Source organism: Panthera uncia, chromosome D1 (assembly GCF_023721935.1).
Source record: "Panthera uncia isolate 11264 chromosome D1, Puncia_PCG_1.0, whole genome shotgun sequence".
Lineage (NCBI taxonomy): Eukaryota > Metazoa > Chordata > Mammalia > Carnivora > Felidae > Panthera > Panthera uncia.
The window spans coordinates 89,795,911-89,940,089 of record NC_064808.1 but is presented as its reverse complement, the minus strand read 5'-3'; the positions used below and the strand labels follow the sequence as shown (position 1 = coordinate 89,940,089).

At 41.3% G+C, this 144,179-nt stretch overlaps 3 protein-coding genes across 10 annotated transcripts in view; 1 reads left to right on the top strand and 2 right to left on the bottom strand.

Annotated features, from left to right (window-relative positions):
• The window catches only part of ROBO4 (roundabout guidance receptor 4), a 13,539-nt gene extending 7,146 nt beyond the window's left edge, over window positions 1-6,393 (bottom strand). Inside the window, 12 exon segments of the mRNA XM_049655042.1 lie at window positions 1-48; window positions 166-302; window positions 2,204-2,246; window positions 2,357-2,539; window positions 2,684-2,852; window positions 3,578-3,690; window positions 3,949-4,177; window positions 4,277-4,404; window positions 4,661-4,781; window positions 4,977-5,134; window positions 5,394-5,723; window positions 6,059-6,393. The exon segment at window positions 1-48 is cut by the window's left edge and continues 216 nt beyond it. Coding sequence (XP_049510999.1) covers window positions 1-48; window positions 166-302; window positions 2,204-2,246; window positions 2,357-2,539; window positions 2,684-2,852; window positions 3,578-3,690; window positions 3,949-4,177; window positions 4,277-4,404; window positions 4,661-4,781; window positions 4,977-5,134; window positions 5,394-5,723; window positions 6,059-6,278 — 1,879 coding nt within the window. The 5' untranslated portion in view covers window positions 6,279-6,393.
• Window positions 6,394-18,438: 12,045 nt separating this feature from the next.
• HEPACAM (hepatic and glial cell adhesion molecule) lies at window positions 18,439-32,424 on the bottom strand. The gene is made up of 7 exons (XM_049655033.1): window positions 31,869-32,424; window positions 21,644-21,985; window positions 20,644-20,925; window positions 20,260-20,359; window positions 19,642-19,715; window positions 19,271-19,341; window positions 18,439-18,741 (listed from the first exon to the last, which is right to left on the bottom strand). Exons 1-7 carry the CDS (start codon window positions 31,951-31,953, stop codon window positions 18,439-18,441), a joined length of 1,257 nt encoding a protein of 418 aa, XP_049510990.1. The 5' UTR covers window positions 31,954-32,424.
• A 3,242-nt stretch (window positions 32,425-35,666) lies between these two features.
• CCDC15 (coiled-coil domain containing 15) lies at window positions 35,667-130,407 on the top strand. Of its 8 annotated transcripts, none has more exons than XM_049654977.1 (17): window positions 35,667-35,863; window positions 46,208-46,394; window positions 51,487-51,636; window positions 52,051-52,242; window positions 59,123-59,236; window positions 63,873-63,995; window positions 64,254-64,970; window positions 65,552-65,674; window positions 65,919-66,041; window positions 67,620-67,694; window positions 68,013-68,135; window positions 68,622-68,744; window positions 74,807-74,902; window positions 76,321-76,424; window positions 127,610-127,786; window positions 127,991-128,139; window positions 129,638-130,407. In XM_049654977.1, the coding sequence occupies exons 2-17, from the start codon at window positions 46,215-46,217 to the stop codon at window positions 129,757-129,759; spliced, it is 2,691 nt and encodes an 896-aa protein (XP_049510934.1). In that variant the 5' UTR covers window positions 35,667-35,863; window positions 46,208-46,214; the 3' UTR covers window positions 129,760-130,407. The 8 variants fall into 8 exon arrangements, with proteins under 8 accessions (XP_049510934.1, XP_049510973.1, XP_049510979.1 ...); XM_049654983.1 differs by lacking the exon at window positions 35,667-35,863 and adding an exon at window positions 45,579-45,864 and having other exon boundaries at window positions 74,810-74,902; XM_049654970.1 differs by lacking the exon at window positions 35,667-35,863 and adding an exon at window positions 45,580-45,864.
• Window positions 130,408-144,179: the final 13,772 nt, after the last annotated feature.

Here is a 144,179-nt window from a genome sequence, read left to right as displayed (position 1 = left end):
TGTCGGGAAGCAGGGGCACACCAGGGCTTCGGGGATCCCAGGAGATCACTGTGGTAAAAATGACAGGAAGAATTACGGTGAGTGCCTCCCACCCCCACAACGCCCATCTCCAGCCCTGGGATCCCTGCTCCACTGCAGAGCCCTGGCCCCGCTGGGCATGCTCACAGGAGCGACGACAGTCTAGTGGGTCCCGGGGGTCCACTCCCAGCCTGCTGCTGAGGCTGCTGCTGCTGCTCAGGTCCCGAGAGCCAGAGGTAGAACGCCAAGTGTCTGCCAGCCAAGGGGAGTCACTGTGATCCATCCTGGGACAATGGGGGGGGGGGGCAGAAGAAATGGGGTGAAGCGAGAACATCATTGGACAAGACCTCCGGTTCAGAGGGTAGCAGAAGGGGTTGAGTAGAGGGTGGCAGCAGCTTTATTCTTGCTGCTTTCCAGGCCTTTACAGATTCCTTAGGATCTCTGACCTGGCATCCCAAAACTCAGTGGTCCTTTCTTATTCTGGGACCGGGGAAGTCCAAGTGGCCCAGAATGAGGAGGCATTAAAGAGAGACAGCTATGTGTTGAAACAAAGGGAACACAGATCCGGGGACAGACAAACCCAGTGTGAAAATCCCCATCTGCTACAGCCTATGTGTGCGACTCTGGGCAAAGAAGTCTATTAGCCTCTCTAAGCCCTGGTTCTTTATCTGTAAAAGGGCTGCCATATAAGGCTGATGTTTTGAGTTGAAATGAGGAAATGTGAGATCACTCAGCTGGCAGAGCGAGAGTTTGCTACGTGGAATTTGCCTTCTCTACCTCTAGTCTGGTTCCCTTTGAACCGGGCGTCCTGCTGGCTGCCTGAGCAATCTTTCAAGAACAGAGATCATACCAAAGCACTTCTCTGCCTAGAACCGTCAGTGGCTCCCCATTTACCAGCTGCCTAGCAGGGCGAGCAGCACCCTTGTTGGTCTGGCCTTCAGCTCCCTGACCTTATCCTTTACTCCGATACATCTTGCAACCTACATCCTAGCCAGACCAAACAGCTTATCTTTCCCTATGAACGTAGCAGGCTAGTTCTTGCCGCTGCTCTTCTGCCTTTCCCCTTCGTACCATCAGGGTAAACGTGGAATTTTCCCCCACCCCACCTCTTCCACGTGTCTTCTACGTGTTTCCGCACATCTAGCTCTCGATTGCATACGTATGCTGGCATGGCTGTCCGGTGGACGGAGCCTGTGCTAAAGAGATGGATGAACAAGAGAATCAGAGTGGAATCCCCTTCAGAGACAAGGGATAAAGTTCCGGGGGAGCCAGAGAAGGTTCGGGGACAGAACAAAGGCCAGGAGGTAGCTGGAAGAGAAAGGCCAGTGAGCGCAGACTAACGCAGGAATATATGGCCCCAGCCCGCTCGGAACCTTGCAAAATGGTAACCCAAGGGCTGGACGTGTCTGGCACATTGTAGGTACTTGATAAACTTCTGTTGAAAGATGCAGACTTGGAACGTGAAGCCCTTCAGAGGAAATCCAACGAGATAAAAGAGCAGAGAGATGAAATGGTTATTTAGTGTGAAACTCAGCCAATAGGACAAAAAAGTATCTTTTCTCTCTTGGCACCCTGTCTCATAACCACAGACTTGCTTTGGCAGCCAAAGACACTTGGAGCAGGTGTACCCGCAAGCTGACCCTGCTACTGAGAACGAGGCGTGAGAATTGAGAACATAGGGGCAGAGCGCCCTCTGCTGGAACTGTGGGTGATTATTGTGAAGATCACTCCCTGTTTGGGTGATTTCCTGAATGCGAAGGCGCTGCTAGGCAGACCCGGGGTCTACAGAGAAAATGAGAAAGTAGGCTGGTCGTCCCGTGCTAGTTACTCCCCACCTAGCAGAATGGGTCAGCAGGAGAGTGTAGTGAGGATTAGTGAGAGGTGGGTGACAAGAGTCCTAGATTGGGAATTCAGAAGGCCAGCTACTAGCAGTGTAGCCTCGGGCAAAGTCACTTAAGTCTCGTGTCTCCGTTTACTCAACTGTCAAGCGGTGTGGTAGGAACACTAATGAAAGAGAAATTAATTCTCACTTGGAGTTCAGGAGAGATTTGGGTAGTAGGGTCCCGAACTGGCTGGCAGTAGAGGCGACAGCATTCCATCCAACTCTCTGTCCCAGCTCCACGGCCCCTTGGCCCCTCTACCTGCCCCCTCACCTCAAGCCCCCCCCCCCCCTTTCATCTCTCACCTGTGTTTTAGGATGGCGTCCTCACTGGTGTATCTGTACAGACCTGGCAGAGAGCAAAAGGAAGAGAGCTAAATCCAGAGGGCCTGACATCTGGCCAGAGATCTAAGCCCCTGCGTTGTGCGGCCTGGGCCACCCGGGGGTCCATCCTCTTACCCGGGCCCAGGTGCACCCCAGCTCTGCGCCGGCGGTGGACACACACGGCAGTGCCCAGCAGCAGCAGCCAGAGCACGACACCCCCGCTAGCAATCACTTCTGGCCGCCTTAGGGCGGCCCTCAGCTGCTCCAAGGTCCAGGGACCATCGCTGAGTTCTTGAGTGGCTCGCTCCATGGTCCGCTCTATGTGGGAATTTGAGCTCAGTGGGAGGGGCGGGTGGCGCTATGAGGGTCACGCGGACAATGAGCTGGACGTGTGAGGCGGGAACAGGGCGAGAGGAAGGTGGGGATGGGGGCTCGCGGAGTACGGGTGGGCACCGCCCTCACCTAAGAGGAGGCAGACAGGGCTACTGGGGGGCCCAGCCCCAGCGCCCGTGACCGCAGCCACTTGTACGCAGTAGGAACCTGGCATCTGGGTGGCCATCTCCAGCTGGGTCTGCTCGCCCGCCACAGTCCAGTTGGCTGGGGGCAACGAAGTGTTGCCCAGGCTCCAGACCTGAGGCACAAGGGGAAATGGGCACTCACCACCCCCCACACCAACCCCCGCGCCATCCCAGCGGCCGAGTCCTCCACCACTGGCCATGTGGTCATCCTGCCCCGCTGTTCCCCTGGGAGCACTCCCCCACCCGATGTAGCCACACTTCCTATTCCCTTCTCCCTACAGACTGAGAGAGCCTTCTCTCTAGGCTGACAGCAGGGGGGACAAAAAACAGTCTGCTAAAATAGGTGTTAGACCGTGGTTCTCCAATTTCACTGTGCTTTCGAGTCACTGGGAGGATTTGTTACCAATCCAGGTTGCTAGGTCCGTCCCTGAGTTTCTGATTCATCAGACTGGGAAGGACCCAAGGATTTGCATTTCTAACAAGTTGTCAGGCGATGCTGGTGTTGCTGGCCCAAGAGCCACATTCTGATCCCACTGGCTTAGAAGTTGACAGTCAGACACAGCCTGGTTTGATTCCTGCTCTGTTTCCTGCACCTGTGGCCTTGGCCTCACTCTCCATGTCCATAAATTAGGGATAATAACCCAGGACGGACTCTGAGATGAAATGAGATCACGTAGGAAAGTGCCTGGCAGTGTCGGGCAGACCCTTGCTCAGCGACAGCAAGTTTTCCTTGCTTCTCTGCACAGGTGCTGCTTCCTAGTGCCCAGAGCAAGGGTATGCAGGATGCCAGGCAAGAGGATGTCCTGGCACCACTAGGCAGGTGGTGTGGGGGGGGTACCTGGTAGCCACGGATGATGCCATTGTGGTTTTCAGCAGGTGGTGGGACCCAGCTTACAAGGACACTGCCGTTGCCAGGTTTTAAGGTCACCTCTCCGGGAGGGGCACTGGGCACTGGAGGGGAGGAAGACAGGCTGTAAAGGATGCTGAAGGAGGGGACTCTAGGAAAAAGACCTGGGATGGGGACACGGTCAGAGACCACACTGGTAAGAATAAGAGATTCCTGCAGCTCTGCTTGCCTGGCCATGGCAGAAGGGAGTCCAGGAGTAAGGCCCACCGTCCCTCCAAACTGGAGTGGGACAGTCCAGGGGCCCGCAGACAAGAAGGTGTCAGAGAGTATACTGTTGGGTCCTTTAGACACCTGTCTCTGACCTTGTTCAGGCAGCCTCAGGAGCAGCACGTTGCTGTCAGGGCCTTGAGCCCGGCCGGAGAACGGTCTCACTTTGAACTCGTAGTCTTTGCCCCAGAGGAGGCCCCCAAGCTCTGCGCTCTGCCAGCCGGCCAGCAGGGCCTCTGCCCAGGGAGCTCCCGGGCCTCCTGGGGCCGTCTGGACCCTGAACAGGGCTGTGTACGACTGAGCAGGTGCAGCAGGGCCGCTCACCTGGGAAAGAGTCCAGAGGAAGGATAGGCGGTCAAGGAGTTCACGGCCGGCTCTTTCTTGAGCTCGGACTGGCACCCACCCCTAGGGCCTGGGCCTCACCTTCCAGCTGAGCCACACAGCAGGCCCGGGCTTGGGGCTCTTTTCGGGGTCTGGGTTCAGCAGGGTCACATTTTCCAGCTGAATATGCACAGCCAGCAACTCCAGAGGTTCCTTGTAGTTCTGGGGCTCTGTGGAGAGCATAGGGCTGGGCTGGGGGCCGTAGGCCAGAGTGATGGGACTGAGGGGTGAAACATCCCCCAGACTTGGAGAAACCACAACTCCTAGATTTCCCAGTCTAGAGCACTCCTATTTCTACTCCAGGATTGGGGAACATCCCTCTCGATGGGGCCCGTGTCACTCTGATCCTGATCCCAGGTTGACCCCCACGTACACTGACTCCAGCCAGAACCAGGCCCTAACTTTAGCTTACCACCCTCGACTTACCCTGGACAGACACCCTGGCTGCCCGGCTCTCCCGTCGTCCTGCGCTGTTGGTGGCCACACACATATAGGTGCCTGTGTCGCTCTTCTCTGCTCTTGCCATCTGCAGCGACCCCCTGGAGACCTGTCAGGGCCAGGCGCTTTGTGAAGTGTCTCATGTGGGAGGGGCTCAGACTGGGGAGGGAAGCTTCAGGCCTCATTGCCTTCCCTTCCTCAAATTCTGCAGGGGACACGGCGGCTGGAGGGCAGGTGACTCCCTCAGGGTGTGCCCAGTTATGCTCAGGACCAGAGAAAGTATGGGGAAGGGGGGCTCACTCACCACGTGCCGCCCTGGCTGTAGGGCCAGTGGTTTTCCATCCTTCCACCACGAGACGGTGGGCTCTGGGTGGCCCCAGGGCGGCCCGCACTCCAGAACCACCTGCTTGCCCACAGTGGCCACTGTATCCTGAGGCTGGGTCTGGAAAGCCTCCCGAAGGACTGCAGGGATGATGGAGGGTCAGCAGGGAGGAACGTCCAGTGCTCCCCTCCGCAGAGGTCCTGCCTTGGTGTCTCCTACCACACTGGCCCCATTCTGGACTATCCACCATTTCGCCGCCTTGTGCTTACTCTTCAGAGCCCCACCCTCCTCAGTTCACCCAGCCCAGGCCTTCCCTCGTAGATATCCCCCTATATGTCTTCACCTCAGGCATCTGGCCTCAGGTGCACCCCGCCCCGGGCCTCCCCTCCCAGGCCTTACCCGCCACAGACAGCCGAGCGCCTCGGCTGACCGCTGTGCCCAGCCGGTTGCTGGCCTCGCATGCATAGACACCCAGGTCTGTTGATAGGGCCTGGTCGTCGTGGGCACGTCCCCGGGCAGGGGGCCGCAGCAGTAGGAGCGTTCCGTCTGGTAGGAGGTGGTGTATGTCTGGGGGCACCATGCTCAGGGGCTGCCCGTTCAGCAGCCAGCGGATGGTGGGAGGCGGCTGGCCCGAGGCTCGGCAGCTCATCTTGGCGGGGCCGGGGCCCTGGAGCAGCTGGTCCTGGGGATGGACTAGGATCTGGGGTGGGGAGTCCTGAGCCATACCTCCTGGAAGGGAAAGGGGGGCGGAGCCCAGTCCGACTACCAACAGGGCCCCCAAATCCCTGAACATCTCTTCTGCCCTCTCTTGCCTGAAGATAACTTCCATTAACAATCTGGGAGGGGAGAGAGCTGGTATGCAGGGCATTCAGGCAAGGATCTGCAGAGTTCTCAATCTGTCTGTCTGTCTCTGTCTCACATATACACCATCATCATCATCATCATCATCATCTCTGGTACCCCATGAAAAAAGGGAAGCAAGGGAGCAAGGGGGACCTCTTCTCCCCTTGTCCAGGCCTTGGATCAAGGGAACAGGGGCTAGGAGAGGGGAGGGCCACACTCACCGGTGACAAGCAGAAGCAGGAGAGGCAGGGGCCCCGGGGCCCCGAGGAGGCCTGATCCTCCAGAGCCCATGGCTGCTCTCAGGCCTCTCTCCTGGTCCCAGGCACTTTGTCCTGCAGCTCTGAGCTCACAGCGGAGGGAAGGAGGGGCGGGGTGGGGTGGTGGTGGTTGTTTGTGACCGAGACTCTGCCCCAGGAGGGAAGCAGCTTTGAGGAAACCCATGCTTCCTGCCTGGCCCTCGGTGCCTTGGAGAACTGGGAGGAGACCAGCAGAGAGAAACTCTCTGCCCTTGACCCTTTAGCCATCACCCCTGACTCCAGCCCCGGCCCTAAAGTTTACCTTGTGATCTAGTCTGGGATTTCCTAAAGGCCATCCTCACACTGACGTAGTTCCAAAGCACAGCCTTCGTCCTTTAACTTTCAGCCTCCATCTAAACCTTGATGGCCATTCTTACCCCTCTGCTCCGAATGGCTCCCTGCTAGAGTGGAATGGGGGCCCAGAGGTAGAGGCTCAGGGCACGGCACTAAGAAGCTGAAGGGAGAGAGAAGTGGGCTGAGGCAGCCAAGGGGAGGGAAGCAGGAGCATATTGTCATCCCACAGCCCGGTTGCCCGAGGATAGGCAGTGGGTAGGGCAGAAGATGGGAAGCCTTTAGAGGCTCTGGGACAATCCGGGAGAAGCTCACAGTGTGTTCCTGTTCAGCTCACAGACAAATCAAATAAGCTCTCTGAGACCTTGAGAGAGTCCCTTCATCCTTGCAAGCTCGTTTCCTTACCTGTAAATTAGGAGTAATAACGTGGCACCTGGGTGGCTCAGTGGGTTAAGTGTCTGACTCTTGGTTTCAGCTCAGGTCACGATCTTGCGGTTTCCTGAGTTCAAGCCCCGCATCAGGCTCTGCGCTGGCAGAGCAGAGCCTGCTTGGGATTCTCTGTCTCCCTCTCTCTCAGCCCATCCCCGACTCACGCTGTCTCTGTCTCTCTCAAAATAAATAAACTTAAAAACATTTTAAAAGTAAGTAGGAGTAATAATAATAGTTCCCACCTCGAGGGCTGGAGCAAGGATGGGATGAGATATTGCATGAAATCCTTAGTACAGTGCCTGATGCGTTCTAAGTGATCAGTAAAGGTTAGCCAATATTGCTATTTATTTATTTTTATGCACATCCCATCACCGAAACTATTCGAGCATCTTTGGCAGGGATACTTTTCAGGCCCTGGAAGCATGGTTGGAGTAAATGAACTTTACTGAGTCTTTCCATCCCTGAAACCTTGTGGCTATAGCAGGCAAGCCTCATAGCTTCTGAACCTGAAAAGTCTGTGCTCACCCTGCCACTCCCCCCCCCCCCCGCCCGGCCCCCCCCCAAGACAGAGGCTGCTCTCCCCTCTCAGAGCCCAGCTCCTGTTTACACGTCTCTTCCTCCCAAATCTGGAATCTCAGCCATTTCCTGGAGCTGTTCCCGGAAGGCCAAGGCCAGGAGCTGAGGCTCAGCGGAAGAGTGTCCAGCCTTTGTTCCCTATTGTTCCCGGCCAGCTCCTCTGTGGGGCCCCTAATGCAGCTGACTCCCTCCCTTCCTCCCCCTTCCCAGCCCGACCTCCGTGCCAGCCGCAGCCACAGCCCTAGGCCTCCTTCACTCCACCTTCTCTTTCCCCTCAAATGCAGACCAAGACTGATAAAGACAATCAGAACAAGAGAACACCATGGTCTCTACAAACTGGGCATTTCCAGCTGGTGAAGAATAGACAGAGTGAAAGCAACGTAGTGACAGGGCTGGAAGAATAGGAATTGGGGTTAGAGAACAGAGTCTGGTATTTCAGAAATGGAGGAGCTAAGGGCAATGACAATGTCCTTGGAACGAGCATGGGCACACGTGTGTCGGGCAGAGTGGAGCAGAGGTTATGACGTCAAGGGTCTGGGAGGCTGGAGTGATGAAGGGGGTATTCATGTGGACACTGAAGTCATCCAAGGACCAGACAAGGAAGGATGTGGCGGGACAGGTGGATTTCCTGCATGTACCACAATTTAGGATTTTCCCAAGTACGGAGCCCCCAGGCCCGTCTGCCCCCCCCCCCCCGCCACTGCCTGCTCCCAAGAGCGTTGCTATCAGTAGTCTTTCTTTAGTCTCTTCTGCTTATACATTGGACTTAGGGAGCCAAACCAAGTTCTCCACTAATGATTTGATGCCAACTTGATTTTCCTCAAATTTCTACAATCCATAAAGATGGTACAGATTCGTGACCAGCCCCATCCTCAGTTGAGTGAGAACAGGCAGGTTCACAGTGAGGACAAGTTCCAGGGCCGTGCCCCAAGAATGGAGCCCCTGAGGCTACAGCAGCCTGAGCAACAACCCCTACCCCTCAGTCACGTACCTCATCCCCGAAGATGGCCTTCAGCTCAGCCTGTCTCCATTCCCAGACTCTGGAGAGCCAAGGGCTGGGAACTGAGCTGTTCCTGGGGGCCATTAAGACTCTCCTCACTCAGTCCAAGCATCCAGGGCGCTCAGAGATCCATGGCGTGATGGCCAAGGGGAATTCCCAACAGTAGGGTATGTCTGGATGGCTCCCAGAGATCACAGTGCTCATTTCCAGCAACCTGGCCTAGCAGCATCCCTATTGTCTCATTTCCACCCACTAAGGAAGAGCCGACCGGATGAGTCATGAGGATGAGATTAGTCAGTGGGAGCTGCCCCCAGTTATTTCAAGGAAGTTCTGCTCTGGGGCCAGTGACCAGTTATATAGTATCTTCCTTCACCTCTTGGTTTTAGAGTTTTGTGTTTTTGTGAGTAATTCTTTAGTTGCGTATAAGAGGGAAGAGAGGGGCGCCTGGGTGGCTCAGTCGGTTAAGCGTCCGACTTCAGCTCAGGTCACGATCTCGCGGTCCATGAGTTCGAGCCCCGCGTCGGGCTCTGGGTTGATGGCTCGGAGCCTGGAGCCTGCTTCTGATTCTGTGTCTCCCTCTCTCTCTGGCCCTCCCCCGTTCATGTTCTGTCTCTCTGTTTCAAAAATAAATAAACATTAAAAAAAAAATTAAAAAAAAAAAAAAAAGAGGGAAGAGAGAAGAGAGGAGTTAAGTGTCCTTCTGAAGGACCCTCCAGAGGAAATTTTTTTCTGCTTCTGGCTCCTGGCTTCTCTGGCTTCTTATTCTGTGTTCTCTGAATATGCAGCCAGGACTCCTGCTGGGCAAGCTGGTAGGGTGCAAGTATGAATTCAGGTAGGATTTGAAGTCAGTCACACTTAAGCATAGATCCTGGTTTCACCTCTTACTGGCAGAGAGACCTTGAATAAGTCACATGACCTCTCTGAGCCCCACGTTCCTTATCTGTAAAATGTTTGTGTGAGGTTTATGGATAGTAGATATGGAGATGTTAATACTAAATATATGTTAATTATCCGTTGAGTGTTCTGGGAATGCCATACCCCGTCCCTGACCGACACAGCCACAGCCAGCCCCAACTACTCATATTCTCATCTTTGTTGCAAGATGCCAATGGCTGGAGGGAAATGGAGGTGAATGGGAAAGTTGCCCTGATACCATCTCACTGGCATAGCATCTAGTCCTTAGTTCCTGGTCCCATCAACATCATGGGCAATAACAAGGTTCATGGGGATATTACATCTAACACTTTCAACCACACAGTTTCTTGAGGTTTTCAACACCAATGACCATGGATCACACCTAGACCAAACATTGGAGATTGGGCCAAATGGAGATTTCAAAGGCTGTTAGCATCAACATTTAACCATCTGCTCACATGTCCAAGAAGAAAAAGGCATCAGTTACTGTACTTTGTGTTCAACTTGTCAATGCCTTCCAGACAAAGACCACTACAAGCACACTTGTTATTGAACATGTTGGATTTATTATTCCTTGCAACTAAGGAGTGTGCACATACCATGGGGAACTGTGTAGTGTCTCAGTAGGAGACACTTACTTAGTGTTATTTAGTAACACTAAGGTGCTAGAAAGAACCTGGTTTAGGATTTGGGCTTTGACTGGGTGATATTGGGGAAGGTCTTAGGAAGTGAAGCTTTGCTTTAAATTGGGTGCTATCAAGAATCAGGAACAATTCTATGATTCTTTGCAGAAGAGTGTCTTTGATAATTTCCTTGCCATGTAGTATATCAAGTGGTTTTTTCTTCTTCTATTATGAACAGTGCTGCCCCTAATCTTTATTTTAGATGTCTTTTGATATGACTATAAGTGTTCAAGAGTTTCTCTAGGGAATAAATAAACCTAGTAGTAAAATTTCCGGGTCTTGGGGCATACAAATATTCAAGTTTAGATGGTAACAATAGTTTTCCCAAACAGTTGGTTGTACCAATGTCCTTGAGCTACATTCTCAGAACCGTTGGTAGACTTCTTAATTTTTGACCATCTAACGTGTAAAATAATATTTTATTATTGCCTTAATTTGCATTTGCCTGATTAAATAATAAAGCTGAACATCTTTTCAAGTGTTTACTCACTCTTTGCATTTTTTCTTCTGGGAAGTATTTATTTCCATCTTTTGCTCATTTTTTAATTTCTTATCTGTCTTTTTCTCAGTAACCTTCAGTTTTATATATTCTGGATAATAATTCTCTGTGGATTAGAGATGCTGCAAAAACAAATTTGGCCTTATATTTCCTCTTTCTTTATGGTGTAACAGATGTTCTTAATTTTACTGTAGATATGTTTATTTTTATGTTTAGTACATTCTTTCTGTTTTTGAAGAAAATCTCTTCTGCACAAAATGGCATTCTCCCATATTTTCTTTTGAGACTATAAAAATCTCACATGTAAGTCTTTGATCTATCACTAATTGATTATTTTATATGCCTTATGTGTATATATATATATATATGTATATATATTTCAGATAGTAAACAATAATCCCAGCGTTACTTATTTAATGACCTACAATGATTCCTTGTCACACATCAAATGTCCATATACGTATAGCTTGTTTCATTGGCCTATTTGTCTATTCCTGCATGAACATCAGAGCGTCTCAATTATTAGAGCTGTCTAATCAATTTTGATATCTGGTAGGGTGAGTCCTTTCCTCTTTTTCAGAAGTATCTTGGCTCTACTTGGGGTTTCAGCTTATCAGGTTCCTTGAAAGCCTTGTGAACTGATTGAACATATAGAAAGAACTGACTTGTTATAACCTTAAGCCTTCCCGATCATGAACGTGTATACCTCTCCTTTTATTTAGCCCTTCTTTGATGCCTTTCAATGAAGTTTTAGATTTTGCTCTGTATAAATATTACACATATTTTTGTTAAATGTGTTTTTAGCTGACTTGTAAGCCTCCTGTTGAGACTATTAACAAAGATATTTGCAATAATCCCTACCATCTTGTATACTTGTCCCTGTGCAATGTTGTCACCCTTCCTCCCACAAAGAACTGGAATCTTTTCCCCAACACCTTGAAGCTAGGCTGGCCTTGTGAATTGCTTTGACTAATGGAATACAGAAGTGATGTGTGGAAACTTCTGGTCTAAGCCTCTAGGGGGCTTGCAGCTTCTGCTCTTGACTTTTTGAAACACCGCTCTGAGACCGACATGTGAAGAGGCTTGGTTTAGCTACATGGAGTAGAGGTGAGCTATTCTAGCTGAAGATTCCTAAACCTCCCGGCCAACAGCCAGTATCCGTCAGCAGACATGTGCGTGAGGCCATCCTAGGCATCCAGATCGAGTTCAGGATACCAGATGATGTGGTCACACAGGCGACCTCATGCAGCACCAGCAAATGAATCACCTAGCCAGTCCAACACAAACTGCTGACACAGAGAATTGTAACAATATTCTTTTAAGTCACTCAATTTTGGGGTGGTTCATTACAAAGCAAAGAAGAACTGAGATGCCTTGATATATAGTTTGTAGTTTCTTCTGAGTTGCCTGTGTAGGAAATTATGCAATCCAAATATGCTGTTTTTGTTTTTCGTTTCCCATCTTTATACCGTTCTGTTCTTTCTTGCTTTGCAGTACAATGCTGAGTACAAGGAGTGATTGTGGGTATCTCTGTTTACTTTTTCATTTTAAAAAGAATTCTTCTAAAGTTCTACCATTAAGAGTGAGGTCTGCAGGGCACCTGGGTGGCTCAGTTGGTGGAGCGTCCGGCTTCGGCTCAGGTCATGATCTCACGGTTTTTAAGTTCGAGCCCTACATCGGGCTCTCTGCTGTCAGCACAGAGCCTGCTTCAGATCCTCTGTCTCCCTCTCTCTCTGCCCCCTCCCCTGCTCTCTCTCTCTCTCTCTCTCTCAAAAATGAACATTTTTTAAAAAATGAGGTTTGCAGATGGTTTTTGTAGATGCTATTTATCAGGTTTCAAAAGTGCAAAGGGCACTTGTTTCTAGCTTGTTAAGAGCTTTTGATGATGATTAAGTTTTAAATTCTACAAATCTTTTTTGGTATCTATTGAGATAGTTTGTCTCCTTTAATCTGTAAACGTGGTGTATAACATTTATGAATTTTGTATGTTTAAATTATTCTTGAATTCTGGCCATTGCACTCTTTGGTACTTACCCAAAGGAGTTGAAAACTTATGTCCGTGCAAAAATCTGCACACAGATGTTTCCAGCAGCTTTATTCGTAATTGTCAAAACTTGGAAGCAATCAAGATGTCCTGTAGCAGGTGAATGCGTAGCTGTGGTTTATCAGGGAAATGCAAATGAAAACCACAATAATATAACGCCTCACATCAGTTAGAATGGCCATCATCAAAAAGACAAGGGACAATGAAGGTATGGAGAAAGGGTAACCCCAGTACACTGCTGGTGGGAATGCAAACTGGTGCAGCCACCGTGGAAAACAGCGAGGCTCTTTAAAAAATTAAAACTAGAGCTACCCTATGATCCAGCAATCCCACTTCTGGGTATATATCCAAAGGTGTTGAAATCAAGATCTCATAAAGATATCTGCAGCCCCATGTTCTTTGCAGTATTACTCACAATAGCCAAGATACAGAAACAACCTGTTGCCATATTCACTCATCAATGGATGAGTGGATAAAGAAAATGTGGTGTATATGTATATATTTCATATATTTTGAGGTTAATTAATTAGATATACATGATTCAATTAAAAAAATTTTTTGGTGAAGTAAATCATTTAATATTATATAGTTACCCTCTGTAGCAAACACTATTGAGGCTCCATTTATAATTCCTCAGCATTTACCTCTACACTGAAGGCTGCTTTCTGTGAATACATGGAGCTCTATTTGGGGACCATATTTGGACACATGCAGGGCAAGTTGGAAGCACTAAGAGGTAAGGCCCGAAAAGAGGGCCTTCTATCCTAAGTGAATGATGGATGAGGATTTGGGGGATCAATACCCCCATTACCTTGCCTCTCAGTTGGGATTATCCTAAAGTTTGTTTATCTAAAATCTGATTTCAAACTATTCGTTCAGGATTCCCCATAGTATTGAGCTCTAGTTTCCCACAGTATTAACTGGTTTGATAACATGTCCTTTACTGACTTTGATGTCTTTCCTGATCTACTTCCTTACTACTCTACTGGTATTTCCTGAAATAAATGATTTGCATTCAAATTCAAGGCACCTTATTAAGGACTAATACTAAAGGAGTCCATCTATTTAATTGGGATACTTTTGGGAGTCAAAGAGCATACTAGTTGTTGCTAGGATAATGGGAGTAAGCCAGGACTGTCACAGGCAAATAGGATGTAAGGTCAACCTACTAATTAGGCTTTTTGTTCCAAAGTCCATTTGTCTTATGTTAATAGCTACCCCAGCTTCCTTTCACTTGCTATATGCCTGGTATATCTTTTTCCATTACTTGATTTTCAACTTTTCCAAATCTTTGTTTTGGGTATATTTCATTTAAATGGCAGATAGCTGAATTATTAAAAATATAATCCAACAGATTGTATTTTAACTGATGAATTTGGGCCATTTACAATTTATTTATAATTTAGCCTTGTTTCTACCACCTTATTTTTGGCTTTCTATTGTCTCACTTTTTCTGTGTCAATTTTTTTTTCTTTTTTCTTGGCTTAAAAAATTGATTGTGTTTGTGATTGTTTCTTTATTCTATTTTCCCTTTACTGGTTTGGAAATTATACCAATTCTCTCATTTTATTCTTTCGGTGGTTACTCTGATAAGATTCCCCTGAATATTTAATCAAGTCTGAAGTTTAATATCTTAACCATCTTCCCTTCCCCAAAGAATTCCAGGACCTTGCAATAGTTTCATGCTGATAACCCCCTCCCAATTTGCATGCTATTATTTCCCTGTGTTTTATTTGTTAGGTTTTGGAAAGTACAAGTTAGATACTATTACTATCATTTTATAAGGCACTGTTTAGATTTGCCTACCTTTCTACTCATGATCATTTCTTGTCTCTCAAACCTTGCCTTTCCCTCTTCCCAAAAGATGTCCTTGAGGAGTTGTTATAGTGTTGATGGTAAACTGTAGTTTTTGTTCATCTGGTAATATCTTTATTTTACCCTCATATTTGGAAGATTGCTTGGCAAGGTACGATCTTCTGGGTTGGTACTCGTGTCCATGATTTTGAAGGTCCTACTCCACTTTCCAAGGCTTTCTATTATGGTTGTTGTCTAAACATACAAGATCCGTCTTTCCCTCTCTGGATGCTTTTAATATCTTCTCTTTGTCTTTGGTGTGCTCTGGTTTTACTACATTTTATGGAGGTGTGGAAACCTTTTTACATATGCTCTGTGTTAACCTTCCTATATATTTCCACTTACCATGAGTTCTACAAAAACTTCAGTCATTACTCTTAAAATAGTTTCTCCTCCATCTCTCTATTCTCCACCTTGAGCTCTTGATGAAATAGATGTTCGATCTTTTCATTCTGTGTGTCACATCCCTTATTCTCTTTTTCATATTTTTCATCCCCTTGTTGGTCTGTGCCTTACTCTTACATTTCTTCAGAAACATCTTCCAATCGAACTCTCTTCAGCTGTATGTAATGTGCTGTTTAATTTCCTCATTTACATTTTTATTTCAATACATTTTATTTTTATTTATAAAAGTTCCATTTTGTTCCTGTTCAACTTTGGTTGCTTTTGACAGTCTCTTATTGATCGTTCATTTCTGTAATTTTGTCTTTCATTTCTTCTGGCATTTCATAATTATTTAAATTCGAATATTTTTTTTAGTGTTTATTTATTTTTGAGACAGACAGAGAGACAGGGTCCAAGCTGGGGAGGGGCAGAGAGAGAGGGAGACACAGAAAGTGAAGCAGGTTCCAGGCTCTGAGCTGTCAGCACAGAGCCCAATGAGGGGCTTGAACCCACAAACCGCGAGATCATGACCTGAGCTGAAGTAGGACGCCTAACTGACTGAGCCACCCAGGCGCCCCTTTAATTATTTAAATTCTATACCTGATAATTTCAATATCTGAAGGTCTTAGGGTTCTAAATCTACTGCTTCTTATAACTGCTGACTCCCACTCATGGTGATTCGTTTCCTTCTAATGGACTTTCATGATCAACTCATCTTTGACTGGTCTTAAACTCTGAAAATTTTAGGAGATGCTTTTCTCCAAAAAGGATTTGCATTTTTATTTTAGAAGCTTGTGGGGGCATCTGGGTGGTTCAGTTGGTGAAGCATCTGGCTTTGGCCCAGGTCATGATCTCATGGCTTGTGAGTCCGAGGCCTGCATCAGGCTCTGTGCTGACACCTCAGAGTCTGGAGCCGTTTCAGATTCTGTGTCTGTCTCCCTCTGCCCCTCCCCTACTCACACACACACACACACACACACACACACACTGCTCTCTCAAAAATAAATAAACATGTAAAAAAATTAAAAAATAAAAAGAAGTTTAGGACTCCCTTCTATGATACCAACTTAATCCAGGAGTCTCAGACTCAGCCCTCTCACCCGGCCACTGGCCCAAGTCTAGTCTTCCATTATAGTGCTAAAATAAACCTTTTCCCCTAGGTAATCCACACTTAATAAGTGCTAAGTAGTCTGGACTTACCTTCTACTTCCAAATTTTTATACATGTTGCCCCTTCTCCCTGGAATGTGTCCTTTCATCCTGTTTTTCACCTGATCAACTAATCTAAGACTAAGTTCAGACCTTCTCTTCTAAGATACCTTTGCTGATACCTCTAATCTAAGTTGGATGATGCTTTTACATGGTGTCAGATGACACTGTGTCTATCTCTGGCATGCATTTTTTACACTGTATTGTGCTGATCTGCTTACTCCATGGGACTATCTTCTGGGTAGGGGTCATGGCATAGTTACACTGTTTCCCCAACGTCTAGCACAGGGCCTAGTGCATGGTAGGTTAACAAATATTTGTTGAATAAATGAAAGAGCACTGGAATGAATGAGTGAATGAATGAGTGAATGAATGAATGAATACATGGTGAGTGAGTGATGGCTGTGAAGCGGACAATTTGGGATTTGCAAAGAGGCTAAAGAATGACGATGGAAAACGAGAAGAAAAGGGAAAAGGGAAAGGACTGGTATTTTTAAGCTGTCTGCTTTGTTCTCCTCACTCAAGAGCAATAAAGTTGCCATTCCATTTCATTAAAAGTTTATTGAGCATCCAGGATGTGCCAGGCACTCTGCTAGATGCTGGTAATACAAAGATGAAGATCAAAACCAAAGCAAACCAAACCAAAACCACTTCCTTACTTACCCCTCCCCCCCCGGATTTAAGGCAGATTTGGCTTGAGCCTGGGAAGCCAGCCCGTCAGGGGTTCAGCACCAGGGCAGGGGGTGCAGCATGCTCTCATCTCCCTCACTCCAACCCCGCCTCGCAAGGCTGAGCAGCCTGCACCCCTTCTCCAAGCCCTCCGTCTTCCACCTGCCTGAGTAACTCTCCCCTCCAGGCATGACCTCATTCTGGATGAGGCACCTGGGAGAGTGAGGGGAGCAGTCCTGGCTATGGGGACAGGGAGGGAGCTGGGAGGGGCATGCTGTGGAGGTCAAGGTGAAGGGGGCGGATTAGAAATGTTGTTGCCCTTGGGGTTGGCACAAAACCTGCCCCAGTGTGGAGGGGCGGGGCAGGGAACAGGGGGGTCTCTGTGAGATAGCGGAGAGTCAGGGCTGGAGCTCAGGAGGTTGGAGAGGGGCCGGGGATGCAAGGGCCCCAAAGGCATCACGGAAGAGAGGTTAGAACACAGAGGCCCTCCTTCTCTTTCAGTGTTTTAATTGCCCTCACTCCTTGCACAGTAGATTACTGTCTGTCTTGCAAACTGTTCAAGAGTTCAGTAACATGGGCATGGCCCGGTGACACAGCGGCCCAGCCTCTCTGTATTCTATGTTTGTGTGCTTAGGGAGTCTGCCCTTGTTCTGTCTCCTGGGATCTGAGCATCTGGGAGCAGGGCAGGTGGGAGGCTGGAGGCCAAGGGTTGGATCCTGTCTCCCTGCCATCCTGGGGAGCAGTAAACCTCCTCCTCCTCCCCTCCCCCACCATTACTCTGCAGACTGGAACCTTATTCTCTTACAGCTGAAGGAAGACCAGGGACCTTCCCCAGGGACAATGATTGTTTGAAAGGCTTGTTTTGTAAGGAAGCCAGGGAGAAGGCATAGGTGTGAGGGTTTTTAAAAAGTTCTTCACTTGATGTAGCTTTGTGGGCCAGGGGAGGGAGAACCCCTTTCTCTATAGGAATAGAGGCTAAAGGAGGAAAGAATTCTTGGTATACCCAGAGGGAGGCTTTGGGAGGAGGCCAAGCACAAGCACGGGGCAGGGGCTTGAATCCTTTGCCCTTGCTAGGGTTCAGGTCAGGGGCCAAAGCAATGTACTTGACTCCTGCCTCACCAAACTGGTAGGTCCCCAGGTACCAGGTGTCCAGAGAAGGGTGCTCCGAGGCACTGCCTTCACAGTGATTCCCCGGATGCTCAGAACAGTCCTCTCTGTACACCCAGTAACCGGCATCTGATTTCCCCTTAGTTTAGGACAGTTGTTCCTCTTGGGCAAGTGGCCTCACTAATCTGAGCTTGTCAAAAAAGTGTCCTAGGGAACCAGGCGTTCATTCAGAGGGAAGGAAGGTTGGGTGGAAGCTTAGAGCTCCCTAGGAAGGGCACTGGATAGTCACGGGAGTTAGGTTACTGATGTTAGTTTTCATAAGACCCTTGGGGGATTGGGCCAGAAATTTAATAATCTATATGGTCCTAAGAGGGCACAACCCATACCCACTAAGAACACAGCTGGTGAAACAGGAGCAGACGCGACCCAGTTTCACCACTAGAGCCACTCCTCCCTGCCCCACCGCGTCCCCCACCCGCGCATGCTCACACTAGCCCACACGCGAGACTCGTCCCCGCGGGGACCTCCCCTGGCCCCTCGCGGCAGCGGCGGCGGCCGCCTTCCCCCGCCTTCCCCCGGGCCCCGGCCGCTTTGCCGGGCTCCCCCACCCCACCCCACCCCCCCCCCCCCGGGGGGCCGAGGCGGCTCAGGCGCTGATCTCCACCGGGCTGGCCTCGTCTTGCTCGCGGATCAGGTGCACGCCCGCAGTCCGCAGTGTGCGCGAGGCGCTGCGCGAGCGGCCGGGCGAGCCCGGGGCCCGGGGCGGCGACGTGTGCGTCCGGCCCGTGGCGGGGGAGCGCGCCGGAGAGCGCGGGTAGCGGCGGGCCGAGCGGATGGGCAGCCCTGGCGAGCGGCCGGGTACCGCCGGCGACACGGAATAGCCTGGCGGGCCGGGCTCGGTGGCGCTCCGAGGCTCCGGGGCAGGGTTCTCCTCGGGCTCCGGGGAGTCCTGCAAGGACACGCGCCGCGGGGTGAGCGTCCCCTCGAGGGCGCTGGGAATACCGAGGCGGGCACGGCTCCCTCCACACTCCCACCTCGTGGAAGGCGGCAGACATACGTTCTGGTTTTTCTTGCAATACAGACCCCTTAGCATAGTGCCTGGTAAGTAAGTGCTCAGGAAATGTTCAAATGCACTAACTTGACTGCTTTGTCCCCTTATTGTCTTCTTCCGCTTGGCTTGGACAGCCTGGGACAGACTTAGTTGTAGTATAGTGGGGGAAATCACCAGAGTTGGTGTCCAGAGACCTAGGTTTGAAGCCTAGATCTGCCACTTATGTGTATTTACTTGTTCGATCCTGGGCAAGTCATTTCACCTCTGTAGGCCTTAGTTTTCTAATCCCTAAAGTGCGGGTGAGGCAAATATTTCTCAGGGTTAGTCTGAGCGCTGGAAAGAGACACGAGCATGGTATGGCTACCCAGCAGCAGAACGTGGCAGGGCTCACTGTGTGTTTGTGGGGCACCAGCAGGAAGCCGCTCACCTTGTCCTTCAGGATATACAGTGCCATGGGGTTCTTCCGCTCCTGCTCGCCACTTCGTGGGAGGGTATCTGCTGCACAGGGTGAAGAATGGGGGTGGCTGGCCCAGGTACAGAGCCCTTGCCACCAGCCAGCACCTGTACTCTTTGCTCCCCAAGTGGCCAGTCAAGGCCCCAACACAACCTCCACCAAAGGATCCAGAATACCTGGGGTCCTACCTTGGCCGCACCTCTCCCTGCTCTGCAGTCTTCGTGCAGTTGGTGGAGGAAGGGGCCCTGCAGAGCTGGCTTCCTTGTGGCCCAGTTCTGCCTTTTCCCAGCAGCCCACTGATCTGAGTGGCGATGGGATGGGTGAGTGGGTGGCTGGGAGCTCACCTTCTGGTTTCAGACGGTCATCATTCTGATCCATATATTCCAGGGAGTTTTGCTTCTCCAGCTTCCTCTTCTTCCTGCAAATCAACCCACCAGCTTCTGAACAGAGCTGTTGAGCATGAGCAGGAGAGGGCCTGGGGCCAGGCTCCCTAGAGGAATCTGGTGGCAGTAGGAGAGTCCTTGTAACAGGGAGATGGGCTGGGCACAGTGGGCGCAGCAATAGTCCATAGGCTTTGGAATGAGTCACATCTAGGCTTGCATCCTGCGTCTGTGGCTAGCATTGAGGGCAAGTCACTTAACACATCTGAGTCTGGGTGTTATTATCTGTAAACTGCAGATGATCATACTTAAAAGGCAGTTCACTGCCCACAACCTTGGTGCCTGGCCCACAAAAGGTGCCCTGCAAGTGTGACCGTTATTACAGCACCGGGCTGTCGGGGGTGGTGAGCACATGATGTCGTTCGTTCCATACGCAACACATGGAATGGTAAGATGGATCTCCCGGGAAGAGGCGCAGGGTCCTGGGAGGATAAGTATTTACGAGACTAAGAAAAGAACAGAGCTCGGGGTGGGGACAGATTGAAGGATTAGGGTGTCAGGGTGTGGAGCTTGGAGAGTTACCCAGACTTTTTGGAGGGTTTCCAGCAGGCACAGACTGTCACCAAGGTCACAAGGAGGAAGATGCCTCCTGTGGACAAGATGATGTAGAGGGAACTTCTTCCTAGGGAGAGAGAGAGGCAGAGAGGCGAGGGAGACTTCAGAGGGGCCGCAAGTATGGTGAGCAGAGCTCCTGCAGTGGAAGGAAGAGAAAAGGAGCCCCAAGCAGCATGGCTGGCCCATGGCAGAACTCACTGAACCCACTGCCCACTGTTGCTGTCCTCCATGGAAAGTTGGCCCACCTCTGCCTTTCCCCATCCAGGGGCACTCTGTCTGGGATGTCCTCAGTCCCTCATAGCAAAACCTCGGGGTTTTGAGTCCTAGGGGCAGGCGGGCAGGGAGACTCACTGTATACGGTGATCTTGATGGGCAGGCTGCGGCCCTGGCTAATGGGGTTCTCCACCACACAGCTGTACAGGTCGTCGTCCTCCATGAGCACGCGGGTGATGGTGAGCACCTTGTGGTCAGGGGACAGGAGCATTCTCGAGTCATTGAGGAGGGGTTTGCCATCCTTCAGCCAGGTGTAGCTGGGCTTGGTGCCGTTCTCGTGTGAGCAGTTCAGGGTGAAGGCCTCGCTGAGCTCCAGCACAGTGGTCGAAGCCACTAACACCTGTGGCCTGGAAATGGGCACTGAGTCCCAGGGGTGAGAGAGGCTGTGAGCCATGGGCCAGACAGCTTTTCCCTTCCCCTTCTTACCTCCCGCCTTCTAATATATCACAACTCAATTTGTGGTCTCAGAGGCCCTTCAGGGATCTTCGGTCCCATCTTTCCCCATCACCCACCCATCCGTTCGTTCATTCATTCATTTCTTTACCAAGTATTTGCTGAGCACCTACTAAGTGCAGAAGGTACAATGCTGAACAAGATAGCCATGGTCCCCGCCCTCATGGGCCTTCCCTTCCTTCTTCTCAAATGCCCTTTCAAGATGTCGTAAACTGGCCCAGCCTGAAACATATTTCAGTTGAGTGAAACCTAGGTCCAAATGTCTGGGTTCAAATAGTGGTTCTATCATGTGCTAGCTGTGTGACTTTGGGCAAGTTACTCAACCTCTTCGTGCCTCAATTTCCTCATCTACAAAATGGGAATAATGATATTAACTATCCCTACCTTATTATAAGCATTAAATGAGTCAGTATATTTCAAAACACAGAATAGTTTCTGGTACGTAGTAAACACGCTACACACGTTCACTGTGGCCTATCTGCCAACTTCTGGTGTCCAGTGGTCTCTCTCTCAGCTCCCCGGTGGCTTCTGTGTTGTGATTCCCAGGGTCTGGCCAGTGTACAGGGCAGACCCTGCCCCAGTCCCAGGCACCAGCCCCGCCCCCTTCCCTGTCAGAGCACTTTACCATCTACAGTGAGGTTGATCGTCTTCTCCCCGGTGAACGTGTCATCCGTGATGGAGATCTCAACTTCATAGGTGCCCTCATCGGCCAGCTGCAGGTCACTGAGAAGCAGGGAGCCGTTTTCAAAGAGGCGGATGCGGTCTCGGTAGTCAGGCCGTAAGGTGCCAATGACCTCTGTGCCGATGGACTGTACCACAGTCACTGGCTTGTCCCGCTTCAGCTGCCACTTCACGACGGGCTTGTCACTGCTGGTGCTGCTGTACTGCACGGAAAGCAGGGCTGACTTCCCCACCGTGCCATGGATCAGGCGCACCGGGCTGGTGATGTTCACCCCCTCCAGGGGCTCTGTGAACAGACGCCCATGGGGAGATGGCAGTGTCAGGCCCGTGGCTCCCTACTCCTGCTCCCTCCCTTAGGTCCTCTGATGTCTTTGTGCCTCACCCTCTGGGCCCTTCACTCCCTGGCAGTCCTTCCTTCTTACCTTTGGTGCCATGCCTCTCGACTACAGTTCTGGCCCTTCTGATTCTCCATCACCCCTCACACCCAGCCCTTGCCCTAAGTCCTTCTTCTCCCTGGCTCTTTACCTCTGGCAGTTTTCTCCATTGCCTCCTCTCGAGGAGGACCTGTGGCCAACGCACGCGCTATGTGCTCCGTTCACAGAAACGTTTACTGAGTACTATTCCGTGTCCTCGCGATAGATCAGTGAGCAAAACAGACAAACACAGATCTCAGGGTGAATTTGTCAGATTTTCTTCTTGATTGGGGATTGGGAAAGTAGAGAATGGAGAAGCATGGGAATACAGATTCATAAAGAAAGGAGTATGTCACAAGACAGTGCCAATAAAGGGGAAGTTTAGGGGCCAGAAGACAACTAGACCATTCTTCATTCGTACCAAGAGTCTCCCCCTCTCCTTGCCCCTGCTGCATGTAACACTTCACTTGACCTGCCTGGGGGCGAATAGTCCTGCAACTGAGGTTTTGAAATACACCCAGACGCCAGCCCGACTTGCAACCCCTATAGAAGAGGCATTTGGGATGGGTAGAACAAAGAGTTTGGAATCAAAAGGCCTTATGAGATTGGGCTCCGCCACTGACAGGCTGTGTGGACCTGGGCAAGCCATCATTCTAGGCCTCATTCTTCTTGTTTAGAAACTCAGGATGCAAACAAGAACAAGAACGACTGCCTTATCAAGTGCACAACGGAAGAGCACAACACATACATCAGTTATTATTGTGTAGTGGAGAGAACACAAGAGTGAGCATCAGAGACTTGGGCCCTTACTGTTGACTTTGGACCTGGGAAAAGTCACTTACCTGTTCGGGACTCAGAGAGGTGAAATAAGTGGTAATCTTGATGTCTCGTTCATTTGTTCCAGCCCTGAAATTCTGGGATTTTACTATCTTGTCTAATGGTTGCCCCATCTAGAGACATATCTCATATTTCAGAGACCTCTTAGAAGCTTTGGAACCTGAACAGATGCCATTCATTGGTGTTACATGGCCTTGCAGAGCAACACAACCACCCAAAAGAGGGTCTTCTTTTGGGAGGGATGTCAGTTGGGAGCGGGGCTGAGTTTAGCTAAACAGACACATACATGTCAGGTTCTCAGTCTCTCTGCACCCCCAGCTGCTCTCTTTGATGGTAACACACCCCTGAAGTTCCCTCTTTCTTTCTCTCCAGTTTCCCACTCTGCTACTACTGCTGTTTAGATTTGGGGAAGCAAATTGTACCTTTCCTTTCCTTATTCTTCTCCTTGTGCTTAGAGGACCCAGACCGAACCAAAAGGGAATTAAACTAAAAGATGAATTGAGGAGATTGAAGCAAATTTAATAAACGTATTTAGTCAATTTTTGGAACAAATGCTTTGTTAAGTAGCAAGCTCATCATCTTTGGAAGGGGTCAAGGAAAGGCCAATTGTTGTTCTTTCACCTCTCTATGCCTCAGTTTCCTCCTCTGCATAATAAGGTTTTGGGGCCAGATGATCACAAGGGGCCTTCTCATCTCTGACATTCTATGATCCCATACCTGCCAGGTCTGTTAGAATCAGGAAACCTTAAGTATGAAGGTTGAATCATGAAACCTTAAGTCCTAGAATGATTAAAGCTGCCATATGTATGAATATCATATGCTTGTTATTGAGAGGATTTTTGATTTTGGGGAAGTAGAATGGCCAAATCAAATATTGTCAAAATTTTTTTTAAGTAGGCTCCATGTGGCTTGAATAAGCCCCCCTCCAAGGCGGGGCTTGAACTCACAACCCTGAGATCAAGACCTGAGCTGAGATCTAGTGTGATGCTGAACTGGCTAAGCCACCCAGGTGCCCCTCAAATATTTTTTATTAAAGATATTTGGTAGGGCGCCTAGGTGGCTCAGTCAGTTAAGCGTCTGACTCTTGATTTCAGCTCAGGTCATGATCTCATGGGTTGTGGGATCGAGCCCTGCATCAGGCTCTGTCTGTGCTGACAGAATGGCGCCTGCTTGAGATTCTCTCTCTCCCTCTCTCTCTGCCCCTCCCCCACTCACACTCTGTCTCTCTCAAAATAAATAAACATTTAAAAAAAGATATATTTGCTCCCATAGAACCATGTATGAAGATGAAAACAAATGAAATCTAGTTCTGGCTCATCAATTTGGAAGAAGAGGTGGTGGAGACTAGACTCTTGTCCTCCCCAATAACTTGGGGTGCTACTAGGAATCCCTCTGGCTGTCTGTATCAGATTGAAATCCATTTAACCACAGAATCCTTAGGATTTCTTCCAACTGTTAATTTCTTAAGATTTCTTACCTAGCAACTGCTAGGTCCCAGGCTTGGCTTGATTTAGAAAAGCAAGCTTTCGGATTAACCTGAAGAGGCAAATAGACTTTGGTATGTGTGACTTGAGGTGGCCCTGAAAAGAGTCATTGAGTTTCACTAAAGGCCAGGGTGGTGGTGATCAAATAGTTGGGGAACATCTATTCAGGACATAGTCTGCAGCAGTGGGGTTTGCACGTGAGGGTGGTATATGCAGAGGCATCTTGGGGCTTAGCCACCCCAACCACCAAACCTTGAGGGTTCTCATTTCCTCCTTCTAGGAAGCTGAGAAGTGATAGTCCAAGCCCCAAAGAGAAGTGAAAGGGATTCTCTCTTCCTTCGTTCTTCTCTGGCCCTCCCTTGGGCTTCCCTTGTCTTATATCTCTCCTATTCCGTACAAGGTCCTCGTGGTCCTTTTGTAATGTCTTCCCAGCTCAGGTCAGTTCTTTCTGCCAGTTTAAGCTTGATTCTTCTGCATAAAAACATTGGAAAACCTATAACATATGAATTGCCCTAGGCTTCCCCCTCCTGTAGGTGGGCGCCTTCCTCATGTGCAGGAACATGGGTATGCCCACGAATTGCAGGGGTGTTTGTACACATGTTCAGAAGTGAATGGAGCAGTCTTTCTCGGAAGCTGACAAAGAGAGTATTTTGCTGAGCAAACACTGTTTCCCAAAACTCTAGCCAAAATTGGAGTCGGTATTAAGTTCAGGGTTCCACAACTTAACAGGGGACACAGTGAACTGGGATGGGTGCCAAAGCAGGACACAGAAATGAGGAAATGGCTAACAACTAGGATCCACAGTGGAAATAAAAGAGACTAGGGCTATTCAACCTTGAGAAGCGATTAACTTAATCATGGTGCTTGAGTCTCTGAGGCATCATTATGTAGAAAGTCTCTGTTCCCACTGGAGGCTGAACAAAAGGAAATTGACATCACAGCAAGATTTACCTGTCAACTTAAATGATGCCATGCTGGGTCAGATGGGTGGCCCCTCTCAAGTGGGATTTTGACCAGCTGTGACACCAAGGAATGTCAAGCTTTAAAGCATGAGAATGTACCTGCCAGTAGCTTTGGGTTCCCTTCATAGCCTCTCCCTTTAAGGCAACCATCATCTGCTGATCTTTATGTGCTCCTTTATGCTTGCCAAAATTTTTCTCTTGGGGCGCCTGGGTGGCTCAGTCGGTTAAGTGGCCAACTTTGGCTCAGGTCATGATCTCGCGGTCCGTGAGTTCGAGCCCTGCATCGGGCTCTGTGCTGACAGCTCAGAGCCTGGAGCCTGTTTCAGATACTGTGTCTCCCTCTCTCTGACCCTCCCCTGTTCATGCTCTGTCTCTCCCTGTCTCAAAAATAAATAAAACGTTAAAAAAATTTTTTAAAAAAACAACAAAATTTTTCTCTTACCAGTATTTGCCTTGAATTTTCCTTTTAGAAGTGTCGATGAAACAATGCCAAACATGTATTCTAGGATTTGGTCTTTATACACCTAATTCATACTCACTAACACCATTGACTCCAGTTATAGACTTTGTGTGTGTGTGTGTGTGTTTGTTTTTTTGTCTCGTTTGTGTCTGTCACCACAAGGAAGTCCCTTTGACCATCATAGACACACTTCTCTGGGCTTTCTCCAATTCTATTATTTCTTTTTTGAGGTGCAGGGACCAGAACTACAATAATACAATAATCCAAAGACAGCACACAGCATGATTTTCTAAATGGAAAACTTTTTGCTTTCTGCTTTCGGTTTTTCATATTCTTCCTAACGAACGATGCTCTGAAAACAACCCCCTCCTCTGCTCCTTAGAGGTGTACCACTGATTGCATACATGTTGAGGTTCCTGTGTTGTGTTCTTACACTGGTATCTGTTGAGCCCTCCAAGGGCCTACAAGAGTGTGAAATCATTTTAAGTGTCAACCACTCAGGAACGTAGGGGAAAGCCAGGAAACAGAAATTGTGAAGAAGGCCCTTGGGATCCAGGAAGAGAGGGGTCTATATACCTTTTATCTGTGCTCAAAGAGTATAGATGTCCAGTAACGCATACCTAGCTATTAGGTATTAAGATGCCACATGGAGATTTATCCTATTTTAGATCAGAACTAGCACTATTGTTAAGCTGTCAGTTCTCCCAAATCGACTTACAGGTTTACCACAATACCAATAAAAATCGCAGGAGGTTTACTTTGTAATAGTGGCACGAGAATAGACAAATAGATCAATGGAATAGGATAGAGAGGCCCAAAATAAACATATATGATCACTTGGCTAACGACAAAGGTGACATTGCAGTGCACTGGGAAAAGGATTATCTTTTTAATAAGTGGCGCTGGACCATGTAGGAAAGAAATGAATTGTGACCCTTACCTCACACCTTACACAAATATCAATCCTAGATGGATTGCAGATCTAAATGCAAAAGGTAAAACAATGTGTTTTTTTTAAAAGAAAACATAGGAGGGGGTGTCTAGGTGGCTCAGTGGGCTAAGCATCCGACTTCGGCTCAGGTCGTGATCTCACAGTCTGTGAGTTTGAGCCCTGCGTCAGGCTCTGCGCTGACAGCTCAGAGTCTGGAGCCTGCTTCACATTCTGTGTGTGTCTCTCTCACTTGGCCCCTCCCCTGCTCATGTTCTGTCTCCTCCCTCTCTCAAAAATAAATAAACATTAAAAAAAGAAAAGAAAACATAGGAGAATATCTCTGTGACTTGAGGGCAGACACAGATTTCTTAAACAGGACACAAAAGTGGTACCCATAAGAGAAAAAAGATACATTGGACACAGTGAAATCAAGAGCTTCTGTTCATCAAAAGACGCCATTAAGAGAGTGAAGAGGCAAGCTGCAGAGCGAGAGATATTTGCAATGCATATACCCTTTAGGGGACTCATATCCAAAATATATTTCTTAAACTCCTACAAATCGATAATTTTTTAAAAATCCAGAAAACTTAGTAGAAAATGGGCAAAAGACTTAGAAGAGGTACTTCACAAAAAAGGATCTCCAAATGGCAAATAATGGTATGAAAAAGATACAACTTTATTAATAATCATGGGAATGCAATTTGAAACTATAATTTGATACCACCGCCTACTCGTTAGGATGACTAACATGAAAAAGAGAAAACACAGTTGTTGGTGAAGATGTGGGGTATCTGGAGCTCTGTTACACTGCTGGTGGGAATGTAGATGGACATAATCGCTTCTGAAAATTGTTTGACCATATTTACTAAGGCTAACCACATATAACTCAACAATTCAACTCCTTGGTGTATCCCCAAAGAAATGTGTACATCTGTTCACCAAAAGACAGGCACTAGAATATCTTAGCAACTATATTGACAAAGCCCCAAACTAGAAACAACCAAAGTGTCTATAAAAGTTTAATAGATAATTTTTTAATGTTTACTTATTTATTTCGAGAGAGCACGCTCATGCTTGTGTGCAAGCAGGGGAGGGGCAGAGAGAGAGGGAGAGAGAGAATCCCAAGCAGGCTCCTCACTGTCAGCACAGAGGGGCTCCGTCTCATGAACCGTGAGATCATGACCTGAGCTGAAATCAAGAGTTGGATGCTTAACCCACTGAGCTACCCAGGCTCCCCGAATAGATAAATAAATTGTGGTGTATGCATACAATGGAGTACCATACAGCACTGAGACCAAACAAATTACAATTTCAACAACAACATGAATGAATCTTACAAATTGTGGGGTGCCTGGGTGGCTTAGTTGGTTTAGCATCAGTCTTTACCTCAGGTCTTGATGTCACAGTTCATAAGTTCGAGCCCACTTTGGACCCTCTGGTCCCCCCACCCCCCTTCAAAAACAACAACAACAAATTTGGAGTTCAGCCAAAGAAGCCAGATACAAAAGAATGCAGGCATATGATTCAGTTTATATGAAGTTCAAAGACATGAAAAATTAATCAGTATTAGAAGTTAGGATATCACTGTATCCCTGGGGGAGGGCAATAGTAACTGAAGTATTGGGGGAGGTGCTTCTGAGATGCTGAAATATTCTATTTCTTGATCTTGGAGGCTGATTACATGGGTTCATTCACTTTTTAAAGGTTTATCAACATATCCTTACACTCAATGCATTTCTGTGCATATCTCTGTTAGAAGAAAAGGATAGCACCTACAATGTGAAGGTGATCTTAAGGCTAAACGGGTGGAACCCAGGTAGGGGACTTCTTCCCATTGGGTCCCTGGAGGATGGAATAGTTCTAGGATCTGGGAGAGGAAAATTTTGCAAATCAGATTATGTAGATTTATGGCATGCCATGTTTATGTTTATATGTCAGCCTCTAGAAAAACCTTGTTTGAATGTTTCATGACTTGGGCTGTGATCAGTTTAGGAAAGCCTCATTTGTCCCTATTAGGGACAAAGCATTAAAGACTATTACTTGCCCCCTTTAAGCGTCAATCTTAAAAAACTACATTTCCCAGTCTTCTTTGCAGGTAGGTATGGCCATGTGACCAAGTTCCAGCCAGTAGAACCAGTGGAAGTGATAGGTACCAGTTCTAGGCTAGTTTAGAAAAATGTTTTTCCTTTAAAAAAAAAAAAAAATTCTCTGCCTGAAAGAAATGGAGATAAACCTCGGGGTGACTACTGGAAGCTGACAGAGAGCTTTATCAGCTTGGTCCCTGAAAAAGCTTCAGGAATCAGAGCACTTCCTCATCCCAGGCCTAGTCTAGAACCACACTGTACTATTACATGGCTAGTGCCAGGAACGTAAATTTTGGGATTCATTACAGATGCTAGTATCTTCCTAACTAATATAGTGAGGATGGCAGAAATTCCTTATGGAATCCCAGCTCTTTATTGTTCTTGAGTCCACAGCAGTACAGTGGCCTGACCCTGTACTTCTTTACCTCTTTACCCACCATAGGTCATAAATCTCATCCTATTAGCATAATTTATATTTAGAATGTTTTTTGCCGCATATACTGAGTAACATGCTCCCACACAGAAGAGACTTTGTCACTTTTTGTTTTCCCTTGGTCATGCTGACTGACAAGATCTTTCTATAATTTTTTTCCTTACCATTTGATGAATGGTTTCCTTACCATTCCTGAAAGCGTTTAGGGAGAACTCCGATTGGTATATTACATTGAGCACTTCGTGTTCCCAATCCACTGACTGCCTACCTTTGACCTTGTAATTTCCACTAGACCGCTCTCACTAAGGCTAAGAGTTAGCCTCTGAATTTCTGTATCCAACAAACTCTTTGAATTGTAATACAATAATAATAATAATGATAATGATAATAATAGTTGCAGATATAATTGGCCCTTGATATACTGGGCCTCTTTGACACTTTTGATGCTATCAGAAAAACTCCAACTCCCTTTCTGGACACCACAGTCTTTTAGTTTCCCCTTGTCCCTCTTGCGTGTTCCTTCTTGGTCTCCTCAGCCGGCCTTTTCCCCCTCTACCTCCTACAAATCTGGGGTTACTCAGTGCTCCACGTTTAGCCCATTTTCTCCCCCTAGGCGATATTACCCATTCTCACTGTTTTGGATCTCACCTATAGGCTGAGAGCTTCACCTGTCTCTCTTCACCTCTCTCCCCTGTCCCCACCCCTACTTCAGGCTTTTCAACATTTCCCCACAAATGTCTCTTAGGCATTTCAACCTCAACCTGGTCAGGACTCATTATCACACTTCAGACCCCATCCCAGTGATCGGTTCAAGTTTCACACAGAAATCCTACCTCCCTTTCTGGATCCTCCTACTTCCTGTCAATCACTAGGTCCTGACTTTCCCTCCAAAATATTATCTCCATGTGCCTGCTTCTCCCTCTTTTTATTCTAATTCCAGCTCATGTGATTTCTCTCTTGAACTATTGCAATAGCCTTGTCATGGGTTAAATTGTGTCCACTCCTGAATCCATATATTGAAGTCCTAACCTCAGTATATTGAGTGTGACCTTCTTTGGCAATGGGATTATTGCTAAACTGCGGTCATCCTGGGGTAGGCTGGGCCCTTAATCCAACATGACTCATGTCCTGATAAAAAGTGGAAGTTTGGACACAGACACAAGCACAGGGGGAATGTCCTGTGAAAACAGGTTATGTTGGCACCAGCCAAGGAACTACCTGAAGCGAGCAGAGAGGCCTGGAACAGATCCTTCCCTAGAGCCCCGAAGAGCCTGTGACCTTATCTCAGACTTTCAGCCTGCAGAACTGTGATACTATACATTTCTGTTGTTTAAGCTACCCAGTTTGTGATTCTCTATGACAGCGGCCCTAGCAAATGGATACAGGCTTCCTTTCCTCTCATGTTTGCCTCTGGTTTCTTCTCCAATGTCTCCCTGTAGAGTGAGCTATCTGAAATACAAATCTGGTCCTGCCAGTCCTGATTACCAACCGCCTAATACCCCTTCCCCTCCTCCACTGTTTATAGATTATATTCCAGGGACCTTAGTATGGTTTCCAAGGCTCTCGCCTGATTCACATTTTCCTCTTTAGCAGTGGTGAATGGCTGGGCTCCTACTAAACACAGGATGCTATTCTAAAATGTTGACCTTTACCCACTTCTCCAACTATAATGCACACTCTCATACCTACCTCTTTTTCTCATCCTTTAAAATTTAGTCCAGACACTCCCAGGAAACCTCCCCTGATGTTCCCCCACCCCACCCTGCACCTCTAGCACCAGCTTTCTGGATGGAGTAGGTGACCTCTCTCTGATCCTGGACATCCTTTGTGTATCTGACTCATAGTAGTTTCTGCATTTTATTAAAATGATCTCTGCATCTGTTTGCTTCACCAAACTGTGAATTTCTAGGCTCTCTGGAATAGTGCATGTGTGTGTGCATGTGCGCACATGCATGCACACACACACACACACACACACACACACACAGAAACACATCTATTTAAAGTAAGATCAATTCTCTAAGGAGTTGGTAGGGGGCAGTACAGAAGGTAGGTGTCTAGGGCATGGGGTGAGTTATGGATGGATTGGTGCTATTTCCAAAAACCAAAAGGCTCATTATCTCCAAAGCTTATTTCATCTCCCTTGCTGTTTTGTGCTCAGAGAAGCCAGGGTGGGGGTTGGGGAGGCACAAACCCCAGATCTCCCCCACCCCTCCAAGCCCATCATGATCCCTTGGAAAGAATGCCTGACTGGCCCACGCCAACAAGACATCCCATAAGAAATGGCTCACTGCCCTCTATCTAATGTACTGAATGCCGTGGGAGCTCCAAAGTCATGCAGCCTTTTGGGGGAGGGGCACAGGGGCTGGGTGGGAGGCACACAGAATGAAGAAATACATTCAACACTAATGCCTGAATTCACTGAGATGCTTCCCACGGGGCGGCAGCTGAGCTCTCTCCCCTCCTCCCAACCTAAAGTCATTCTGCCCTTTAACTCCCCCTCCCTCTCTTTTGAAAGTACCGGGTCCCCTCTCCAGACCCTTTCTTACCCTTCTGGTCTCCTACCTGTCTGGATCAGAAGAAGGTAGACAAAAGGGGTGAGGCTCAGGGCACTGAAGGCTCTGGACAGGGCTCCCCTTTCTCTCTTCATTTTGGGTGGCGTTCTCCAGCTCTGGTGCAGACAATTAGCATGATTTCTCCACTCTGGGCACGTCCCTTTGTACCACTTGGAGTTTCTCTGCCCGAACACAACCCTGCCAACTTCCCTCTGAATACACAGAGCCCTGTGTATTGCTGGACTTGTTCTTTCCTCTCTTTCAGACCTGGCATTTTCTAGTTTCAAAGCACTACATCCCCAGTTCAGAATGGGGTATCTGCTTAGGATATAATCTCCAATGTGGGTTCTAATCTGATGGGTCCCATCAGTTCTTTGCCTGCTTGCGCTGAGCCCCACTACCAGGGGGAGATGAGGATCTGGGCTCCGTGAGGGGACTGGGCTGGGACACACTCTGAACTGGATCTTGTGTCCCAACCTATCCTGTCTCCACCTCACGCTCCTTGTTCCTGCGAAGGAGGGTGCGTGCCAGGGACAGACCTCCAATAAGCTCTGAAAAGGGAGGGAGAGGAGCTTTTAAAAAGCTGGGAGAAAGAGAGATCCCAGAGAACTGCTGAAGAATGGAAAACCCCTGTTCCACCCCAAAGGAAGAAGATTGGAAAATGGCTTGAATTCTATTATTTTCATACCTGTCCTGGTCCTGCTTGGGATTCTCTCTCCTATCACAGAATCACATAGATGCTGGGGACCTCTTTCCAGAAGCCATTCTGTTCATTCCCCTGCCTCCAGCCACTTTTCTAGAACATGTCAGAGCACAGATGAAGGTAATACTCTAACAGCCAGCATCCTGGGGTTCTGTTACCAGCTTCACAGCCTTGATATCTCCTTTTGTTTCAAGGCTGTGATGAGGAAAAACACCCTTAGCTCCACCTCACCCCTCATGACTGTGTCCACACCTTCTCACGGGCACTGTCACTGGAATGTATGCTTACTAACTGAGATCTTGGGAAGGGCTCACAGTCTGGTTAAGCCTCCAATTTCACATCTAAAAATTGGGGAAACAGTAGCTTCCTTATAGGAATTGTTGGAGGACTGATGACAGTTTAGTACAGTGGGGTACCTTGGAAATTGTTAGAGAGATAACATTTTAAACTTAAAAAGTAAACCTGCCTCTTCTTTTTCATTCCTGTAGTGATCTTTACATTTTGAGGAGACCAAAGTTACAGCTCCCCTCTTGGTTTATAAGCCGGGTCTTAGTTGTGTAAATGTGGTGGCTACCTTTGGAAATATTCTTGTTACATCCTGGAGAAAGCCTGAGTAGGTCAGGTTTCTAGAACTGAAGACTCATTGCATGGCTCAGCTGAGCCTAAGGGTGCAGAGTAGAAGAGGGAAGCATTGATTTTTAACTCTACAGAGGAACTCCAAAAAATATTCTGAAATACGTAAATGAGATTCTTGTTTTCATTTTGCATCTCTGTGCCTATGACTTTCCCCTACACAGCTCAAGGCACCTGTCTGCCTCTGGTAAAGTTAGTTTTGTTTTGGCAGACATACAATGAGAAGGAGAAAGTCAATATCCAGTTTCTGACATCTAAAATAGTGTTTTATTTATTTATTTAAAAATTTTAAAATTTTTTTTTTTTTCAACGTTTTTTATTTTTATTTTTGGGACAGAGAGAGACAGAGCATGAACGGGGGAGGGGCAGAGAGAGAGGGAGACACAGAATCGGAAACAGGCTCCAGGCTCCGAGCCATCAGCCCAGAGCCTGACGCGGGGCTCGAACTCACGGACCGCGAGATCGTGACCTGGCTGAAGTCGGACGCTTAACCGACTGCGCCACCCAGGCGCCCCAGTACTTGTCAGTCTTCATGCCCCACTCTTAGATCAGAAAATGTTACTATGGCCATATCCTCATTAGCCTGGGAGCTTCTCCAGTGCGGGGACTATAACTCTTCATTCTTATGAGTCTCCTTGCAGGGCCCAATTCTGAGCTCTGCTTAATGTGGCTGCTCAAACAAATGATGTTGATGGACCGCTTGACAGTAATGCCCTTGCTTAGCCAAGACCTGTGCTCCTCTCTCCTCTGAGCACTTCCAATAGATGAATTTCCAGAGGCATTGTCCTCTTCCGAGCAGCATGGCCCAGTCCTCTTGGCTCTGCTACACAGACTTGCTTCTGGCCGCTCCTCATCTGGCCCCTTCTCTGGGGGTCTGGGATCCCAACTCCTCATCCCTGCACCCATGACAGCCCTGGCCTGCTGTACTCACACCTCTGTGCTGAGCACCTGGATAGGGCCCCCAAGGCTCAGAATGGAGCCCCCAGCACGCACACACGCACACACGCACACACACGCACACATGCCTACTTAAACTCACAAGTATTCTTTAAATTTTTTTTTTCAACGTTTTTTATTTGTTTTTGGGACAGAGAGAGACAGAGCATGAATGGGGGAGGGGCAGAGAGAGAGGGAGACACAGAATCGGAAACAGGCTCCAGGCTCCGAGCCATCAGCCCAGAGCCCGACGCGGGGCTCGAACTCACAGACCGCGAGATCGTGACCTGGCTGAAGTCGGACGCTTAACCGACTGCGCCACCCAGGCGCCCCACAAGTATTCCATCCCCAGGACAGGAAGCAGTTACTTAGTGATTTTGAATAAGTCAGCACCCTACACAGACCTCTATGGGAAATAGGGGGAGAAGGAAATACAATTCCTGGCTGGGGAATTGGGAAGTGTAAATATGAGCTCCACCTTCAAAGAACTGAAGGTCTAGCAGGAATGGCAGAACAGTAGATTTACTCCACAGCAAGAGACATCTGAGATTTACCTTGTCCCACTTCTTCATTTCTTAGATGAGGGAATTGAGAGACAGAGAAGATAAGTAACTTGCCCTGTTATGTAATGATCAACCCAGGACTCCTAATGTTACTTTATAGTAGAGGCAAGAAGAGGTAAAACACACACACACACACAAATTGGTATATAAGTACCAATTTTAACAATTCGACCATTAGATTTAAAAATGTCTCCACCCATCTGGCCTGTTTCTTTGTCTCCAGAATCCAGGAAGATTGTGCTGGCACTGATGATACTACTGGAGAGGTTCTGGCTTGATTAATACCATAATACCAGTAGTGGTTTTTATATTTAGCCCTCTCCTCTCTTTCTCTCCATTCACTTCCTGGCATTAATTGAGCCATATCTGTTCTTCCACTAGATTGTAAATAATCTTCAGTAGCAGAATGAAAAAGAATCTATCAACAAATAAATGGAACCAAAACCCCTCTTGGAGAGGGAATTTTCTTTAGCAAGGAAAAGATTTAAATACATCACATGGAGTAGAAGGTAAGGTCTTAAGCATAAAAAGTCAAGGAACAAAAAGGTAAACTGCTGTGCTTTAGAAATAAACAGGAATTTGGGGAAGGGACGGGCAGAGAGGAGAGAAGTCAAGGAAAGAAGGGACAGAAGGGACGAGAAAGCCACTTGCTGGGCGGGGGGGTGGGGGGGAGCTGAAGAAAAAAAAAAAACAGCTCGCACAGCTACACTGTGAAACTCTTCTTCCTTTGACTTCTTCGAAACTTCCAGAAAAGTTCACTACACAAATGCAGAACGTGTGTGCTTCTAGCTGATGGAATATGGCAAAAGGCAGTAAAATAGCCACTCCCTTGATTAGGTTATGTTGTTGAAGACTCAGGCTCAGCAGACCAGACAGGGATTGTCCTGCTGGCTTTGAAGTTGTAAACAGTGTGGTGGGCAAAGGCCAGGTGGAAAGGAACTGCCAGTGGCCTCTCAGAGCTGAGGGCGACCCTCTGCCAAAAGGTGGCCAGAAACCTGGGACCTCAGCCCTGCAATCACAAGGAGCTGAATTCTCCCAACAACCACGGAAGCCCAGAAGCGGACCCCAAGCTTCGGAGAGGAATGCTGGCCAGCCAACCCCTAAACTGAAATCTGGTGAGACCTCGAGCAGATGCGCCAGTGAAGCCTGCACTCCTGACCCACAGGAACTGTAAGCTAACAAGTATATATTGTTTTAAGCTGCTAAATTTGTTGCTATTTGTTATGCAGCATGAAAAACTAATATAGGTGTGTTTGTGAGTGTGTGTGTGTGTGTGTGTGTGTGTGTGTGTGTGTGTAAACTACTCCTCATTGTACTCTGTCAGGCATAGTGTATCTATTTGTTCCTTTAATTCTCCTAATATCCCTTTTAGGTAGACATGATAACCCCACTTTGCAAACAAGAAAATCTAAAATTCCAAGAAGTTAGCAACTTGCTGAGGTCCTGTAGCTACTCAGTGGCAGAGCTTGGATTAGAGCTGCAGGCTGGTCACCAATAAAGCTGGGGCTTCTGACCACCTCCCTAACTCAGCAATAGGAATCCACTTCCCCTGTGCTGGAGTCTTCGTCCTGGTCTAATATTTTACCCCCCAGCACCAACTCTCTGGCTAAGCTCCAGAGCATAAGGTGGCCCTCTCTGTCCACCCCCGACACCCTCTATTATTGCTGAAGCTGTTTTTGATTCTTGGTTCCATAAACCTATATGTGAATGGTGCTGGAGTTGTCCCTGACATAAATTCAATTTGCCAGAACAGAGAGAGAGGGAGGAATCAGGATGCCAACATCAGCCAGAGAATTTGTAGAACTGCAGTGCATTGCCTGGGAAACAAGGAATTTGTGTGAGGCTTTGTGTTCAAAGGAGGCAGGGCCTAGCTGCTCTAGCAACCACTGAACAAGAGACAGATTAGCTAGCTCCCTTTGAACAAAACAAGCTTTCTGGGGATCTGGACAGCAAGAAATGTACCACCCCCCCACCCCCCACCGGCAAAGGACATTTTGTCTTTCCTTTTCCTATTTAAAGTTCTCCTAGGTAGCCTTACTCCAGGTTACTTCTGAGAAACATCAAATAGAAAGTGGAGACTGGGTCAAAAGGCTCTTCCTGCCCTTTTCAGGGCCTTCATCCTGAACGGTTCGAATGTGAGGAGTCCCTCAGAGGAAAAGCCCTCTGCAGACATAGGGTATCTCAAAAAAGTGGGGTGTGTGTTGGGAGAAGTATATGATCTTGGGACAGCAAGGGGTCCTGGGTGAATTTCAGTAAGGCAGAGAGGAGATGCGCCTGTTTCCATGCTGGCAAACGGAAAAACATCAATGCCTTTTATGCTGAGAGTAAATATTTGACTTCTGAATAGAATTCCCGCCCCCTCAGAAACTGGGAGGAACTCAGGCTTGTGTCCATGGCTGCTGAACGCGCCCTATTCAGCAACTCTCCAGAGGAACAAAGGAGGGAAATTAATTGGCATTAAAGTGTTGTAAAGATCATGCTTTTGCAGACCTATTTAAGATGTAGTGAGGACATTCTAGAGGACATCTCTGGAGTTCTGTTCTTGTAAAGCTTCAGTACTTAAATAAAAACAGGTTGAAAAATCCTAGGGGAGCCACAATCCCCCCCAACTCATGAAAAGCTTCATTGTTTCCCTTCTAGATCTTCAAATGGTGTCTTCCCAACAACCATTGTCCTGCCCCCAGGGAAGAATTTGCTGTCACACTCCCTCTCTCTCCTTCCCCCACTCTCCCTCCTCCCAGTGGGGGAGGCACAGAAATGCAAATCAGCTAGCCAGCATCTAATAATTCCGTACTGTGTGAAGAGCACTCCATGTTCTAGACGTTAATAGGAGGAGTGGGATGTGGCATAAGAGGAAAGGCGGCGCATTCGAAAGGAAAGGAAGACACAATTTAAGCACAATATAGGTGCTTAAATATAGTTGGGAGAGATACATTTCAATCTGTAAGCAAGTATAATTGCTAATACATTTGCATTGCCTCTTGCAAATTGCCTTTTAAATTATTATTTTATTTAATCTAATATCAACCCTTTGTGGCAGGTATTTTTTTTTCCCTAAAGATCATCATGAAGATCAAGGAGGCTAAGTCGCCTGTTCAAAGTCACATGTTTTGTAAGTTGGCAAGGTCCAGACTCAGCCTGTGCTTCTTGGTCTAGTGTTTATATACACTATACTCCGGGAAGAGGTTGCCTACCGATGTAAAAAGTCAGTAGAATAAAAGAAGGCTCTGACACAAGATGTGAAACAAAGAAGGATAAGGCAGACAACAGGACCTAAAAAAACAAAGCCTAATCAGCAAGAGAATGATTGGGTCCCCAGTAGTGAGTCCAAGGCCACTAAGATGGATTATGTTACACGAAACAGGGGGAGAAACAAATTTTCTTAAAAGAGGACCCCTTATAGGGAAGGTGACCTTGAAGACAGGCCAAAGTTTTCACCCCTTGTTGCGGTACTTGTAGGGTTCAGCTTTGTCTTATTCAGAGTTCTTTGCCCAAGTTAGCCCTCCAGGATTCTGCATCTGGTTTGCTGTCTTGATTTGTCAAGACTTTTTGGCTGTGATAGTTCAATGTGAACTATTTGAGGCAAAAAGGGAAAAATTTCTTGTACTGTGTAACAAAATCTTGAAGGGAGCTGGAATAATTGGAATTAAGATACTTAAAAGCCATTTTGGTTATTACTCATCCCTTGCTTAGCTCTTGGTGTCAGCTTCATTTTCTCAAACCTTCTTATAGTTTTTGATGGTTGCCAGATTCTATAGATTATCAATGCTGTCCAACATAACTTTCTGTGATGATGGAAATGTTCTGTATCTGCATTATGAAGTATAGTAGCTAACAGTCACACATGGCTATTCAGTACTTTACATTGTGGCTAGTGGGACTGAATTATATGAATTATAAATTTTATAATTATATGAATTATACATTTTATCTAATTTTAAATAGTTTAAAATTAAATAGCCACATGTAGCTAGTGGTTAACATATGGGACCGTGCTTCTTGTCATCCAGAGATATTTTAGATGAAGCTAGTTTTAAAAAAATCTTGGTGAAGGACTGTGGTTGGTTTAGCCTGTGTCACATGCACAGCTCTGGATCAATCATTATAACCAGAATAGAATACCACCCCAGCTTGGCCATGTGCCTAACCTCACAGTCAGAGGTGGGGCAGTCTATTACCTACTTCAAAATAGAAGGGAGGCTTGGGCAGACAAATCAAAATCTTCTAAAGGTGGGAGAGATGACTTCTATCTTGATTCCTAAAAAAAAATAATAAAAAAATTAAAAAATAAGCATTTATTGAAAACCTATTATATATCATGTATTTTATATATATTACTGAATTCTCACAGAAAAATCCTGATTGCTCCCATTTTACAAATGAAGAAACAAAGACTCAGATTATGTGATTTGACCACAGACAGTCAATTGCCGAGCTAGAATATAAATCCAAGTTTGTATCCAAAGCTCTGTTCTCTAGACTGCTAATGTGCTGTCCCTAGAAGTTTGGGATGCAGAAAATGTAACTATTAATAGTGAATTATTAACAATCAAAACAGAACACACAAAAATCAATGGCTTGGTTTTTCTCCAAATAGTTACCTTGAGTCCTTTGCTACTTATTCTAGAAAACATATTTAAAATTCTTCTTTTGACATACTTTAAGAACCTGCGACATATTTTTAAAGTATGTTTAATGATTGCAACCTTTATATTTTAGGAGTACATCTTCTAAAACAGTCAAAAGTATGGTGGATAATACAGATAAAAATTTATAGATATATTAAACTCATTTTGGCCAAATCTGCTTTATGTTAAAGCAGTGTCCTTAGTGAAACTTCTCTGGCTTCACAGAACAGATATCCCCGTGAAGTTGCCATCAGAGGAGAGGCATATTGCATGGATCTGGAATAGGAGAGCTCAAACACTGGGGCAGTTTCTGGAATCAATTTTTGTAGGTAACTCTAAATCTTTCTGCTTATCTGCTCTGTTCTCTTCTCTTGACCAACTGACTCCCTCTATTTTGCGTATCTCAGAGCTCTTTATGTTACCAACAGTATAAGACCTAATGCAAATTGGCATTAACAATAAAGAGCTTCATTAGCTCACATATTTACAAAGTCTAGAGGCTATCTAGAGAAAGTCTTGAGAGTTAGCTTAATCCAGAGGCTAGAACGTGTCAACAGGGAATAGGAAGAAGGACTTTAACTGTGGTTAGACCCTATCCTTGAAATATCGCAGGTGTCTTTGATGAAAAAGAAAAGAATAATGATCAGAAGTCTATGGGTTTTAGCACTAGGACTTAGATGGTCTGAGAGCTGCCAGGGCTTCGGTGTCTGAGGCCTAACAACCCTCAGAGGGTGTCAGAGTTGGGTTCTCCAGGAAGTAGACTCTGTGACAGAATTTCCTGTCCAGGATGTTTATCAGGGAGTGTGCTTGAGATGGACACCTGTGGAAAGGAGGATGGACTAGGAGTGGGCAAGGGAGAAGTCAAGCCGTGATGCGGGCCAGGCAGCCTCAGCTGACCCCACAGGGAGCTCTGGAGCTGAAATGATGACCCATCAGAGTTGTTCCAACTTAGGCAGAAACCTCTGGGCCTTTATATCCCCATATCGGTCAGTCATTGGATATGGCTGTTCCTCAACGGGAAGGCAGGGCAACAATCTGGAGCCAAAGCAGTCCCTGAAGGAGCTGACAGCTGGAAAAATGACAACATTCCCCAAAGCTGAGCCAGCAAGTCCTTCCTTGAAGCAGGATCTGGGAAGTGCATCCCTGTGTCCATCCTAGAAGAGTATTTGATACCGTGGAGAGACGCTGAGACTGCTATGTTAATTTTTTTAAATCACTCATCAAGAGAAAGGAGAAAAGACTTCTGTATCCATGATAAAATTAGAGAATCTTTTGCAAAGATCAGTATGGCAGATGCTATTGAGACAACTGAGTGATCTGCTACTGGTGCCATTTACAATGAATTGTTGCTACAAAAACCTGGTCTGTATAGGCAAGCAGAAGGACCCTCACAGATTATATACCAGTTAGGAAGGTTATTTGGAGAGGTGGCTAAGGAGGAGGAAGATCAAAGAAGGACAGTCCTATGGTCTACTTTCAGGAAATAGCCCAGAACATTGGTTAGTTCTGGGGAAATCCAACTCAAGTTTGGGCAAGAGAGTGAAAGTGGGCATGATTCAGCTGCCTGGGGTTGAGTTCCCAACATCTAGATCCCATCCAGATCCCATCCAGACCCCATGAGAGTGGAATAGGCAGGTTTCCCATCTCTTTGAGGTAGGCTCTTTGGACTAACTGGTGATCAAGTTTTCTGATTTGTTACCGGTGTGGGTCAGTCAGGCACAAATAGCACAGTGGCAAACAAACAGCAAATTGCCTCTTACTGCTCATCAAACAATTGGTTCTGTGTGGAGTGGACTGTTGCCAAGGACCCAGTGACTCAGGGTTTTGTGCAGAGATGGCCAGGGATCCCCCAGCCATATACATCAGAGATAATTCAGCTCTGGTGAGTTCTGGGGTATAGGACCTCAAGACTCTGGTGCCAGAAACACTCATTCTTTTAAGTTTCTGAAGAAAACAGATGTTCCCGAGCAAACAGATCCCTTTGCTGAGAAATGAACTCCAGCCATTGAGAAGATAAACCACGTGAAAAGGTCAGAAAATGGGAGCAGAGCTCAAGATGTGAGCTCCGTGGACATCACAAGAGTACAGATTCATATGAAACCACTGGCACAACTGCTGGCGGGATGCATAGACCTTGAGGTAGAGAGAGAGTTAGAGAGAGCAAGGAGCTACCTAATCACACTCTCCCCAGTGTTGAAGGCTGTGTGTGTGTGTGTGTGTGTGTGTGTAGGAATACACATCAATCTCGCTCTGGCCCTCTCAGGGAAATGGCTGTTTTCTTTAAAAAAAAATTTTTTTTAAGTTTATTTATTTATTTTGGGAGAGACAGCACAAGTGTGGGAAGGGCAGAGAGGGAGAGAGAATCCCAAGTATGGCCAAATACATGAAACCGTGAAATCGTGACCTGAGCTGAAACCAAGAGTCAGATGCTTAACTGACAGAGCCACCCAGGTGCCCCTAAGATTTTATTTTTAAGTGATCTCTACACCCAGCGTGAGAATTGAACCTACAACCCCAAGATCAAGAGTTGCATGCCCTATTGACTGAACCACCCAGGTGCCCCAAGGGGTGGCTTTTTTCTGTTCCTTGCCCATCTGGGTGGAGGTGGAACAGGTTACCTTCTTGCTACTTGGTTATTTATAAACCATTCTGCCTCCTTTTCCTTAGCTTCGCCCCTCACTTTGAATCTAATGTTGTTAGGCCATACCACTCACTGCTTTCCAAGTTATTCTTGTCTACTAACCTCCGGGTCTTTTCTCAAAATTCCCTGAAGACTGTTGTTCCTGTTTCTCACCAACACTATCCTTGTCATATATTTTGGTGATTTTGATAACCTTGGGAACATTTCAACCAGTGCTTGACTAGAAGCAACTAGAAGTTCTATGACTTCTTCCCCAGTGATCTTGTTTTTTAATCTTCCTCTTGGTTCCACCATAGACTTTGACAGGACCAATCTGCAGTGTCTCCATACTCTCAGTTTCAAGCATCCCCCCTCTTACCTTTTCGGTGCATTCTTTCCAGTATCCTGCTTTAACAAACCTTAGATCTCCACTGGAGCCTTTAATCTCTTGATCCTACTAACTTTACAGTGCCCCTTACATCCCACTTGTCCTCCTGTTCCACATTACCTATTTTAAGTTCCATGGTCAGTCATTTAATTACTTCCTTGCACTAATCTTCAACTCTCTTCAACTCCCTAATCTTCATTTCTTGCCTGATAGTAATACTTTGGTAAAACCTCAACCCTGGTTAAAATTAATTTTTCTACTACTGTTGCCTGTAACCATTCAATTGAAGAAAAACAATCAACAATGCTGACTGGTCTCACTTTAAATTCATAATCATGAATCTCACATGGGTCCTCACAGCCATCTAGCAATTGTACAGGTCTCTGATTTTACTTTTCTGGACAACTATTTTGTACTTTATTTTCCTTCTTCAGACCTCCAACATTTCTTCCTCTATACTATTAATCGATGAATTTGCTTCCTATCTGTGTTAGTTATCACTTTCTAATCCAAATTTAGCATATTAAAACAACAAACATTATCTCACACAGTTTCTGGGTGCATAGTCTGGCTCGAGGTCTTTTATGAGATTGCTGTCAAGTTGTTGGCCAAGACAATAGTCTCTGAATATTTGATTGGGGCTGAAGGATCCACTTTCACAATCATTCACAGGGCTGCTGGCAGAAGTACTTTGCCATGTGGGCCTTTTTATAGAGCTGCTTGTGACATAAATGGCCTCAGAGCAAGTGATCTGAGAGAGAGTGGGAACAAGTGAGAGAAAGAGAGAGACATAATACAGCATCTTTACATCCTAATCTCTGATGTGATATATCATTACTTCTGCCATATTCCATTGGTCACCAGACCAACCCTGGTACAGTGTAAAAGGGGACTACAGAGGGTGTGAACACCAGGAGGTGGGGAACATCAGAGGCTATCTTGTAGGCTGACTACAATACTATTTTACAGAGAAAATGGAACAGTTAGAAGAGAACTTCCCCAACTCCCGCCACTATCTTACCCAATTACAAGTATATAGTCTGCTTTCCCTGCTATTGTTATAATGAACTTTTCCTCCTGCTATCTAAGGCCATTCCCTCTTGCCCACTTAAGGACTCAGATGCAAACATTTTCCCATCTCTCTCCTGCATTGTCAGCTTTCTCCTATCTACTGGATAATTCCCAACAACAAAAAAATGTGTGCTGTGATTTTAAAGAATCATCTTGTGATTCTATCTTTCCTTTCAGCTACCCATTTCTCTATGTCCCTTTACAACAAAACCCATTGAAAAGGTTGTCTAAAATTGCTGTCTCCAAATCCTCCTTCCCTTCTCTTTTAAGTCTACTCCATCAGGCTTATACTCTCCAACTACTCCAAAAACACTGCTCTTTTAAAAGTCATCAATGACCACATTGTTAAACCCAATAGTCAATTCTTAGTTATCCAATTTGAGCTATCAGCAGGATTTAACATGATGGTCTGTTCTCTTCAATGAAACATTTCCTCCACTTGGATTTCAAGCTATCACACATTCTTGGTTTTCTTCCTTAGCTTACTAGCTGATCCTTCCCTCTTTCTGCATTCCTCTCCCCTTCTTAGCCTCTTTATTGTTAGGATACTCCACGGCTCAGTCCTTAGATCTCTTTTCTTATCTGTCTATAATTCACTCCCTTGATGATTTCATTTCATCTCCTGGCTTTAAATTTATAAGCTAACAACTCCCAAGTTTATATTTCTAGTCCAGAACTCTCCTATGAACTGCAGATAACTTCTATCATACTTCTATCATATCTTAGATGTCAACTAAACACAACTTAAACTGAACTCCTGATCTTTCTCCCAAACCTACTCCTTCCACCATTTTCCCCAGCTGAGTAAAATGGCAACTCCATCCTGTCAATTGCTCAGGATGAAATCACTAGAATTTTTCTTGACTCTTCTCTCTCTCTCACACACACGCTCCATATCCCAACTTTCAACAGGTCCTGAAAGTTCTGCCTCCCAAGTATATTCAGAATCCAACTACTTCTCACCATCTTTACCACTACTTCCCTGATCCAAGACATCATAATCTCCTATTGGGATTACTGGAATAGCCTCTTAATTGGCCTACTGCTTATACTTCTGCCACACTCAGTCTATTCTCAATATGGTATCCACAGTGATTTAAAGAAAAAACAATTGAGTCACATTATGGCATTCCTTTGCTCAAACCCTCCAGTGGTTCCCCATCTCAATGCCTTTCCATGGCTTACAATGCTTTATATAATTGCCCACCCCCTAACTTTTGACTTCCTATATCAACCCTCTCCCCCTCTCACTCTGTACCAGTCACGCTAGCCTCCTTGCTGTTTCACAGCCAGACAGATACCCACTTTGGAGTGATTGTACTTGCTGTTCCCTCTACCTGGAACACTTAACTCTCCTTTGAAGATCACAGTAGCTTGTTCCATTATCTCATGGAGGTTTGCATTGGAGCCTTTGCTCAAAAGTACCTCAGTAAAGGCATACTATCTAAAATTTCACTTCCCCTCCAGTACACTGTTCTTCTTCTTTCTCTGCTCTTCCTCTCCAGTATTCATCAGCCTCAGGCACATTTACTTACTCATGTGTTTATTCGGTTACTTCTCATCATATTACAAATTCCACGAACAAGGGATATTTGTTTTCTTCACTGCTATATATTTCCAGTGCCCAGAACAGTACTGATATACAAAAAGCTTTCAATGATATGTTAAATGAACGAATGAATGAATGGGTACTTCACGTAATGAAGTGCCCCAGAATTATAGTAGAGCTTGGAGCAGAGAGGGTGACGAGGCTGCGCTGTTCAAATATAAGAATATGTATGTATTAAATAGCCTTATAAACGTAATGATGTGTACACAGGATGGGTATGATTTACTGTTAGTTTAGTTTGTTCCTGTTGGAAAGCTCTGTCAGACCCAGTTTTTTCCATTCTTTTCCCCTGCTTCCCTCTATTGGGACCCCTGGCCCTCTGAGTCAGCGCTCTTCAGTTCAACGTAACCTTTTCCCGCAGGTTTTGTGCTGGTCTCCATCTCTGCACCAGGGGCCTTACACACCTTAACTGTCGCATCACTCAGCAGCTCCGCGAAACCACTCGTCCCCGCCCCGCTCCTCGCGCCTTCACAAACCCCGCCCCCTGAATGAGACATGAAGCGGAAGTGACGTTACCGCGGAGCTCGAAGTCCCGCCCCTTACGCTTTCCCATCCCCGGGGAGGGAATGAAAGACCGGAAGGGGCCGATACATGGCCACCGAAGGGCGGGGCCGGACTGGGCGGGGCCCGGCGGCCCTCCCGAAAGTGGCGGTTTGCTGGAGGCGGTTACCTAGGAATCCCGAGTAGTTTGAATGTGTGGCGACCTGTGCACCGGTGCTTGGTCGGTGCTATCTCAGCAGGAGTGGGACCCCCGAGGCCTAAGAAACAGGCTTTTATCTGGCTCGGGACTCCCCGGCATTCATCGCTTCCCTCCATAACCGGATAGCAGTTATTTGGACTCAGCCTCAGACCCAGGTTCCCATCCGACCCTACCAGCCCCCTTCCTCTCTGGCTGCTACGGTCGTTCCTCCCTTTCCTCGCGGTGCCACCAGTGGGCACAGTCTTCGTTCCCTCAGTAGATCCCTTTTCTCTCCCCTCTCATCCCCATTCCTTGCACAAGGCAGTCTTTAAAACTTAACGCTTTTCATTTGTTCCCATTTCCTTCTCCAGAATTCTTGTTCTTCGACTGTCTGTCAGGCTACTTACTGCCTCCTCCCAGGTTTCTCTCCTTTCCAGGAGCCTGTGGCTGATGGATTAGGAGATTGAGCTTTTAACGCAGTCGCTTGAAGATTTTAAGCTTCTCCTTTCTCCTATCCAGGGGTCACATGCCAGGAAGGATGGCCCCCCTCAAGAAGCCTCGAAATGCCGCAAGGTTGCCCCTGGCTTTAAATCCCCTGAAGAGCAAGGACGTGTTGGCAGTGCTGGCCGAAAGGAACCAGGCTATAGTGCCAGTTGGGGCCTGGGTGGAACCTGCCTTGCCAGATAGTTCGGAAGTCCCAGCATATGTGAGTGTCAGTTTGATGCAGATGTGGTGGGGTTCCTCCCCTGTTTTTGTTCGTTGGTTTGTTTCTGTTTTTTTGTTTTTTGTTTTTTCTTCATATTAGCCTCTAATCCCTGGTGCTTAGATAAAGATGAACTGTCTCGGGGATGTCCTTTTATAAATAGTTATGTTCTTGCCTTAGGATTGTAGAACAAACATGTATTTGCCAAAACTGTATTTCACAAACTCTTGATTGCTTGCTGTGCACAAGACATACGCCCTGTCTGTATCTTCTGGACACCCTGCAGCTAGTAGGGATGACAGTTGCCGCACTTAATTTAAAATGAATTGATTGTTTAGAGTTATGGTAAGTGTGTGATAGAGATTCTGTAAGATTCAGATACAGTAAGAGAATAAGGAAAGAAGAGATTAATTCTGACTGAGATCCTGAGGAAGTTTGACCTATAAACTCCAGGAAGACGCAGACCTTTATATTTTGTTCATTCCTGTCCTGTCATGTAGTAAGTCTCAAGGAAATATTTGTGGAATGAATGAGTGTGGAAATATAGCCTATGTTAGTCCTTAAGAAATGAAAATGCTGTAAGTATAGATCGTAGGGAAGCGCATTTCAGGTGAAGGGAAACTTTTGCAAAGTTTACATGTGCGCCTGTTTCCATAATAACTCTCATATGTACTAATTAGCGCAGGAGGACAATTTTGTAAGAAGGTTTTTGATAGTCTTTCACCAAACTGTGCCCCTTAGCTATTTGTTGGAATTTTATTGTGGCACTTACCACATTATATTTATAGTAAGTTGCATGCATGTCTACTTTTCCTGATGGAGTGTGAGCTTCCAGAGCACAAGGGAAAAAAAAAAAATCTCATTTTTTACCATCCCCAACTTTGTCTTAGTGCCTGATAAATATAAGCACTTGGTAAGTATTTATGGAATGCACAAATTGTGTGAGGGTATTCTGCACATATAGACAAAATGCTGAACATGAGACGAAAAATATGAGTGGTCCTTGATCTCAGAGAAGAAATGAGACATGTTTAAAGTAAATCTTAAATTACAAAGCAATTTCATATATTCATTTTATTTTTTTATATGTATGTTCATATATATTCATTTATTCCTCTTCTGCCTATTTCCAGAAAGGATTTGAAGTGTCTAAGTAGTATATGATTAAGTGCTATGATACTTAAGGAAGAAAGGTAGGACTTTGGGTTGATGTGATACAGGCAAGCTTAATGAAGAAATTAGGTAATCAAAGAAGGAGGAAGATTCTCCAATTAAGGAGAATGGGGAGAGTAGGAAGTGAGGGAGGTATATTCAGGATTCTAAGGGTAGATTAGATTGATTGGAGAGGATGTGTAGTGGGATTGTGGAAAATAGGAGCTGTTGGGAACCACAGCTGTAGGGAAATCTTGGATAAGGGATTGACTTCATGCATTGTGTAATATTTACAGACAAATATGGTAAAACAATGTTTTGACTAGGTTAATTGCTTCAAAAATTTTTTGAGGTGAGATATAGATTGGCTTCTGGGGGATGAATTAGGATATAATTGTAACAATTTAGCCATGAAGTATGGCATCAGGACTTGTTTCATGATAAGGAATAGAAAGGGAAAGCTTTAAAAAAGGGTGGTTGAAGTAGGAATGAAAAGGGATAAGTGTAAGAAACACCCCAGAAGAGTTAAGAAGGTTTGGTACAAAGGTATTTTGGTATTTAAGTTATTGACACCTCGTTTTCATTGCTCAAATTATGGCATCTTTGTTTCTTTTTAATCTTTATTTATTTTTAAGAGAGTGAGAGAGACAGAGTGAGAGCAGGGGAGGAACAGAGAGAGAGGGAGACACAGAATCCGAGGCAGGCTCCAGGCTCTGACCTGTCAGCACAGAGCCTGACTCGAGGCTGGAACCCACGAACCGTGAGATCATGACCTGAGCTGAAGTCGGACACTTGACCGCCTGAGCCACCCAGATGCCCCTGGCATCTTTGTAATGTAGCATCAAAATGCCTAAAAACCACCAGAATTTTCTTTTTCTATGTTAAAAAGAATTTAGTCTCATGTTCCCAAACTTTAACTCAAAATATTAGTCTTGGAAAATATATGTCTCCTTTCCCTCACTTACAAAATTTTGATCAGTACCAGTCAACGGCAATTTGATCAAGCATTTCCTAGAACTCTACCAATTTAGTGTGTATAGTCTGGGGAATCCACTCTTATTGACAGATGCAGCTTCTGTCAGCTCAGAATAAATGCTGAATAGTTACTTTTAAAGTGTGGTAGACCTAATACATGCTTATTTTAAAGGGAAACTCTTAATCATTTTTGTTTCAAAGTTTCAAGGAGCCATTGAGATTCCTAAGAATACCATAGCTTCAGACCTCCCCTTCCACTAATTAAATTAGCATCAAAGGACACTGGTATTCTATCAGCATATATGGCTGTCGCATTATTTTATAATTTATCTGATTATCTGTTGTTGTATAGCAAACTGCCCTAGATGTTAGTGGCATAAAGCAAATTATACCGTGTGTCAGGATTTAGAACAGGGCACAGTGAGGATGGCTCGTCTACAACACGATGTCTGAAGCCTCTCGGTTGAGACAGCTGAAATAGCTGGAGATGTCTGGGACAACTCTACTGGATTCTGGCTATTGGTTGGATTTCTTGTTTCCTCTTCATCTGGCCATCTACTGGGCTGTGATGTCCAGGGTGGCTTTCTCACTCACATGTCTGGCACTGGGCTAGGATGACTAGAATGGCTGCGGGCTTGCTTGGTTGCTTTCTCTTTCCGCATGGTTTCTCTATCTGGCTAGTTTGGGCTTCCTTTCAGCATGGTGGTCTCAGGGTAGAACTCTTATATGGTGGCTCGTTTCCCCTAGGGCGAGCACTCCAAGAGCTGTAGGTGGAAGTTGCTTTAAGACCTTGCTTGAGAAGTCATGGAGCCAATGCTTCTGCCTCATTCTGTTGGATATATACAGAGCCAGACTACAATCAGTATGGGAGATTATTACACAAGAGCGTTGATACTGGGAGGCTTGATTCACTGTGGGGAGAAGGGGAGATCATCTTTGGAGACTACTGTGAATACTAAACATAAGTTTCATCATACGTGAATTATCCAAAAATGTTCTTTGTTTGTTGCGAGAAATACTTCTTTCTATATTGTCCCCTTGGATAGTCCTTAGGGTACAAAAAGTCTATGTCTATGAGGAATTAGTTGTACAATTGAAACAATATCTATTTTTGCTTAAGCCAGTATTTCTCAAATTTATTTGACTCTGGGAATCTCTTAATGTCCCAGAATCTGAGACAATGTTCTTGGGTTCTGATTGCCTTATAAAAATGGTGTTTGCTGAGCAAAATATATTTCTAAAATATGGTATACTCTTACCTTTGGTTTACAGTTGAGATTCACAATTTGGAATCAGTCATACACTAATAAGATGTTCAATAATCTCAGCATGGAGGTAAAAGGGGGCAGACAGACAATGGACATAAAAGAGGCAGGATGGCTTTAATTTTCTGGAGCCTGAGTTAATTTTGGTCAGTTGTTCAGTCTTTACTACATATATCTCTCCTTTGGAATTATTTTACCCAATTGTTCTTTGATATTTGTTTTGTACACTCTATTCCTATGGTATATACTTGTGTAGAATATGGGATAGACTTCTTGGAAAATGTAATTTTTATTGGAATTTAAATTCTTTTCATTTTGAGAGTTAATGATTGCCTTATGAAATATTTGAGGCTCTTTTCTGAATTAGAATTTGGAATCACTGTGTTAGAAGAAGGGCTGGATAGGAGTATGATTTTATTTATTTGAAGATCCCTTATGAAAGAGAGACATAGTCAAGAGACAAGCAGTAACAGTATAGGGCATAAGTATTGGAGTCAGAGAGACTTGTAGCTCTGCTGCTTGCCAGCTGTAGGATCTTGGGCTAAAGATGAATCTTTCTGAGCCCCAATTTCCTCATCTTTAATATAAAGAATAAGAATACCTTCTATTGGAGGTAGTTTTAGGGATTTAGTGATATAATGTGGTTAAAGTGCTTGTCTTGTAATAGATCTTTAATAATAATAACTGCTTGGGGCACCTGGGTGGCTCATTGGTTGAGCGTTTGACTCTTGGTTTCAGTTCAAGTCATGATCCCAGGGTTGTGGGTTCAAGCCCCGAGTTGGGTTCTGTGCTGAGCATTGAGCCTGCTTAAGATTCTCTCTCTCCCTCTCCTCCTTTTTCCTGCTTGTGCTCTCTCTCTCTCTCTCTCTCTCTCTAAAAAAAAAGTAACTGCTTTTAATTATGCCTGTGGTTGTTATTCAAAGCATTCAGAGGAAGTGAATACTGATTAGGGACTCAAATGGGATAAAATGTTCTAGATCGTTTAGAATGTGTTTTAGAATTGAGCATTACACAAATATTAAGTGCCTTTATATTCAAGGCTCTGTGTCATATACTGTAGGAGAAACAAAAGAGGATAAATACATTTCCTGCCCTCACAGTGTACCTAATCTAATGGGGGAGTTGAGAAGTATTACACGCAATGTTAATAAGAATGAGAGGTACTATAGCATAGGAAGCTCAGAGCAAGAACCAATTATGGAAGGTGGTTGGTTATTAGATGGTCTTAAAGAATGAGTACCACCTTTACTTTACTAGATGGAGATGACAGGAAGGTTAAAAATGGAGCATAAATCTGAGTGTGAAGGCATTTTATAATAGGACATGTTTGGTGAGCGGTGAGCAATTTGGTGTATCTGGACTGTTTTATTCATTTTAGAAAATGTGTAACAAGATAGGTTTGAATTGGTTCATTAAGAATTAATGAAGGCAACTTTAGTTGTCAATTCAATGAAAAATTAAGATTTGATTTGAGTACAAAAATTCCAATTTTTAGTTTTTGATTTGGTTTGAGTTCTTGGTACTCAGTAGCTATGTCTAGATTATCAGCTTCTGAACTCCTGTGATTTCCTTACTATACTGGGAATTTTGGATTATAGAACTGAATTATTTTGTTGGGATTGTACCTTGACAGCTTTGTGCTTAAAACAGTCCTAACAGGCAAAACTGCTGACATTTAAGTTTATTTTCTTTCATCTTTCAAGACTTCAGCATATATGATTGAAGAAGAACTAAAGGAACAACTAAGAAAAAAACAAGAAGCTCTGAAGCATTTTCAGAGACAAGTCAAACGCCGAGTAAATCAACAAATCAGGTTGCGAAAAAAGCATCAGCTTCAGAGATCTTATGAAGCAGTAAGTTCAAAAGAGAAACCATATTTTATTCTTATGTTGTTCTGACTCATTTTTTTGTTTTCACCAAATAATCAAAAACAATGTCAGAATTTTGGATTTGGGTTTGAATTTTGGCTTTGCTGCTTGCTAGCTATGTCACCTTGGGCCTATTACTTCTCTGGACTGTAGTTTCTTTATCTATAAAATGAGGCTATGATATTTGTCTCACAGTGTTGTTAGGAGAATTTGATAGGTAAATTATTAGCACATTAGGGATGCCTGGTAAATATTAGTTTCATTGCTTGCTAAAGCTTTCCTCTTTCTATCCTTTACCCTGATTTAAAGTCTTTTGGGCCACTTATAGGCATTATTTGATTGTACTGGCCCGGAGTAGAATCTCACTAGAAGAATCTCACTCTTTCTTCCTTTGTGTAGGCAGAAAAAGAAGGCTCTATAGCCATGCAGTCCTCAGATCCAGCACATTTAACTCCTAAAAGAACAAGTGTTTTTCCAAAGAACTTGAATGCTGCAATTGGAAGTGCTAGGTTACCTCCTTCCCAGGTGCTGGGGGATGGACTAGAAGATAGAGAGAATCAGAATGAATTACTCCAACAACAAGCCCAGGCTGTAAGTACATACTCATTTTATGCCTGATTTTCTTTAGATACATGCCATATCTATAATATGAAGTAGAGATTAGGAGGTATCCTACTCAACTTCACTTTTAATTACCTTCTTTTTTTTACTTTTGTAAAGTGGGGAATAGTGGAATGATGTTTATTTTTTATACATATTCTAAATTTATTTATTTTTGGTAAGACAATTTAGAATCATCTAAAGGAAGCTGCCAAACTCTAGAGTTAAAAACTTATGAGAAACAGCTTTAAGTTAAAGAACATAGATTTTTTTCCCAATTGTACTGGAATTGTGTTATGGGTAAGTTATTGTTTATGGTATCTGGACAGAACTGATTCCTAACGTCTATTGCAAAAAGGTACAGTACATATACAGGGCACTTCATTCATTATTTTTGTCTCTTTTTCCTCATTTCTGTCCTTTAGTCTGATAATCACAATAAATAGATCTATAGGTCAAGTAATAACATAGTAAACTCTTGACATAGAATTAAAAAAAAAGTAACATATCCTAAGTAATTGATTATCTGTTATTTAAAAATTAATCACCATGAGTAGGTTCATCCGCTGAAATCACTTGAGACTGTGCACTCAACTCTCCTTAGTGTACCTGAGCCTTTTGTCCACTCGATACCATATTCTTCAACTCTGCTGTAGGAATTATACTTCATCTTATTTAAAATGTATTTCTAGGGATAGTGAGAGGAGAGCAAAAGTGTAGAAAATGATGATTATGCAAAAATAAAAATTTCGTCACTGCTGACGTGCTTGGTCATAAGTATGAAGGGATTGTATAGTTGTTAGTATAATTAGGGAAAGCTTTATAAGCATATATTATATTGAAATACTTAAAAAATTTTTTTTCTTTGCCCAAACTATGACTTTTTCTTGCCATTGCTTGGTTTGTAGTAATCATTTTAAAAATCATTTTTGTTTCCTTTTTTAAGGTTATGAACAATCTGTTGAGCAAATATTTATTCAATCAGGCACTTCATAAAGTATAAGGGATAGAACATTGATGAAAACAGACACGGTTGTTGCCTTCGTGGTGCTTGTGGCTATAATCCCACCGTAGTGAGGATTTTACTTCATCTGTATAGTATATAAGTAGAACACATCAGTTCACAGATATTTGAATATACTGTGTTTCTTAAACATTGAACGAATGAAATGTGAAATGGGACCCTTTATGGGGGTTTACATTTCCAAGTAGAGATGTAAAGCTGGTAGACCCCAATCTATTAGATAATAACATAGAGATATTTGCTATATTTGGTGATAAAGTTGCACTAGGGAATTTCAAAAATTTTTCAATTCCAAGGAAATATTTCCTGGAAGAGGTGGAATTGAGTTGTATATTTTGAATTGGTAAGGTGAATTGAATCGGTGAATTGAAGAGAATTTTGAGATAGGAGGAACAGTTAAGAGTGTAGAATGTATAATGAGCTTGGTATATTTGGGAATAAGTGATGGAACCTTTCTGATTGATAGTTTATAGAGGAGGATGACAGAAAATTGAGGTTACATAGGACGAAATCAGGTTATGAAAAGCCTGAAATGTTACAAAACTAAAAAAAAATTTATACCGTTTTTTTCTTAAAAGATGAACTACTAAAGAATGTTCAGTGACCTAAACTACTTTAAGCCTATAAACTTTTGCCCAAATAGCATCTTGACATTAGATGCTTTTTAATCTTACTGTTTCTGTTGCAGTTTTTTTTTTAATTTTTTTTAAATTTTTTTAACGTTTATTTATTTTTGAGACAGAGAGAGACAGAGCATGAACAGGGGAGGGGCAGAGAGAGAGGGAGACACAGAATCTGAAACAGGCTCCAGGCTCTGAGCTGTCAGCACAGAGCCTGACGCGGGGCTTGAACTCACGGACCGTGAGATCATGACCTGAGCCGAAGTCAAACACTCAACCAACCGAGCCACCCAGGCACCCCTTTTTAAAATTTTTTAAAAGTTATTTTTGAGAGAGTGAGAGAGAGAGAATGAGAATGTGCGAATGCATGGGAGAGGCAGAGAGAAAGAGAGAATTCCAAGCATTCTCAGCAGAGAGCCCAACGCAGAGCTTGAACTCAAGACATGAGATCATGATCTGAAAGGAACCAAGAATTTGACATTGAGCCACCCAGTCACTCCTCTGTTGCAGTTTTTATCCACTAGATGTCACTAAGAACTAGACAGTGAGGCATTGTTCAAGCACTAACTCCCTTGATTTATCTAGAAGTGGTTGAGTAAATGGTGAATATAATTCACTTTCTGAATATTGGTGGACTTTTCAGTTTTCGTGTGCCACGGAGTGATAGAACCATAGAATCCTGGAGCTGGAGGGTTTTAAAAGTTCATCTGACATATTGAAATACTTAAGGATGAAATGATTTGATATCTGGGGTATACTTCAAAGTAATATAAGGGTGAAGTGAAGTAAGGCATTATAGATAAAATAAGATGGGCCAGGAATTGATAATGTTAAAACTGTTTGGGTGTGTATGTGGGATTCATTATAGCTTCTGTCTACTATATGTTTGACATTTCCAATATGTTTGAATTTATTTACATTTTTTAAAATCTTTTTTAAAAAGTTGATCTTTTTTGTTGTTGTTGTTGAGAGAGAGGCAGAGAGAGAAAGAGGGATACAGAGAATACCAAGCAGGCTCTGTGCTATCAGCACAGAGTTTGTGGGGCTCAAACTCATGAACTGTGAGCTCATGACCTGAGCTGAAATCAAGGGTCGGATGCTCAACCAACTGAGCCACCCAAGCGCCCCTGAATTTATTTACATTTTTAATTAAATGTTAGAAAAGAGAAGACATTATCTAGTCTAACCTTTCTTTCTCTAAAGAATTCTTTTTATATTGTCTCTAGTTTCTGCTAGAACACTGCCACTGTTGAGCAACTGACCACTTTTTAGGCTATTCATTTTTAGAAGTCTTGAAATTATTACAAGTATTTTATCAATATACTAAGTCAAAATGTTCCTATAATTTTTACCCATTGGGCCTAGTTTTGCACTCTCAAGTAATAGAAAATAAAATACCATGGTCATCTCTAAGACACTTCAGGTATTTGATTATATTTGATTATAGCTATCATTTCTGTCTCTTTTTTTCTTTTTTGGGGGGAGAGAGAGAGTGCGCGCGCGCACATGTGTGTGCACATGGGGGAAGGGGAGAAGGAGAGGGAGAGAGAGAATCTTAAGCAGGCTCAATGACCAGCGTGGAGCCCAACACAGGGCTTGATCTCATGACTGTGAGATTGTGACCTGAGCCAAAATCAAGAGTCAGATGCTTAACCAACTGAGCCTCCCAGGCGCCCCCCATTTTTCTCTTTTGATTCTTACATTCCTAATGCTTTCAGTCATTATAATCTTGGTTGATTTCTTCTGGATGCTATTTAGTTTTTCAAATATGCTCTTTTCAAATATGGCCTTCAAAACTGGATGTGGCCCTGTACCCCAACATGTGATTTTGCTGGGACCTCTCTTATTCTGTACCCCCACCCCAGCCTTCACTTATAATACTTGGTATTACCTTCTTGTTCTGAAATAGATAAGATTGGGTACCTAAAGTTAGCTACTATAATCATAAAACTGGAAGAAATTTCAAGTGTTCCCATAAAATAGAACTAGCCTAGCCCCCTGCTTTTGTTCAGACTGATATTTATCTCTAGGGATTGAGTTTCTATTGTGTCCCTTGATAACTTCATTTTGGTTGGGAATCAATGAACAGCTGATCATTGTTTCATTCTCACCATGTAATAATTTTTTTTAAATACACTATTAAGTTTACCACTATTTTCTAGCATGGGATATCTCAGCTTTTTATTTCTCACTGAATCTTTTATTATCTTGTTTTTTATTTTTATTCTCTCTTTGTAATGCAGGCTTTCCAGCTTTTTCAACCCTGGAAATACCAATTAATTTTGGTAATTAAGAAAGATTTAAGCAATGTGAAATAACCTGATAAGTTTTCTTAATCTATCATTGGAAAACTATTGTTTGAGTTAGGCTCTTTGGCTGCAAGACTTCATTTATTTCAAGAACATGCATGGGATGATAATGGCAGAATCAGAAACTCCCTTAAGGAGTCAGAGGAGTTTTTCTGGCTCTGAGGTAGCTCCAGTGATCACAACAGCATAGGTTCTTTGATTTTCACAACTAGTATTTAATCAATAACTTGATTGATTCAGTTGTTCTCATAGGGTGACCCACCTTCCTTATTGTCTGAGGACATGAGACCTTCAGTGCTAAACCTGGACAGTTCCAGGCAAAGTGGGAGTGTTCCCTGTCTCTACACATATGCTTCTCTCTTATTTGCTTAATTTTTCTACTACTGGTATTCTCATCATCACAGCTCTGAAACTTAGGCATACTTATGGCTCCTTTAGCCTCTTTTCTCCAGCTTCGGACCTTTTAGGTTCAGTTCCTGTGTCTGATTTCTCATACTTCCTAGTTCATCATGTAAGATAAGGAATCTTCATTATCCCAGCCTGCCTTTTTATGCAAGATCTAGGTTATTGGTGAGCCTATAGCTTGGGAGGCCCATTTAATAATTTGATTTGTAAAATTCCCCTATTTTCTATATTTTTGTTTAATGCTTATGAACATTGACTTTGGTCCTTGTATTCGTTTTTGTCTGCTGTTAACAAATTACCTCAAACTTAGCGACTTGAAATGACAAATTAATTCTCTTGAAGTTCTCGAGGCCAGAAGTCCAAAATCAGTTTCAGTGAGCCAAAATGAAGGTATCAGCAGGGTCTCTTCCACAGATTCTAGGAGAAAATTTGTTCCTCGACTCTTCTAGTTTTTGGTGTCTGCTGGCTTTCCTTTCCTTGTGGTTACATTGTACCAATCACTGCTTCTGTCTTTACATCACCTTCTTCTTTTCTGTATGCCACATCTTCCTCTGCCATCTCTCTCATAAGGACAGTTGGGATGGCATTTAGGGCCCATATGGATAGTCCAGGATTATCTCCTCATCTTAAGATCCTTAATTTAATAATATCTGCAAAGCCCCTTTTTTCTTATAAAGTAACGTTTATAGGTTTCAGGGATCAGGACCTGGTGTCTTTGAGTGTCCATTAGTCAGCCTATTACAGTCCTCATAGCTGGTCCTTGAAAGGGCTTTCGGGTTGAGGTTTGATGAAGGGTTATGGTAATGACAGAGAAATGGAAAGACTATAACGTATATTCCAACTGCTGGACCAGTTGAAATATCCTGCTTAAGGGACTAAAATCAATCTGTGACTCTAATAGAGGTTTGGACTTGTTGGGAGATGTAGATTATGTATCCTTATTTTAAATCTGTTACAACAGCTATTTTGAATCCTTGGTCACATTGTGCAGGGCAATAACATCTACTATACTTGGCAATGAGTAAAAGCAGGCACATTTGTGGCTCTGTATTTTTTATAACTTTAACTGTACATATATCTCTTTTTATAGTATGATTACCTCTATCTTGATCCCTTTAGCCATTCTGCTAACCAAATTTAGAAGTCCTCCTCTTAGGGGTGCCTGGATGGCTCAGTCGGTTAAGCAACCGACTTAGGCTCAGGTCATGATCTCACGGTTCGTGAGTTTGAGCCCCGCATCGGGCTCTGTGCTGACGGCTCAGAGCTTGGAGCCTGCTTCTGATTCTGTGTTTCCCTCTCTCTCTGCCCCTCCCTGGCTTGCTCTCTGTCTCTCTGTCTCTCTCTCTCAAAAATAAACATTAAAAAAATTTTTCTTAAAAAAATAAGTCCCCTCTTAGTAAAATAAAGAGTAATGTTTCAAGCTGATTTCTCTGGTGAGAGGTGTAGACCTTTAGAAGCAAGGACAAAACAGGTGATATGCTGTAGGGAAACTGCACCGGTAGTGAGAGTGTTTTTATCCCTAGCTCACCATTAGTAAAAACCAAAGTGTTTGTTATTTATATCTGTAAATCATAGTCATGATTTACTTTCCAGGGAGAATTGATATCATTAACTTTTACTGGATTGGTTGGAACTGGTCCTGACTTTGCCTTAATTTTACTTTGTAGTATAGGGATATGCTTTTCTTCTACATGATGTAGTGCTTAGCCTAAAACATGGTACTTTGTTCATTTCTGTATTTTCTTTAAGGGAACATTCTGTGCAGATTTGTGAAAAATAAAATAGGCTATGCTCTTCTGAAAAAGAGATCAAAACAGGTGCTTACTGAAATGACCTGGTAGATGTAGGGAATGAACACAAAGTCAATGTATTTAATATTAATACTCATTATCAGCTGTTACTTAGAGTACTTGAAACAAATGGGTTCTGTTGAGATGTTGGAGTTTGTGTTCTGAGTTAACTTAGAAAGACTTCCTGGAAGAAGGGGGGTTTGAGAAAAGACTTTGAATAGCTACAGGTTTCAAATGTTAGGGGTGAAGAAGGGATTCTTGTAAACAGGAAAAGAGGATTTTAGAGGGACTAGGAATGGAGTCCTCTAGCAAGGAGTGATGAAAGTGATTAGGCATGCAAAGACTAGTCGAAGAAATAACTCCTTATTGAGAAGATGGATAGGAGGTAAAGAATGTATTTGCTCATAATTTCTAAAATTATTAATTAAAACTTTTAGGTTCTGATATTTTGTGTACATTCTTAATACAAAGCATATGTTGTTGAAAAATGATTTGAATAACAGCCCTTAAATCAAGTTATGAAATAACAGTATTTTAGAATAATGAAAGTCATGTTGTAAAAGTACTGTCAGCAAACCACAGTCTCCTTTGCAGGTAATCTTCTTGTCTTAGGTCTGGCATTTTTTAATAATAGGGGCCTGTTTTCCTGTTGGAACACTTAGTGAATTTGGTATTAAAACTTTAGCCTGTTTTTGTTTGCTCTTTTTTCCCTTTCCCTGGCAGCTTAGTCAAACCATGAAACAGGCTCGTCACCGACTGGCATCATTTAAGACTGTGAACAAAAAAAATGTGTCAGTGTTTCCAGATGGTAGAAGAAAAACCTTTCCCCACCAAGAGGTAAATTAATTTCTAATAAATTGTTGTAAAAAGTACACATAAATATTTATTTACATCTCAACATTATTTAGAACTGTAAAAATAATTGGAAATAACCTGAAATATCCAATGGTAGGGAATGGTTAAAAAATTATGGTGTATCCATATATAGCTATTGTAAAAAAATATGCTTTCAAAGAATATCTAAAGACAGAAGTGTCTGTGATACAAAATTAAGTGAAAAATGTAGGATACAAAATTATATACAATATATTCTAAATTAAAAAAAAATTATGCAGCCAATGTTTATAGAATGTCTGTCGTTACCAGGCATTGTTCTAGAAGCAGGAAAAAAAAGATAGACAAAGATCCCTCCAGGAGCATCTGTGCTAGCAGGGAAGCAAATAATAAGCAAATAAATGTAGAATATTTTTCAAACAATAAAAAAATAAAGATAAAGCGATGGGAAGAGAATACTATGTGCAGAGACAAAAGCCTGGAAAGAAATGGACCAAGAGGTTAATACTGATTATTTATGGTTAGTGTTAGTACAGGTGATTTTTATTTTCTTCTCTTGGTTTTCCCTATTTAAAAAATTTTCCATAAAGTATATATTTTACTTTCTAGTTAGGAAAAAATCAGTACTGTTATTTCAATTTTTTTTTTTTAATGTTTATTCTTGAGAGAGAGGGAGAGACAGAGCATGAGCAGGGGAGGGGCAGAGCAAGAGAGGGACACAGAATCCAAAGCAGGCTCCAGGCTCTGAGCTGTCGGCACAGAGCCTGATGCGGGGCCTGAACTCATGAACTGTGGGATCATGACCTGAGCTGAAGTCGGACGCTTAACCGACTGAGCCACCCAGGAGCCCCAATACTGTTATTATTTAAAAAGAAATTCTTTTGATTCAAAATACAAGGTTAGAGTGAATAATTGGAACATAGATGCAGAGCTAGACTTAAAAGGATATTTAAGGCTATACTTGTAAAATGATATTGTTCTGTGGCTGTTTATTTCAGTGTTCACAGATTTGGATCCTAAAAATAAACTCATGTATTTTCCTGTGTGTACTTAATTTTGGCATGAATATCAAGTTTTGATAGAAAGCATCTAGTAAAATGGACCATCTCATCTTTTTTCTCTCTCTATTTTTTTTGTGGCCCTCATCACCTCTGTCTCTTAGTTCTTTCTTAGTTTTGCTTCCTAGATTATGTATATACATGTGTGTGTGTGTGTGTGTGTGTGTGTGTGTGTGTGTGTTTGGAAAGAAATGGGTATATATATAAATATATATAAAAATGTTTTTGTATTTTTTCTTAAGTATCTCAACACAACCATCAAAAACATTTGTCTTTTATGTATTTGTAATTTGTAGAATACTAATCTATGTTTCCCTCTTCAGTGATAGTAAGATATTTATAGTTAAATATATAAATATATGGTGTGTATCACAAAAGACATTCCATCCCAGGTACGTTTAGTATGGTTACCCTTTTGTAGTATTGTCTTGTTAAGACTCTCAAGATAGAATTTCTTTTGTACCAAACTTCTCAGTGGCTTGGTTTTTGGACGGTTTTCATACTATGGATTTGGCGACTGTAGTTTGTGCCAGTACTGACTTCAGAGTAGTATTAGAATGAAGTGATTGGACACATTCTAGCAAACCAGAAAAAAAGGGTTATCAGATCCCAGAGACTGATATTTTATGTTGTGTGGAATATGTTCAAACCTTTCAATTGATGCTTTTCCAGAAAAAGTACTGAAATAAATACTTATCCAATAGAGGGAGAAGGATTAAGTCTGAGGTAACATCCTTCTATAAACCAGTTTTATATGTCAAAGATGCCATTTAAATGTAATTCATGATGATGATGATGATGGTGATGATGTATTCAGACTTTCTGCTTATTGCTTCCAAAGAATACATGTGTATTTTTCAGCTAGAACATTGGAAACATATCTCCATAGAAATGAGAATGATCTAAGAAATTAGTGAAAATTTTCACATTTCTTATATCATGTATGTGGTTGTTCCCTCAATTCTGAATAGTTTTCTACCCCCTCAGTTTTGTGAAGTGGAAATCTGCCAGTCAGAAAGGACACAATCTGTAACCTGGTTGAACTCTTGTTTCATTTCCTTGTTAGACTTATTTTTACTGACCTTAGAATCTGTCTGGTTGTTTTTGTTCTTCCAGATTTGGAGGTACAGTTAGAAGATATACTTGCTTGCCCACTGTTGGGTCACTAAGACAAAATCATAAGCCTCCTAAAATTGTTACTGGCTGGTATAGGAACAAGTGGTCATTTATAAAGTTAATATATTCTCCTACCAGCATATTTCCTTCCATATGTTTGATGTGTGAGTGATTTATTTGTAAATCTGAGGTAGAACTAACTACTTGTTTTTCTTTATTCTATGTTAAACCACCCTAATCTGTTAAAATTACTCCAGATCTTTCACGAAAACTCAACCCAGTATCATAAGCATATTACTTTCTCTAGACCATTTATTTCTGTATCATTTTTTCTTTCTTTCTTTCTTTCTTTCTTTCTTTCTTTCTTTCTTTCTTTTTTGTTTTTTTAAGAAAGCATTTTGTAGGGAACCATCATCCTTCAAGATAAATATAGGAACAAAAGAACAGTTGCTCTTTAAGTTCCATCAAGGCCTTTGGACTTTTAACTACTTTGCATTACCAGAAATTTATAGAAAATCAGGGAGGGAAATGTAGAGTAGAGGGGGGAAAAATGGCTTGTTAGAGCCATCCACAGCTAATTAAGGTTGGGTTTAAGGATTAAAATTCTAATGTCCAGTAGTGTTTTTTTTCTAACAGTTTTATTGAGATATAATTTATATACTATACTATTTACCAGTAGTGTTTTTTCCTAACAGTTGTATTGAGATATAATTTATATACTATACTATTTACCCACTTAAAGTATACATTTCAGTTATTTTTAGTGTATTCACAGGTTTGTGCAAATGTCAACATAATCTAATCTTTATAACACTTCCTTAACCCTAAAAGAAACCCTATTCTCATTAGCCATCACTTTCTGTTCCCTCCCTTTCCCTACCCCCAGTCCTAAGCAACTAATCTACTTTCTGTCTCTATAGATTTGCTTATTCTAGACATTTCATATAAGTGGAATCATATATATAATATATGGTCTTTTGTGACCTGGCTTCTTTTGCTTTGCCTAATGTTTTCAAAGTTTATTGTAGAATGTGTCAGTACTTCTTTCCTTTTTTATTGCTGAATAATATTCCTTTTATAGCTATATCAAATTTGGTATATCCATTCATCAGTTGATGGACCTCTTGGCTTTTATGAATAACTGTGCTACAGACACTTGTGTACATGTCTTTGTGTGGGCATTCTTTTTTTTAGTAGTGGAATTTGGAGGTTATAGGGTCACTCTATGTTTAACCTTTTTAGAAACTGCCAAGCTGTTTTTCATTAGCAATATATGTGGGTTCCAATTTCTCCACATCCTCTCCAATACTTACTATTGTCCATCTTTTTGATTATTGCCATCTTAGTGGTATGAAGTGATATCTCACTGTACTTTTGATTTGTGTTTTCCTGATGACTTATGATCTTGAGTATCTTTTCATGTGCTTATTGCCCCATTTATATGTCTTGTGGAGAAAGTGTCTATTCTAATGTGGTGGTGTCCATTTTTTGATTGAGTTATTTGTTTTTTCATTATTGAGTTATAAGAGTTCTTTATATATTCTGGATACATGTCCCTTATGAGATATATGATTTACAAATATTTTCTCCCATTCTATAGATTGTCACATTTCACTTTCTTAATGCTATCATTTGTACAAAATTTTTTCTTTTGGTGTAGTTCAATTTATCTATTTTTTCTTTTGTTGCATGCTTTTGATTTAATACCTAATAAACCATTGCTTAATCTTTTTTTTTTTTAAGTTTGTCTATTTATTTGTTTTGAGACACACACACACACATACACATAGAGTGCATGAGCATGGGAGGGGCAGAGAGAGGGGGAGAGAGAAAATCCCAAGAAGGCTCCCCACTACAGGACTTGAACCCACAAACTGTGAGATCATGACCTGAGCTGAAGTCAAGAGCCAGACACTTAACTGGCTGAGCCACCCAGGCACCCAACCATTGCTTAATTTCAAGTCATCAATATTTTCTACCATGTGTTCTCCTAAGAATTTTATAATTTTAGTTCTTACATGATCTATTTTGAGTGAATTTTTATATGTGGTGTAAGGAAGTGTTTTAAGTTAATTCTTTTTGCATATGAATAACCACTTGTCCCAGTACCATTTGTTGAAAAACTATTCTTTCTCCATTGAATTTTCTTGGCACTCTTGTTCAAAATCAGTTGACTGTAAATGTGAGGGTTTATTGATGTCTTAATATTGTCTTCGGAGATCCATGAACATGGGATGCTTTTCCACTTATTTAGATATTTTTAAATTCTGTTCAACAGTGTTTTATAGTTCTCAGTATATAGTTTATACTTCTTTTGTAATATCTTGTTTTTATAATATTTGATTATATTGACCTACTTCCTAAATTATATTAAAAGTGTGCTGAAGCCTAGGATTTTATTGTAATTACATTGTTTCTACCTGTAATAGATATTTCTTTTTTCATTTTGATTGTGTGTTTTGTAGGAACCTGACTCTGAGGAATCTTCATCTATTTTGATAGATAAAAAAGGGAGAGAAAATTTGTTTTGGGGAGACCAACAGGATCTCCTTTCTGAAGACAGGGACAAACCTTTCAGCAGAGTTCAGGTAAAGCTGAGTAAAAGGAGATAGTATGATAGAAATTAAACTAATTGTGATTTGGACTAGGGATGCCAGTATTGTTGTACTGGTTTGGGATTATAGATTTTGGTTTTGTTAAGTTGAGCAAAGATCCTGATTTCCATTTTATTATAGTAATTTGTTTGACCACTATATCTTTTTGAGATTATTTTAGGAGTCTTATGGAAAACCTAGAGTGTTGCTACTACCTGGCATTCTATATTTGATGTTTATGTTCACTTTTAGAAAGCACAATTCAAAAATCCATTATTTGCTGTGATGAAAGAGGAAGAGCAAAAGCAGTTAGATCTTCAAGGCCTTCAGGATATTCTGCCAGAAGCCCAGGATTATCTTCCAGAAGCCCAAGGTGATCTGCTGAAAATCCAGGGTGATTTGACAGGAGTCCAGAGTGTTGAGCTAGAAGCTAAGAGTATTGAGCCAAAGGTCAACACCCAGGTTGTTGAAGTGGAAGGCCAAGCCACTGAGCCTGAAGCCCAGGCCATTGAGCCTGAAATCCAGACCGTTGAGCCTGAAGCCCAGACCTTTGAGCCTGAACCCCAGGCTGTTGAACCTGAAGCCCAGGCCACTGAACCTGATGCCCAGGCTGTTAAGACAGAAACTCAGGATATTATGCCAGAAGCCCAGAATATTGAACTAGAAGATGGGAGTATTGTATCTGAAGTCCAAGATTTGCTACCCAAAGAACAGTGTGTTCTTCCCACAGACCAGAATGTTCTACTCAGATGTCAGGACCAGGACTTTCTACCTAAAAACCAGGTTTTTCCACCCAAAGACCAGAATATTCTACCCAAATGTCAGGACCAGCATGTTCTCTCCGAAGACCAGAATATTCAGTCCAAATTTCAGGACCAGGATTTTCTACCCAGAGACCAACACCAGCATTTTCTATTCAGAGACCTGTGTGTTCTCCCCAGAGCACAAGATTTTCCACCCAGAGATCAGGTAAAATAGAGTGGAAAGGAGATATAAGAAGAAAAAATAGCCTGTTAAATTTTGGAGTGGGGTTTGGAAGGACTCAATTGCAGCTGATTTGGAGAGTCATAGTTGGAAAAAGTAGTCTTCTCATTAATTTCTCAAAAGTCTAGGGTTCTCATTAAGTGTTAAAGTATTAACAGCATATTACCCCTGTCTGGACAATTTACTTTTTTTTTTTTTTAAATCTTCATATTAGGGAAAATATTCTGGCAGCCATTATCTGCTTTGACACCTGAAAGATGGAAAAAGGCATGGCCCACAAGTGTGCCAACAGTTATCTTTTACTATTTAGGTTCCAGCGCCGGCCCTCTACCAGAGATCAGTTAGACCGAAAATAAGAAGAAAGGGATCAACAGGAAGTAATTATATAGGGTCATAACTGGATGTGTATGGAATAGAGTATATAATGTTTTCTTTTATTCCATACCATGTTAAGTTATATTCTGACCTCAGTTCATTCCAGAATTCTCACCACAGCCTAAAGTATTATTGGTTAACTTGTCTTTCTTAAATGAACAATTGATATTTTGTGTTTGTTCTTTTTTTAGAAGGCAAATTTGAAGCAGCCAGCATCAATTTTGACAGACAGGAGAGGGAGAGAGGCGTTTCCTCTGGATGTCCATCAGGATCTTCTACACAGCAGTCAAGATCAGACCTCCATCAGGGACAAGGTAGAATAGAAAAAGGAGAGAGACCAGCAGGAGCTGAATTGTTCTGGGTTTAGTTTGGAACTTGCAATGGTTGTTTTCAGCTAGACTTCAAAAATGACAAAAATCATGGCTTTCTGTTTTATTCCATATTTCACATTATCTTGAGTTTAAACAATTACTGTAAGGCTTTCAATAAAGTCTGTAGTATTACTAGCATATTACTTCCACTGGGCAATTTATAATTAATGTTTTTGTTTTCTTTTAGAAAGTACGCTTCAAGGAGTCATATTCTGATATGTCAAGTGAGAAAGGGAGAGAAGGCTTTTCCCTGGCAAGTTATCAGTACCTGCCTCCTAAACTCCAGGACTATACCTTCATCAGAGATCAGGTAGAGCAGAATAAAAAGGAAATAAACAGGAGATAAAGTAACTGGGTTTTATACATTCTCAATAATTGGTAATGTGAAGTATAGAATCAGGTGCAAAAGACCCTGGTCTAGTGAATGTATCCAGTCAAATCAGTTCTGTCATTTGGAAGGTTGATAAATCACATTCATATTCTTAGTGTAGAATCAGACCATTTCAGTTTACTAAGATGATGCTACAACTTCTGCTGAAGCCCACAGTATTACCATAAACATACTGTCCCTGCGTGAATAGTGCAGGAAAAAGTGGCAGATCCTAAATTACTAAACATGAGGGGTTTGTCAGACTCTTCTGTTCATGGCTTAGGATTACAAATTCAGGTCTACAGCGTTGAGCTAAACGTGTTACATCCTTATTCAAGTCCAAATGTATCAGAATGTCCTCACCTGGTACCATTTCCCTGGAGTTCTCACCAAAGCCTACAATATTAGATTAGCACATTGCCCTGGTCAGATGATTTGTTTTCTGTTTTTATTCCTTTAGAACATGTTTCTCAAGGAACTGCCATCTTTTATGAGAGCAGAGAGAGTGAGTGATGAATTGCCTCTGGAGTACTATCAGTATGTTAAACCTAAAGCCAGGACTGAGCCTCTCCTAGAGAACATGTAGAGCAAAAACAGTGGGAGGACTATCTCCTTCCTGAAATAGTAACAGAGACAAAATTACTTAAAATTGGGGTTGGAGCTTATCAAGCTAGTTTGCATGTAGGCTACATAGAAATAAAGCTGCTGGAGGGAAGATAAGAGCATAACATCTTCAGTTATTTTGAAATGTGCCAGACCTAAAGTCTGTCCAGGTGAGAAAGCATACCTCTGTCATTGGGGTTAACCAAGAGACAGGGTTTATGTAATATTGATTGGTTAACAGTAAATTGTTCTTTGTAAACTCATATCCTGGAGGCTTATTTGGCTTTCTGCATTTAGTCTCATAAATACTGAAGGGCTTCTACTCTTGACCAACTGAGGCAGTACACCAAAACCAGGCATCCAGTTTGCAAACCAGTTATGATGAAGGGCAAAACAAGCTGTTTGCCACCTCAGAACTTCCTGAACCTCTAGTGTTTGTGCATGCAGTTACTGGGGACATTGAGTAGGAGTACTTGTGGAAATGACACAAGCTTGTGTTCTGGCTGTACCTTGGGAAAATGTTAGCAACATTATAAAAATACTGCTTTGTTGCCTTATCTGCTTCCATTTGTTGAATAAGGGGATACCCCATGCAAAAAAAAAAAAAAAAAAAAAAAGGTACCAGAATAATCTGGGATTTGCTTTCAAATAGTCCAGGAAAAAAAGTGGCAAAAGAGATAGATGGAAAAAAAACGTTACTAATTATTGAAGTTGGGGGATGGGTATCTTGGGATGCATTATACTATTTTCTTTCCTACTTTGATTTATGTTTGGGAATTTTGTACTAACAGAGGGAAGCACACGTACACACCAGTTCTGTTATATTATCCTCTGCTAGTATCATTATTTTGGATTTGTCAGTGATGTCTAAAATCATTTCTGCTTACACAGTTTTATATTTTGTTTTTCCTTTAGAACAAGTGTCTCAAGCAACCTGCCTCTTTTGAGAAATGGGAGATTGAAAGAAGAATTGTTTCTGGAGTGCCATCGGTATGTTTCACCCAGTGTTTAAGACCTAGCCTCTCTCAGGGAATAAGCAGAGCAGAGTATAGTGAGGAATAAGTAGCAGAGAATAAATTGCTTAGGTTTTGGCTCAAATTTAATAAGGCAATATAGTAACTGTTTAGGGATTTAGTGTTAAGGTCAGTATTAACGGGCAAAGCTGTGATGTCCTCTTGTTCTGTGATGTATCACACCATTCTGACCTGTTGAAACTGCTTCAGGCCTCTTTACTGAAGCTTTTACTATTGCCCCGTCATGATGCTCCTGCTTAGGCAATTGATATTCAGTGTTTACGTTGTCTTTTAGCACAGGAGCTATGGGCAGGCCTTACATAATTTGACAGATGAGAGATGGAGAAAGGAGTTATTTCCAGAGTGCTGTGAATATGTTTTACATGATATCCAGGATCCACGTTCTGCCAGAGAACAGGTAGAGGAGAGTATAATAAAAAGTAAACAGCAGAAAGTAAATTAGAGTTTGATCTGGGCTTGCCAGAGCTTTGCTTCTAACAACAGTGCTGCAGCTGCTGCTGGTGGTATTCTCTCTTACTCATACTGTCAATAATATTGCCAATAATATTATGAAAAGCAGCTTACATTCATTAAGCACTTTCCATAATTAAAATAGTTCTAGAACTTTGTGTCCATTGTCTCATTTCTCATTTTGACAATAACCTGGGGAGATAGATACTATTATCCTTGTTTTATGGATGAAGAAGCTTATGGATGATTGCTTCGTGAATACAGTTAAGATCCATAATAGTGGCAGGAAGTGTAATGCATACTCATATGCATAACGTATCAGATTATTCTGACCTGCATGGAGTACGTCAGGGCTATCACTGCAGCCTACAGTACTTTAACTAGCATTATTTAACTGCTCGCATGCTTTGGTGAGTGCTTTTGTATGTTTTAGACCTTATGCTTCAGGCAGCAGCCGTCTGTTGGGACAGCAGAAAGATGGCAAGAGGATTTGTTTCTGGATGGCCATCAGCAACTTCCACCCAAGCACCAGAGAGAGGCTTCCAGCAGAAGACAGGTGGAGTATGAGTAATGGAATTTAGACAGGATTGGGCTGCAAGTGCTCAGGGTGAGCAAAAAGCAGATTCTTGTTTTATTTCATAGTGTGTAGAACGTATCCTGACATAAGATTACTGCTCTCACTGAAACCTTGGGTATTGTCAGGGGCACTTGTTGCCTGTTGGAAAAGCTATATTTTATATATACATTCTTTTAGAAGAGGTGTTGTTTCTGGTGTGAGAGGGGAAGAAATGAGTGGTTTCTGAGGGAGAAGGGGCAGGAGAATCTTCTACCCATTGATCAGGCCTAGATCTCTGTCAGTAAGTTGGGAGAGCATAAGATGGGATCACCAAGAAATAAACTGTTCAGAGTTCAGGCTAGAGCTTGTTAGGGTTTATATATATAAGCTAAGCTTTGATGTACTGAGTTAAGATCTATAGTTTTTCAAGAAAATGTTACAATATTCTGGCCTACTAAGATTTTTCCATGGTTTCGTGAAGTCTAGTTTATTCCCACTAGAATTTACCACTGTCTGGATAATTTCTATCTTGTGGTTGTATGTTATTTTAACAACAGAGCCTTCAGGCACCTGGTGTTGTTAGGATATATAAAACAGATAAAAAGACATTTCCTTTTGGCCTTTTTAAGAGAACAAGAAGAAAAGGAGCAGAAAGGCAGAAAGTAGGATTTGGGCTGAGGTTTTCAGGACTAAACTTTTAGCAGCTCTTTTGTAATTTTTAGTTTGGATCCATGAAGTTGGCCTAGAGGGATGCTGTCATGTTTTATTCTACACTGTCATGTATTCTGAAGTATGCCAGGTTCTTTCCTACCTCAGGTCTGTTGCATATGTTTTTTTCCTTTATCTGGATAGCCATCTCTTTTTTTCTTCACAAAGCTGGTCCCTTCTCTTCCTTGAGGCTTCAGCTTAAAAGTTATCTCCTTAGAGGGGCGCCTGGGTGGCTCAGTCAGTTAAGCGTCCAACTTCGGCTCAGGTCATGATCTCACGGTTTGTGGGTTCGAGCCCCATTTTGGGCTGTGTGCTGACGGCTCAGAGCCTGGAGCCTGCTTTGGATTCTGTGTCTCCCTCTCTCTCTTCCCCTCCCCTGCTCATGCTTTGTCTCCCTCTATCTCTCAAAAGTAAATGAAAATGTTAAAAAAAATAAAAGCTCCTTAAAAAAAACTATCCCGACCACCTTGTCAAAAATAGGTCTCCCTTCTGTTTTTTCTATCCTTGCATTCTCTTTCCTTCTCAGTACACAAAACAATTTGTAATTATTTATTCATTTAACATGTTTTCCACTGGTGTGTAAGCTTTATGAGGAGAGGTACCACACCTGTTTTTTTTACCAATATATGGACAGCCTTTAGAATATGGTGCCTGGTACCTGATGATCTCTTGCTAAATATGTTTTGAATGAATTAGTTAATCAATCAAACATTTATTTATCACTTTGTTAGGTGTTAGCCATTGGTTAAGCACTAAATATCAAAGACACAATTGTGAATCAGAACTCAAATTTCAGACAGTCTAAAGAAGAGAGACTGACACCTAAGCAGATGATTACTAAGTAACATGACTGAAGGTAGAAGGTGCAGAGGGCATTAACTGAACACAAAAGAGGGGTACCTAACCCTGATCATTTGATCGAGGGTGCTGCCAAGTGGTCAGAACCTCTTCTTCATGTCCTTCTGCCATACAAGCCCTGAAAATCCTCACCCCTGGGTCCGTCCTTTACCTTTTTAGGCTCCCAAAATAATCCTGCCTTATTGGAAAAAAACATTTCAATAGTGTAGATTTAGATCACATTCATACTTAGGGCTTAGAGTCACAGCTGGGTCCCTTGTGCCGCTTAGCATTTTGTCAGCTCCCTCTTCCTATGGGCCACACTTACAACTGTAAACCTTAAATACTTCTTAAGTTCTTACTGTGTCCCCATACTCTCAGACTTGTCATGAAGAAAATAGAAGCCATCACGCAATTACTCCCTCAGTCATTTGCTTTCTTGCCATTCTTACCTATTCCTGCTATCTCAGAAGAAGAGTTAACTGTCTTTGGACCATATTCTGGATTCTTCTGCCATCTTTTCTTCTGGATCCAATTTTGAATATTATACTGTGAGACTCTGGCTACTGATGAAATCCTCTGAAGAATGTTATTTGTTTCTTTGTTCTAGTAGGCAATCAACCTGGTTTAAACTTATACTATAAGTTCTTTCTCACTTCCTGTGAATAGGGTCTTTAATGTTTGATTCTCAGAGCCTTCATTATACTCCTTTAGGTCCATCCCATGCATGCCCAGCTTAGGGGTGATTTGGGGGTGTATGCCAATTCATACACAGATTTAAGGAATCCACTTTTCTAGCTCGTTCTTCTTCAGCATAAGAAGAATGAGCCCCCTATACTCTCCCCCGATACCATGGGCCACATTTCCTGGAGTTCTTAATTAGAAACAGAGACAAAATTAGAGAGACAGAGAGACAGGTCCATAGTGAGCTTACTCTTTGCCCAGTGCTGGAAGTCCAGTTTTTCTTACTGTTTTGAAAGCAGAAAATGTTTCCATTTTTATTGTAGCAAAAGTAAACACAAATAAACAAAAAGAAAAAATAACCAAAAATTCCAGAGATGACTACCATCAGCCACTGTTGTGTATAATTTTCAGATTTTATCTATAACAAATAGATAAATAGCTTTAAACATAAGAGCTTGAATGAAATAATATAATCGATTCTTGTTATGATAGTTATATAAAGTTGCCACACACACTGAATTGGTGAATGCTGAGCCAATGTTGCTAGGGAAGATAACAGAGTTAGGTTTTTGTGAGCTTCTGATCATAACATTTTGGTCACTGATCAATACCTAACTTTATTTTATGTGAATTTCTGTTCAGAGATACCTTATTTAATATATGGTGTTGACTCATTAACATTGGACTCAGGGCCAATAACACTATAGCCCATTCCTGAATGACGCTTATCTAATACATGTATTTTCTCCATAAGGCACATCACAGCCTTCTTATGCTCAGGAATACTGGATAGTACTTCAGCATTGTGCTTGGGAACCATTTTAAACAGCAAAATCACCAACAAAATGCACAAAAATGCAAAAACCTGGGCACTAAATAGACCTTGAAAAGAATACTTGTTTACAGTATGAAGGCTGAAACAAAAAGAACAAAAAGCATCACCTTGTTTGACCTTAGCTGGCAACATGCACATCTGGTAACTCAAATTTTTCACAGCTCTGTACATGTCTGCAGATGACCATAAAAGCATTGCAAGTGTTAATTTTGGGATTACAAACAAATTTTAGTGAATAGGCAAATTCACAGATAAGGTGTGTGGGATTTTGAGAAATGAGTGTAATTCACATACCATATAATTAATCTAAAGTATACAATTCAGGGGCGCCTGGGTGGCTCAGTCGGTTAGGCATCTGACTTCGGCTCAGGTCATGATCTCGCGGTTCGTGAGTTCAAGCCCCGCGTCAGGCTCTGTGCTGATGGCTCAGAGCCTGGAGCCTGTTTCAGATCCTGTGTCTCCCTCTCTCTCTGACCCTCCCCCGTTCATGCTCTGTCTCTCTCTGTCTCAAAAATAAATAAATGTTAAAAAAAAATTAAAAAAAAAAAAAGAAAAAAAAATAAAGTATACAATTCAGTGTTTTTAGTATATTCTAAGGGTTGTGCAAACTTTGCCACCATGAATTTTAGAACATTTTCATCATACCCAAAAAGTCCTTATCCATTAGCAGCCAATTCCTTTTTCCTCTCACTCTCACCCCCAGCCCTAGGCAACCAGTAACCCCTTTCTCTGTCTAGAGATTGCCTGTTCTGGACATTTCATATAAGTGGGATCATGGAATCCATGATCACCCATGGTCTTTGGTGACTGGCTTTTTTCACTTAAGTGTAACATTTGCAGAGTTCACTGACTTGTAGCATGTAGTAGTACTGTATTCCTATTCATTGGGTAATATTACATTTTATGCATAGAGCACATTTTATTTATCCACTCATCAGCTGATGAATATTTGAATTGTCTCTACTTCTTAGCTGTTATGAATAATGTTGCTGTGAACATTTGCATACAAGTTTTTTTGTGGATGTGTTTTCATTTCTCTTGAGGGTACCTGTATGTGGAATTGCTGGGACTCTATGCTTAACCTTTTGAAGAACCACCGAACTCTTTTCCAAAGTGGCTGCACTATTTTTCATTCCCTCCAACAGTGCAGGAGGGGTCCAATTGCTTCACATTCTCACTAATACTTATTATCTGTCTTTTTAATTATAGCTCTCTTAATGGGTGTGAAGTGGTATCTCATTGTTGTTTTGATTTACATTTTTCTGATGGTTAATGGTGAGCATCTTTTCACATGTGTATTCGCTATTTGGATATTTTTTTTTACAAAACTCCTTATTAGATTATCTGTCCAATTTGTAATTGAGTTACTTATCTTTTGATCATTGAGTTTTGTGAGTTCCTAATGTATCCTACATATAAGCCCCTTATTATATGATTTACAAATGTTTTCTCCCATTTTGTAGGCTTTTTGTTTTCTTGATGGTTTCCTTTGTAGCACAAAAGTTTTAAGTTTTGAAGAAGTTTAAGTTAGTTGTTTTTTTTTCTTTGTGGCTTGTGCTTTTAATGTCATATCTAAGAAACCATAACCTAATCCAGGATCATGAAGATTTATTCCAATGTGTTCCTCTAAGAATTTTATATCTCTTACATTTAGGTCTGTGATCTGCTCTGAGTTAATTTTCACATGTGGTATAAGGTATTCTTTTGCATGTGGATATCCAGTTCTCCCAACATCATTTGTTGAAATGACTCTTCTTACCCATTGATTTCTCTTTGTACTCTTGATAAAAATCTGTTGTTTGTAAACATAATGGTTTCTTTCTGAACTGTCAGCTCTGTTCCATTCATCTATAAGTCTGTTCTTTTCTTTTTTTTTTTTTTTTCCCATAAATCTGTTCTTATGGCAGTACCACACTATCTTGATTACCGTAGCTTTGTGTTAAGTTTTGAAATTGGGAAGAGTAATTGCTCCAACTTTGTTCTTCTGTTTCAAAGCCATCTTAGCAACTCTGGGTCCCTTGCATTTTCATATGAATTTTAGGATCATCCTGCCAACATCTGCAAAGAAGTCATCTGAAATTTTGATGGAGATTGCGTTAAATCTGTTGATCAATTTGGAGAGTACTGCCATCTTAACAATATTAAGTCTTCCAATCCATGAGCAGGAGATGTCTTTCTATTCATTTAGATCTTTTTAAATTTCTTCCAACAATGTTTTTAGGTTTCAGAGTATAAAACTTACAGTTCCTCTGTTAAATTTATTTTAAGTAAGTTTTTGATGGTATTTTAAGTGGATTTTTCCATTAATTTCATTTTCAGATTGTTCATTGCAAGTAATAGAAATACAATACTGATCTTCTATCCTGAAACTTTGCTAAAAGATAAATAACTTCTAAGCTAAGAAAAAGTAATATTAAAATGACTTTAATTTCTGAAAGTTAGAGATCATAATTTGACTCATACAGTGTCAAAGCAGGTATACCAGGTTATATCATAAGGCTTTTATAGTAATTTGGGGGAACTTTAGCTTCAGTTTCCTCCCTTCCATGTCAATTGATGTTATAACATTTTCAGGCCCTTCTTCTCTGGGCTCACACCCACCAAAGAGTTGTATAAATAGAAATTGATTACAGATTTAAGATAATAAGGGATCTGGCTTTATATCCTGGATTCAATCCCAAGCACATGCATAATAGAGTGATTTCGAGCGATCACGTTAGAAGAACTTTCATTCTGAACATTTTGATTTGTTACTAATTCATCCATGTTTTTGACCTGAATCATTTTCTTTGGTTTATTGTTTTTTGTTTGGTTTATTTCCTTCTGACTCTGCTTCTTTCATTCTTTTTTAATTTATTTTATTTTATTGAGTTTTTGTTTGTTTTTATCCAATAGAGCGCAGGGTTGCAGGAGAAAAGAATCAATAGATGAAAATAGCAAAAGCACGTGCAGGGCTAGCTTTGGGCAGTTTTTTCACTTTGTGTGACTGGACTTCTAGCAGGTGTATGGTGAATATCAGTCAAGATTGAACACCGAATTCCAAATTCCACCAGCACTTCAGTCTGGAGTAGATCAAGAAGAAGACAAGAAAGAGGTATGTAATGATAATTGCTTTTGGACACCAGCTTTTCTACTATAATAGTGTGAAATTGGGAACAATTTATTGTGTACTTACACATTTAGAGCTAATACTACAAGTTCCATGGATAAAGGCAAAGAAGTTACTCGACTCTATAATGTGTTGAACTTTTCTTCTAAGCCCCTAGGATTTAAGATAACCTTGATGTAAAATCAGAGATCTGATCCTAGTGAATTTTTCCCATTAGTCTATATTTGTTACAATGACCTAAAGGAAGAGTTTTAACTTATGACTTCCTTTTTCCCCTTCTCAGTCTAATGTTAGTTTAAACCAGCAGTTTTTAACACTGTCCATGTGCTAGAATCAGATGTGGAGCTTTTTTTAAAATACAAATGTCTTGACCCAAACCAGATATACTGATCAGTATCTGAAAAGGTAGGTTTGGGGCATCTGTGTTTTTAAAGAACACCACTGATAATTGTGACGTATCCTCAATATTAAGAACTGGCTATTAGACTCTCATAATTTTTACCGAAAGGACATCAGCTGCTCAAAGGGCAAAACCACGTCTGTGTGTGCACTAGTGCCCTTTGAGTAGCTTCTGTCCTTAAAAGAGAATGTATAAACCCAGAAGTATGAACAGGTCACACACAGGGCAGTAGCACTGCTTTTATTATACTTGTTCCCTTTAAAAGTATGATGCTCAGATATTCCCAGTCCTTCTTCCCTCTTTCCACTGTATTAGGCTTGGTTTCGAGTATACTTTTGTGATATGGTTTTAATTTTGAAAAGTTAAAGTGACTATTTTTCTTTCATAAAATACCTCTCACATTCTTTCTTTGGCTTTCTATGGTACTTAATAACTTGGGAACACAGAGTAAATATAGTACCAAATCTTATCATGTCCTATACAATCATTTCCTCAAGTGCTGTTGACCAAGGACTATACTAAGGGCAAAAATCAATACTTCTTTCTCTGATTTGTCTGTAATATCTAATAGCCATGTGCTTGAGAATATAAAGCTCTTGCTGTATGTGATATTATCCTAGGTCACCATAAATAGAAATTAAGGACTGGGTGCATGCGTGGCTCAGTCGGTTAAGTGTCTGACTCTTGATATTGGCTCAGGTCATGATCTTGTGGTTGTGGGATCGAGCTCTGTGTCAGGCTCTGTCCTGAGCACAGCCTGCTTGGCATTCTCTCTCTCCCTGTCTCTCCACCCCTCCTTCATGCATGTGCACATGTACATGTGCTCTCCCTCTCTCCTTCTCAAAATAAACAAATAAACTTAAAAAAAAAAAGAAATTAAGGACTTAATTCCATGTAACTTTTGTAATATGTAGTTTTCTTGTCTATGGCACAAGGAAATTTTCCTTCCTTGGGAAGTCCTCTGAGAGCAGAATCTTAAGAAATTTTAACTTCTTTCCTTTAGCGTCAAAAGCAATACCTGCGATACAGACGACTTTTCATGGATATTGAAAGAGAACAAGTAAAAGAACAACAAAGGCAAAAAGAACATCAAAAGAAAGCTGAAAAGTAAGTTCTTTGATCCTTATTATGAGCCTTCAATTGCCAGTTAAGATGATTTTGAAAACTGGGTTTTAGAAATCATTAGGCATAGTAGAAACAAGTGTTTTTGATCTGGAAAGAAGTATGAAAAGTTGGTTAAGAGCTATGGTTTTTTTTTTTTTTGGTGGAATTTTTTTTTTTTTGGAACAATCTTAAGTTTACAGCAAAATTAAGCAGAAAGTACAGAGAGTTTTATTTACCTCCTTTGCCTGTACACATGGACTGCCTTCTCCACTCTCAACATCCTATAGCATGGTAGTACAGTTGTTACAACTGATAAACTTCCACTGACACATCATAATCCATATTTTACACTAGGATGCACTCTTAGTGTTGTATACATTCTTATATATTTTGACAAATGTGTAATGACTTGTATCCAAATAAATGACATATGATGTCATACAGATGTCATACAGAATAGTCTTACTGCCCTAAAATGCTTTGTGCTTCACCTCTTCATCTTTCTCTTCCCCAGCCCATGGTAACCAATGATATTTTTACTGTCTCCATTGTTTTTCCCAGAATGTTATATAGGTGGGATACAATATGTAGCCTTCTCAAATTAGCTACCTTTCACTTAGTAATATTCATTTAAGCTTCCTCTAATACCTTTCATAGCTTGACAGCTCATTTCTTTGTAGCACTGAGTAATATTCTATTGTCTGGATGTACCAGAGTTTATCCATTCAGCTTCTGAAGGACTTCTTGATTTCTTCAAAGATACGGAAGTTATAAATAAAGCTGCTCTACATGTTCATGTGCAGGATTCATTTAGGTGTAAGTTTTCACCTCCTTTGGGTAAATACCAAGAAGTATGCTTGCTGGATCATATGGTAAGAGTATGTTTAGTTTTGGGGCGCCTGGGTGGCGCAGTCGGTTAAGCGTCCGACTTCAGCCAGGTCACGATCTCGCGGTCCGTGAGTTCGAGCCCCGCGTCAGGCTCTGGGCTGATGGCTCGGAGCCTGGAGCCTGTTTCCGATTCTGTGTCTCCCTCTCTCTCTGCCCCTCCCCCGTTCATGCTCTGTCTCTCTCTGTCCCAAAAATAAAATAAAAAACGTTGGAAAAAAAAAAATTAAAAAAAAAAAAAAAAGAGTATGTTTAGTTTTGAAAGAAACTGCCAAACTTTATTCCAAAGTGGCTGTACCATTTTACATTTCTGTCAACAATGAATGAAAGTTTCTGTTGTTCCACATCCTCTCCAGCATTTGGTTTGTTAGTGTTTTGGTTGTCAGCCATTCTAACAGTTGTGTAGCAGTACCTTGTTGTTTTAATGTGCAGTTTGCTGATGACCTATGATGTGGAGCACCTTTTCATATGCTTATTAGCCATCTGTACATTTTCTTTGGTGAGGTATCTGTTTAGGTTTTTGGCTCACTTTTTAATTGGACTATTTGTTTTCTTATTCTGGAGTTTTAAGGGTTCTTTGTTTTGGATAATAATCCTTTATCAAATGTGTCTTTTACAAATATTTTCTCCTCATCTGTGGCTTTAAGTCTCATTCTTTTGATACTGTCTTTTGGAGAGCAGAAGATTTTAATTTTAATGAACTCCAGCTTATAATTATTTTTTTTCATCTATCATGCCTTAGGTATTGTATCTAAAAAATTGGGGTACCTGGGTGGCTCAGTCGGATAAGCATTTGACTCTTGATTTCAGCTCAGGTCATGATCTCATGGTTCATCAGATCGAGCCCTGTGTTGGGCTATGTACTGACAGTGCTCTCTCGCGTGCACTTTCTCTCTCTCTCTCAAAAAACAGAAAAATATATATATATATAAAATTATTTGCCATACTCAAAGTCACCTAGATTTTCTTTTGTGTTATCTCCTAAGAATTTTGTCATTGTGTGTTTTACATTTAGCTTGATAATCCATTTTGAGTTAATTTTTATAAGGGATGTAAGATCTGTGTCTGGGTTCATTTTTCTGCACATGGACATTCAGTTGTTCCTATACCATTTGTTGAAAAGACTGTCTCTGCTTCCTTGTATTGCTTTTGCTCCTTTGTCAGAGATCAGTTAACTTTATACCGGTCTATTTCTGGGCTCTCTTTTCTGTTCCACTGACCTATTTGTCAATTCTTTTGCCAATACCACACTGTCTTAAAAGAGAAATGATGCCTATGAGAGACTCACTTTAGCTTTAAGGACACATATAGGCTGAAAGTGAAGGGATGGAAAAAGATATTCCATGCAGTCAGTGGTCACCAAAATAGAGTGGGGGTGTCTATCCTTATAGAAGACAAAATAGATTTTAAGTTGAAAAGGGTCACAATAGACAAAGAAGGTTCTTATGTAAATTCATCAATATGATATAACAATTAAAAATATTTACGCACCCAACATCAGAGTACCTAAACAGAAAGCAAATAATAACAGAATTGAAAGGAGAAATAAACACCAATACAATAATAGTGGGAGACTTTAGTACCCTCCTTTAAACAATGGATAGATCATTCAGGCAGAAAATTAATAAGGAAACTGGTTTTGAACAACACTATAGTCCAAATGGACTTAACAGACATATGCAGAACATTCTATCTAACAGCAACAGACTGTGTGTTCTCAAGAACACACAGACCATTCTTCAGGATAGATCATATGCCACGTAGGCCATAACACAAGTCTTAACAAATTCAAGAAGATTGAAATTATATCAGGTATCTTTTCCAAACACATTGGTATGAAGGTAGAAATCAGTAATGAGGAAAATTGGAAGATTCACAAATATATGAAAATTAACACAATCCTGAATAACCGATGGATCAAAGAAGAAATCAAAAGGGAAATAAAATGTTTAGACAAACAAAAATGGAAATACAACATACTAAATCTTATGGTATGCAGCAAAAGCAATTCTAAAAGGAAAGTTTATAGCTAAAAATGCCTTCAAAGAGAAATGATCTCAAAACGACAACCTAATCTTACACCTCAAGAAACTAGATAAAGATAAGCAAAGTACGCCCAAAGATAGTAGAAGGAAGGAAATAATAAAGATTAGAGCAGAATAGGAAAAAATACAAAAGATCAATGTTACTAAGAGTTGGTTTTTTGAAAAGACAAACAAAATTGAAAATACTTAGTTAGAGGCACCTGGGTGGCTCAGTCAGTTTGGTGTCTGACTTCAGCTCAGGTCATGATCTCACAGTTCGTGAGTTCAAGCCCTGCATCAGGCTCTGTGCTGATATCTCAGAGCCTGGAGCCTGTTTCAGATTCTGTCTCTCTCTGTCTCTTTCTGTCTCTCTCTGCCCCTCCCCCGCTCGCTCCCTCCCTGTCTGTCTCTCTCTCTCTCTCTCTCTCCCTCTCTCCCTTTCTCTCTCAAAAATGAATAAACATTAAAAAAAAAGAAAGAAAATGCTTAGCTAGATTAACCAAGAAAAAAATGAGGACTCAAATCAGTAAAATTATAAACAAAAGAGGAGACATTACAGCTGATACCACAGAAACACAAAGTATCATAAGAGACTACTGTGAACACTTATATGCCAACAAATTGGACAACGTAGAAAAAAAGGGATAAATTTCTAGAAACATGCAACCTATCAAGGCTGAAACATAAATAAATAGAAAATCTGAACAGACCAACTGCAAATAAGAAGATTGAATCAGTAATCAAGAACTTCCCCAAAACAAAAGTTCGGGACCAGATGGCTTCATTGGTGAATCTACTAAACATTTAAGGAAGAATTAATGCTAGGTCTTCTTAAACTCTTCCAAAAAAACTGAAGAGAAGGGAGCACATTTTGATTCATCATGAAGCCAGCATTACCCTGAGAGCAAAACCAGACAAAGTTGCTACACGAAAAGAAAAGTACAGGTCATCCTGATGAATATTGATGTGAAAAGTTTCAACAAAATATTAACAAACTGAATTCAACAGTACATTAAAAGGGTCATATATCAGGAACAAGTGGGATCTACTCCAACGATGCAAGAATGGTTCAGAAACCACAGATCAATCAGTATGATACACTGCATTAACAGAATGAACGATAAAAATCATGTGATCATCTCAATAGATGCAAGAAAAGCATTTGACAAAATTCAACATCCATTCATGATAAAAGAAACTCTCAATAAATTGGTATAGAGGGAATGTATCCTATATGATAAGCCTACAGCTAAACGTCATACTCAATAAAAAAGCTGAAATCCTTTAAGATCATGAACAAGACAAGGATGCCCACTCTCCCCACTTATATTCAGTTTAGTACCAGAAGTCCTAGCCAGAGCAGTTAGATAAGAAGAAGAAATAAAAGTCATCCAAATTGGAAAGGAATAATCAAACTCTATTTTTAGATGACATATTATGTATGGAAAACCCTAAAGACAACACCTAAAACTTGTTAGAACTAGTAAATGAACTCCGTAATACCGTATTTTGCAAGATACAAAATCAGTTTACAAAAATCAGTTGAGTTTCTGTATATTAACAATGAACTATCACAGAAATTAAGAAAAAAGTCCTATTTGCAAAAACATCAAAAAGAATAAAAAATACTTAGGAAAAAATTTGACCAAGGAAGTGAAAGATCTATACACGAAAACTAAAACATTGATGAAAGAAATTGAAGAAGATGCAAATAAATAGAAAGATATTCCAAGCTCATAAATTAGAAGAATTAATATTGTTTAAAATGTTCATACTATCTAAAGCAGTATACAAAGTTAAAGCAGTTCTTATCAAAGTTCTAAAGACAGAAATGGGAAAGACAGTCCTAAATTCTAAACTCTGTATGGAACCACGAAAGACCCCAAATAGTGAAAGAAATCTTGAGAAAGGAGAACAAAGCTGGAGGCATTACACTTCCTGATCTCAAGCTATATTACAAAACTATAGTAATCAAAACAGATGGTAGTGACATAAAACAAATACAGAGATACAGGGACAGAATAAAGAGCCCAGAAATAATTTACAGCAGAGCAGTCACGAATATACAATGGGGAATGGATAGTCTTTTCAATAAATGGTGTTGGGAAAACTGGATATCCACATGCAAAAGAATGAAAAGTGGCTCCAGTTTTCACCTTCACAAATCAACTCACACCTTCACAAATCAACTCAAAATGGATTAAAGGCTTGAACATAAAACCTGAAACTATAAAACTCATAGAAGAAAACATAGGGGTAGGCGCTCTGACATTGGTCTTGGCAATGATTTCTTTTTAAAAATACTTATTTTATTTTTGGGAGAGTGCAAGCAGGGGAGGGGAAGAGAGAGGGTGACAGAGGATCTGAAGCGGGCTGTGCACTGACAGGCTGACAGCAGCAACCCAGTGTGGGACTTGAACTCAACAAACCATGAGATATTGACCTGAGCTGAAGTTGAACACTCAACTGACTGAGCCACCCAGTTGCCCCTTGGCAATGATTTTTGAATATGACGTTGTAAGTATAAGCAACAAAGCAAAAAGAATCAAGTTGGACTGTATCAAACTAAACAACTTCAGCACAGCAAAGGAGACAATCAACAAAATGAAAAGGCAACCTGTGGAATAGGAGAGAATATTTGAAAAGTATATATCTGGTCAGATGTACATATCTAAAATATATAGGGAAGTTCTACAGTTAAATAGGAAAAAAAAAACCCAATTAAAAAATGGTCAAAGGACCTGAATAGACATTTTTTCCAAGAAGACGTACAAATGACCAATAAATATATGAAAAGGTGCTCAACATCACTAATCATCAGGGAAATGCAAATCAAAACCATAATGAGATATCACCTCACACCTGTTTGAATGGCTATTATATCAAAAACACAAGAGATAAGTGCTGGCGAGGATGTGGGGAAAAGGGAACCCTTGTACACTGTTGGTGGGAATATAAATTGGGGCAGTCACAATGGAAAACAAAATGGAAGTTCCTCAAAATATTAAAAAATAGAACTACATATGGTCTGGCAATCCCACTTCTGGGTCTATATCTGAAGGAAGAGGTGTCTGTACCCCCATATCCATTTCAGCATTATTCACAATAGCTAGAACATGGAAGCAACCTAAGTGTCTGTCAGCAGATGAATGAATAAAGAAAATGGCACATGTATAATGGAATATTATTCAGCAATGAAAAAGGGAAATACTGCCGTTTGTGACAACATAAATGAACCTTGAAGGCATCATGCTAAATGAAATAAATCAGAGAAAGAAATACTTTATGATATCACTTATATGTGAAATCTAAAAAAATGAACTCATAGAAACAGAGATAGATTGGTGTTTGCCAGGACCTGGGGGATGGGGGCAATGGGATGTTGGTGAAAGGCTGTAAACTTTCAGTTATAGGATAAAGGAGTTCCGGTGACCTAATAATGTACAGTGTGGTGACTATCATTACAGCACTGTACTGCATACTGGAAATTTGCTAAGAGAGTAGATATTAAATTTTTTCATCATGCTCACACAAACACACAGTAACTGTGAAGTGATGAAAGTGTTAACTAATATTGTGGTAATCAGTTCACACTATATATGTATATGAAATCATTAATACATATTGTACACCTTAAATTTACACAATGTGTTTATCAATTATCTCTCAATAAAGCTGAGGGGGAAAAATGTGATTTCCAAAGCAAGGACTTCACTTCTTATCCAGCTGGTCTGAGAGTGATTCTGCATTTATTCAGCAAACATTAATCTGGCACTTTCATATCATGGGACTGTCCTAGGCATAGGCAATACAAAGATAAATAAAAAGTGGTTCCTTTGCTTGAGAAATTCATAATCTAAGGTGAATGGGGGAATAATTGTATACAAATAAGTAGTATAATTATTACAATAGAAGGAGTAGGCACAGAGTCCCTGAGAACACAGAAGAGGGATTACTGATTCCATCTGGAAAGTTAGAGAAATTATTACATTTCACTTGGACCTAGGTGGATAAATGTGTGTTTATTGGGGAAGCAGATAAGGATGGTAAAGTAGAAAAATCAACATAAACTGAGAGTGGTAGCAAATAATAGTATTCATACAGAGTTTTATAATTTAGAAGGGCTTTCATATGTAATTTTTTTGGAATTTTTCAACAAACAAACATTTATTGAGAGCCTGGCACATGCCAGGTGCTGACTATATGCCAAGAATATTAAATGTGTATGTGGCAGGGTAGTGGTTCATAGCACAGGTTTTGAATCAAATAGTCTTGGGTTTGAATGTGCAACTTATTAGTTGTGTAACCTTCAGCATATTTCTTAACCTCCAAGACTCAGTGTTTTTAATTATAAAATGAGGATTATAATACCTGTCTCCTAGGTTGTTGATAGAATTAAATGGAGAAATATATGTAAAATACTTAACATTGTATTTGGCATTTAATAAAATCATAGTAAATAATATATATTACTATTGTGGTGGTAGTGATGATGATGATGATGATAATGATGATGATGATGATGATGATGATGAAGGTAAATAGGATGAACACCAAGGAAGGCCAGACAAATAAAGAAAAGGAGATGAAAATAATAATTATAATGCTACATGAGAAGGCAGGGACAGGTTAGGGAGGTTTGTATATAGATGAGTTAATACCCAAGCTGGGTCTTGAAGCATGAATTGGAATTTGATAGATCATCATGAAACTTCATGTAAAAGTATAAGGTATGTGTGGGAGACAGTGTGGAAACTTGGGGTGGCTAAATTGGTGGCAGTGAAGTGGCAGAGGGGCTTTCAGAAGGCTGCTGAAAAATTTTAAGGCATAAGTCTTAGGATCAGATTTATAATTTTAGGATTACTCTGGCAGCAGAGTACAGAATGGTCTGGAGAAGACAGAAAACTAAGGCAAAGAGTCTAGTTAATAAGTTATTTTAGTAGTTCAGGTAGGAGATGATGGGGACATTGGGAACAGGGAGTCATATATTTAATAAAATTAAAAAAATAGAATCCATATGACTTGATGACTAATTGAGTTTGGTGTTGAGAGGAATCAAGGGTAGTTTCTAACTTTATTCTTGGATAATTGAATGGAAGGGTAGTACCATTAACATAGGTAGGGAATTCCCAAAGAAGAACTAGATTTGAAAAAAAAGCTAGCAAGTTCAATTTGGGACATTGAGAAGCCTCTGGACTATTAAGGGAGGGCTGACCTATACACATTTGGGAAAAAAAAAAGAACTAGAGTTCTGGCAGCAATGAGAGCTAAAGATTTCTTTAGGAATTTTTAGTATGTGTTTCAACATGAATTGAGACCAAAAACAGAGCTATTTCTGGGAGACAGAGATTCAAGGGGAACTTTTGTTGGTTTTCAGGTGCTGAACTAACAAAATTGCAGACTTTGAGGAGCCTTCAAACACTCTATCAGTTTTCTCCTTAAGACAATGTCTAAATTTGTGCAATAAAGAAGGCTGAAGGTCTAAGTTGAAAACTTCTGGAAAACAGAAATTTTCTATAATCTCACAGATTATAGACCCACCAGCACGAGGTAGGGGAGTTAGGACCCAGTGAATATACCAGACTTTCAGTCAAAAAGAGACTGAAGACTTCTACAGGAATATGGAGAGTTATACACTAACAAGATGGTCTAACCAACTGTAGGATAAACCTTAATTAAACTGTAAATCTGCCTTGATTCTGCAGAGTGTCTGATTGGATTAAGGTGTTGTACCCTGCCTTCTTTGCCTAGCAAAGAGTGAACTTTTTTTGATTATAGATAATATCATTTGGTGTTTCTAAATTTGTTTAAAATTTGTTTTTAATGTCTATTTATTTTTCACACACACACACACACACTCACACACACACACACACACACACACACCATGAGCAGAAGAGGGGCAGAGAGACAGGGAGACACAAAATGCGAAGCAGGCTCTGGGCTCTGAGCTGTCAGCACAGAGCCTGATGTGGGGCTCAAACTCACAAATTGTGAGATGAAGTCAGACACTTAACCTAAGACTGAATCACCCAGGCGTCCTTCTAAATTTGTTTCAAAACAACAGTCAGTGTTCAATCAGAAATTTTTAGGCATATCAAGAGATAGGACCAGATGACCAAAAGCCAAGAGGAAAAAGAGACAACAGAAGCAGACTCACAGATGAAACAGATATTGGTATTAGCAGACAAGGACTTTAAAACAGTTGATTAATATACTCAAGTAAATAAAGGAAAAGATGAAAAAAATAGATGAAGATATGGAGAATTTCACCAGAGATTGGAATCTATAAAATAGAATAAAATAGAAAGTCTGGAATTGACAAATAGAATCTTAAAATGGTAACTCAGTAGATACACAATGACATACCACTTCATACTTACTGGAATAGCTTGAAGAAGGAGGAGGGGGAAGGGGATATCAGATATTGGTAAGGATGTAGACAGTATTTTTCTTAAGTTTAAACCAAGAAATGTATTTATTAATAGTTGCTAATACATATAAAATCCAATTATTTTTTGTGGTTGTATTTTTAAAATTAATTAATTAATTTTTAAATTTATATCCAAGGTAGTTAGCATATAGTGCAACAATGATTTCAGGAGTAGATTCCTTAATGCCCCTTACCCATTTAGCCCATCCCCCCTCCTACAACCCCTCCAGCAAGCTTCTATTCTCTATATTTAAGAGTCTCTTATGTTTTGTCCCCCTCCCTGTTTTTATATTATTTTTGCTTCCCTTCCCTTACGTTCATCTGTTTTGTATCTTAAATGTCTCATATGAGTGAATTCATATATTTGTCTTTCTCTGACTGACTAATTTTGCTTATCATAATACCCTCTAGTTCCATCCACGTAGTTGCAAATGGCAAGATCTCATTCTTTTTGATTGCCGAGTAATACTCCATTGTATATATATACCACATCTTCTTTATCCATTCATCTGTCAGTAGACATTTGGGCTCTTTCCATACTTTGGCTTTTGTCGATAGTGCTGCTGTAAACATTGGGGTGCACGTGCCCCTTGAAAACAGCACATGTGTACCCCTTGGATAAATAACCTAGTAGTGCAATTGCTGGGTTGTAGGGTAGTTCTATTTTTAATTTTTTGAGGAACCTCCATACTGTTTTCCAGAGTGTCTGCACCAGTTTGCATTCCCACCAGCAGAGAAAGAGATCTTACCAGAGAAAGAGATCCTCTTTCTCCACATCCTCGCCAACATATGTTGCCTGAGTTGTTAATGTTAGCCATTCTGACAGGTGTGAGGTGGTATCTCATTGTGGTTTTGATTTGTATTAACCTGATGATGAATGATGTTGAGCATTTTTTCATGTGTCTGTTATCCATCTGGATGTCTTCTTTGGAGAAGTGTCTATTCATGTCTTTTGCCCATTTCTTCTCTGGATTGTTTTTTTGGGTGTTGAGTTTCATAAATTCTTTACAGATTTTGAATACTAACCCTTTATCTGATATGTCATTTGCAAATGTCTTCTCCCATTCTGTCGGTTGCCTTTTAGTTTTGCTGATTGTTTCCTTTGCTGTGCAGAAGCTTTTTATCTTGATGAGGTCCTGGTAGTTCAGGACTTTTTTTTTTTTCGTTTTTGCTTTCGTTTATTTTTTTTCGTTTCCCCTGCCTCTGGAGACATGTTAAATAAGAAGTTGCTGAGCCCGAGGTCAAAGAGGTTTTTGCCTGCTTTCTCCTTTAAGATTTTTATGGCTTCCTGTCTTATGTTTAGGTCCTTCATCCATTTTGAGTTTATTTTTATGTATGGTGTAAGAAAATGGTCCAGGTTCATTTTTCTGCATGTTGGTGTTCAGTTTTCTCAGTACCATTTGCTGAAGAGACTGTCTTTATTTCATTGGATATTCTTTCCTGCTTTGTCAAAGATTAGTTGGCCATATGTTTGTGGGTCCATTTCTGGGTTCTCTATTCTGTTCCATTAATCTGAGTGTCTGTTTTTGTGCTAGTACCATACTGTCTTAATGATTACAGCTTGGTAATACATCTTGAAGTTTGGGATTGTGATGCCTCCAGCTTCGGTTTTCTTTTTCAAGATTGCTTTGGGTATTCGGGGTCTTTTCTGGTTCCATACAAGTTTTAGGATTGTTTGTTCTAGTTCTGTGAAGAATGCTGGTGTTATTTTTATAGGGATTGCATTGAATATGTAGATTGCTTTGGGTAGTATTGGCATTTTAACAATGTTCTTCTAATCCAGGAACATGGAATATTTTTCCTTTTTTGTTGTGTGTCTTCAATTTCTTTCATAAGCTTTCTATAGTTTTCAATGTATAGTTTTATTCCTTTGTGTTGTCTGGTTGCTGAGGCTAAGACTTACAATACTGCGTTGAATAACAGTGGCAAGAGTGGATATCCCTGTTGTGATACTGACTTTAGGGGGAAAGCTCTCAGTTTTTCCCCACTGAGAATGATAGTATTGGTGGGTCTTTCACATATGGCTTTTATGATTTTGAGGTTTGATCCTTCTATCCCTACTTTCTTGAGGGTTTTTATCAAGAAAGGATATTTTGTCAAATGCTTTCTCTGCATCTATTGAGAGGATCATGTGGTTCTTGTCCTTTCTTTGATTGATGTGATATATCACATTGATTGTTTTGTGGATATTGAGCCAGCTCTGCATCCCAGCTATAATTCCATTTGGTTGTGGTGAGTAATTCTTTTAATGTATTGTGGAATCCAGTTGGCTAGTATCTTGTTGAGGATTTTTGCATCCATGCTCATCAGGGAAATTGGTCTGTAGTTCTCCTTTTTAGTGGAGTCTTTGCTTTTGGAATCAAGGTAATGCTGGCTTTAAAGAATGAGGTTTGAAGTTTTCCTTCCATTTCTATTTTTTGGGACAGCTTCAAAGAGTGTTAACTCTTCTTTAAATGTTTGGTAGAATTCCACTGGAAAGCCATCTGGCCTTGGACTCTTGTTTTTTGGGAGATTTTTGATTACTAATTCAATATGTTGCTGGTTATGGGTCTGTTCTAATTTTCTATTTCTTCCTGTTTCAGTTTTGGTAGTTTATATGTTTCTAGGAATTTGTCCATTTCTTCCAGATTGCCCATTTTATTGGCGTACAATTGCTCGTAATATTCTCTTATTATTGTCTGTATTTCTTCAGTGTTGGTTGTGATCTCTCCTCTATCATTCGTGATTTTATTTATTTGGGTCCTTTCCTTTTTCTTTTTGATCAAACTGGCTAGTAGTTCGTCAATTTTGTTAATTCTTTCAAAGAACCAGCTCCTGGTTTCATTAATCTGTTCTGTTTTTTTGGTTTTGATAGCATAGATTTCTGCTCTAATTATTATTTCCTGTCTTATGCTTGTTTGGGGTTTTACTTGCTGTTCTTTTTCCAGCTCTTTAAGGTATAAGGGTAGGTTGTGTATCTGAGACCTTTCTTCCTTCTTTAGGAAGGCCTGGATTGCTGTATGCTTCCTTCTTATGACTGCCTTTGCTGCATCCCAGAGGTTTTGGGCTGTGGTGTTATCATTTTCATTGGCTTCCATGTACTTTTTAATTTCCTCTTTAACTTCTTGGTTCGCCCATTTATTCTTTAGTAGGATGTTCTTTAGTCTCCAAGTATTTGTTATCTTTCCACATTTTTTCTTGTGGTTGATTTCAAGTTTTATAGTGTTGTGGTCTGAAATATGCATGGTATGATCTCAGTCTTTCTGTACTTGTTGAGGGCTGTTGAGACCCAGTATGTGGTCTATTCTGGAGAACGTTCCATGTGCACTGGAGAAGAAGGTATATTCCGCTGATTTAGGATGAAATGTTCTGAATATATCTGTTAAATCCATCTGGTCCAGTGTGTCATTAAAAGCCATTCTTTCCTTGTTGATTTTTTGATTAGATGATCTGTCCATTGCTGTGAGTGGGGTGTTGAAATTCCCTACTATTATGGTCTTACTATCAATGAGTTTCTTTATGTTTGTGATTAATTGACTTATATATTTAGGTGCTCTCACATTTGGCGCATAAATGTTTACAATTGTTAGGTCTTCTTGGTGGATAGACCCCTTAATTATGATATAATGCCCTTCTCCATCTCTTGATACAGTCCTTATTTTAAAGTCTAGATTGCCTGATGTAAGTATGGCTACTCTGGCTTTCTTTTGTTGACCATTAGCATGATAGATGGTTCTCCATCCCCTTACTTTCAGTCTGAAGGTGTCTTTCGGTCTAAAATGGATCTCTTGTAAACAGCATATAGATTGATCTTGTTTTCTTATACATTCTGTTACCTTGTGTCTTTTGATTGGAGCGTTTAGTCCACTGACATTTAGAGTGAGTACTGAAAGATATGAATTTATTGCCATTATATTGCCTGTAGAGTTGGAGTTTCTGTTCTCTGGTCCTTTCTAGTCTTTGTTGCTTTTGGTCTTTTTTTGTTTGTTTTCGTGTTTGTTTTTGTTTTTTCATCTTTTCTCCCCTCAGAGAGTGCCCCTTGAAAGTTCTTATAGGACTGGTTTAGTGGTCACAAACTCCTTTAGTTTTTGTTTACTGGGGAAACTTTTAATCTCTCCTTCTATTTTGAATGACAGCCTTCTAGATAAGGAATTCTTGGCTGCATATTTTTCTGATTCAGCACATTGAATATATACTGCCAGTCCTTTCTGGCCTGCCAAGTTTCTGTGGATAGGTCTGCTGCAAACCTGATCTGTCTTCCCTTATAGGTTAAATCCTTTTTTTTTTCCCTGCTGCTTTCCTGATTCTTTCCTTGCTGAGTATTTTGTGAATTTGATTATGATATGCCTTGTTGATGGTTGGTTTTTGTTGAATCTAATGGGAGTCTTCTGTGCTTCCTGGATTTTAATGTCTGTGTCTTTCCCTAGGTTAGGAAAGTTTTCCACCATGATTTGCTCACATAAACCTACCCCATTTTCTCTCTCTTCATCTTCTGGGGCCCCTATGATTCTGATGGCATTCCTTTTTAATGAGTCACTGAATTCTCTAATTCTTATATCGTGCTCTTTTGCCTTAGTCTTCCCCTGCTTCATTATTCACCGTAAGTTTGTCCTCTGTATTGCTGATTGACTGCTCTGCTTCATCTATCCTTGCCGCCGTAGCAACCATCGAGATTGCAGCTCAGTTATAGAATTTTTTATTTCATCCTGACTTTTATCTTCACAGAAAGCGATTCCAATCTGTTTTCAACCCCAGGTAGTATTCTTATTATCATGATTCTAAATTCTGGTTCAGACATCTTGCTTATATCTGTGTTGATTAAGTCCCTGGCTGTCATTTCTTCCTGTCCTTTCTTTTGGGATGAATTCCTTCATTTCGTCATTTTGAAGTAAGAAAAGGAATAATGTAAAAAAAATATAAATTAAAAAATTAAAAAACAATACACACAAAAATCAAATAAAGGATGCTAGATATTAGGTGTGTTTTGGTCTGGTTGTTGAAAGAAGCTTGATAGATTAGAGAAAAAAGGGAAAGATAAGAAAAGGAAAAAAAGGGAAAAAAAGGAAAATGTGAAAATTTGAAAAAATGAATACAATAAAGTAGAATAAAATGAAATGATGAAAATAAAATAGAATTTAAGATAGATACAAGAAAGTAAAAAATATTGTAGAAAAAAATGAAAGAAATATTTTTAATAAAAATGGAAAATAAAAATAAATTTTTCCCTTTCTGTATTCATGAATAAGAAGAGAAAAAGAAAAAAAATTGAATAGATGTACCAGCGAACAGAATGAAAACAAATTGAAATTACAACCGTTTTCCTGTAGTAGTCACACTATGAAGCATTTTATAGTCTGTAAACTAAGTAGGCAGAGAGACTTGTGTTCGTCAAGAGCGCAGTTGGCCCATTTGGGCGGGGCTTAGTGTAATAGCTCCATTCTCTACTAGATGGTGTTGCTTAGCTTACTGGAGTGTATTGTTGTAGGTATGTATGTGCATTCACAGGAGGGGTGAAAATGGCATCACCCAGCTACCCAGTATCTAGTTTCAGGACTCTGTGCACTCCCCAACCGGCAATCAAGCATCCCTCCTTTGTCTCCAGCTTAAGTCCATTCTCTGCTTCTACACTGTCCGTGACCAAGCCGTCAGGCTGCCAGGAGGCACCTCCATCCAGAATTTTATCTCAGATGGGGCCGTGTTTCCCAACTGCAACTGTTACCCACTCCAACTCTCCGGGGGAGGGTCTCACTGAGCAATGGCCGGGTGCTTGACTGGCCCCAGGAATGTTCGGGAGACCATGCTGCTGCCGATGCTCAGAGACTGTGGCTGGGTGCCAGCCAGCCCCAGTAAAAGTTCCTGCGATTGTGTAGCAGCAGCATTTCAGGGATTTTGGCAAATCACAACACACATCTGGTACCAGGTTTCACCCTTAATGTCCTTGTTCTAACACCAGTGAATGTGGTGGCCCTTCTCCAAGATCTGCTGGGACCTTTGCCTGTGGGAAGGCCACGTCGCCTCTACCAATATTCTCCCAGCAGGGGAACTGCCTTTCCCCATGTGGCCCGAGGACCCCTTGGACCTCGCTCTCTGCTCCTAGGGATTTGCCTTTCCCACCAGAGCACTGCCAGGTGTCAAGCTGCAGAGTGTCAGACTCTGCACTCCCCCTGTTTTTAGAGTCTAAATGGAATTTAAACTCCTATCTCCTTTTTCCCTTTTTTGTTCAGTCCTTTGCAGCTGTTTCCAGTCTTCCACTTTCTATCCAGCTGCTTTCGGGGGGTGGTGCTTTTCCCATATCCCATATCCCCCAGTCTCCATCCTCTCTCTGCAAGCAAAAACAGCTCCCTGCTTTCCATGGCTTCTCTGTCCCCAGTTTACCTCTCCACACTGCATACCTGCTGAATTCTGTGGTTCAGGTTGTGCAGATTATTGTGTTAATCCTCAAATCAGTTTTCTAGGTGTGCAAGATGGTTTAGTGTTGATCTGGCTGCATTTCAAGGATGAGAGATGCAAAAAAAACTTCCATGCTGTTCTGCCATCTTGGCCCCTTCCATCAATGTAGACAATATCAACAGTGTCAGATATTGGCAAGGATGTAGACAAGTTACAACTGATGTATTGGTAGTGAAAGTGGAAAAGTGTTTGGAAACTGTTTAGTATATTATATAGTTAAACATACACCTACCTTACGAACTATCCTCTTTGCTGCTAAATATTTCCTCAAGGAAAATAAAAGTATTCATAAAAACACTGAACAATGATAGAATATACTCTTTTTAAGTGTCCATGGCACATTTACCGAGATTGATTATATCCTGGCTTATTTTCCAGACATGTTCTCTGACTATAGTGATGTTAAGCTAGAAATCAATGAGCAGTACATTTTAAAGGAATTCTGAGTGAAAAATAAAATTACAATAGAAATTATCAGGAAGTGCTGTGAAGAGAATAATGAAAATGTAACAGATCAAAACTTGTCAGGTGCAGCTAAAACAGTGCTTAGAAGGAATATTAGAGCCTTAATTGCAGTTATCAGAAAAAGTAAAGAGGGTAAAAATCAATGTTTTAACTTTACATCTTTAAGAAGCTAGGAAAAAATAGCAAATCAAAGAAGGGGAAGGAAGTCATAAAGAGCAGAAATCATCCAGAAATGGAAAACAAATATACAATGGAGAAAATCAACAAAGCCAAAAGTTCTTTGAAAATTTAGTTTTTCCAGGGACATACCACTTTTACTAATCAGTAAAAAGAAAAGAGAGACAACACTACCAATATTAGAATGAAAAATGAGCCATTACTACAGAGCCTAGAGACATTAAATGATATAAAAGGACATTATGAACAACTTCATGCTAAAAAATTTGGATCATTTTGATGAAAGAGAAACTGCTTTAAAAATAAAAAATATCAGTGCAAGAAGAAATAGAAATCTGAGTCACTCCATACCACTTAAAGACAGTAAATCAGTTATTAAAAATCTTACCAAAAAGAGAGGTGCCTGGGTGGCTGAGTCAGTTAAATATTGACTCTTAATTTTGGCTCAAGTCATGATCTCATGGTTTATGGGTTTGAGCCCTGAGTCGGGCTCCACGCTGGCAGTGAGAAGCCTGCGTCAGATTCTCTCTCTCCTTCTCTCTCTGCCCTTCCCCTGCTTGTTCTCTCTCTCTCTCTCTCTCTCTCTCTCTCTCTCTCTCTCTCTCTCATTGTGTGTGTTTCAAAAATAAATAAATAAGCTTAAAAAAAAAATCTTACCAAAGAGAAAAATTCATGTTCAGGTCCAGACTCAGATGTCTTCACTGGGGGATTCTTGCCAAATATTTAAAGGAAGAACAACACCAAGTTTTACATAAACTATTCTAGAGAATGGAAAATAGGGAATTCTCCCCGAATAATTGTAGAGGCCAGCATAACGTTAATACTAGCCTGACAAGGACATTACAAGAAAGCAACATTACAGACTAATTTCTCTCCTCAATATAAATGTAAAATCCCAAGTGAAATAGTAGCCCAGTGGCCTTTGAGGGGCACTCTTGCATGCCCCTGTCTTTGGAACTAATTCTTTCCTTTTTTTAAAGCCATTCTCCTCTTTGTTTTAGCAGTGGATTATGGAAAACTTGCAATTTTGTCTTGACATGAAAATATTTCATTTTCATGGCGATCTTGCCTGATTGTCCTTGGAACTTCTGCCCAAATCTCTGCCTCCTGCCCCAGGGCAGCTTCTTAAACACTCCTGAACTTTTCCCAAACCATGGACCCAATGGAAACAAAGCTTTTTGCACAACCAATGATGATGAAAAAAATGACTAAAATAAAATATTCCAAGATGTTTGAGAAATGTGTTTGGATGCTAAAAATAATTTTCTCCTGTTCCATGTTTCTTAATTTTTCAAATTTTTTATCATTAGTATTTTTGACTTTGAGAGCCTAAACAATCTCTGCAGGGGCCCCTTGCTGCTGAATATCCTGTGTATTTCGTAATAGAGAGTACAAGGACTTCTGAAACTTTTATGTGGCAATTCATGGGTGAGAATGGTTTTCCTCTGAGGTGTTTAATAGGTTCTTTAGTATGTTTGTATTCTCACATGCTTTTTCTCCCCTCAAGATATATTAGAATATTGTTGTCTTAAAAACCGCTTGACAGAAACTGCTGCGATAAAAAATTTTCTGTACATGTTTAGGATTGGGGTGGAAGAGGCTTGAAAAAATCCTCATGATGTTGTCTAGGGTAACCTTTAAGCCAGGATTCTATTTAAATATTTCAAGGGTTGTTTTCTATTTTTAATGTTCATCAGGGCCAATATTATATAATCTTCCTGGATAATAGTTTCAGAATCTAAGGACATTGGTTCTCAGGAAGTTCATTCTTATATATAGGCTCAATTTGTCTTACTATCACCTAGTCATTTAACCATAATTATGATCTGATCTACATAAAAAATCCTTTTATTTCTGTAATGCCAGTATGTAAGCATTTTATCAACTCTTCAAGCAAAAGAACAGAAATTTAGTTCAGTTCAAATAACTGAAGCCAGGACATCCCTGCTGTGGATGTTTTATGTCTAACCTAAATCTTCTTATGACATGCCTACCACATGGCATAGTCAGTGGGGAATTCTTCTTTAGCTATATGCTGACCTTCTTTGAAAGCTTTTCTGCTTAAGGCTTTTGTTGTATTGCCATTTTCTCACTGGATAATCTTTTCCTTCTTTGATTTATACTCTTGACCCCAGAAAAAATATGAAGGTCTCTGTCTTACAGATGGTATCAGAAAATTAAATCTGTTGTCAATCATTTGCAAACAATTAAAAATTATTATTTTTTGCTTCTTCCTTGTTGAAGAAATGAAATCACGCATGCCTTTTTTGCATGGAAGTTATGATTTAACTGAAAGACAAAACAGCTTTAAAAAAAGGCAAAACCACTTTAGCAGCATTCTAAAATAAACATATATCTTCTTTCTAGACAGAAATTGATAATAAGTTGTTTTAAGAATCAAATAATATGTTTTCATTCATTCATTTAGGAGCAATTTATTGAGTATCTATTAATTGGTAGACATGATGGCTAGACTTAGGGGTTGCAACAAATGAAACACATCATCCCACTCTTCACAAAGATCTTACTAGATAGATTTCACTCATGAATGGGGAAGCAGGCAAATGAATTACATAGTTTAATACCATATATTAAGTATTACAAGACAGTATAGCATGTGGTTAAGAGCATGTGGAGATATGTGTTCAGGTCCCGTCTCTGCTACCTACCAGCTGTGTGGGAAAGGGATAATAGCAGTATATACTTCCTGAAGTTGCCATGAGAATTAAATGAGGTAACATATGAATGTGCTCAATCTGGCACAGTAGCTGCTCGATAAATGTTAGTTGCCAAGTATTTAAGGAAAAATAATACCAAGTTTTACATTATTCCAGAGAATGGAAAACCCGGAATACTTCCCAAATAATTATAGAGGCCAGTATAATCTCACTGCCAACCTGACAAAGGCATTACAATAAAGCAATGTTACAGACTAATTTCTCTTACCAACATAAGTATAAAAATCTCAAGTAAAATAAAATAGTTCTTTTAATATCATTAGAATAAAAAATCGCAAGAATATATGGGGGTACAGCAACTGTGTTTTGAACTCAGAATTGGGGGTATGTTTGTAGCACAAGGCTTCCTGGGCTGAGTCTTGAAGGATTAGAAGCAGTAGTATGAGACAGAAGTGTAGTTGGAGGTGCCTGGGTGACTCAATCAGTCAAGCCTTCAACTCTTGATCTCGGTTGTGAGTAAATGCCCTGCATTGGGCTCCACACTGGACATGAAATTTACTTTAAAAAAAAATTGTAATTGGTTTGGAGAAAAGAGTAGATGGGAATCTTAGGTAAAAGGAATAACATTGTAAAAGCAGTGACTTGAGAAAATATGACACTTCTGAGTTGGATATGATTGGAGCTAAAAGAATGGCAAGAGGTAAGTCTTAAAAAACAAAGACAAGATCATAAACAGCTTTGTATGTCATGAGAAGGGATTTGGATTTTATCCTGAAAGCAGGAGCCATTTAGAATGGATAAGGTGATTAAGAACTAGATGTTAGGAGATTATTGAAATAATACACTTAGAAGATGAGAGAGGAAATTGGTTTTTTTAAAAAGGATTATTATATGAAGTCCTTACTGTGTGTCAAATGCTTTACATTCATTATGGTCTCATTTAATTGATACAATTCTGCAGGATAGTGGTAGCTGCCATTCACTGAGTGTTTATAATGTGTCCCGGCACTGTGTTGAGTGTTCTAGAGGCATTAGCTCATTTACTTGTTTCCATAACCTTATGAGATAAATTTGATTTTTATTTTAATCTTGTAGAAAAGAAGATGAGGTTAAGTAATTTGCCTAAGATTAAGATCACACTTAGCAATGGCAGAACTGGAATTCAGTCCCAAATTTATTGGATTTCAGGCACCCAATCTCTTTTTGAAGTCTGTAACACCACCTTTCAAATAAGCCAGAACCAAGGAGGCAATGAGAAGGAGACAATTTTAAGAGCATAAGAGAGAGTGCATAAAATTTTGTCAGAGGAGAATTCAGGGTTAAGTCCCAAGTTTATGAATTAGGCCACCAGGTAAAATCTAAAACAGATTTGCCTGGAAGGAGGTAGATGTGGAGACAATAAGTTTAGTTTGGGGCATACTGGGTTTGAGGTGCTTAAAGGAAATCCAACTAGAGAATCCAGTAGGAAATGTTATGTTATTTTTAATAATGATTTCAGAAATCACTAAGGAAGAGTACTTATCAGAATCAGGAAGTGAGCAGACAGAAAGGTTGAATAGAAAAACAGGATCAGCAAGCAAAGATTTAGACCTGCTAGATTAGACCTTAATCCTGTTGTGCCAAAGAGGAAGATTTCTTTCATGTCCTTGAGAAGTTATTTTTCTAACAGGGCACCACTTTAACCCCTGAAATAGACCTGTGTTTTAATCCACAAGCAGAATTCCTTTTATTTGAGAATATCGGTGTTGGCACATTGCTGGCTCTGGAAGAAAAATACCATAGAGCCAAAAAGATAGGCCTCATTTTTAGTTTCAGGTCTGTATTTTAGTTTAACTTTGTAAAGGGTTAGTAGTGTGGCCTTATTAATATGGAGGATGGCCAACAAGAATTTTTGAACTGTTGGAATGATAAAACTATTTTAAATGCTGTTTGCCTGTGACACTGCTTTATCTTCAGGATTCTTTTCAAAGTGTCAGTGTTGACCTATATACTTGTTTAGTTGGGCCAACACTCAGCATAGCAAGTTTACGGACCAATTTGCAGTGTTTTGTATTCTTACTCTCTTTTACTCCAAGTCTGACACTAGTTTCAGAATAACTTTCGGTGTTACAGCTAGGTACATTACATTGCCTGCTTCAGTGCTCTGGAAACAACCAATACATTGACATGTTGATTTCTGACCTAGTTTAGTTTCTATTGTGTATCATCTGAAAGTTCTGTTTACACAAGAGGCCTTACAGGTATCAGAGAATAAGAACTCACTTACAGAATAGCTGTTTATGTCAACTTTGTAAGTTAGCTTTGTCATTTTCGACTTTATGATCCTTTCTGAAATTACCATATGGCAATAGTTCTTAATCTGAGAATCTGACCAAAGCTGTGGATTTTTTCCCCAGGAAAATACCTTTGAAATATTCAAATGGGGATGTCAAATTGGCAGGTAGTTAAATAGGTTTGAATCTCAGAGGAACTGTGTATGATGAGCTGTAGCTTTATGAGGTACAGGTGTTAGTGGGTGGGAACTGAAGCAGGTGGCATGCATAAAGTCACCTGGGGAGAAGTTACAGCGTGAGAAGTGAAGGAAGAATGCCTAGGTATGTTGTATTTCTACTTAGGTACTATGACTTTTTGGAGGGCCACAGACTATTTTAATATGTAACATTTTTTTTGCTCTCTCAAATCAGTTTTTGCTACCTTGGGTACGATATTGCTCCCATTGAGGATATATGTGCTAGATGGATTAAATGACCTGTAAACCACCACTACCATTGACTTTGGAGAAAGTTGTTTTGATGCAGTGATTGATGGGCCTATAAGCTACATTGGTTTAGGTGAGGAGATCAGGAAATAGAACCAGAAAGTCTACACAACTCTTACAAGACGTTTGATGTGAGGAATAGTTGGGGTGGGAGTGAGGGCTGATTCCATTATTTCTAGTAACTGTCTTATTACCAAGATCTAAAGAGACAACATTTGAAAAACAATGCTGACATGTTTCCTTAGATCTTAGTTTTCTGGCTTAGAGGATAATTGGTTTTGAGAATTATACCAGTAGCTAATCTCTTTTCCGTTGTCATTCACTTGGCTCCGTTTAAATTTTACCATTGAAAACCTCAATTTGGTTCATTATCTGAACATTAACTTTTACCGCTTGCCTTTTTCACAACATAAGGAGTTATTGAACTGAGAAAATATAAATGCCTTCAAAATACAACTTCTCTTTACTGGCTGTCTTTGGTGTAATATCTCTATAAATGTAGATCCCTAGCCAAGAGCCCCTTCATGATCTTAGGCTCATCTTTTAACTTTTGCACTCTTAATCTTTTCCTGTCATTCTCTTGCTTATTTCACACATTGTGTTTTAAGAAAGCAAGTTGACATATATTTTAAAGTCAGTTGTGAACGAGTATGTGCCTGTCTTGGCCTTTCCACACACATTACCTTTTCTCCTATTCCTACTACACCACCTTACGTGCCTTTATCTTCATCTTCACTGATATGAAAACATCTCTGTCTGCCCAAGTTGCAATAATGAGATTTCTCACCTCATTGCATTTGAGTTTGAATCATACTATAAAAGATATGCTTATGTTTTATACTCTTTGAGGAGTATTCAAGTTAGACTTAGAGTTTTGGCTTAGCAAAGAATGGCAAGTGTGGGAGAACAGTTGTAAGAAAATCCTTGTTTAAAGTAGTCTTGTCACTCTACTAGACGTGGCCTTGATTAGCTGTCAGAATCTGGATGGACTTGAGTTCCATATACAATACAACTACTGAGTCTCTTGTACTTTTCCAGTGCCTGATCTTTCAGCCTTTGTAGGACAACTTCCTGGGTTTTAGTATATGCCTGTGTTAATCTAACTAAAAGGAAGGCCATCATTCCCCTGGAGTAAATAGCCTGCCACAAATGGATAGAAGCCCAGATTTTTCAGCAGTCCATGCTTTATTGAAGAGGTATGGGTGTGAATTGGCCTCATACTACTGTTCAGAAAACAACAGCTCTTTTGTTTCAAATTAATTTTTAGCGGTTGACATTATCAGCGTATAAGGTTTAGTCTTGAATCTGTTATATTTTTTTAACAAAAGCTCATTACTTAGATTTTCATTTTTTTTCCATGAGCTACTTATTTCCTCTCTACTTGTAGGTGGATTAAAAAAATAAATAGGGGCGCCTGGGTGGCGCAGTCGGTTAAGCGTCCGACTTCAGCCAGGTCACGATCTCGCGGTCCGTGAGTTCGAGCCCCGCGTCAGGCTCTGGGCTGATGGCTCGGAGCCTGGAGCCTGTTTCCGATTCTGTGTCTCCCTCTCTCTCTGCCCCTCCCCCGTTCATGCTCTGTCTCTCTCTGTCCCAAAAATAAATAAAAAACGTTGAAAAAAAAAAAAAATAAAAAAAAAATAAATATAATTAATGTTCAATTAACTGCACATATTTAAAGTACAAACTTTGATGTTTTGACATATATATACATGAAACCATTACCATAGTCAAGATAGTGACCATATTATCATCCCCAAAAGTTTACTCATGCCCCTGGTAGCCCCACTTTTCTTTCGCTCCCTGTCTCTACCTCCCTAGGCAACCAACGACTGTTTTGCTTTCTGTCAATATTTGGTTTGGAGATAGCTTGGATACAAAGTAGCCAACAAGAAAGAGGAATGTTGCTCAGAAGGGGTACTATGCATGGCATATAAAGGCACTCCTCCCAGGGACAGGGGGACTAGGAGTGAGGAAGTGCCCTTCAGCCCCTGGATCATTTGGTCCAGCCCCTGGGCCAAAGAGTGTGATATCACTCTTTGGTCACAAGACAGTCATAGGATACCTTTTTCCATGGTCAGCATTCTTTAGGGTACCTGAAAAATAGAAATATTTGCTCAAGCTGACTCTAAATTGTTACTTCTGTGTAAACTGTTTCTTTTGTTTTTGCTCAAACAACCTTTATTCTCTAACAGTTGTTACTGCTTGTTTGTTCTCTTGCCCAGAAGGAGGTATCTGTCTTTAAGCATATGAAAACTTAACTGGCCTTAGACCAGTGACTTTATAGGAATTAGATTCCTCTTATTTTTCCTATACTGCCTCATTACAACATGTACTCTTGTGCCCAGCTCCTTTTACTCAGCATAATTATTTTTAGATTCGTCCTTGTGGTAGTATCAAGACTGATTCCTTTTTGTTGTACAATAGTATTCCATTTTATAGATATACCACACCATCCATTCATAGCTTGATGGACATTTGGGTTGTTTCCAGTTTAGGGCTACTAGAAAAAAGACTGCAATGAACATTCATGTACAAGTCTTTGGAAATATGTTACCTTTTCTCTTGGGAGTATAGCTGGGAGTAGAATGGTTGGATCATATGGTAAGTTTATATTTAAATTTTTAAAGAAACTGTCATACTGGTTTCCAAAGTGGTTGTGCCATTTAATTTTACCACCAGCAATGTAAGAGAGTTCAAGTTTTTACATCTTCACCAATACTTGGTATTTGGTATAGTCAGTCTTTTATTTTAACCATTTGAATAGGTGTGTTATGGTATCGCATTGTGGTTTTAGTTTGCATTTCCTATACCTCTGAAGGTGTTGAGCATCTTTTCAAGTATTTATTTGCCATCTGTATATCATTTTTGGTAACATTTCTGTTCAAACCCAAAGTTTTTGAGTTGTCTTACTGAGTTTTAAGACTTCTTTAGTATAATCTAGATACAAGTCTTTTTTATCAGATATATGCTTTGCAAAGATTTTCTCCCGTCCTGTGGTTTGTCTTTTTATCTTAACACTGTCTTTTAAAGAGCAGAATAAATTTTGATGAATACCTGTTTTTCAGTTTGTTCCTTAATAGATTATGTTTTTGGTGTTATATTTAAGAAATCGTTGCCTAACCCAAGGTCATAATTTTTTTTTTTTTTTTGCTTTCTTCTGGAAAGATGATCACTTTAAGGTTTTATATTTAGATTTGTAATTTAGTTTGAGTTCACTTTCATATATGGTGTGAAGTTATTTTTTGCATGTGGATATCAATTTGTCAAAAAGGCTATCCTTTCTCCACTGCATTGCCTTGTGCCAATGTCAACAATCCGTTGTACAACAAATGGAAGGGAAAATTAATAAGTTGTACTTCATTAAATTAAAACCATCAAGAAAGTAGAAAACAGCTGCAGAATGGGAGAAAATATTTGCAAATCATATATCTAATAAGGGACTTGTATTCAGAATATTTAAAGAACTCTTACAACTCAGTAATAAAAGGACAATCCCAATTAAATTAAAAAGGATTTAAATAGATATTTCTCCCAGGCAAACATACAAATGGCTAATAAGTACTTAAAAGGATGCTCAACCTCAAGAGTTATTGGGAAATGCAAATCAAAACCTCACACCCACGAGCATGGCTGTTATAAAAACAGCAAATACTAACAAGTGTTGATAAGAATATGGAGGAATTAGAATTCCCATACGTTGTTGGTGGGGAATGTCAACTGGTACAGTTGTTTTTGGAAAACAGTTTAGCAATTCCTCGAAAGGTTCAATAGATTTACCATATGACTCAGCAGCTCCACTCCTGGATATATAACCAAGAGAACTGGAAGTGCACATCCACACAGAAACCTGCACACGTGTTCGTGGCGGCATTATTCATAATAGCCAGGAAGTGGAAGCAGCCTGCGTGTCCAAAAACTGATGAATAGAGAAATAAAATGTGGTATATCTATACAGTGGAATATCAGCAATAAAAAGGAATGAAGCACTGATTCAGGCTACAACATGTAGGGCTTTGAAAACATTATGCCAGGTGAAAGAAGCCAGTCACAAAGGCTGCATATTGTATGATCCCAGTTATATGAAATGTCTAGAACAGGCAAACCTATAGAGACTCTGCTAGGTCTGGGAAGGAGGGGATGGAGAGTGACTGCTAACGAATACAGAGTTTCTTTCCAATATAAGATTTCTTTTGGGAGCGATGAACAGGTTCTCATATTACTGTGATGGTGAGCTGTATGGCATTCAAATTTTATCTTAGTAAAGGTGTTTAAAAAGTGAGCTTTCCATATATGTGTTGGTTTATTTCTGGACTTGCTCTTCTTTTCTGCTGATCTATTTGTCTAAGTACAAATACCATGCAGTTTTGATTAGTGTAGTTTTATAACAATGCTTGAAATCACATAGTGATAGCCCTCTGGTTTTTTTCCCCAGAGCTGTCTTGGCTCGTCTAGGCCCTTTGCATTTCCATATGAATTTTAATCTTTGTTTATTTTTGAGACATACAGAGACAGAGTGTGAGCAGGGGTGGAACAGAGAGAGAGGGAGACACAGAATCCGAAGCAGGCTCTGAGCTGTCAGCACAGAGCCTGATGCGGGACTCAAATCCACGAACCGTGAAATCATGACCTGAGCCAAAGTCGGATGCTCAACCAACTGAGCCATCCAGGCACCCCTGCATTTCCATATGAATTTTAAAATAAGTTTGTCAGTTCATACAAAAAGCCTTCTTGGATTTTTTGATTGTGTTGAATCTATAGATAATTTGGGGAGAATTGACATGTTATGATACTGAGTCTTCCAACCTGTGACAAAGGTATATTGTTCCATTTATTTAGCTCTTCTTTAGTTTTTCTCAATTATGGTTTTTAGTGTATAGGTCTTTCACGTCTTTTATCATATCTGTCCCTAAGTATTTCATATTTTTGTAATGGTGTTTGGTAATGGCTTTGTAAATGGCGTTTATTTTATTTGTTTCTGATTTTTTGCTGTTGTTGCTAGTATGTGGAAATGCACAATTGATTTTTGGGTATGGATCTTATATCCTGCAACCTTATTAATAAGCTTACTTATTAATTCATTGGATTTATTTACATGGTGATCATGTGTTATCTTCAAAGACACTTGTATTTCTTTCTTTAAATCTGGCTGGATGGCTTTTCTTTCTCTTTCTTGCCTGATTATACTGGCTAGAACCTTCAGTACAATGTTGAATAGACGTGCTCAGAGTGGACAATCCTGGATCTCAGGAAAACATTTAGTCTTTCATCATTAAGTGTCATGTCAGCTGTCGTTTTTTCATGGATGCCATTTAGTTTGTTAGGAATTTTTATCAGGCATGGCTGTTAGATTTCGTCAAAAATCTTTTTCTCTCTAGTGAGATGACCATAATAGTTTTTCTTTTTTAGTTTATTAATATGGGGAATAACATTGTTTGATAGTTGAATGTTAAACCAACCCTGTGTTTCTGGGGTACACCTCACTTGGTAATAATGTATAATCCTTTTTCTTTTAATGTTTATTTATTTTTGAGAGAGAGAGTGTGAGCGGGGGAGGAGCAGAGAGAGAGGGAGATACAGAATCTGAAGCAGTCTCCATCCAGGCTCCCAGCTGTCAGCACAGAGCCTGACGCAGGGTTCGAACCCACAAACCGTAACATCATGACCTGAGCCAAAGTCAGGTGCTCAACTGACTGAGCCAGCCAGGTACCCCAATGTATAGTCCTTTTAATATATTGCTTGATTAGATTTGCTGAGAATTTTGTTTAGAATTTACATCTGTGTTCTAAGAGATACTGGCTTATACTTTCCTTGTAATATCTTTGATTAGTTTTCATTTCAGAGGCTGATAGAATGGGTTGGGAAGTATTCTCTCCAGTTTTGTTTTGTTTTGTTTTGTTTTGGAAGAGTTTATGCAGAATAGGTATTATTTCTATCTTGAACGTTTGGTAGAATTTGCCAATGAACCCATCTGACTCTAGACTTTTCATTGTGGAAAGGTTATTTTTTTTTTAACGTTTATTTATTTTTGAGACAGGGAGAGACAGAGCATGAACAGGGGAGGGTCAGAGAGAGGGAGACACAGAATCTGAAGCAGGCTCCAGGCTCTGAGCTGTCAGCACAGAGCCCGACGCGGGGCTAGAACTCACGGACTGCGAGATCATGGCCTGAGCCGAAGTCGGCCACTTAACCGACTGAGCCACCCAGGCGCCCCTGTGGAAAGGTTATTAACAACATTTTCACTGTTGATAATAGATACAGGGCTATTTAGGCTATCTCTATTTTCTTAAGTAAGCTTTAGTAGTTTGTGTCTTTTAACAAATTTGTCATTTCATCTAAGTTGTTAAACACTTTGGCATAACATTGTCTTTAGTGTTCTTCTATCATTCTTTTACTATCTGCAGAATCTGTAGTGATGTTGCTTCTGTTGCTCCTCTTATTTCGTATCTTAATAATTTTTTCCTTCTTTTTATATGTGTGATCTAGGTGGCTGAAGATATATCAATTTTATAGAACTTTTCAAAGACCTAGCTTTTTCATTTTTTTTTCACTCTTCTGTTCCCTAATTTATTGATTTCTGTTTTGATCTTTATTATTTAGTCTCTTCTGCTTACTTTAGGCTTAATTTCCCTTTTTTGGGGGGGGGGGTTTCTTAATGTAGAAGAGTAGGTCGTTGATTTGATACCTTTCTTCTTTTCTCCTATAAATAATTCACTACTCTAACAGCACCTGATGGATTCATTTCCATTCAGTTCCAAATACTTGCTCATGTTTCCTTTGTTTCTCTTTGATCGTGGGTTATTTAGAAGTGTATTATTTAATTTCCAAATACTTGGGGCTCCTGGGTGGCTCAGTCAGTTAAGCATCCGTTGGATTTCAGCTGAGGTCATGATGTCATGGTTTGTGAGTTCAAGCCCTGCGTTGGGCTCTGTGCTGACAGCTGGGAGCCTGGATGGAGCCTGCTTCAGATTCTGTGTCTCCCTCTCTCTCTGCCCCTCCCCCTGCTTGCATCCTGTCTCTCTCTCTCTCTCAAAAATAAACATTAAAAAAAATTTCCAAATATGTGATTTTCAAGTTTCTCTCTTTTTTTTTTAATGTTTATTTATTTTGAGAGAGAGAGAGAGAGAGTGTGTGTGTGTGTGTGTGTGTGTGTGAGAGTGTGTGAGAGAGCTGGGGGAGGGGGCAGAAGGAGAGTGAATCTTAAGCAGGCTCCTCACTCAGCACAGAGTCCCACATGGGGCTTGATCTAACCACTTTGAGATCACCACCCAAGCTGAAATCTGGAGTTGGACACCTAACCTACTGAGCCACCCAGGCACCCCCGTCCTTGCCATTTTTATGCTTACTTACTTCATCAGTAATTGAGACAGTAGTATTGAAATCTCTGTGGATTTGTCACATCTCCTTATAGTTCCATCAGTCTTTGCTTCATATATTTTGAAGTTCTGTTATAAGATGTATAAATGTTTGAGGTTGTTATGTCTCTTTAATGAATTGACTCCATAATTATGAAGTGATCTTCATTATCCCTGAGAATTTTGTCTTCTCTGAAATCTACATTGTGTGATATTAATGTAGTCACTCAGCCTTCTTTTAATTAGTGCTAGCGCAATGTATTTTTTTCCATCCTCTTATTTTTTAACCAATTTGTTCCTTTATATTTAAAGTGCATTTCTTGTCAGCAGCATATAATTAATTCTTGGCTTTTTGTCAGATTTGACAATTTCTGCCTTTTAATCGGGGTGTTTCAGATCATTTACCTTTAATGTGATTATTGACAGGGTTTGATATCAGAGTATCATATTGCCGTTTGTTTTCTATTTGTGCCATTTGCTTTTTGTTCCCCCCTTTTTTTCTTTTTCTGCCTTCTTTTGAATTACTTTTATGTTTTTATAATTCTGTTTGATCTCCTTTGCATGTTAGCTATAACTTTTTTTTTGTTATATTATTGGTTATTCTAGGGTTTGTGGTATACATGTCTAGCTTTTCTACAGTCTACTTTCCAATGATATTATACTACTATACATATAGCATAAAAATCATAGTATAAGAATCTTGCAAGAATATACTTCCATTTCTCCTATCCCAACCTTTGTCCTATTGTTATCATGCATTTTACTTTTTTTTTTTTTTTACATTTATTTATTTTTGAGAGATACAGAGACAGAGTGCGAGCAGGGGAGGGGCAGAGAGAGAAGGAGACACAGAATCGGAAGCAGGCTCCAGGCTCCGAGCTGTCAACACAGAGCCCAATACGGGGCTCGAACTCATGAACCGTGAGATCATGACCTGAGCCAAAGTCAGACGCCTAACTGACTGAGCCACCCAGGAGCCCCCATGCATTTTACTTTTATGTACAAACTACATTATTATTTTTTAAAGTCTATTATTTAAAGACACCAGAAGAATAGTTATATACATAACCTAAAGTATTATTTTGCAAAAAAAAAAAAAAAGATAAAGTATTATTTTGCAACCTTTAACATTTCTTGTAGTTGCTGGTATGCTGGCAATGAATTCTTTTAGCTTTTGTAGGTCTAAGAACAACTTTGTTTCATTTTTCCCTTTTATTTGTTCATTTATATGACATGCTTTAAAAATTTTTTTTTTAACATTTATTTTTGAGAGAGAGAGACAGAGCACAAGCAGGGGAGGGGCAGAGAGAGGGAGACACAGAATCCGAAGTAGGTTCCAGGCTCTGAGCTGTCAGCACAAAGCCCAACGTGGGGCTCAAACCCATGAACTGTGAGATCATGACCTGAGCTGAAGTCAGATGCTCAACCGACTGAGCCACCCAGGTGCCCTATTTAACATGCTTTTTAAAAAGTGCACAGTTCAGTAGTGTCAATAAATAAATGTTACATTCACATTGCCATGAAGCAGATCTCCAGAACTTTTTCATCTTGCAAATAGAAAACTCTGTACTGTTAAACAACTCCCCCTCACCCCATAGCCTCTGGTAATTGACCATTCTACTTTCTGTTTCTATGAATTTGACTACTTTACCTCCTCGTATTAGTGTAATCATATGTTATTTGTCTTTCTGTGACTGGCTTATTTGACTTAGCATAATGTCCTTAAGATTCCCATGTTACCATATTTCTTTCCTTTTGAAAGTTGAATTATATTAATATTCTATTGTATATACATAGCACATTTTATTTAGCTATTTATCTGTAGATGGACATGTGTTGCTTCTTAACGCCACAGTGAATATGGGTTTGCAGATATGGGTGTGCAAATACCTTGCTTTCACTTCTTTTGGATATATACTCAGAAGTGGGATTCCTAGATCATATGGTAGTTCTATTTTTAATTTTTTGAAGAATGTCCATCCTATGTTCCACAGTGGTTGCTCCATTTTGCATTCCTGCCGACAGTGCACAAAGGTTCCGATTGCTCACATCCACGCCAACACTTATTTTGTTTTTTTGATCGTACCCATCCTGATGGGTGTGAGGTGATATTTCACTGAGGTTTTGGTTTGCATTTCCTAATGATTAGCGACATTGAGCAACTTTTACTATGCCTGATGACATTTACAGATCATCTTTGGAGAAAAATCTGTTCAAGCCTTTTATCCATTTTTAATTGGATTATTTGCTTCTTTTTGGATTATTTTTTTTCTGTGCTTTCTTTGAAATAATTTCTATCATTTATGCTTTCAGATTTGGTTCTGTAACATCTAACCTGCTGGTAATCCCATCCAGTGTATTTTTAAAATTATTTTTATAGAGCAGTTTTAGGTTCACAGCAAAATTGAGAGGAAGGTACAGCAATTTCTGATATACTCCTTGTCCCCCAACATTCAGAGCCACCCCAGTTATCAGCATACTCTACCAGCATGGCACATTTGTTACAAATGATGAACTTAAGTCCCAAAGTCCACGGTTTACATTAGGGTTCACTGTTGGTGTTGCACATTTATGGGTCAGGACAAATGTATAACGGCATGTATTTATCTTTATAACACCATACAGAGTAGTTTTACTGCCCTGGAAATCCTGGATGCTCTGTCCATTCATCCTTCTACCCTGCCCTCCCCTGCTAACTTCTGGCAACCACTGATCTTTTCACGGTCTCCACTGTTTTGCTGTTTTCAGAATGTCATACACAGGTTTCCCTTGCTATCCCAAAGTAGAGCATTCCTACGAGATCTTTCATAAGCTGAAATGGTGTAAAGCTAAGGAGCAATTACCATTAATTGATACAGAAAAATTTTTGAGTGTTCCTAGACCCAAAAAAATAATCTCTCCTAAGCTTTTCTGACTCTAGAACACATCATGCTAATGGATATACAAAATAAATCAAGATGAATCACAGATGCTAACCTTCACAGCGGTGGTGCCTTGATGCTGAGATTGCTGAGTGTAGTTCCCAAGGAAGGAGCTTCGTGGTGCCACTCTCACTGCTGAGGGTACCGGCTCCCTCTGTGACGGTTCACTGCAAAACAAAAACTGAACGCTGTTTTCATTTTTCGTAAAAGCAAAAATCTTCAGATTTCTTTCAGTTAGTGAAAATAGGTGTTAATGTAAGGCTTTTGTAAAAGCAAAGTGGAATAACACAAACTTTTGAAAATCTGGGGATACCTGTAGTTGGGATCATACAGTATGTAGCCTTTTCATATTGCTTCTTTCAATTAGTAATATGCATTTAAGTTTCTCTGTGTCTTTTCATGGCTTGGTAGCTCATTTCTTTTTACCACTGAACAATATTCCATTGTCTGGGTATATCACAGTTTATTTATCTGTTCATCTACTGAAGGACATCTTGGTTTCTTCCAAGATTTGGCAGTTATGAAAAAAGCTGCAATAAACATCCATGTGCAGGTTTTGTTTGGATATAAGTTTTGAAGTCCTTTGGGTAAATACCAAGCAGTGTGACTGCCAGATTATATGGTAAGAGTAAGCTGGCTGTGCAATTTTGTATTCCTGCTAGCAGTGAGTGAGGGTTCTCTTTGCTCCACCTCCTTGTCAGCATTTGGTGTGACAGTGTTCTAGATTTTGGCTATCCTTTTTTTTTTTTTTAATTTTTTTTTTTAATGTTTATTCATTTTTGAGGAAAGAGAGTGTGATGGGAGAGGGGCGGAGAGAGAGGGAGACAGAATCTGAAGCAGGTTCCAGGCTCTGAGCTGTCAGCATAGAGCCCAGCGTGGGGCTTGAACCCATAAACTGTGAGATCATGACCTGAGTCGAGGTCAGATGTTTAACCAACTGAGCCACCCAGGCGCCCTTAGATTTTGGCTATTTTAATAGCTGTGCCATGGTATCTCATTGTTTTATTTTGCATTTCCCTCATAGCATACGATGCCGCATTTTTTAATATATTTGTTTGCCATCTGTACAGTTTACCCTTGAACAATGTAGGGGTTAGGTATACTGATGCCCTGCACAGTTGAAAATTTGCATATGACTTTGGACTCCCCCCAAACTTAACTACAAATAGCCTAATATTGACTGGAAGCCTTACTGGTGACATAAATGGTTGATTAGCACATATTTTGTGCGTTTTGTGTATCATATACTGTATTCTTAGAATACAGTAAGTTAGAGGAGAGAAAATATTATTAAGGAAATCATAAGGAAGAGAAAATACATTTATAGTACTGGACTGTATTGAAAAGAATCCATGTATAAATGGATCTGTGCAGTTCAAACCTGTGTTGTTCAGGGGTTGGCTGTGTATGTATATGGAGAGAAAGTGATAAAGCAGATGTGACGAGATGAGAACTGGTGAATCTAGGTGAATAGTACACATGCTCATTGTATTATTCCTTCAGGTTTTCTGTGGGTGTGAAGCTGTCCAGAGGAAAAAGTTGGGGGCAAAGTTATAGTTTGGACTCTCACCGTCAGCTCCACCATGAAGATGGCTCTCCACCACACTTGCCAGAAGAGGTCCCTAAAATCCTAGGGCTTTGTAAGAGGGAAGCAGCTGGATTACTAGGGACTGCTTCTCTAGCAGCTTCCCAGTGTGGCTGGATTCAGAGCCAGCTGAATGGGGGATGTCAGGCCACAAAGGGTGGATAGATTCAGTTTGTCTGATACTGAGATAAAAATAGGCCCTATATCTTAGATAGCCCTGCTAAGGTGCCTCCATGGATATGAGTAATGGTCAGACCCAGGGGATCAACCAGGGCTTCGAAAGCTAGACACCTGGAAAACCTGGAGCACCATGACAAAGGTTCTTCTCCTGAATCGCCTTTTCCTACTGAGATGAGAGAGTACAAAATGAAGCAGTGCTCAGAAGTCTGCTACCGTCCCAGTGGGAGCAGCCACCACTCAGGCCTGAGCGGAAGTCTGTGGGTGCTGGGCACTGTCAGCACCTGGCTGGCTGGTCTGCACAGGGTTTGCTCTGGTGGGCCATGCGGGTCCAAGTCACTGACCTCGGACCGAGAGCACCTGGGGTAAGTCCGGATCCCACACTTGTAAGCTGTGAGGCTGATTCCCATTATTTTTGTTCACAAAAAACCAATTTTCTTCTCTCCTGCCTGCCTTCTTGATGGGCTACAAAAACTGAAAACAAACCACGAAAGGGCCTTTCAACTCCTAAAGGCCAGTGAGATATCTGTTATTATTACTTTGTAGGCACAAAACAATTAGTTTTGCAACTCAGCTAGATGGTTTTTAGGCCTTGAGTATATATTTTTATTACGAGGTTGTGTGAGTGAAGTCCTTTAAACCTCTGAGGAAGCAGGATTGAGATACCTTGAGATGCTCATTTTCTCCTGAGCAAACAGAGAATGGCAGAGGACGATGCCCTTGTGATATGCCTTAACCGATGAAATAGATCCCCACAGGCAAGTGGTGACACACTCACACTGTCCAGAATGTCAGCGTCCTGGCTGAGCCGGCACTGGCAGCTCTCTGTCAGAGTGCTGCAAAGGAGGGAAGCGGGACCTCCACTCAGTCCAGGATGTCAGCCCATCGGCCTTGGCATCTCAGGGGCAGCAGAGCAGAACTGGCAGAGTGGGACGGGAGCAGTGCCTTTGGTTAGTCTTCAGGAGGAGGGGGTTGAGTTGGCAGGTATATGCTACAGAGAAAGACTTTAACTCAGTGCCAGGGAGAACTTTCATGTGGCCTGTCCAAGCTGCAATGGTTGCACAGAGCTCCCCATACTCTGACTCAGCTCCATCACCCCTCCTTGAAGAGCAGCTGGGGAAGATGCGCCATTGACCAGAGAGTTGGATCAGATGATATGCTAGGTCTCTTCCAACCTTAACAATATGAGCCGCTTTTATCTAGCAGTGAATCTGAATTAATCCATGCTCTGCTTCCTAGCCATGTGATCTTGGACATGTTTATCAGGTTTCTGAGCCTTCGTTTTCTCAGCTATAAAATGAGATTATCAACATCTACTCTGCTTATCTCACAAGGTTGTTTTAAGGCTCAGCAGAAATAAGCAGTGATTCCTGGTGTAATCATAAATGCTCTCACGTGACTCTCAGTACTCTGCACACAGTGCCAGGCTGACCAAGTGAGTGCCTGGACTGGCTGTCCCATGGTTCAGAGCAAGGATCACATGTGCTCAAGGGGTCAGCACTAAATCAGATTTCACTAGCCATCCTCCCTCTGTGGTTACCCCTTTGGCCATTTTTGTCTTCTTTATCCCTGTATCGGCTCTTCCCTTCTTTCTTTCCCTTATATTCATTCGTCTAGTACTTTTCAAGAGGTTATTATGTCCCAGACATCTGCTGGGCCAGGGGGAGCATGTAAATTATTGCCAGTCCTGCAAATGTGGTGCAGGGAGAATACAGAGAAGGAATGAGATCAGCAGTGCTCTTAGAGAGGTTTGTGCTGTGGGCTCACGGGGTGGCAGTCTTTGGCGGGGCGAGGCTGGAGGAAGGGAGGCTAGACAGGGGAAGTGTCACGAGGAATATGACATTTGGGCCTGTATTTGAAGAACAGATGTTGATTTTCCAAATGGAGAAGGCGAAGGGAGGGCATGAACAAAGTGCATGTGGACGTGAGTGTTAAAGCCCCATGGGCTTTGCTTCCCTGCCCCCATCCTCAACCAGCTCCTCTCCTCTGGTCAGCTCCTGCACGTAGCTTCTTTCTAAGCAAAAAGATTTGAAAACTAAAGATGGTTTTTGGAAATACTGCTTGCTCATTGAGGGCTGTAAAATATTACTATGAAATAAAGACAGTAATTTTCAACCCTGGCTATGTACCAGAATCACCTGTGGTTTGTTTTTGGTGTTGTTTTAATTCAGATTCCGTGGCTCCACCTTTCATGTATTCTGATTTAGTAAGTTTGGGGCAGGACTGCTGAAATTGATATGATCTGCTTTTACACATTTGGAGGTAGAAATATTGTCACATGATCTTTGTTTTTCCAGTTCTCACTAAAAACTGCACGTGTTTTATTGCAGGAAGCTCAGTATCACCTAGTAAATATTCTCATCTAGCTTCGGTTCTCTGATAAGCCTAAAGGCTTAGAAGTTCTAAAAAAGTGATGGAACTGCCATGGGTGGGGTTAGCCCAGCTTCTGTTCCCAGAGGGGATAGAATGGACGATGAGCAGTTCACTACTTATCCTCCCTGTGCCTCAATTTTCTCATCTGTGAAATGGAAATTAAAACAGTTCCCACCTCATAAGATAGTGGTGAGGACTAAAAGAGCACAGAGAACGTAATAGCACATAGTAAGTGCTCAGTAAATAATGGCTGTCGTCATGGGGGCGTCAAAGCCTACCTGGTGACTACTGGTGTGGGCTCTGGAGCCAGACTGCCCTGGCTCCCAGCCTGGTGGCTACTCTCTGTATAACCTCCACAGCTCAGTTTCCTTCTCTTTACAATAGGGCTGGTCATGACTCCCTCACAGAACTGTTATTAAATGTGATTAAATGAATGAATAAGTGCAAGGCACTGAGGTCATTGCTGGGCAAATAGCACCAGAGAAATACTAGCATTTATCATTACTTCTGCTGTGACCTCTCACTGCCTTACAGCGTCACTGTTGGGCCCTCGTCCTACCTTGTCATCAGCTAGTGCTTGCCTGCTGCTCCTAGCAGCCTTTCAGGCCCAGCTGTGGCCCTTTGAGAAGGGACCACCACCTCCCCCTTTGCTACCCGTGGCCCACTGTACCCTGACTTGGTCTCCTAATACAGCAGTTCGTGTACGCAGGCTCCTGCCAGGATGCTGGCCGGCCCTGCAGTGCTGAGTCAGGACCAGTTCCAGCTCCTGTAGCTGGTGGAGCCAAAACCTCCATTCTCCCACCTTCTTCCCCACAGAGATCCACCCTGGGGTCCACAGCATTTCTGTGGCCATCTTAGAACCTAAAGGGTCTGGGCACGGCCCTGTCCCCAGCGAAGGTAGTCTTTTAAAGGACGTTAGGGTAATTCCTGGGGTCCCCACATCCTACTTTGTTCAAAAGGCTGCTTGCCCCTTGGTGCCACGTGATTGACCCTCATTAAGGATATTGCCCGAGATAACCAGGTGCTGACACACACTCTTCTGGTGGAACCATTGTTGGGGATTTTAAGGCGCTGTTTTGCTTCTTAGAGAAGGTGAAACCCACACATCTAATCTCTGCTTGGAATCTGTGTTATGTATAATTTAAAAAATTTTTTAAGTTTATTTGTTTTGAGAGAGAGAGTACATGCACGTGCGTGCATGAGTAGGGCAGGGGCAGGCAGAGAGGGAGAGAGAGAATCCCAAGCAGGTTCCGTACAGCACAGAGCCCGACATGAGGCTCAAACTCACAAACTGTGAGATCATGACCTAAGCCCAAGCTGATGCTTAACCAAGTGAGCCACCCAGGTGCCCCTGTATTATGTGTAATTTTTTTAAACCCAATGCCTGATTCTAATATCCAGCCAAGGTAGAGAATCACTGAAACAAGAAGACTGAGATGTAATGGTTGGTAAAAGTCACCTCTTCAAGTTGGGAGGCAGGCTTATTTCCTGGAGGCTGCCATCCCTCGGAATATTTTGATCTAGCGTATTGGAGCTAAGTCTGTCCTTCAAGATCAGCTGACTCAGTGATTCCCTCCCCAGTGTGCAGCAGAATCACGGAGGTGGTCTGCTTATCATACAGATTCTTAAGTCTTGCTGATTCAGTAAGTGTGGGAGTCCCAAATCCTAGTGAGATGCCCTAGTGGGAAGGGACCCGTGGGGAGGGTGTGGACAGAGTGGGCAGAAGGTTGCCCTTATAGTTAGCCTAAGCAGGGAGTTGTACGAGACCGGGGAGGTTTCCTGGGTAGGTAGTTCTCATCAGAAGGTGGAAACATAGTGCAGCTCTCAAAGTTAAATCTCAAATCTCTCGTCAAATACTGTATGCCCTGTGTGGCTAGCAGGACATATTTGCAGATGGAAGAAAATGTATGTCCAAAGTAGGAATCCCTATATCAGAACTCTCCATGGGAGCGAGGTGAACCCCTGGGAATGCAGGCTGGGGAGACAACTGCTGCTGGTGGGCAGCAGGGAAAGGCTTGGGCCCTGATCACCTCATGGCTCCTTTCTGTCACTGGTGACCACATGAGCCCAGGGACAAATGTTCTTCCCATCAACACATTCTCACGTGCTGCTGCCACCACTGGCTTCATTTCCCAAATGTCCAAGGAGGTGAGGCCGAGCAAGCCTGAATGAGGTCAGCAGGAGCTCTCTGGAATTTTTGAGAAGTTGTATAAAGCAAATGCCTGATCACACCTTGAATTCTTTGTGTGAAACCTTTAGCTCTGACCTTTCATGTCACCTTTGCCCCCGGCTCACTGCACATGGTTTTGTTTTTCAAGCAGCGCTCATTGTGAGAGGTAAAAGAATAGGTAAAAGGAAGTCAGTAATTGCAGAATTAAACCAGGCTCAAATGCTACGGCCTCCAAAGCCCACACCTCAGGAGTCACTCCCACTTCTCTGCATTCTGGCAGTGACCCTAATGTGTCTCCTGACCCCCAAAGGACTCAGTGACAAAGAACTCAAGTCATGGGACAAGAGCCTCTGGGGTATCACCATTTCCAGTATAATGTCAGAAGACGGCCAACAAAAGTCCTTTGCTCACATGGTCATGTTTTCAAACCTCTGACTGCTTCTCAACTTTCCCTGACCTCCTATTGGGCTAATATTTGGGAGCTGAAACAATAGCTTTACTGAAGCAATGGTGGGCAGTTCCTGGAAAGTCATGTGAATGTCTGAATTGAACCAATTTGTCAAAGACCATTTTCTGTTCATTCCTCACCTTCCTCACATCCCATGGTGAGGTAGAGTCCCCAGAGCACGATAATCCTTTCCTGAGATACAATGTAGAGGCTCCTAAGAAAATGAACAAAAGAGAGGCTAATTTTGGCTCTTCTGGGACTAAAGAAAAGAAAAACAGACAGGCAGGTCAGGTCCAGCTCAAGGAGGCCAGGGTAGGCCTTGTTTTGTAGTGCCAGGGTAGCTGCTCAGATCACCAGGGGGTTTGGAGAACAATGCAAGGGGGTGGAGGGGGGGGGGAATGGAAACAGAGCCTTGGCCCTCCCTGGCTGTAGTGACCAAAGCCTTATCCAGGCTCTGGAGAGTTCACTAAAATGACTGTCTGTGGCTTCAGACTTGAATTTTGTTTTAATGGTAAACTCCTTACCACTCCTTCCCATCTAAATTATGAATGAATTAAGATTCAGGGATTTCCTACAGACCCAGCAGTGGCTCAGGCTCTGCAGGGCTCTGTGAAGCCCTGAAAGTTGTAGGCTAATGTTGGTATGCAGCAGCACTTTTTTCTGGGGTGAGGTCCTTGGCTTTCCTCGGATTCCCAAAGGCATCTGCCGTCCAAAACTGTGCACCTCCAGGAGGAGAGTCTATCTCCCCCCTTTGGTCCCCGCCAGGCACAGCTTCTGCCCTTTATGGCAGTGCTGGTTGGATTTCAGTGTGCGGTAGCTTTAGCTGGGTATGATGTTAAAATACAGATTCTGATTCAGTAGGTCTTGGTGGGGCTCACAAGTCTGCATTTCTAACAAACTCAAGGTGATAAGCAGCTCAAACTGCTGTTCCCAGGATTACACTCTCAAGTGGCAAAGCTTGATGGCAAGCGATGATTCTCTCACCCCAAGCCTGGATCACGGCCATAGGCTCTTACGTGGTCTCTAGTTCACTGTGCCCGTGGCCACTGGAGTGATCTCAATGCACAGTTCTGATCTTGTTCTTCCCCCACCTTTGCCCTTCTGTGGCCTCCCTCCCCAGCCTCTTTGTTCAGTAAAGTCACCTCAGAATCCATAAGCAAAACATTACATGATTTGTCTTCATCCTGTCTTTTCCCCCGGTGTGCCGCTCTATGAGCAATTTGTTCCGTTCATGCAGGACTACGGAAGATCAAGGACTGAGGGCAGGGGGCTGTGAATCAGATCAGTGTCTGAGCCCTGTTCCTGCCACTTACTAGCTTTGTGACCATCTGAAATCCAGTTTTTTCATACGCAGAATGGGAATAAAAATACCTACCTCGTGGGAGTATCATGAGGAGCAAATGAGACATTGTATGTAAAGCATTCAGCATGGTACCCACTCATAGCCACTGCTCAGTAAGCAGTAGCTGTTGTGACTTAATCATAATATGCCCTAGAATTTCCATTTGTCACATGATTTCCTGGTTGGATTGTTCTCCCAGTTCCCCTTTTCGGCCTGCATCAGATGCCACCCCCTCCTCAAATCCTTCCTGATCCCCCTTCCTCAGTCACCATGCAGTGTTTGACCTCACTTGTAACATTGCGGGTGATTTCTTTCTATACTCTGCCTACAATGCCCAGCATAGTTTGGGGGCACGTATTAATAGCTGTCACTAAAAAGTTTTATGAAACTGGGTTGTGTTCTTCTTTCTTTCTTTTTTTTTTAAATTTTTTTAATGTTTGTTTATTTTTGAGAGAGAGACAGAACGTGAGCCGGGGAGGGGCAGAGAGAGAAGGAGACACAGATCCAAAGCAGGCTTCAGGCTCCGAGCTGTCGGCACAGAGCCCGACGCGGGGCTCGAACCCACAAGCCATGAGATCATGACCTGAGCCAAAGTCAGACGCTCAACCGACTGAGCCACCCAGGTGCCCCTATGTTCTTATTTCTTTTTGTCATGTATGTATTGTACATACTTGTAATCCCTACTTCTTAACCACAATGGATATATATGTATTCTCCTTGGAGAGATTTGTTTGGTTATTTCTTTTTCACTTCCAACTAATTTAATCCTCCATAATATCTATAAATTCTGCCTTGACAAGTTGAAGATCTCAAAAGGGTATGAGATTAGCATGGGCATTACCTTATATTGAAGTCACTTCACTCCACAAATGTTTTTATGGGCATCTTCCGTGGACCAGACACAATAAATGACAGTAGCGAAGATCATCACATTTGCTCGGCAGCAATACAGTGTGTAGCTTTCCTTATGGAGGCTCTGGCTCCAGGACAGCTTCTGCCATCCAGGAGAGGACAGGGTCTGTGCTGAGGCCTCCCTCTGTAAGCCCCATTGTGTGCCCTCAGGGAACCCATAAATACCAGGGATGTTCTGCTGTAGACCCAGACAAGGATCCCTTGAAGCTATTTCCCAACTCTGAAGTGGTTTGGGCAGAATATTCCACTTCTCTGAAAAATCAGTCCTTTTGAGTATTTGTACTTTTATCCCAGCCTCAATTCCCTAATAATGAAGGCCCCCCCCGCCCAAGCAGACTCTAGGGCTTACAAAGATTTTTCCCATACATCAGTGAGACTGGTCTTTGTCACAGCCCTCAGAGGTAGAGTGGGGTTCTAGATCCCTATTTTTAAGTTGAGGTGCCAAAAGCTCAGAGGAAGTAAGGAATAGACCAAGGTCTTGTGGCAAGCAAATCCAACACTCAAAACCTGAATGCAGACCTGCCGACTACAGGTCCAGCAATTCTTTCTGTTGTGACTGAATCTTGGGTCTCTTAGCCAGGAAAAGATGAAGCAGGATAGCAAAACCACCCCTCTGCTACGTACTTTCAGTGCATTTCCTGAAGCTGGGAGGGCACCAGTGAGGGGACAGCTGGGGGAGATGTGGGCCTGGAGGGAGGGTGGCCCTTCTACCATGTCAGCAGGAGAGGAAGCTTGCACATAGAAGATCCCTGGCCTTCCTCCTTGACTCTGACCTCACGGACTGCAGTGGGCCTCGCAGAACTTTCTGGTCTGTTGGGAAAGGAAATGGCCTCCACCACGTGGGCCTAGGCAGGGAGGCAGCCAACAGGCATCCCCCTCAGAAGACAGGTGAGCTGAAGTGGGCGGATTTTCTTGGCATATGTAACTTTCTGTGGCTGCTTCCCATCCATTTTCCCTTTTAGCAAAGCTAAAATTTAAATTAGGCGTCTTGTGTCTTAGGCACCTGTGATTCATGAGATTGCCAAGGGGAAAGGTGACTCTCAGAAAGTCAGTGTGTGATCCAACTGCCCTCCCACTCTGGAGGTGTCTCTCCATTGCTACCTTCAGGATGCGGCATAATTTTCACTGAGACAATCCACGAGTTTCCATAGGTGGGGGAGATAGAGATTCCAGAAGTCACTTCTAGGTACTTTTCAGGGATTGGGGTTCACAAGCCTTAAGGTCTACTTCCAGCCCTGCTTCTAACTAATAAGAGTGTTTGGGCCAGTGCCTGGACCTGAGCCTCTCTGCTGAGAGCTGTAAATCATGATGGGTTAAGTGATTTCAGCTTTGATGCACATCTGCATCACCCAGGGAGCTTTTTAAACTATACCTAAGCGGGGCCCTGCCCTCAGATCTTTATTCAATTGGTCTGGGTGAGGCAGGGGACTGATATTTTTTACGAGGTCCCCCAGGTGATCAATAAAGGTGAAGAAACGGGATGGGTTAATCTCTGAGCTCTTCTGGAGACCTGTGGGGGAGAACTCATGTCCATCTGGTCCACATTCCATAGTTCACCATGTGGCCGTTCCAGCCTTTAAACTCAAGGCCATGAAAGACCAGAAAGCACTGTACAGAGGGCCACTGGCCAAGTCCCTTATTTTAAAGTGGCAGGGGAGAATGCTCCTAGGGAGCAGTGTGTTCCAGGCACACAGGAAGGCAGGGCAAGCAGTTTGTCCAGGCATTTGGCCCCCAAGTCTGTGGTCCTGTCTTAATGCCACACAACTCTGAAGGAAGCCCAGGAAATTACTGGAGAGCAAGGTAACACTTTTGCCCTGTTTCCCCAGTAAGCCTTTCACCTAGTGGTGCTTTGGAGTCTGGTGAATAATTACTCATTCCTTCTGCACTGAACTACATATCCAAACTCCAGAGAAGCAGATTATTCTTATCCACAGATGAAGAAACTACAGGTGGAAAGATTGAGACTTGCCCTGGTCACACAGCACGATAATAACAAAGGCCGTGTAATGGAAACAGAAGCCCTTGTTTTTCCTGGAGGAAAATCCCTTCCTTTTCACCTTGACTTAGCTGTTCAGAAGCAGCAGGTCTCCGATTTAGCAAGCTCTGCTGAGAAGTGGGGCAGTCCTGTTGAGGTGCTTCTGCGCCAGAAGAAGAGAGAGCACCTTCTAGGTGAAGCTTCTCTAGTGGGGCCACTGTGCTTCTGGCACCTCAGTATCTCTCACATGTTTACCCTTTCCCTTTCCATCCTGTCCACTGGTTTTCCCTGCCCTTCTATTCAGGACGAGCTGTCTAGGCTGTTCTAAGCCACATCATTCTACCTGGAAAGGCAAAAGGGCAGGAAAGCTCCCACCAGGGCATGTAGGAGGTGGTGAGGAGGAAGAATGTTAGGCCTTCCGTTCTCCTGTGGGTCAGCAAAATAGCTGAAGAGGTAGGTGCTCCAGCATGAAACCATAGTGCAAACTCCTGCTGGCTCCTGCAAAGTTTTGCGTGTCACCACACATCCATATTTATGGCTCCTTACAAAGAATGAAAAGACTATTTTCATGCAAATCTACCATGTTAATGTAGATTTCTTTCTAGCTTTGCTCAATGGAGAGTCATTTCTGAGGTCCTGCTGTTGTTTCACTCCCCCTTCCCACTCAGCTCTAAATTCATTAGCAGCCACAGAAAATGTGCTTCCAGAAAATGTGCATCCCATAGACATGTGTCAAGCAGAGAGTTTGTCCAGCCCAGCAAAGCGGCTTTGTGTGGCTTTGGTTTGAAGGTCCCAGCTGATGCTTCCCTTTTGGGAAATGATAAACTCTCCACCTATGGAAGGTTAATGGATTGGGCTAATGAAAAATCTGTTAGAGCAAGCACAGCATCTATAGACCCCATGGCTAGAATAGCCAAGACAGTGAACCAGCTCAGTTAGGCTTGGGCCTCTGCCAGCTGCCTGACCTTCAGCATTCTGTCAGTACTGCTCTGGTCTGGCTTTAACTGACCTCTGTCATGCCAGGTGTGGCCACCAGCCTCCAAGCTGGCCCCTAGTGACCCAGTTCTCTTGGTATTCACCCCTTACACAATGAAGAGGGCTGGTCCTGTGACCAATAGGATATTGTAGACTGCTGGTGTGTGGCTCCCCAGGTGAGATCATTAACAAAATTGCAGCTTCCACGTTGGGCCCTTTGAATTGCTCACTCTGGGAAGTGAGACTTCTTGTTGTGAGGACATCCAGGCAACACTGTGGAGATCATGTCAGGAGGAACCAACTTCCAACATGAACTTGCCAGGCACATGAATGAGTCATGTCCGGAAATGGATCTTCCAGTGTCAGTTAAGCCTTTAGATGTTTCTAGCTCCTCAGCATTTGAGTCTCAGTTGAGGCCCCAGATATCATAGAACAGAGATAAGCTGTCCCCACTGTGACTTGTCTACATTCATGACTCACAAAAATAATGGGATAAGTCTTTATTGTTGTTTTCTGCCATTAAGTTGTAGGGGTGATTTGTAACGCAGTAATAGATGACTCCAGCCTAATTGTGTATGGATATGAGCCATTATAAAATTGTATCTGCAAAATGAATCCTACTTTATAAAGCAATCGTTCAAAGGTGGATTCTTCTATACCTACACTCTAAATTGTATTCATGTAGTCAAGTATTCATAATAGAGGTGGGTTCTCCACCTACAAATACCAAGAAAGGCTCAAATACACCTTGCTGACGGAGGGGAAATGCAAAGTCCCCTAAAAGAGCCCTCACTTGAAGAAGCGGTCAACACGCTTAACTCCTCTCACCAAACCTGTCTTCAGCCCCTGGGAATCTGACTTTAGTTTCTACCACTTGTTTGGAATCATCTTCTCTCCAGTCATCAGGAGCCTCCTCATCTATAACTCCAGGAGTCTAAGTTCTGATTCTCCTGTAACTTCTTGATAGATCTCTTCTTTGATTTCCTTGATACCTTTGTTCCTCAGTGGTCCACCTACTGCTTCCTCTGTTTTACTGGCAAATCTTCCCCTGAAGCCCCTTTTCATTCTGGCCTTCTCTCAAGAATTCTCCAGACTGAAGAGAAATGGACTGCTTCGTGAAGGAGTGAGCTTCCTGTCCCTGTAGGCTTTAGTAGATACAGGGTGACCATCTAGCAGGGATGTTCTGAGAGGGATTCCAGCAGTGGTCTCTGAACCACTAATCAGCAATATAAATTCTGTAATTTTTGAAAGGCTTAGGTACCAAGATACCTTTAAGAATATTGAAGGGACGCCCGGGTGGCTCTCAGTTGGTTAAGCATCCAGCATTGGCTCAGGTTGTGATCTCGTGGCTTGTGAGCCTGGAGCCTGCTTCAGATTCCGTGTCTGCCTCTCTCTGCCCCTCCCCTGCTCATGTTCTGCCTTTCTCCCAAAAATAAATAAACGTTAAAAATAAAAAGAATATTGGAACCAGGACAGTTATAATCCCAGAATTCAAACTCATTATAGAGAGTTGGAGCTGGTTAGGTTCTTTGAAATAATCTACATGGTCTCATTCACTAAAATTTCAACTCTCTCTGTAGAGATGACTCCCATTGTTGTCTCATGACTAGAACTATTTTCCAAAAACTAAGTCCCAAGTTCCCTCCAGGAACCTGTACATCTACCCCTGGGTGTAGCCCATGCCTTTCAAACTCAGGCTGGGTAAGTCAGATGCACTGTCTTCTTCTCCAAATCTATTTGTCCTCTTCACTTATCTCAAGCACACAATCCTCTGGTTGAGTCATCTTCTCTCTCTTTCCCCTGTCCTCCAAATCTATATTTTATCAGTTGCTAAGACTTGTTCATTCTTTCTCCTTAATGTCCTTCTCATTCTTTCCCTCTGTATTAGTTAGGATTGTCCAGAGAAACAGAACCAAAAATGTGTGTGTGTGTGTGTGTTTGTGTGTGTGTGTGTGTGTGGTATACATATGATTTATTGTAAGGATTTGGCTCACATTATTACTGAGACTGACAAGTCCCAAGATCTGCAAGCTGGAGATGCAAGAGAATCAATGGTTTAGTTGTAGTCAGAACCAGGATTGCTGATGATATAGTTGCCATTCAAAGGCTGGCAGGCTTGGGGTGCTTGGCTGACTCAGTTGGTAGAGCATGCAGCTCTTGATCTCAGGGTCGTGAGTTCGAGCCCCACAATGGGTATAGAGATTACTTTAAATAAATAAACTTAAAATACACACACACAAAGGCTGGCAGGCTCAGTACCCAGGAAAAGCCACTATTTCAGTTTTAGTCTAAAGGCAGGATGTGACTAATGTCTTAGCTCAAAGCATCCAGGGTCAGGAGGAGTTCCCTCTTACTATTGGGAGGGTCAGCCTTTTTTGTTCTATTTAGTCCTTCAACTGATTGGACAAGGCCCACCTACATTAGAGAAGGCAGTCTGTTTTATGTAGTCTACTGATTTAAATGTTAATCTCATCCAAAAACATCTTCACAGAGGTCCCCTGAATAATGTGCACCCCATGGTCCGTGAAATCAAGTTGATGCATAAAATTAACCATCAGACCCTGCTACCCATCCCCATAGCCTCTGCCCTGATTTGGGCCTATATTAATTTGCTACCCCTGCCAGCACTCTTAGTTTCTCAACCTATAACTAGACTCAAGTCCCAGCAGTCCCCAAGTAAGATACAAAGTATGACCTATGAGGAGATACACTACACTCCAAAAAGAATTTATATGTATAGAAATCTAGAGAATACATGTAGAATAGGTCATAAAAGGATAGGATCATAGTGGATGGAATATCAAGTTGGATCAGGCAGAATTTATTGGTCTGTGCCCACTCAGCAGAGACTCCAAATTCAGTCTTTTAGATTGAGGGGTTAGAAGAGTCTTTAATATGTTGGTTAGTTGACTAAACCATGGACCCAAAGGTGGCCTATACGAAATGAAGTTAAATGCCAGAACCTCCTTGGCATATTGTAGAGGAAGGTACCCGAAAGCTTAGAGAGACTGGTACGTTAGAATGAACTTACCATGTAAGACCTGTTCACCAGCTCTGGGAGGGTGGTCAAGAGGACACACCTTTCACCACCACTGTGAAAAACTTGTGAGGGGAGCCTCAGCATTCTTGAAGAGTTCTGTAGTCACCCTTCTCTGTAGGTCAAACATTACAGTAGGAACTGCAACCACCAAATTGGGATTCCTGATGCAATGAGGATAATGGGACTCTGGAATGGCAGGTACTTAATCAACAAGAAAAGAGGGATGTGGTTACTGTAATTGGATAACTGAGCCAAAGCAATAATCACAATAGTCTGACTCATAGAGACCTATGGCATTTGGATAATAGATCATGGTTCCCTTGTGGAAGACTGAGAGAAAGATTAACAGTATAAAATTCTGGCATTGTAGCAGGGTCCTTCCTCAAGGAAGCCTGGACTCCACTTCAAGAGGTTCTTGGTCTATAAATTGGCTCAAGTCTGAGAATCGATTGAAGGGCCATTATGACTCTGTTTTGGTCATCTAAGATATATTACTGTTCACTCAACCTAAACTCTTATGCTTATAGAGGCAGGAATCCATGCTGATCCATGGGCTGTGCTCAGTTATTTGGCTGGATGGTCTCAGGGGACTTGAAAGGAACATTATTGGAAAGTTGGTGACAAGGAGATCTGGGGAAGAGGTAAATGTATAGTTTTCTCCAGGCAGAAGATATGAAAATATTTATCTTCCATGTTAATGCTCACCGAAGGGTAACCTCACCATTTAGTCAGTCAGTCAGTCAGTCAGTCAGTCAGTTGTCAGCCAATAATTCACTCACTCACTCATCACTAAGGCATGATCCCATAATCATACGGCCTTTGAACAAAATGGGAGTTAGGGGCAGCAACATGCTACACTGTCAGAAACCCACATGTAACTTTTGACTCTCCCAAAACTTAACTACTAGTAGCTTATTGTTGCCTGAAAACCTTCACAATAACATAAACGGTTGATTAACACATATTTTATATGGTATATATATCTAAAGTAGACAAAAAATGTTATTAAGGAAATCATAAGAAAGAAAAATACATTTACAGTACTGTACTGTAAAAAAAATCCATATCAAAGTGGACCCATGCAGTTGAAACTAGTGTTGTTCAAGGCCAACTGGGCATATTCTTTGCTGAGGTGTCTGTTCAGGTCTTTGGCACATTTTTAAATCAGGTTTCTTATTGTTGAGTTTTAAGAGTTCTTTGTATATTTTGGTTCATGGTCTTTTATCAGATATCTTTTGCAAATATTTTCTCCCAACCTGTGGCTTGACTTCTCATTCTTTTGACAATGCCTTTTGCAGAGCAGAAGTTTCTGACTTTAATGGAGCCTAGCTTATCAGTTATTTCTTTAATGGATCATGCCTTTGGTATTGTATCTGAAAAATCATTACCATATCCAAGATCATATAGATTTTCTCCTAAGTTATCTTCTAGGAGCTTTGTAGTTCTGTGTTTTATATTTAATTCTATGAGTTAATTTTGTGACGAGTGTAAGTTCTACGTCTAGATTGAGTTTTTGCATATGGATATTCAGTTGTTCCCACACCATTTGTTGAAGAGACTGTCTTTGTGCCATTGCATTGCTTTGCTTCTTTGTCAGAGATCAAGTGACTCTATTTAGATGGGTCTATTTCTGGGCTCTGCGTTGTGTCGATTGTTCTAATTGTTCTTCTACCAATACCACACTGTCTTGATTATTGTACCTTTATAATAAGTCTTGAAGTTGAATAGTGTCTGTCTTCCAACTTTGTTTTTCTCCTTCAATATTATGTTGGCTATTCTGGGAATTTTGCCTTTTCCATATAAAGTTTAGAATCAGTTTGTCAATATCTATAAAATAACTTGCTGGGATTTTTATTGGGATTTCATTGAATCTATAGATCAGGTTGGGAAGAACATAGACTGTCATGTCATCTGGAAACAAAGATAGTTTTATTTTCCTTCCCAATCTCTATATCTTTTATTTCCCTTTCTTGTCTTATTGCACTAGCTATGACTTTTAGTACCATGTTGAAAAGGAGTGGTGAGAGGAGACAGTCTTGCCTTGTTCCTGATCCTCGTGGGTAAGTGTTTAGTTTCTCACCATTGAGTATGATGTTAGCTGTAGGTTTTTTTGGTAGATAGTCTTTATCAAGATTAGGAAGTTCCTTTTATTTCTAGTTTACCAAGAGTATCGTCATAAATGGTGTTGGATTTTGTCAAATGCTTTTTCTCCATTTATTTATAGGGTCATGTGATTTTTCTTATTTAGTCTTTTGATGTGATACATGACATTAATTGATTTTTTTTCATGTTGAACCAGCCTTGCATTCCTGGGATAAATCTCACTTGGTCTTGGCATCTAATTCTTTTTATACATTGTTGGTTTTGATGTGCTAACAGTTTTGAAGATTTTTGTCTCTGTGATCATGAAAAATATTGGTCTTTAGTTGTCTTTTCCTGTAATATCTTTGTCTGGTTTTGGTATTAGGGTAATGCTGGCATCATAGGATGAGTTAAGAAATATTTTTTTCTGCTTCTGTTCTCTGAAAGAGGTTGTAGAGAATTGGTATAATTTCTTCTGTGATTGGTGAACCCATGTGGGCTTGGTGTTTTTGGTTTTGAAATGTTATTAATTATTGATTCCATTAGATCTAGGCTTGTTCTCCAGTGCATTTTTCATCTCAGAAATTGTAGTTTTCATCTTGAGAAGTTTGATTTGTCCTTTTTATATCCTGACTTTTGAACATATAAAATATAGTCATAATAACTAACGTTTTTCTGTGCTAATTCTAATAACTCAGTGCTAAGTTGGTTTTAATTGGTTATTCTCATAATTATGAGTATATTTAGGAAAACATAAGCTTCTTTTAAAACATAAACATGCTTCTTTGCATGCCAGGTAATCTTGAATTAAATGTCAAACACTGTAAATTTTGCCTTGTTGGTTGCTGAATATCTTTGTATTCATATACATTTTTCTGAGCTTTGTTCTGGGATGCAGTTAAATTACTTTAGAGCTTTGCTTTTATAATTTATTAGATTGTGTCTGGATCAGTGCTCAGTTTGGGACTAATCGTTATTCCCCACTGTGGAGGTAAGATCTTCCTGAAAACTCTACCCAGTGCCCTGTGCATTATGAGTTTTTCATGTCTGAGTGGCAGGAACAGGCACTGTTCCCAGCTCTGTGTGAGCACAAGGCACTCTCCCTTATTAGTCATTCTGATGATTCTGTCCCTAACCTCAGGTTCTCTCTTCCAATATGTGCACAGTACTCTGCTGTGTATTAGAAGGAGACCTCTGTAGATCTCTGGGTTTTCTCCTCTCTGGTATTCTGTCTCACGAACTCTAGTTGCCTTTGTGTCCCTGGACTGTGAGCTGTATCTTCTCAACTCAGTCCACCAGGCTCTACCTCAACACTCCCACCCCTGTGCCACTGCCTGGAGACTTTCAAGGCTTGGGCAGTTAAAGGGCTCACTTCATTTGTTTGCCATTTGTCAAGAGTCACTGTTTCTCAGTGCCTGATGTTGAGAGCCATAAAAGCCATTGTTTTTGGATTTTGTCTGGTTGATTGTTTGGTTTATTTATCTATCTATTTATTTGGCTGTTTAAGGAAAGAATGCTTTTGTAATTGGATTCTTACAGAAAAACTTTTTTTTTTTTAAGTTTATTTATTTTGAGAGAGAAGAGTGAGGGAGGGGCCTAGAGGGAGGGAGACAGAGAGAGAATCTCAAGCAGGCTCCTCACTGTCAGTGCAGAGCCCAGTGTGGGTCTTGAATTCACAAACCTGTGAGATCATGACCTGAGCTGAAATCAAGAGGCAGTGTCTTAACCGACTAAGCCACCCAGGCACCCCCCCAGAAACACTTTTTTATTTGTAACCAATGGTCATTGCCACTTGAGAGGTTACATATTTATGTGAGCTATAAGATAAACTCAAATCAGCCAGCAGGAATTTTTGAGGCTATTCTAGGGGTGCTAAACTGATTTCCTGACTCCCTTGTTTCTGGGAATTCTTTGAGTTATTTGGTTCTAGTAGCTAGTTCTAAATACTGATTTTATGAAATTCCTAACCATGTTATTTTATTCTCAGAATTAAAAAAAAGAAAGAGCAGCAACGTTACGCTGAGGAGCAGAGGATACTAAGAATGAACTTCCACGAAGAGCCATGTTCAGGAGAGAAGATGAGTGAGAAAATAGCCCAGCTACAGCTTGAGGAAGTAAAAGAAGCCAGAGAAAAACAACAACAGAGAGAGAAGGAATGCCAAAGGTATTTTGAAAAGTTCTGCATGAAGTCCTGGCTCTAGCGGAATAGCACTGTATTTCCTCCCGTGCTATTTCCCAGTACAAGAGGAAGAGTTGAGGCATGGAGATGTGAAATAATTTTACTAGTGAAAGCTGGTGAAATAAGGACTCATGCTCATTCTCTTCCTAGTGGTTCACTTTGCCTGATCTTACTGTTATCTTTATATAGATATACGGAAGCTCTAAGAGCCCAGATCCAGGAGAAAATGCAGCTGTATAATATTACTTTACCTCCACTATGCTGTTGTGGTCCTGATTTTTGGGATGCGCATCCTGATACCTGTGCCAACAATTGTATTTTCTATAAAAACCCTAGAGGTAAGCTTCTTAAAGGAAGGGTTGGGGCCTGGTGGCAATGAAACAAACAAACAATAAATGTAGTGATTGTAGTAATTTAGCATTCATTGGTTGTTTACTAGATGTCAGTGACTGTTATAACTCCTTTACAAAGCAACTCTTGAGACAATAAAAATAATTATAGTGAGTTAAAATCCTTTTTGAAATCTGTTACCTTCTTGTCTCCATTTATGCTGGGAAAATATTTCCGTTCCACCGTAGGGAGACTTGGATTCCAGGTCCTCCTGTGAATGAAGAAATGAGAGCTTGTGTTTTAGGGCCATCGAAGTGAGGCCTCTGTCCAGTTACATTCCCTACTGCCCAAATACTTTAATGTTATTTAACATAGACTTATTACCATCTGTATCCACATTAGACTGCCACTTCTGCAAGGTGACACTGAGGAAAATGAGGACCAGTATCAGCTCTATATTCAGGAATCCCAGCTAGAAAAAAACAGAGTCCTTATTATTGTCACCAATGTTTCTGTTTCCTGGCTGTCCTTAAATATATTTATTTATTACATAGGGTAGAGATTGTGTAGGCTTCGTGTGCATACCAAAAATACTGCCAGTATTTGTATTCCCCCTGCCCTGTCTGTGTGATACAAGTTCCTAATCAATTCTGTGAGTTAAATTTTAAAAACACAGATCTTATCATGCCATTCCTCTATTTCTAAAACCTCTAGGGTTCACCATTACAGTACGAAATGCATGCCATATTTAGCATATTTTCTCTCTGGCCCCAGGTGACACTCCAGCCTTATCAGACTTGCTACTTCCAGTACACATCGCTTTCTTTTTTTTTCTTTTTTTTTTTTTTTTTATTTTTTTAACGTTTTTTTTTTTTTTTTTTAATTTTTTTTTTATTTTTGGGACAGAGAGAGACAGAGCATGAACGGGGGAGGGGCAGAGAGAGAGGGAGACACAGAATCGGAAACAGGCTCCAGGCTCCGAGCCATCAGCCCAGAGCCTGACGCGGGGCTCGAACTCACGGACCGCGAGATCGTGACCTGGCTGAAGTCGGACGCTTAACCGACTGCGCCACCCAGGCGCCCCCACATCGCTTTCTTTTATACCTTTTGTGCCATCTATTTTTCTGCCCGGAAGGCCGTCTTTCCTTTACTCTTATTAATCCTCCTAGACCGTCTTAAGTGTTACTACTTCTGGAAATCTTTTCCCTCTTCCCGGATGTGTTTTCATTCATTCTGAAATTCATTATGTGACAACATTTTGTATATGCCTCTGGTTTGAAAGTGTTACCCTGAAACTTAATTATCTCTGTGTCCATCCTCTTCATTATCTTTTCTGTCCTCACAGAGTGCTTGGCATGTACTAAGTACTCGATAAATATGTATTCAATGAGTAGGCAAAGTTAATACCTATGAGACTTAGTAGAGAAGCAGTACTAATGGGAAGGAAGTGGGGAGAGTAGTGGAGAATCTGACTGACTTCATCACCGTGCAAATCTTTATTTGCAGCATATACCCGGGCACTACATTCGGTCATCAACTCCTGTGATATCCCTGTGGGGAACTCAGCTCTTCGAGTCGCCATGCATAATTTGGTTTCTGCACACAGACGGACTTTGAAAAATGTGTAATGAGAATCTGAATCCAACTGTTAGTATTTCAGTCTTCATTTAAAACCAACCCTGAGAGATTATTTAGGAAAAACTGATAAAGTGTATAAGATATGTAATCTAGAAAGAAAGACTGTCCCACGTAACAACCGTCACTATAATTAAATCATTACCATTGTTTCAGTCTGTGCTTGGGCTGAAATTGAAAGCTGGCTTCCAAGCTTGTCTTTTTGCCGTGAACTGTGCGGAGTCTCTTGTTTTTAAAAAATGATCAGTTAGACCAGTAAGGTTTTTTTACTTAGCTCTGCTCTGATCACAAGAGATCATGAGAAATCATTGAGATTATCTCATTTATTGCCTTTTTAAAACTGTTTCTTTGAGTCTTGACAAAACTGGAAATGTCTAGATAAAACAGAAAAGATGATGAAATGGGTTTCTGAGCATCAGTGGCCATCTACATTCCTGTTAGCTGTTCTAGTTATATATAGCGATTAGAGATGAGAAGAATCTGAATTTGATGCACATTTTGTTTTCCTCAAGATTTTTCTCTCCTGGTTTTTAAACTTATTGCCTCTTTCCCCATTCAGTGCCATTGGCCATAGTACTTTACAATTTTATAATTTTGTACTGTAAAAACAAGATAAATAAACCCTCTGTCTTTTGAGCTTCTTCTATGTGAAATAATTGTGAGTGACATTTCAAAAAGTAAATCTGAAGTCAGAGTGAGTAAAGGTCCTGCCTTATTTCCCTATCTTTTAAAAATGTGAAGAATGGCATATCTACAGAGCAGATGAAGTAAAAATTTCTATAGTTAGTGTGAATTTGTTATTTCATCACTGATTTCCTGACACAAAATATGAAAAGGTTTAGTATTGAATTAAAGGTACTGAGGTACTGAGTTAAATTTTAGGTACTGAGAATTTCTTTTTCCCACTTTCTCTAATGATCAGTGTTGAAGAAGCACATAGGTTACATCTCAAAAAACCCCTAAACATCAAGCCAGGTCATCAAAAATAAGGGTCAAAATTACCTGTATGACAAGATTGACTGGTTATTTAACCAGATTAATAATCCAGTTCAGTCAAAATCTTTAAGTATTTGTATCCATGATTCAGCCTTTAAGAGTTGTATTTCTAACAGTTTTATTGAGATATAATTCATATACTATGTGATTAACTCATTTGAAATGTGCAGTTCAGTGGTTTTTAGTATATTCTAGGATTGTGCAAGTGTCACCACTGTCAAATTTTAGAATAGTTTCGTCATTCTAAAGAGATGCCCCCATAATTCAACAATCCCACTACTGAGTATGTATCTGAAATAATTGGAAGTAGGATCTCGAACAGATATTTGCATACCCATGTTCATGGCAGTATTACTCACAGTGGCCAAGAAGTGGAAGCAACCCAAGAAGTGTCTGTCGACAGATGAATGGATAAGCAAAATGTGGTCTATACGTACAATGGAATATTATTCAGCCTTAGAAAGGAAAGAAGTACTACCACATGATATAATATGAACGAGCCCTACGAACATGCTGAGTGAAGTAAACCAGTCACAAAAAGAAAAATGCAGGGGCGCCTGGGTGGCGCAGTCGGTTAAGCGTCCGACTTCAGCCAGGTCACGATCTCGCGGTCCGTGAGTTCGAGCCCCGCGTCAGGCTCTGGGCTGATGGCTCGGAGCCTGGAGCCTGTTTCCGATTCTGTGTCTCCCTCTCTCTCTGCCCCTCCCCCGTTCATGCTCTGTCTCTCTCTGTCCCAAAAATAAATAAAAAACGTTGAAAAAAAAATTAAAAAAAAAAAAAAAAAAAAAAAAGAAAAATGTAGTATGATTCCACTTATATGAGGAACTTAGTCAAATTCATAAAGACAGAAACTAGAATAGTATTGCTGAGGTCTGGGGGGAGGAGGAAATGCAAAGTTGTTGAACGTGTAGGGTTTCGGTTTTACAATATGAAAAAGTATTGGAGATCTATTTTTACAACGGTGTGAATCTATTTAACATGACTGAACACAGCGTGTACACACTTAAAAACAATGACAATGGTAAACTTTAGATTATGTGCAGTTTTTTGTTTGTTTGTTTTGTTTTTTTACCACAGTTAAAAATTTTAAGAAGGAAAATTCCATCCCATTAGCAGTCACTTCCCATTCCCTCCTCCCTCAGCGCTCGGCTGAGGACTGAGCCACTGAGGTGGCTGAAGACACCAACCTGCTTTCTGTCTCTATAGATAGATTTACGTGTTCCGGACTTTTCATAAGAATGGAATCATACAATATATAATTTTTGTGTCTGGAGTCTTTGTTTAGTATAATTTCTTTTTTTTTTTTTTTTTTTTTTTTGACGTTTCTTTATTTGTGAGAGACAGCAGGAGTGAGGGAGGGGCAGAGAACAAGAGAGGGAGACACAGAACCTGAAGAAGGCTCCAGGCTCTGAGCTGTCAGCACTGTCAGCACAGGGCTTGACGCGGGGCTCGAACTCACGAGCCGTGAGATCATGACCTGAGCCGAAGTCAGACGCTCAACAGACCGAGCCACCCAGGCGCCCCATGTTTAGTATAATGTTTTTAAGATTTTTTCCATGTTTTAGCATGTATCAGTATAATACTTCATTGCATTTTGTTGCCCAGTAATATTCCACTCTATGGATACCACATTTTATTTTACGCATTCATCGCTTGATGAACTTTTGGGCTCTTTCTCCTAATTGGCTATTATGAATAACGCTGCTATGAACATTTGCTTACAGATTTTTCTGTGGACATATGTTTTCATTTCTCTTGGGTGTATACCTAGGAGTGAATACGCTGGGTCACGTGGTAGCTCTATGTTGAATGTTTTGAGGAATTGAAAACCGTTTTCCAAAGTGGCTGGCTATACCATTTTATATTTCTACCTATGGTGATAAGGGTTCAGATTTCTTCACATTTACCAACATGTGTCATTATCTGTCTCTGATTATAGCCATCCCACTGGGTGTGAAGTGGTATCTCACAGTGATTTTAATTTGCATTTTCCTGGTGGCTAATAATGTTGAGCATCTCACGTGCTTATCAGCCATTTGTATATCTTCTTTGGAAAACTGTCTTTTTAGATCCTTTGTCCATTTGTACTTGGGTTATTTATCTTTTGATTATTGAGTTATGAGTGTTAGTATATTCTCTATATAGGTCTCTTATCAGACATATGATTAGTGAAGGTTTTCTCCCATTCTGGAGATTTTTTTTTCACTTTCTTGATGATTTTCTTTGCCACACAGAAGTTTTTAATTTTGATGAACTCAAATTCATTTAAACTTTTTCTTTTGTTTTTCTTTTGTTTCTTTAACCGATACCTAATCCAAGGTCACAAAGATTTATTCCTGTGTGTTCTAATAAGAGTTTTATAGTTTTAGTTCTTACATTTAGGTCTGTGATCTATTGTTTTTCTTTTTATAAGTTTATTTATTTTGATAGAGGGAGTGAGCAGGGGAGAGGCAGAGAGAGGGCGAGAGAGAATTTCAAGGAGCCTCCACACTGTCAGCATGGAGCCCGATGGCAGGGCTTGGACTCAGAAACCGTGAGATCGTGACTTGAGCTGAAACCAAGGGTTAGATGTTCAACCAACTGAGCCACCTAGGCGCCCCGGTCTGTGATCTATTTTGAGTTAATTTTTGTGTAGGTGTTAGACCTGGGTCCAACTTCACTTTTTTGAACGAGGATATCCAGTTGTCCTAGCTCCATTTGTTCAAAAAAATTATCATTTGTGCCGTTGAATTGATATGACATTCTTGTCAAAAATTAGTGGACCATTAAGGTAGGGGTTTATTTCTGAACTGAGTTCTATTCCATTAATCTATATGTTTATCATTATACCAGTACAATCTGTCTTGATTAATGTAGCTTTCTAGTATGTTATGAAGTTGGGAAGTGGAAGTCTTCCAACTTTGTTCTTCTTTTTCAAGATTGGTTTGCTATTCTGAGTCGCTTGCATTTTTCATATGAATTTTAAGATTACCTCCTGCAAAAAAAGCTAGCTGAGATTTTTTTTTAATAGGGATTGCATTGAATCTATAGATCACTTTTGGAGCAATTACCTTGTGATTCATGAACACAAGATATCTTTACATTCATTTAAGTCTTAACTTCTTTCAACAATGTTCTGTAGTTCTTAGAGCATAAAATTTGTACTTACTTTGTTAAATTTATTCCAAAGTATCTTATTCTTTTTGATGCTATTTTCAATAGAATTATTTTCTTAATTTTATTTGCAGATTGTTCATTGCAAGTGTATAGTAATGTAATTGATTTTTTGTATATTATTCTTGTGTTCTGCAACCTTCCTGAACTCTTTTTTACTGTTAGTAGTTTTGGGGGGGTTTCTTGGGATTTTTTAATATGTAAGATCTTCTCATTTGCAAATAGAGATAGTTTTGCTTTTTTCCTCTCTGATCTGGATGCCTTTTATTTCTTTTTCTTGCCTAATTGCCCTGGGTAGAACATCTAGTACCATGTTGAATAGGAATGTTGAGTGGACATCATTGTCTTGTTTCTAATCTTAGGGGGAAAACATTTGGTCTTTCATCATTATGTGTGATGTTTGCTGTGAGTTTTAATAAAAGCTTTTAATAAAGGGTCCCTGAATTCCCTTTATTAGTTTGAGGAAGTTACCTTTTGTTACTAGTTTGTTGAGTGTTTTTATCCTGAAAAAGTATTTAATGTTGTGAAATGTTTTTCTGCATCTATTAGGATTATTGTGTGTTTTTTGTCTTTTTTTTCTCTACTTAATAAAATGTATTACAATAATTGGTTTTCAGATGTCAGACCAACCTTTTACTGCTAGGATAAGTTGTATTAGTTCTTACCTATTTGGTCTTGTACTACAAGCTTTTTGCTTGTTCATTCTATTTTCTTTTTTTTTTTTTTTTAGTTTGGTTATCTGAGATAGGTGAATTGACGTGTCTGACACCAAGTTCACAGTGAAGTGATAATGGGATTAAATCTTGCATAGGATTAAGCAACTTTCCAGTCTTCTTCCTCTAGGTTCAGTCTATGAACATAAATCTCCCCTGAGCAGGAATATGTTTTTGCGTTGTAATTTGGTCATATATAAACAGTGTTAATGATTTATTTCTGTGGGGTTAGAGAATGCTGGGATAGCTAGCAGCTACCAAGGAGGAAGCCTGAGTCTCATAACCCTTACTGATGGTAGTGTGGCAAATCCTGTTTAAATTGGATGAATGCACTTTGAAAAGAAGCTTGGAATCTAAGAGTTTGCTAATTTATAAGTTTGTGAACTCATGGTTGGATGGACAAATTCTACAAGGTTTCTAAATGAGAAGGACCTATAAAAATGAAGAGACCTGGATGTAAGAAGTGAGCCTAAGTGAGATAGATTTTGATTTCTGGGAGGGGAGGGGGGTATTAAGTTTGGACCCACTAATTCAAATAGGGTAGGTGGCAGACATTTCAAATAAACAACTGAGTAAGAATGAACTTTCTTAGATAATTATTTCTTTATTCTCCTCAAATTTCTTCTAGGTTTTCCCTCATACTTACCAGGTGGTGACAATGCTTCCTGTATCTCTGGAAAAACAAGCTGTCAAAGGGAGGTTCCCCAAGTTCCCACCATCCTACCTACCTGCCTACCTACCTGTGTATCTTAGTTCTTTTTTTTTTTTTTTTCAACGTTTTTTATTTATTTTTGGGACAGAGAGAGACAGAGCATGAACGGGGGAGGGGCAGAGAGAGAGGGACACATAGAATCGGAAACAGGCTCCTGGCTCCGAGCCATCAGCCCAGAGCCTGACGCGGGGCTCGAACTCACGGACCACGAGATCGTGACCTGGCTGAAGTCGGACGCTTAACCGACTGCGCCACCCAGGCGCCCCTGTGTATCTTAGTTCTTAATATGGATAAACTTTTATTCTATCTTAGGCCTGCTCTGACTTGTGGCTAGATCCAGTTCCCTTCCACCTACTTAAGGAAACAATGCCTCAGCATTTCTCTGCCTTGTCTTCTGCATCATAATTTCCTCCTCACTCCTAGTCTTGCTATCAGTATATAAAGCTGCTGTGATTTTTTCCATCTTTAAAACCAACCAGAGAGAAGAAAACCTATCTTTCTTCGCCCTGCCTTCCCCTTTACCTACCACCAGCCTTCTCTGCTTCTCTTTCTGACAAAACTCCTTGAGTTATCTCTACCTCCTCCTCCTGTTCTCACATTCTCTCTTGAATGCATTCTAGCAAGACATTTGCCTTCATCTCTCCAATGAAGATGCTTTTTTCAGAGTCACCAATGACTTCCATATTGTTAAATCCAATGGTCATTCATTCTCATACTTCCTCTTGACCTTTCAACAGAATTAAACATTTTTTTTTGAAGTTTCTTATCACCTGGCTTCTACAACACCAAAGCTTTTGATTTTTCTTCCAACTCAACTGGTTATTTCTTCTTCATTTCTTTTTGCTGTGTTTTCCTCATCTTTGAATATTAGGGTGTCACAGGGCTCAGTCCCTGGACTTCTTTTTTACCTACACTTACTCTTCTGGTAATCTCTTTTAGTCTAATAGTTTTTTAAAAAGTTTTTTTTAATGTTTATTTTTGAGAGAGAGAGACCGAGCACGAGCAGGGGAAGGGCAGAGAGAGGGGACACAGAATCGGAAGCAGGCTCCAGGCTCTGAGCTGTCAGCACAGAGCCCAACAAGGGGCTCAAACCCACAAGCTGTGAGATCATGACCTGAGCCGAATTTGGACGCTCAACCGACCGAGCCATCCAGGCACCCCTAGTCTGATGTTTTTGTTTTTTGTTTTTAATTTACATTTATTTATTTTTAAAATTTTTTTTTTAACGTTTATTTATTTTTGAGACAGAGAGAGACAGAGCATGAACGGGGGAGGGGCAGAGAGAGAGGGAGACACAGAATCGGAAACAGGCTCCAGGCTCCGAGCCATCGGCCCAGAGCCTGACGCGGGGCTCGAACTCACGGACCGCGAGATCGTGACCTGGCTGAAGTCGGACGCTTAACCGACTGAGCCACCCAGGCGCCCCAACATTTATTTATTTTTGATAGAGACAGAGCACAAGTGGGGGAGGGGCAGAGATAGAAGGAGACACAGAATTGGAAGCAGGCTCCAGGCTCCGAGCTGTCAACACAGAGCCTGATGCAGGGCTCAAACTCACAAACCGCAAGATCATGACACGAGCCGAAGTCCGACGCTTAACCAACCGAGCCACCCAGGCGCCCCTGATGGTTTTAAATGTTATCTACATACTCCCAAATTTATATTCTGGTCCAGACCTCTCACTGAAATCAAACTGTTAACAACTCCAACTGCTTACTTGGCATTTCCACATCGTTGGCCTCCCTCAAATTTGCTCCTTCTGCAATCTTTCCCATGTCAATTCCCATGTCCCATCTATTTATTGAGGCCGAGAAACTTGAAGAAATCATTGCCTTCTGTCTTTATCTCATTTTCATCCTTCATCACTTCCTCAGCAAATTGTGTCAGCTCTACCTTCAAAATGTATCTCCCGTTCATGTTCCTTATCCTGCCAGATGCCTGGTCCAAACCACCAGCATCTCTCTCATGGATTACTGTAAGAGTTTCCTAAGTAATCTCTCTGCCTGTACTTTGTATACTTTCTCAGTACAGCAACCAAACTTAACACATCCAAAAACCAACCTTCTGGTCTCCACCTTTCACACACACATATGCATACCCCCTAACGACAACAAAAAAATCTGTTCCTTCAGTCTTCTCCATCTCAGCAAATGACAGCTCCATCTTTTTAGCCGTTGGTAATAAAAAAAAAAAAATTAAAAAAAAAAAAAGAAGAAGAAGAAGGAGAAGCATAGAGTCAACCTTTACTTGTGTCTTTCTTATGCAACTTCTTGTTGGCTCTACCTTGAAAATGTATGCAGTATACAACTACTTCTCAGTATCTGCCCCACTGCATCCCTGATCTGAGTCATCATCATTCCTGAATTATTGTGATGGTCTCCTAGTTGGTTACCTTGTTTCTATATTTGCCCCTTCCAGACTGTTCTTAGTACCACAACCAGAGCAGTCCTTTCAGAAAAAGTAAGATTGTATCACTCCTCTGCTCACAGTTCCCTTTGGCTATTCGGGAAATTTCAGCCAGAGTCCTTATTATGTCATACAAGGCCGTAAAAAATCTGGTCCTAATCCCTTTTGAGTCTTTATCTCCAACTGCTCTTTGTTTTTGCACATTCTGCTCATCTTTGTATTCCTTAGGACAGTCTAGGGACACTTTTGCTTTAGGGCTTTTTAATTTGCTGTTTGCTCTACATGGAGACACTTCTCCCTCAGGTAATATTTGGCTAACTTCCTTACCTCCTTTAAGTCTTTATTCAAATGTATCTTCTTAAAGGGCCTTCTGGACCCTTGGCCATCTTATTTTTTTTTTTTTTAAATCCTTATTTATTTGTTCTTGAGAGAGAGAGAGACTCTCAAGCAGGCTCTGCACTGTCCGTGTGGAGCTGGACTCAGGGCTCGAACTCACAAACTGTGAGATCATGACCTGAGCTATAATCAAGAGTTGGATGCTTAACCAACTGAGCCACTTAGGCACCCTTGACCATCTTATTTTAAAATCAACCCTCCTGACCACCTCCACACCCAGGTATTCCTTATCCCCTTTCTCTGCTTCACCTTTCTTCCTAATACTTCTTTCTGCATGACATACTATATATTTTACTTAATGTTTATTTTCTCTCTCTCCCTGCTGGATTGTATACTCCACAAAGACAGGGATTTTTGCTTATTCAGTGGTTCATCCCCGGTTCTTAAGACTATGCCTGTCACATAATGGGCTCTCAGTAAATGTTTGTAAAATGAATGAACATTTTTGTCCTTTAAAAATTCCAAGTATTTCTACGTGATTAGTAGTTTTACCTAATGTTTTTGATCTTTACCCAAAAGGTCTTTGGACATCATTTTATTTTGTATTTTATTTTCTCATTGCTACTGTAATTTGGGACAAATAATTTAATTTCTCTGGACTATCGTATTCTCTTTTATAAAATAAGAGAGTTATACTAAGTGACCTTTAATCTCCCCTGTAGCGCTTAACATTGTATGGACTTAGTAATTACGTTTTATACTTTTGACCTCACTCTCAGGGTTTCCATTTCATTTGCTCTTCATGCTGAGCTTGCACTAGTGTAGGTTTTACTCGTGGACAGTGAGGCGAGTGTAGGGCAGGTTCGTTCTCCTCCACTCCGACTCCACCACCGACCTTGTCAGAGTAGATGCAGATTCGATAGGTCCCAGCGGACTAGGGGGGCAGAGCAGGTGGAAGAAGAGCAAGAAAGTATGGGTATACGTGCAGCAAGAGGAGCACAATCCCGCTGTGCTGCTCCCAAGACAGGAACTTTATTGGTTCACAGAATCCGTGCCAAGCGATGGAACACATATATGATGGAGGCCACTTGAGGAATATGGTAGTAGCGGAGGATATTCACGTACTAGTTTTCTGGCAGTAAAAAACTGGTGCATGATACATTTTCCTAGGCAGTCCAACCAAAACAGCTTGCTCCAGTTGCTTTGGTTTTAGTAAACTCTGTGTTCTCCCTCTTGCACCGTTGTAGTATATTGCTTTAGTACATAACTTAATTGTCTAGGCCTCGCCCTTACCTAGTTAGCCCTTTTTTGATAGCAGGAATGAGATTGTCAGCAACTTTATTGACTACCCACTGGGCGCAGAGGCTAGAAACTGCTGCTTTCATCTCTCCTAACCACTTCAGGTGTGATAAAGGGGGTATCTGGTATTACTTTACCATGTTTACTTAGGTTATGTTTTTGGAGGCAAAATATTTCTTTTCATTTCCCACTAGGTGTAGTGAGCATAATTTGTTTTGTGTCCCATCTTGGTGGGGCATTTCTCCATGCTTCTTTGAAAAGAAGATTTGGGAGATTGGAAATATTATTGAGGAAGATAAAGGAAATGCTCTCCTGGCATGCTAGGCCCATTCTGACAGGCAAACGACTTTGAATATGTTGACTTAGATTTTTATTTATTTATTTATATATTTATGTATGTATGTATTTATTTATTTATTATGTGTTTTTTAAATTATGTTTATTTATTTTTGAGAGAGAGACAGAATGCAAGTGGGGGGAGGGGCAGAGAGAGTGAGAGACACAGAGTCCGAAGCAGGCTCCAGGCTCTGAGCACAGAGCCAGACGCAGGCTTGAACTCACAGACCATGAGATCATGACCTGAGCCAAAGTTGGACGCTTAACCAACTGAGCCACCCAGGCACCCCAAAGTTTTAAAGCTGTTTTAAGGTGGAAATGAATAGTCCATGTCTGGTCTTGCTCTCACTGACCGCTATTAGAGGGGTATGCCAAGGAGAAGTCAAATTGATTCCTTTTGAGTAAGACAGTTTGGTATTGTACCCAAAAGTTGTCATCCCTTTTGGGCCCCACGATGAGATAGATCACCCTTGGTAGAAATTTTCACTCAGTTCTTGGCTTAGGTTCTTTGCAACTGCCTATCCCCCCACCAGATATCTACAGCAGTCATTAGTTAATGAAACTGTTAGACATTTCCATCATCTGAACCCACTAATTCATCCTCACAACCTTAAGAGTAAGAGAAGCAGACATTGTGCCTCTTGGTATGATGCAATACAAAACATACGGTGCCTTCTGTGAAGTATTTGTGCCCCGCAAAAGTTGAAACTGAATATGATCAAGGCTGTAAGCTTTTCTCATCTGGGTTCTGGGAGGAAATTGAGTCCTACTGTCCTATGGAATCTACTGTATATAATAAGGTAACCTCTCTCCTATTCACTTAGAATGGCACCACGCACCATCCTGGGAAGAATTGAGAAAATAGCCACTCAAATTGTTCTCTGTGTTTTCTGGTTTAGATGAAGACAATATGTAAAGAGAAGGGTGGTGAGGATTCTATTTACAGGAAATAGAGGGAAACAAATTATACTATGAGAAAGTAGAAATCCAAAGGATGAGTCATTCTAAAGTAAACTGGCAATTTCTTCAACAAGTTAATGGCTTGAATTTAAAAAACGGGGAGATGGTTCTAGATTAAGACAGACTTCTGGAGATAACAACCACCGAATATAATGTATGGACTTTGTTTGGATCCTGATGTGAAAAAAAGCAATCTGTCTTTGAAGCAGGCAAGAGAATTTGAAGAGTCTTAAGTTTGGTAGATATGATGAAGTATTATGTGAAAATATCTATACAGATATGGATACTGAAGTATATCGGGATGAAATGAAATTATGCTTGAGATTTACTTTAATTCAACAAAATGAGACAACAGAGATAAAGTCAGTGTGGCAAAAGTTTGATGATAACGAATCTAGACCATGGGTATGTCAGGGTCTCATGTTATTCAGTCTGTTTTTGTGTATGTTTGAATTTTCTTAAAAACAATTCAGTTTAAAAACGTTGGTCCTGAAATAACCTCGTTAGCATTATAAGTGTCCTCCTCGCTCTCTCTGCTCCCCCTCCCTATAAATAATAGAAGGTTTAGGTATGAAAGTAGTATCCCTTAGTTGTGGGACTTCTGACCTAGTTGTTATTATCAGTTATTATTAGAACCTAGAGGCCGCAGCATTTTGTGGCCTTTCTATAAGAAGGGGTGATTAAATAGAAATAGGTTCATTCCAGCAGGTGGAAGTTCTCTAATACAGCTCACACCCTGAATCATCAGATAGGCACCCAGTCACCTGGTTTTATAATCTGATGAATTCCCAGGCATATAAAAATTCAGAAGATCAGGGATGAAAGACCATGGGGAACATCAGGGTAGAAATGACAAAAAGAATGAATTGGCGATTGTAAAAGAACATAGGGACATCCAATTTGACCTTTTAATGCCTAAGTGAAAAAGTTTTCTATATGCCTCAGTTGTTATGACATTTATGTTTGATTTGCATTTAGTTATTTTATTTATTGTTCCTTCTTACACTGAGCTTTTTTACCACTAAAGCCAGATTTTTTTTTAAGGCAGAGAATCAAGGAAAGAGGGTTTGCCTCATTGCCAGATGGATGGGTGTGTTATGTAAATTGAAAATTAGCATATCTTCTTTATTGCTTAACCAGAAATGAGATGATGCCTACGTACATTTTAATTCTTCCTGCTCAAAACTTGAGGTAACCCTCATCCAACAGGATCTTATCACCTTATCAAGATTGGGTTATGGTTCAGCTAGAGGAAGGAGGTGCCTTAACCTGCTTTCCTAGGTGGGCACTGTGTTTTTTGTAAGGAGTTCAAAGCAATTGCTGTAGAGCTGACCAACCCATCTTTTTCTGTCACTCATCAGTACTTTATATCTACACATCAAACTTGACTGTCCTACAGCTCTGTCCTTGAGGGTTCAGAGTCAGGGAGTCTTCAGGTACCTCATTTGCAAATATCTTTTCCCATTCTATAAGTTGCCTGTTAGTTCTGTTGGTTGTTTTCTTCACTGTGCAAAAGCTTTTTATTTTGAGGAGGTCCCAATAGTTCATTTTTGCTTTTGTTTCCCTTGTCTCCAGAGAGATGTCAAGTTGCTGCGATCAAGGTCAAAGAGGTTGCTGCCTGTTTTCTCCTGTAGGATTTTGGTGATCTCCTGTCAACATTTGGGTAGAATCTCCAAACATGCTGTCATATTTGACTTTTAAAATACCTGTTCATTACCTGAACCGTTTATTTATTTTTATTTTTTTTAATTTAATTTTTTATTTTTAAAATTTTACATCCAAATTAGCGTATAGTGCAACAATGATTTCAGGAGTAGATTCCTTAGTGCCCCTTATCCATTTAGCCCATCCCCCCTCCCACAACCCCTCCAGCAACCCTCTGTTTGTTCTCCATATTTATGAGTCTCTTCTGTTTTGTCCCCCTCCCTGTTTTTATATTATTTTTGTTTCCCTTCCCTTATGTTCATCTGTTTTGTCTCTTAAAGTCCTCATGTGATTGAAGTCATATGATACTTCTCTTTCTCTGACTGACTAATTTCACTTAGCATCATACCCTCCAGTTCCATCCATGTAGTTGCAAATGGCAAGATTTCATTCTTTTTGATTGCCGAGTAATACTCCATTGTATATATAAACCACATCTTCTTTATCCATTCATCCATCGATGGACATTTGGGCTCTTTCCATACTTTGGCTATTGTTGATAGTGCTGCTATAAACACGGGGGTGCATGTGTCCCTTCGAAACAGCACACCTGTATCCCGTGGATAAATGCCTAGTAGTGCAATTGCTGGGTCGTAGGTTACCTGAACTGTTTAGTTCATCTGTTTTCAACCTGACTGGATTTTTTTAATTTGAGGTGTGTGTGTGTGTGTGTGTCTTCATTTGGTAAATAGACAGGGACTTGATAAGACTTGAAGGACTTGATAAGGCAACACACAAAGACTTGAAAGAAACTGATGAATTTTCTGTTTTTTGTGTTTTATTTGTTTTTTTATTCTCGAGAGGCCTGGGAATGTTCCCCTCTCTCTGACTGAAACTCTGTCATTATAAACTTGGAAGAACCTGTCCAAGTTCATTGGTAGGAAGGGGTAAACCAGCTTTAGAAACAGCGATCAGTAAATAGAAATTATTAGAGCCCATTTTGACATACGGTGAATATCTAGATGACATTGATTCTAAGAAGGGAAGACTTGGGACAGAGAATAAGAGCCTCTCAGAAGGTAGGTCTAGGATTAGGACTCTTTGTCCCAGGAATTTCAGTCTTGGACTTGATTCCTGCATCTTGCAGGCAGTCCTTCATGTATTTTACAAGGCATGCCACTATTATACTAGGAGCCAAGGATCTGAGGGCCATACTCAAGGGTTTTGTGGAGAAATTCTAGGGTGAAAAGATTGCTGGGCCAAAGGAGATATAAGAGAGTTTTTCCAGACCTTGGTTGCCATAGACATCTAGGGGTGGGAGGAATATCTTCAGATTTTATTGGGTGGCACTGGTTTGTTTATTCAGACCTTTTAAAAACTTGCTAGTAAAACTCTTCCCTTGAAGACCTTTCAATCCTTGCCTGTGAAAAGTATGGGTCTTTGAAGTCACATGCTTCTGATTTTGAAACCAAATTTCCAATTTTTATTTGTCCAACCTGTTCTCCCTGTTTCATTCCTCTTGCCTCACAACATTAAAATGTGTTCCCACTTGTAGACCCAAGAGAACAGCAGTGTAAGGTGGGGAGGCAGTTCCACACTTATCCCAGGTGCTAAGAGGGAATTTGATTTTACATATGGAGAAGTCCTCAGGGAGAGATGCTGTCTCATCTTTCTACCACCATCACTGTGTAAATCAGGCATGCCAGTTCTCCATAAGCTTAAATTTCCTTGTCTGAGGAGATTATCTCCTAGCCATCCAGTGGTGCAGAGGAAGGTGTCAGACAAGAACTAGGAACTGGGGTGGTACCTGGATGGCTCAGTCGGTTTAAGCGTCCAACTTTGGCTGAGGTCATGATCT

Excerpts from the sequence above, each read along its gene's own strand:
- CCDC15 (XM_049654977.1), top strand. The coding sequence starts at position 46,215 with ATGCCAGGAAGGATGGCCCCCCTCAAGAAGCCTCGAAATGCCGCAAGG. Across the intron at positions 59,237-63,872 it reads AAACCTTTCCCCACCAAGAG|GAACCTGACTCTGAGGAATC; the intron begins GTAAATTAATTT and ends TGTGTTTTGTAG. Across the intron at positions 64,971-65,551 it reads ATTTTCCACCCAGAGATCAG|AAGGCAAATTTGAAGCAGCC; the intron begins GTAAAATAGAGT and ends TTCTTTTTTTAG.
- HEPACAM (XM_049655033.1), bottom strand. The coding sequence starts at position 31,953 with ATGAAGAGAGAAAGGGGAGCCCTGTCCAGAGCCTTCAGTGCCCTGAGC. Across the intron at positions 20,926-21,643 it reads GATCAACCTCACTGTAGATG|TGCCCATTTCCAGGCCACAG; the intron begins GTAAAGTGCTCT and ends CCTGGGACTCAG. Across the intron at positions 19,716-20,259 it reads AAACCCTCCAAAAAGTCTGG|GAAGAAGAGGAAGCTGGAGA; the intron begins GTAACTCTCCAA and ends GTTGATTTGCAG.